At 40.7% G+C, this 125,087-nt stretch overlaps 1 protein-coding gene across 1 annotated transcript; it reads left to right on the top strand.

Annotated features, from left to right (window-relative positions):
- Positions 1–64,996: 64,996 nt before the first annotated feature.
- Positions 64,997–118,634, top strand: LOC129453105 (uncharacterized; the record flags this gene model as incomplete). The annotated part of the gene is made up of 6 exons (XM_073862418.1): positions 64,997–65,098; positions 66,020–66,358; positions 73,220–73,342; positions 78,777–78,792; positions 79,128–82,324; positions 118,499–118,634. Coding segments are annotated over 6 exons (3,834 nt in total), but the record flags the coding sequence as incomplete, so codon positions are not given.
- Positions 118,635–125,087: the final 6,453 nt, after the last annotated feature.

The raw sequence follows: 125,087 nt of genomic DNA, 5'->3' as shown, positions 1-125,087 counted from the left end.
TATATGCATCAACATATTACTCCATATATTGCCAATATATACTGCAATATATTACATACATAAAGAATATATGCATCAACATATTACTCCATATATTGCCAATATATACTGCAATATATTACATACATTAAGATTATATTTATCAACATATTACTCCATATATTGCCAATATATACTGCAATATATTACATACATTTAAAATATATGTATCAACATATTACTCCATATATTGCCAATATATGCTGCAATATATTACATACATAAAGAATATATGTATCAACATATTACTCCATATATTGCCAATATATACTGCAATATATTACATACATTTAAAATATATGTATCAATATATTACATACATTTAAAATATATGTATCAACATATTACTATATTGCCAATATATACTTCAATATATTACATACATTTAGAATATATGCATCAATATATTACTTCATATATTTCCAATATATTATGGGATATATTAAATAGTATAATGAGATGTATTTAATCAATATATGAAAACGGCAATAATTGCAGTATTGTATAATATATTGCAATATATCACTTACATATATATAATATATTTTTATATAATATATCATGATATATATTACTATGTAAATTTCACAATATATGGAGACACATTAAATATATTGTCATGTAATATATTGAGAAATATATTTTTGTTGCATAAGGGTTGTTGCAGCTAATACTATTGAATGTTGACACAATTTTAATTACATTTATCCAATGATAAATATACACATTCAGGCAAAAAAACAATCAACATACCAGTGTTGTTTATAGGGAGGACCACACGTGCATGCGTCCACCAACCTCATGCAGTGAAACTGAGGCCAACGCAAAACGCACGATGAGAAACCCCGGATGTGCCCCGCTGATGACACTCCCTCGCCAAACAGGTACTCAAAGAAAAGTTCCTCTACATTTTAGATATTTAAACAAAAATGATTCAAACGAAATTTCGTGAAGTTCATTACTTCAGCATGAATACAAACATATGGAAAGTATAACATTAATAAAAAAATAATAATTTTAGAAAATAAAAACTTTAGTACAAAAATATATATAAATAAAAGGAAAACTCAAAACAAAAAAAACTCAAAACAAAAATCTAGTCAAAGTAATTTTAATACCAGTTACATACTCCTAATATCCAGGGACGGATTGGCAATCTGTGCGTTCTGGAAAACTCAGAACGGCCGTTCAACCAAGGCCGTTGCACGGCCGTCGGGAAAAAAGTCTAATAACGCAATATGAACACCCAACAGCAGGGGCACTAATACAATCACTTATATGCTGATACGTATAAAAAAAAATGAGGAAGAAGAGTCGGCCTACTAGCTGTGATTGGTCCCCAAGTCGCGAGCATGAGCATCCACAGCCTGGTCATGATGAGGGACAGACAGAGTTAACTTCACACCAGCAAGAGGTCATGGTACGCATGGCCGGAATACCATATGGGCAAATGGGGCAGTTGCCCCAGGGCCTCCGGCCACCAGGGGCCCCCCGACGACATGTCATGTAACGTGCATTTTTTTACATTTTTTTTTGCACAACGACATCAAATACAAAAAACACATTTTGTACAAAAAACTTATTTTGATTTAATGTGCATTTATGCCACCAGTGTTAATTTTAGCAGCAAATTCTGATTTAGTCTTAGTCTTTTGAATAACACACCATTTTGTTTTAGTCTTATTTTAGTCATCTGACATCTTTTAGTCTTAGTCTAGTTTTAGTCGACAAAATGTCATAAGAGTTTTAGTCTAGTCTTAAGTTTTTTAGTCTGTTATGGAATGGTATTAAGGTTTGAATATGCAATACAGACACAGATTTAATGGTTGTTATTGAAAACAAGTATTTTATTTTATTCTTAATGTCAAAAAAACTGACCGTGGCTTTTTCACAAAAGATAATATCACATAAAATAAGCATAAGGCCCGCTCTACCTAAAAATATACATGGTCCCTGAAAAAGATATGCATTGTCCCTAAATGACATGCACACACAGACAGACACACATGCACGCAGACACACAGGCAGAGACACACACACGCACTTACGCACGCACTTTGTCCAGTCATGTAACAGCACAACATCTACTATAATAGTAACGTTACACATTTCATTCAATTTGAAGAAACTGAATATTTATATTCAGTATTAATTCAGACAATCCAATACAATCAATACAGTTCAGATGTGTATTCCTTTCGTTTCTATGTTATACCAAGTTTAGCGAAAACACGGTGGTTTATCTGATAAAATAACCTTAGCGGGTATGCTTACCTTCGCTTGTATTTCTGGAGTCGTCTTTACAGGCTGTCGTCTTGTCATATTTGTAGTGTAACCAGATTAGACGCTAGCTCTGACATTTTTGTTGTTAATGAGACATGTCTTCGGACTGGGTGCACCGCAAAACGTTAGCATGTTGCTAACGAGCGAAGTCAACTGAAATCAGCCAAAGCTGGGTAACTAAGACTGTACAACTAAATATAATGTAAGCAACCTGTTGTGAAAACAAACTTTGCCGCGGGTTTTTGAAATGCCTCTACTGCCTGCTGCCTGCGTAGATCAACCTACCCTCAAAGATTCGCTCTGATTGGATTTCTTCCCAACTGTCCCACAAAATGAGTAGCTCCGATTGGATCTCTTCTCCATCCATCCCTCCCTAACATTTTCATCTTATTTTTATTCGTTGACTAAAGTGTCAGTTATATTTCATTACAGTCTTCCTCATCATATATGATTTTATTTAGTTTTTATTTAGTTTTCGTCCGTGAAAAAGGTTTGTTGACGAATATTTTCTTCATCGTCTTCGTCAACGAAATTAACACTGTATGCCACTAAAATAAATTACAATTTGCAAGTCAACAATCCTATGTTTACACACTCACTGTATAAGCGATTGCAAATTGACCAATTAAATAGTGTGAATATTTTCTACCAGAAGACATGCCCTTTACAATTGGTACAATGGTACGGGAGGGCGGGTTTAATGTCAATTCTTGACAAAATTAAGAAAAAAAAGTAGCTAGACCGCAAAACCAGAAAACATAATGGATCGACGCATTCCTACCGGAAACATTAAACGAAAGCAAACCAAAGGAGAAAGAAGCGAGAGGAGCAGCTCTTTTACAAAGTGTGCCTTCTATCGACAGCTTTTTAAAAAGGAGGTTGCTAGTTGCTCGTTAGAGAAGGCACCTGTTGCTAATGTTAGCAATGAGGCTGATTGTGAGACCACCAGTCCCGCTTGTGAGCCTGAGCCGCCGGAGAGTCTCTCGCCACCACCTGGAGCAAGCAGTGCCAACAGTTCAACACAACCGTCTTTGTGGGGCACAATAAACGCTTAAAGGTGATGTACAGTCAACGCGCTCTCAAGTTCAACGCACATAGGCACAAGCTGTATGAGGCTTTGAAAATGGGAAGTTTGTTTTCCATGCCTATTATTAATGAAAATCAAATTATTTGTCTTTTTGATTAAAATTTTGTAATATTATTTTTAATAAATATTTACAGTTATTTAAGTTATAATTATAAAAAAAGCAAAAAAACAGTTAAAATGCCATTTTCATGTAATATGACAAACTTCCGGGTTAAGACCCGCCCACTTCCGGTTCCATCCGAATACAAATACAGATACAAATAATTTTGAGATGGTTACAGATACAAATACAGATACAAATACTGACTCCGCTGCACACCCCTAATGAAAACATGACGAGACTAAAGTAAGTTTCTAATAATAATGATAATCTTTTTGATTACTCGATCATTATTGGCTTCTGTAGATGTACATCAGAAATGTTTTGTGCAAAGCAGGGAAAGGGAAGAAGAGAGGAGAGACGATGAGTTTAAGGGAGGTAAGATAAACTACATCCTCACCCTGTCAGGTCTCAAACATTAGAGAAAAAATCTCAGGAAAACCTCTTGTCAAGTCTATAGAATTGCATTGTTGCTGAGAAAATCAACACATGTATGTGTTATACTGTTCTGTATTTTCAAATGAATTTAATATTTAGTTTACTAATATTTAACTCTAGGACACCAACTTACATAACAGTTAACTGTAACTTATTTCCAAACATGCTATGCCATTTATGCCTCCAAACATGTTAATAATGTTAGGTATGATGAAGATTACACTTTTATATATGTATCTTTCACAGTAACCATGTTGCACTGTAGAATAGTGGGTTAAGCAAAAGACATTGTATAGAAGTGTTGCACACAGCAGGCTTTCAAAAAAAGTCAGCCTGTGTCCCAGTAGAGCTTTATGTCTAGCAATGTGATAAATACCATGTACGCACCCACGCACGCACGCACGCACGCACACACACACACACACACACACAGGTTTCCATGTTTTGTGGGGACATTCCATAGACGTAATGCATTATATACCATACAAACTGTGTATTCTATTCCCCTAACCTACCCCATTCCCTATAACCCCAACCATCACAGAAACCCTTCTACTACTTCACATTTTCAAGAAACATCATTCTGTTTGATTTATAAGCTTGCTTTCTCATGGGGACCTCAAAATGTCCCCACAAGGTCACAAAAATACTGGTATTCCTATTCCTATCTTTGTGGGGACACACCATAGGTTTTGTGGTAAACACATGGTTTTACAGATGGTAACCAATATATCAAATAACCATAATTTTACTACAATAAAATTATGGATTTTTTTGTAAGGGAGATAATGGTAAAATGTAGAATGGTTCCTTTTAGACAAAAGGCAAACTGTTTGGGACAGTGGGGGCAGACAAGTGTTCATGCATGATATATAACATGTTGTATGCTTGCGGTATTACAGCAAGAGCAGAAGGACAAAACTCTGACATGCATCCATCACATATGTACAGACATAAATACAAACACACTCATGCACTCACAGGAGTCCCAGATAGGAGAATAACAGAGTGAAGTTACATAGCACATTCAATTTTCACTCTTCTATTACCCCCGGGTCCAGTGGACCCGAACACCACATATGTAATATAAATGTGTAGGGGGGGTACACAGTGTACAGTAATTATAAAGTTGTTTATTTTTATGTTCTTCATAGAAAATGAGCAAAGGCCAATGAATCTGAGGTTGAAACAACAATTATTTGCATAATTTTTCTTTCAGTAAACATTAAAAACGGGTCCCACAGACCCGAACACCAAACAAGGGTTAATACCTAATTACATAAATATTTTTTTAAGTAAAAGTAAAAAACCTAGATGTTTAATGTACTTAAAGATTAAATATAAACCAAAAACTTGAAATCAGAAATGTAGTGGAGTAAAAATTAAGATAATATGCTAGGAATGTATGTTTTCAAAAAAAAAAAACACTGATAAAATATGAATACTTAAAGTATTTTTACTTTCTACATAAAAGCAAATTAACGATGATTAACTGAACATCAACGCGGACATTAATTTCCTCACAGAAGTTTAAGATCATATAGGCTACATCTTGAACGTAGATATACAAATGAACACAGAGAAAGTAAGTTTAACACTGTGAAGCACAAGCAAACATGCTGGAAGGCAGCTAAAAACCATCAGGACATAAACACCGGCTTATTTTATTTTGTTGGAGCCTTACCTCCAGATAAAGTAATAAACTGGATTGATGATATAAATGTTGTTTACTTACATGTGTGTTGTGAACTCTCCGGATTTTATGTTGTGCACTACTCCACTCGTTCACTTCTCCGCATGTTTGTTTACAGTGTCGCGTGAGCAGCTACACTGCAGGTTCGACTTCATTTGGCGCTAAGCAGACCTCTTGGTGATGTCAGAGTACCGCGAGAGCGATTCAAAGCAGATTTGTATTTGTTAATCTACTTATATTGATGGTTTGAGATTTATGAAACTTATATTTTGTTTACTAATGAATCATTGGAATATTGTATGTAATTACCTTCATCTGTGTATAATTAGCACTCCCATTTATATTGTTCTTCACTTGGTGAAAATAATACCTTGATAAAGGCGATTTACCTTGCTGAAACATTGCTGGTAATTAATAAACTCTGCTTCAGTGAGTGTCGGGCGCCACCTGGTGGGAAGTGCTGAACATAGCCTACAGGTATACAAATCACTTTCGCACCATTTATCTTGAGATATTTGGTGCAAAACAGAGAGCACATGAAAAAGAGTGTTTGAAACTCGTAGCAGCAGATTCAAGCAGTTTTTATGGACTTGTGTTTGTGCTAGAAAATATTTCAAAAATAAAAATAAAAATTTGTGAATTTTTTTTTACACACATGCAACTCTCAGCGCACAGATGCACAAATTGATTTGCGAATGTACAAAATTTGTGTGTGACTTCACATACTTTGATGCAGGTGTTCAATAGGTTTTGCACCATATTTACTGCAGCAATTGTAGCAAAAAAACGTGAGCTTCTGAGTATCTTAATCTGTGATTTGTAAAATGGGATTTGTGCTGCTGCACTGAAGGATTTGTGAATGTGTAACTGTTGTGTTGTATTTGAGGGAAAGAAAAAAAATTCTACAAGTTTGCAAATCTTCATCTGTGACTTCAAATTTACTGATACACATGTGTGGATAATCTCTACAAATACAATTTCCACTGTCACAGGTGTGCAGTTGTTTTGCACCAAATATACCTTCATAAAAATCACCTAAAAAAAATCAAGCTTTAAAACAAAAAAATATATAAAATTTAAGTGAATTTGTGCTTAAAACAAGCAAAAAATATAAAATTTTAAATTTTTGTCTAAAAACTAGACTTATTTTCTTAGGTTATTTTGTTCATCAAGAAAATGCTTCCTGATTTAAGATTTTTTTTATATTTGTACTAAAAAAATACAAAACTACTAAGAAAGTCATTTTTGCAGTGTTTCTAATTAAATTAATTGATGTGGGTGTCATCTTTTTGACATCCATCTTTTGGTTTTCATTTCTTTCATTAACTTTGTTGTATATGAGAGGTTGTAGTGAGCTCAAATTTTCTGCTACGATGAATACTAAGATATTGAATTAATTGGGAAATATCAGGCATGCATTGCTACCACTCTAAACATGCTAATATACAAGACAAATTAACCAAATTTTAGTTTAACCAAAAAAATCCTAGCTTGCACTTTTAGTCAGGTCCGAATCTTCAAGATTGTGTAACCCTGTAGGCATTTTTGAGGAAAAGTTGTAATACCACATTTTTAGAAAGTTCAATGTCCCCTGAATAAGGATCCACCGTATAACATTGAAATAACGGTCCCATTTTCTTGTAATTGTTGGCGAAACAATAAGTGCATTTTTCACAGCCAAAACACTACAGATGAATAGGGTAAAATTTTAAAGTTATAGAAATCACCATAAAACTTTTCCAGTTTTGCACTTACATAGAGACAAACATTTTTTGTATTACAAGTTTTCTGAAATGTCATGTTTACATATGCAAATGAGGCATTATCTATTTAAATACGTGCTAATTTGCATAATCTAAATTTTTATATTGGAATTGAAATCCACAGACTTGAATAGACAAAGTGTAGTGAAATTAACAGTTGTGCTTTGTTTTGTTATGTATTTTCTTTGCACTGATCTGAAGGAATACAAGTTAAGGAAGCAAAATAACACAAACTCTCAATTAACCACTACATAAAAAAATCAACAGTGTTTTTGGTTGTACTTCAAGTTAAAAATTGCCATGAGCATTATGCAGGGATCAAATGACCTTTTTGTAACAAATTTAATGCAGTGCCACCAAAACAGGGACAACAGCATTTGGATATGTCAGTGAAGCCTCTTTAGCATTATAAAGACATATAAATTCTTCCAGTTTGCATTTCTGATTCCACTGATCATGGAAGCTGTTCGCAGTCTCAAGCAGATTCATCGATCCCCAAATTTAGAAGAATGTCTCATCTGTCAAGAAAGGAAAAGGTTAGTAATGGCTGGAGAAAAGGGCTTTGAGACGTTAAAATGTGCTTCCCAAACAAGAGAGAAACTGTGTGATATAGACAGCAAGCCTGCAATCGATCGAATCAAGGAAATATCTGTACATGATGTTAATCCGCTGTTGTGGCACAAGTCATGTTTCTCTTTATTCACAAGCAAGACTCTCATTGAAAGATTACAAAGGAAAAAGCAGATTTCCACACCACAAAGTGGTGAACCTAGTACATCAGCAACAATGCTGCGAAGCTCAACGACATCTGTCAAGTGGGATCTTTGCATCTTCTGCCAAAACACAAAAGCGAAAGATACACTGTCATCTGTGAGTACATTTAAGATGAGTGATCAGATCCTGGATTTGTCCAAGTATGACCAGGAGACCCATGTGCGTCTAGCTGGTATTAGTGACCTCATTGCAGCGGAAGGAAAATACCATGCAAACTGCTTAAAGAAGTTTATGCGAAATGCATCAAAGACCAAAGAAAGTTCAGAAAAAACTGATCTAGCTATGGAATGGCTTGTCAAGGAGATCAGACAATCTGCAAAGAAAGGACATGTCCTTCAACTTTCTGAAGTGTGGAACAGATACTGTGAATTAGCAGAAAAGGCCAATGTTGAAGTTCCAGCTTCATTTAAAAGCAGGAGAGCTACATTTAAAGAAAAACTTCAATTATATGCACAGGACTCATATGACTTCATAACTGTACCCAACCAATATGTGTTACTTGTTCCCAGAAAATTTGGACATGTGCCATTTAAAAATCTCATGTCAGAGGAAGAAGAGTCTTGTACAATTCCTATATATCAGTCTCCTGATGAGGGATTCCTGGAAATGGTACATGTTGCATTGAAATTAAGAGCAGACATACTTGCACACCCAAAGTACACTGGATTTGTTGTCAATCAAGATGAAATGATAGCGTGTGTTCCTGAAAGCGTTTTCATGTTCGTCCGTTTGATGTTTGGTGGCCACAACCTGTTGGAAGAAAGCCCAGATGATGAAGACATCACCTCGGATAGAGAGGAAGCTGATACTCAGACAAGAGTTCTAAGTGTGTCCCAAGATCTTGTCTACAATGTAACCGGTGGAAAACACTGGACACCCAAGCATGTGGGATTAGCTTGTACCTTGCACCAAGCCACACGATCAAAGGAACTGGTAAAACTGTTTCACAATGCAGGGCACACTATCAGCTATCACAGTTTGTTGCAGGTTGATACTGCTATGGCAGAAAAAACCCTACAAACCATGGATTCAGTGACAGGAGCAGTGACTCCACCTAACTTTGTACCTGGAAGATTCACACATTTTACTTGCGACAACATTGACATAAATGATTCAACCCTTGATGGCAAGAACACCTTTCATGCTACACAAATGGCAGCATGGCAACGTGGTCCAGAAGGTGACATGATGATGAAGGATTTGAGACCATCAAAAACGGAAAGCCTTCAGGTCCCTGAGGTGATGGAGATGCTTTTTCCAGCTGGAGTTATAGAAGGTAAAGTCTGTCCAAAATCAACAGAAAATACAAAGAAGGAGTGGTTCAAAAAATCAGACGAGAATGGATCAATTGCAAAAGCAACTGCCATAGACATGGCATTCTTTTTCAGACGTCAGGATGAAGGAGACATGAAGCAAGGCTGGACAACCTTTAACCAAAATCACAGTGAAAGGTCACCTGAAATGACAAGCATTGGTTACATGCCCATTATTCAGGCACCTGCTCATGACCTAGATACACTGAATACTGTTGTGCTGAGATGTAAACATGTGGCCAGAAAACTAGGGCAGCATCACGTTGTTATCACAGTGGATGAAGCATTGTTCTGTAAATTGATGGAGTTGAAGTGGGCAAATGATGACTATCTGGATTGCCTTGTTGTCAGATTAGGTGGCCTGCACATTGCCCTAAAATTCATGGAAGTCATCGGCAAGCACGTCCAATCATCTGGGTTGTTGGAAGCATGGGTTGAAGGCAACCTACTAGGCCCCAAAACTGCAGAGCAAGTTATGGCAGGGAAGTCTTACAACAAAGGAATTAGAGCCCACAAAATCACTCTGCAGGCCATGTGGAGGATTCTGTTGCCTCAGCTGCTAAGCTTTCTGGAAGAAAGGAATCGTGACCTTAACAAACTACTAAATAAGACAAAGAACAGCCCTGTAGAAGATCTTGTGACATTGCTTGCTTCTGAAGAATTTCAAGCAGTCACAGAGGACTACATTAAAACCAACAAGAACCCAAACTTCTTGTTTTGGTGGGGCTACATGAAGATGGTTCACATTCTTCTATTTTTCAATCGCGCACAGAGGGACGGAATCTGGGACCTGCACCTTTGTGCATTCCAGAAAATGTTGCCCTATTTCATGCGGTATAACCACATCAACTATGCACGGTGGGGGACCATTTACCTGAACGAGATGCACCAACTTCCACAGCCTGTAAAGAAGGAGTTTGAGGCTGGAAACTTTGTAGTCAAGCGCTCTTTACATCGCTTCAACCAAGTGGATCCCGATCATAGTCAGGAGTGGCTAGGCTGTATTGGAAAAAAGGGAGGAGGAATTGTTGGTATCACAAAGACATCTTCAGCTCTTGGCAGATGGGCTCTGTCTTTCAACTTCCGATCCCTTCTTGCCCATGACACAAAAGTTGCCTTTGGTCTGGATACAGATGATGACTACATCCACAATGAAACCACAAAAGGCAGAATAAAACGGGACTCAATAGATGAAGATGCTTTGCTTGCAGTTTTCCAGAGATTTGGTCTCTTTTTGGCTAACCTGCCCCAGACACTGCAAAACATTGCAAACAAAGACTTTGCCACCCAGGATATTGAAGATGAGCTGTTGACAGCTACAGAGAAAGGGCAAAGTCAACTGGATACATTTGTAGAGGAGAGGCTGTTGCCATCTGAGGGGAGAAGAGTTACTTTCAGGGACAAACTGAAAAAGAACAAGTATTTGACTTTTGCTTCCCTGTTTGAAGTTCAACAGTCAGACCCAATCACTGGGAAGGCAAAAACTGTCAAGGCAGACAGAAACATTCTACAGCGGCTCATTGCAGCATATGAGGCAGGACGCCCAGTCAACCTCAAAAGTATTATGATGCATGAACTATTTGTTGTACCTCTGTCCTTGGCAGAAGTTAATGGGCAGCTTCGTTCAGGGCCAAAGGCGATACTTGCTAAGGTCTTGACTGCTGATATTCCATGTCCTAACCACCTTGGTGCCACAGACCTACAAGGCGAATCAATGCTTATCGTTGATGGTCAAGCATTGGTCGTTGCTATTGGGAAGCCACAAGAAGCAAAGACTTTTGGAGACCTGGCAGACATCTTTGTGGAAACTGTTCTTCGAAGTGGAGCACAGTTTCAGCGAATTGATGTTCTGTTTGATCGCTACCACACACACTCAATCAAGAGTGGAACACGTAAAAGGCGTGGAAGAGGCTTGGTGGCAATCAGAAGACCTGTTGAGGGCAGAGATTTACCTCTTCCCACAAAATGGGAGAACTTTATCGCTCACGAGGACAACAAGGCAGACCTTGCTCGCTTTCTATCACAACAGCTGATTGTGAGCGCACCAGACACCAAGATTATAGTTGCTGCAGGAGGCTTCAGTGATGAAGAGAGGGTTGAAGCGTCTAATACAACCCTTAACACCGACAGCTTGGAAGCTAAACATGAAGAAGCAGACACAAGAATTATCCTTCACTGCATCAAAAGCAAAGCATCAAAAATTGTTGTCTCTGCAAGAGACACCGACATCTTAGTACTGCTGATTGCCCACTTCCACATGATGCCATGCCAGAAGATCTGGATGAAGACAGGTACAGCAAAGGAGAGGAAGTACATCCCAGTTCATGCTGTTGTGGAACACCTGCAGATGGAGCCACAGGTCCTCGAGCTACTTCCTGGTTTCCATGCTCTCACTGGGAGTGACTCAACTTTATACATCGCAGGACATTCAAAGAAGACTTGCTGGGAAGTTTTCAAAGAGTATTCACATCTACTAACGGGGCTTGGCGAAGGTCCTGAACTGAGTGACCACACCATTCAGAATGCAGAACAGTTTTTCTGCAAACTCTATGATGTAAAGGATGCTGATAACATCAATGAAGTTCGAGCAAGCATGTTTGTCAAGGGCATGACAATAGAAAGACTGCCCCCAACCAGAGACGCTCTCTACTTCCACATTCAGCGCTCTCACTTCCAGGCTTTGATTTGGCGGCAAGCCCACTTGCAGCAGCCAGTTCTGCCACCCCCTGACACAATGGGATGGAAGACAGAGGGGAATTCCCTTATTCCTCAACTCATGTCACTACCCCCAGTTCCAGATGCCTGTGAGGAGTTTATCACCTGTGCCTGCACCACTGGCTGCAAGACAGCCCGATGTGGCTGCAAGCCTAATCCATGCACTGCATCTTGCAAATGCAGAAAGTCCAATGATACTTGTATGAACACATAACTGGAATATCTGTGATCACAGTATTGTTGCTTGATTTTGTTGAGTTACAGCAGCCATTTAAACATTTAAAACTGTCCCTTTTATTTTAATGTTGTTTTTTCATTGTTTACATGTTTAAATATTCTGAGAATGTACAGTTTAGTTAAAATGTTTAATGTTTAAACTGCAATAACTGCATTAAAAAAAATTTTGGGAGCCATTTTGTTTTTATTGTTTATGCCAAAACAGTGATGTTTACAAATTGTTATATGACAGAAATGGATTCAGCACCTAAAAATCATGTAGAAACAACACTTGAAGTACTTTTCCTCAAAAATGCCTACTGCATCTTATCCAGGGCTATTTATCTATTTTGGGACTCGACTATTTCTGTCTGTCTTCCATCAGAGTACAGTTTTTCCTTGTCTTTCATATTTGTGTTTAGTATTGTAGAATTGGCAAAGACCTGGTGGTTGTTTGTGAAAGCTTCACAGAAAAAATAAATAGGGCCTCGCCATTTTCATTATTTCACAGCCTTATTATACATCAAAGTATAATATGACATTGACAAAATATTAAATAACCTTGTCTGATAGTCTGACAGTATTGTGGCATAGTATCTGGACATCCTTGTGTCTGTTGGGAGAGGGGGAAAGGGGGTGGTGTAGCTACAATATACAACAAAACATTTAAAGTAAACCATAAATCCAAACTAAAATTTAATTCATTTGAAATAATGCTGTTAAATATGGAAATAAATGATTGTAACAACAAACAGCTTTCGTTCGTTTTAGCTACCATCTACAGGCCTCCGGGCCACCACACAGATTTTCTTAAAGAAATAGCAGACTTCCTATCTGAGCTTAAAGTCACTGTAGATAAAGCTCTTATCGTTGGTGATTTTAATATCCATGTGGATAACCCAAAAGATGCATTAGGACGTGCGTTTATGGATGTTCTACATTCTCTCGGCATTAGACAAAATGTGTCAGGGCCCACGCATACCCGTAAGCACACATTAGACTTAATTCTGTCACTCGGACTCAATATTAATGACATCGAAATATCACCCCAGAGCGATGCATTTTCAGACCATTGCCTTGTGTCATACACGATACTGCTAGATAGGACCGCTAAGTCTACAACATGCTACAGATTAGCCAGAACAATAATTTCCACTACTAAAGATAGCTTTATTAGCACTCTTCCAGACCTGTCTCGAATGAAACATGTAACAGATAACCGTGAAGATCTGGATATTATAATAGAAAACTTCTACAACGTTTGTTCTAGCATGCTGGATGCCGTTGCTCCCATGCGAAAAAAGAGAATCAAAGAAAAAACGCCAGCTCCATGGTATGACCATCATACTGCAGCCCCTCAAAAAAGTAGCTAGAAAAATGGAACGAAACTACCGAAGCAAAGTCGTGCAGCATGGAAAGAGAGTGTTCAACACTACAGAAAGGCTTTAAAAACCGCCAGATCTACCTATCTCAGTACGCTTATTAAAGAAAATCATAACAACCCTCGTTTCCTATTTAGCACAGTTGCGAAACTGACTAGAAACAAAGAACAAACAGAAACCAATAGTAAACTCCAACACAATAGTAATGACTTCATGAACTTCTTTAATAACAAAATTACGGTTATTAGGGAAAACATAGAAGCTACGCAACAGCCACAACTTTACCCAATAGTACATTTATCACTAGATTACCATATGAACATCTTGAGTCATTTAAACCTACTACAATAGAAGAGCTCTCTAAATTAGTAACATCATCTAAATCATCATCCTGTATATTAGACCCCGTTCCCACAAAATTACTTAAAGAGGTATTTCCTGTAGTGTCAGACCCAGTACTAAATATCTTTAACTCATCGCTAGAATTAGGATACGTTCCAACCGCTTTCAAACTAGCAGTTATTAGACCGCTCATTAAAAAACCAAACCTTGACCAGGGAAATCTTAATAACTTTACAGGGCTCGAAATTGCGACCATTTTGGTCGCATATGCGACCGAAATTGAATCTGCGCGACCTTAAAATATATTTGGGAGCATTTGTGCGACTGCCCATTTTGTTGTGGTGCGACTTAAGATTGAGATGCTGCGTGCTGGCGCTGTCCCAGGTTCAGTGTTCTCTCCAACTTTACATAACCAATCAAATTTCACCATTAAGTTCTTGCGTTTAATGAAGACCGCAGATTGGCTAATATGAGCGTCAGTCATTCCTAGTTGCCGTGCTACGTTGGTATGTAAAGCGGGGAAATATGAAAAGACGAACCGCGAGCATGATGAGAACGAGTCGATTACAGCCAATGTTACTACTGTGTTTAATGACGACGATCCGGATTCAAATGCGACTTCACCACCGGAAGATAAGATTTGACTTTAAACCTTTTGGAGAGAGTGGCTTAAAGATTACGAGTGGCTCCGCTATGAAAATGGCTCGTTGTACTTACTGTGTTTTATTGTAAATCCTGTAAAACGGTGTTGGTGGCGGAATCAAAATATTTTAAGCGCCAGACCTTGCTTAAACATGCCTTAAGTGCCAAAAACACAAGACGTGCCGTGACAAATGTGTTCATTATTAATGGAGACACCGACATGTCTGTCAAAGAGTGTTTGATAGTGTATGTGCGCATGCGCTGGTGAATGGACATCCGACAAACATCCTTGTGGTCCATGTTGATGTGGAACACGACAATGCTGATGGTATGTTTTTGTTGTATTTTTAAAACATTGCCTATTTAGCAGTAATAGCATCCTGGTATGCAGTTATCAATACCAATATATATTAGCCTTCTATATTAAGGTCACTTTTGTAATGTCACAATTAATCAGTGTTTTACGTGTTTGCTAGATTTTCTATTGTAATCTTAATCATGTTACCTGTAATTGTTAAATTATTATTGCTGCTATACTATTTCAGCAGCATTTGGGTATTAATTTAGGAATCTATGCAGCAAAAAAAAAAAAATAGAAGACCAAATTTTAAATGCTGGCCATAGGATGTGTAAAGCCTGGATGTGTAAAGAATAAATTTATTAACATTTACATTGTAGTTGTGTTTTATAATTTTTGGATGGATGCGCCTACATTTTTGCTGGTGCTCCTAACTCTTTAAAGTTGGGAGCACCAGTGCTACCAAATAAAAAAGTTAATTTTGAGCCCTGCTTTAGACCAATCTCAAACCTACCTTTTCTTTCTAAAATATTAGAAAAAGTAGTGGCAAGCCAGCTACGCACATACATAGTGAATAATAGTACATATGAAAAGTTCCAATCAGGATTCAGGCCCCACCATAGCACAGAGACAGCATTGCTTGGAGTTACAAATGACCTCATTTTAACATCAGATTGTGGTGAAATCCCAATCCTTATATTACTAGACCTTAGTGCACCCTTTGACACAATAGATCACAAAATCTTACTCAATAGACTAGAAAACTATGTTGGCATCAGTGGTCAGGCGTTAGCCTGGTTTAGATCGTATCTAACCAATCAATATCACTTTGTTTATGTAAATGATTAAGAGTCATATCGCTTCCCGGTTAAATACGGCGTACCACAGGGATCAGTTTTAGGCCCTGTCCTTTCTCGTTATATATGCTACCTCCAGGAGACATTATTAGGAAACATAACATAAGTTTTCACTGCTATGCGGATGATACCCAGCTTTACATCTCGTCACATCCTAGCGAAACCCACCAGTTTTCTAAGCTAACAGACTGCATTAGTGATATTAGGGACTGGATGGCACATAACTTTCTTATGCTAAACTTCAATAAGACAGAGATACTTATTATTGAACCAAATCGCTCCACACATAATATGTCTGATTACAAGCTGCCCATAGATGGCTGCACGGTGGTGCCATCTTCCACAAGAATTTAGGCGTGATGTTCGACAGCAATCTATCTTTCGATAACCATATCTCCAATGTCTGCCGTACAGCATTCTTCCATCTTAGATATATCTCAAAAATACGCCATATGCTGTCTGCATTAGATGCAGAAAAGCTTATCCATGCTTTTATGACCTCTAGAATAGACTATTGGTGTTCGTTACTCGGGGGATGTCACGCAAATCAGGTAAACAAGTTACAGCTGGTTCAAAACGACGCTGCAAGAGTGCTTACTCGATCAAAAAAGTATGACCACAATAGTCCAATTCTGGCATCTTTACACTGGCTACCAGTTAAATATCGCATACAATTTAAAATAGGTCTAATCACCTACAAAGCCTTAAATGGCCTAGCACCCTCGTATATTAAAAAATTACTGTCAGAATACAATCCATCACGTACACTGCGATCACAAAATTCTGGCCATGTATCTCTCTCTTTTTTTTCCTTCTAGGAGTTTTTCCCCTGGACTAGCCAGGAGGGGTTTTCTCCTAGGGGGGGTTTTCATCCCCTGGAGAGTCCGCCACCTTTGGCTTAAAGGGCGTTTTGCAGGTAAAATTTTTCAACGAATTTGTGCAATTTGCTTGTTGATAATAAACATTTAAACTGTTATCCATTGTATTTTATGTTGTTGGGTATCACAAAACCCGAAAAAGTATGAAAAAGTACAGCAATTTGCAATGATTCTCCTTTCCCTCACAACGCACTGTATGACGTCACGCTGGGGAGAGAATTGACCAAAGCCGCCTTGAAAGCATTGAGAATGACTATAGAAAGACGAGTAAAGTACAGTTCTGATATCGCAGATTATTTACATAGATAACATACTCGTGCATGCTGGCTTGAGGGGGTCCATGATCCTGCCTGAAATGGGTGTAACTTTATGCGATCTTCAGCACAAACGGTTTTGGCAGCACGTCTCTAATCCTGGAAGGTGAGTGAAGCACGTCACGTCTGTTCGCGGGGACCAGCGACCCAAACGCACTCACTTTCTTACAGCCAGTAGCGGAATGGCAATCGAGAGATTCGGGACTTTCCCGGTGGGCCGATCTGATAATAGTTATACATTTCGAGTTATATTAGCAACACCGTCTGGCGGCGTGATGTGCGCCGGTTCCCGCAGCCCGCTGGTCAAACTGAGCAGCCTTTCTGCTCAACAAAGTATATAAAAGTGCTCAACCTGTTCGGCAGGTCCAAACATGTACAGGATTTATAAAAATACGGTGATCAATGAGCGGTTCCTCCTCAAATGGCATAGTCTGTCGTGATGTAAAAAGCCGCCGAACGCCTGTTTATTACAGTATGTATGCGGTCGGATCCGAGTATGCTGCAGCTGCTGACTGCTGCTGCATAAAATGATTGTGTGATTCGTTATAATCGCATAAACAATATAACAAAGCATCCTTTTATTTCACAAAACAATATATTTGAGATATTATTTGATAGACTAGTAAGTGTGGATTAAGGATGTTTAAAAATCTCTAGCCTGGTGGTCAGGACATGAATGCATCAAATCAGCAGATTTGCGAAGTTTTATTTACCTCCACATATATCATAAATAATAATTACCATGGTAACTTTGCAGTATAACACATTATATATTTCCTACGATGTATATATGATTTCCAAATTATATACGTAAGTATTAAACAGCAATAAATGTCTCATCTATCTCTATGGCTCTGGCTGAGTCTTTCTCCACTTCTCCCCAACGTGACGTCATCACAGAATTGCGTTAAAAAAACCCGTTAATGCCAAAAATGTAAAAAAAAGTGGTCTTTAAGACCATTTTTGAGATATTTTAAAAATTATACACATATCTTGAGTGATTTATGTACCCATTAATCGACAGTGGTGGTTAACCTGCAATACACACTTTAACTTACTACTTTAATGTATGCATTACATTATTACTATGCTCGTTTTCTCTGTTTCATACATCTATTAATGTAAAGCTGCTTTGAAACAATTAACTGTTGTGAAAAGCGCTATAAAAATAAAATTGAATTGAATTGAACATACTCCCAACAGTTGTTTCCTTCACATCCACCATGTAGGGGGATCAACAAGTCTATTAATACTATGTAAAGGACAGAAGAGAGTCCATTGATGGGCATCTGGGCCCGGTTGCATAAAGCACCTTAAGTGTAATTTTCCCTTAAAGGCAGGGTAGGCAGGAATTATCTAAAAAACTTTTTAACAAGTTTGTCTAAACTGTCTTTATATACAAATGCATAATTAAAATGTAAGTACTCTGAAAAAGAGAGTATAAAACTCGAGTGTCTGTAGACCTCTCACGACTGTGTTAAACACAGTTAATTATTTCCATCCGGGACGAAACATATGATTAGCTTGCTCAAATATCACTCTCTCTCGCGACCATGGCTCCACCCGTTGCTATGGGATCTGCCCAGACATGCGCACACCCGATTGATTTGAACGTGCACAAGGCAATAGGAAGAGCAAAAGTACAGCAGAGAAATAGCATTCACAACTCACAGAAACTGCATTCACATCTTACAGTACCTGCATATCCAGTCAGCGAAGGCAAAAAAGGAATAAACGAAGCAATCAAATGAGAGTAAATATCGCGTGGCTTTTCCTCGAGTCGATGATGCGGTAGCGGTATTGTCTGCGGAGTGTAGTCCTCGTCAGAGTCAACAAAGCTTTCATCACAGAAACTCTTCCATGCAAAACACTGGCTGAGTGAGTACTAAAAGCCATCCGTTTATAAAAGCCATCTGTTTATATTCCTAGTGATAAAGTTAGGTGTATTATTACATGTGATTGTGACTTGATGTTATTACATGCACCGCGCTCATTCCTCTCCGCTTGTCTGAGGTAATTCGCGCGTTCATGTGTTTTGGGGGCGTGTCTTAAGAAGAAACCCAGAAGGGAGGGGGTGGAGTGAATGGAAAAGTTAGCTGTGTTTAAAACAGTGCTGAGAGGTCTACAGACACTCAATTTTTATACTCTCTTTTTTAGAGTACTTACATTTTACTTATGTATTGATATATAAAGACAGTTTAAACAAATTTGTAAAAAGTTTTTTTAGATAATTCCTGCCTATCCTGCCTTTAAGTTCACCCTTATGTTTCCCTTAAACTCAAGGGTGTTGCAGAAAAAACCCTTAAATTTTTTCTGTTGCGTCTTAATGGCAACAGTAGTACTTTATAACAACAAACCTGGGTTGCTGTCATGAAACACTTAACGATTACCTTTACCTAAGAAAACCGTTTAAGGAATTATATGCAACATCCTTAAATTATTATCTTACCGTAGTTAAGGGGAAATTACCCCTTAAGTGTCATACTTAAGGGAAAAACTTAAGGTACTTTATGCAACCGGGCCCTGGTTCACAGTGTACTGTATGTTTAGATGTTCATTACATCACAACACACACATGTGAAGAGTTTAACTCTTTCTTCGCCGAGTCACTCATCTGAAAACAGTTTTTATATAACTAATCACTGCAGATGTTTATCTCATGAGATGCTCTGAATTTAATTTGTGTGCATGGTAGTTAATTTGAATTTAGGGTTTTCAGTATATTTCCCAATTAGTTATGTATATAAGCTTATGTGGTAGTTATGTGATACTTATGTGGACAATTATGCTAATAGTTGTTTATAACATTCTTACACGAATGTGTCTGCATCACTAAACTACAAAGAAAAAGATATTCACTTTTTGTGCATTGCTGCCACTAACACTTTTATAATGCACAGAATTATGTGCTATTCTCATGTGTTTTATAGATGCCTCCAAAGCATTTGATCGAGTGAATCACAAACAGCTTTTCATTAAGCTAAAGCAAAAGGGAGTCCCTGGGTATATTGTGAGGGTTCTTGCCTATTGGTATGCCCACCAGCAGATGCATATCAAATGGGGGGGTAGTATATCTGCCCCCTTTAGAGTGTCCAATGGTGTAAGGCAGGGAGGAATCTTGTCCCCAGTCTTATTTAATTTATATATTGATGAATTGTCAAGGAGACTTAATGGTTGTATTACTGGTTGTATGATCGGTGGCATGCTGGTAAATCATCTAATGTATGCAGATGACCTTGTTATTTTTAGTCCGAGTAGTGCTGGGCTCAGTGGCGGTTCTACACGGAGGCCAAGGGTGGCCCGTGCCTCTGTAGACAAGTCCCTGGCCACCCCTGTGGCCACCCCGTGCTGACCAAATAAAAAAGTATACATTTATTTTGATTTTACACGCGAGCGCCAAAAGCGGAACTAATCCGACGCATAACGTTCTAAACGGGCAAATTAGAGCGGCGCACCCAACCACTGTAGCGGGCTGCGGGTGCTGCTCAGCGAGTGTCTCAATTTGTTCCCAATTTCCCGATGTTGAGAATGTGTATGCAGGTTCGGGCACTGGTAAGGACTCTAGCTCACTTGACATTGGGACACTGCTCACTTGTTCTCCTGTGACGTGGCTGCTTAAGCGCGGTGATCATTCACAGCTGTTACTCATCAACAACCGGCAAAACCAACATTTCGCTAACTTTTTAAAGTTTACACATTGTAAAAAGCGCTATAATTATGCTCTTACATATACGTGCATAAAATCGGAGGAATATAATTAAATGTGTCATATAAAAATGTTTACAATTTAAAATAAATATTATTTTAAATACTGATTAGATTGTGGTCCCTAACTGTCTAGCAATGTGTGTTTATATGTAAACTAAAACAAACGTTTGTCTTTATAAAAGTTTGCATTTCATAAAGTTTATTGAGTAGGCTCGCATGATTTTCGGTTGGGGGGCTTTAGAAAAGAGCCCAGCTCCCCTTTTGCACCTGCACTCACTCTTGTATTAAATAAAGATTTATATGATTGTAAAGTAAGATAAAGTTTATGGGGCAGTTTCCCGGAAAGGGATTAGACTAGTCCTAGACTAAAATAAATGTAAGAGCTGTCCAAACTGAAAACAACTTGCAATGCCATATTTTAAATACACCAGTGCCCTTTGTTTTGCTTCAAAATGCACACAAGTAATGTATTTAGTAAGGCATGTTTGTTAAAACTAGTTATATTTCCTAATTAAACTAAGGCCTAGTCCTGTCTTAAAATAATTCATTTAACCGCCCCTATAATCTTTAACTATAATTTCTTGCCGTTTTTTATGTGCCCCTCTGGTAAAACACTGGCCCCTACTTGGCCCCCCTAGTGAAATTTGTCTAGAACCGCCACTGGCTGGGCTGCAGGAGCTTCTTAATATATGCTCTGATTATGGGGTGGAGTTTGATATAAAATATAATTCCAGCAAAAGTGCTGTCTTAATTTGCAGAACGAAACAGGATAAATGGCTTAATTTTCCTGTGTTCATGTTAGCCAATAATTGTCTTGAGGTCTGCAAAAAGATTAAATACCTTGGTCATTGTATTGCAGATGATATGAATGATGATGATGACATGTACAGACAGTGTTATAAGTTATATGCACAGGCAAACATCATAGCACGTAAGTTTGGTTACTGTTCCACTCAAGTTAAAGTGGCTCTGTTTAAATCTTACTGTACATCACTCTATACTGCCTATTTGTGGACTTCTTATAAAAAATCCAGCATGCATAAGGTACAAGCTGCCTACAATGATGCAATGAGAATTTTACTCAAGGTTCCCAGAGGAGGGAGTGCTAGTCAGATGTTTGTATAGGAGTAATTACACTGAAAGCACTTAAGAAATGTGATGTTTAAGTTTATGCAACATCTGGATGAGTCTCCAACAGTATCATGGTGGCACTCCCAATCCCTTAGTGAGTTGCTCCAGGTACACATCCAGTCTGAGAATGCATTGGTTGAAATGTCTGTATGTATTTTAATTTTTGTATTTACTCTTTTTAACTGTTTGTACGTTTTCTCTGTTTTATCTGTCCTGTCTTGCGTGGTTTTTGGACATGAGTCTGGCAAATAAACTGAACTGAATTGAATATGTGTATGACCAAAAGTCGTCAAAAACTGTTTTCCAGGCATGAAACTGCATTATCTTTTTCCAAGATAATTTGTCCCAGGGCCTTGTCTTTTGAAGTCATAATCTGTTCCTGCTGTCAAGTCTTTTTATTATTATTATAGCCTGTCATCTGTAGTTTTGGTTTCCCCAGCCCTATACAAAAGGCAGTGATCTGGGTATTGTTGAGTTCACACCCAGCATACGTATTTATTGTCTTTACTGAAAGCTTTTGCGTCTGCCTGTGACCAGATTCTGAATATATATATATATACTTACGGTAAAAGAACAATATTACATGTACTTCCTTGTATCTGGTAACATGATTCACACCCCTTAAAACCGCAGTGAATTATTTAAAAATAAATTCTACAATAGAACAAAAGAAAAACTATTCTGTCCACACAGCATTCTCTCTGTACTGACATGATATTACTGATGATGTTATGTTTGTATTATCTGAAAAAAAAACAGCTGGAAAGAAGATATTCACCCACATGAGATGCTTTAAATCAGCCACAAGTATGGGTTTCCATATGTTGGTCATTACGTCACTTTAAGTAAACATTACTAATGTGACTGTAAATGTTGACTGCTGTCATTGCCTAGTTGCAAACTTTCAAAGACAATTTGATTTCTCATGTGTTAGACTGGGTTTACTACGGTGACTCACACACTGGCTTTTTAACCGGTCTCTCCATGCCAATCACTGCAAGCAGACACAAGTGATCATCACTTACACTTGACCCACTTAAGGCTTTGGCATAATTAAATTTAACTTTGTGTTTGTTCTTCGTTTGGGGTAAAAAGAAGTTCTATATATCTTATACTTACAGTAAAAGAACAATATTACATGTACTTCCTTGTATCTGGTAACATGATTCACACCCCTTAAAAATGCAGTGAATTATTTAAAAATAAACTCTACAATAGAACAAAAGAAAAGCTATTCTGTCCAAACAGCATTCTCTGTGTACTGACATGATAATACTGACGATGTTATGTTTGTATTATCTGAAATGAACTGCTGAAATATTCACCCACATGAGACGTTTTAAGCACACATAATCAGCCACAAGTAGACACAAGTGATCATCACTTACACTTGACCCACTTAAGGCTTCGGCATAATTGAATAGAACTTTGTATTTGTTCTTCGTTTGGAGTAAAAAGAAGTTTTACTGGATATAGGCAACTGCTCACATCACTACTTTAGCGATGCATTTTGTGAATTTAGGTATACACTTACCTAAAGGATTATTAGGAACACCATACTAATACTGTGTTTGACCCCCTTTCACCTTCAGAACTGCCTTAATTCTAGGGATGTCCCAATCCGATCACGTGATCGGAAATCAGGCCCGATCACGTGGTTTCAGACTTGACCGGAATCGGATGTTACCTCCTGATCAGAACTTGGATACATGGGTTTAAATTGGGCACTAATCCCCGACATATAGGCTTGAAGGTCTTGAGTGGTTATTTCAGTCGGCCTATATCGACCTCTAGCATCAACAAGGCATTTTTGCCCACAGGACTGCTGTGATTGTTGATTAGATAATTGGATTAATGAGAAATTGAACAGGTGTTCCTAATAATCCTTTAGGTGAGTGTATATAAACATTAGAAAGGACATTACAAATAAATATTATTTTAAATAGTATCATTTTTTGTAGTTTTTGATGCATTTTGATGTGCGTGTGTGTGTGTGGATCAACTTGTGTATAGATTAACCAATTATTTAAATTAATTACTAATATTCAATTTAATATTTTATATTTTAATAAAATACATTTTAAAATTAATTTCAGTGAACTGAACTCCAGTCACATACTTTTGGAACCTGTTTCATCAGAATTTAATAGGTGGGTGGAGTTTGTAGACAGTATCTGTCTGATGTCAGATAAGTACCAGATCTTAACTAGTATGTATTTAAATCAATCAATTGATGGTGAATCTCATTACTCATATCACCTGCAAAGGTTATGCTCTGTCTCTTCAGAGTTTTTTGTGCCTGCAGTTATTTTGTTGCAAACATCTGAAAGATGTTTCAATTTATTTCATATGTTGGATTGGCTTTATTGATCAGCAGATCAACACCAGCAGGTAAGAGGTCTATTAAATCTCATATACATGGTGTAAAAGTTACATAAAAATCTTGTTAAAATTAAATGTTATTTAAAATTAATAAGAGATTATTAAGTGTATACAAGAAAATAAAATGATTTGCATATTTTGGCTTGTTTGAATTTTGCAGCTTTTTGTCAAGCACACAAAACAGAATACGATTATCAAGTTAAAATCTAAATCCCCATCTTGCAAGAATTTCATTATTTGTTGTTATGTGATGTAACATGCAAAATTATGTTACATGGCATAACAACAAATAATGAAATGTTTGCAAATCCACAAGCAGCCACAAACAAAAATGTAATAAACAAAAATAAAATAAAGCACAGTAAAAACATATGCATAAATATAGATATAAAAAATACAAAATGTAAATACATGCAAGTAATGAAATTAAAAGGGACATTGTAGCAGCATATACATATTTATATTGTTGTAATTATATTTATACGTATGAGAAGGTTTAGATATGTAGATTGTTCACACCACTCCCAGTCCAGGCTTTGTGTATGCAGAGAGGATTAAAGTGGCAGTGGGTATGTGTCATTTACAAGCCTGATGGCCTGTGGGTTAACCTGTTTATTAGCCTTGAAGTTCTGGCTTTAGCACTCTTAAGGCATCTGCCTAATGGTAAAGGTGTAAAATGTAGACCTGTTTGAGTCGTGACTAACTCGGATCTTTAACCCGGATCTTTAAATTAACTCATGAGTCGCGAGTCTCTAGTGTCATTAACCCGGATCAGTTGAGTCCTACTACAATTCAATGTAAAACCATAAACAGCGCCACCACACACACAAACCTCTTTCAACATTATTGATGAGACTTCGCTCGCACTACCGATCCACTCGTAACCGGCTGATCTGCGCGAGAACTGATCCAAGATTCTCACTCAGAGCCGGAAACATTGCAAACTCGAGAGACCTGCAGATCCGTGCGAGCCGCGAATTGACCCGAGATTCTCACTCAGAGCCAGAAACATAGCAAACTCGAGAGACCTGTGGATCCGCGCGAGCGCGAATTCACCCAAGATTCTCACTCAGAGCCGGAAACATTGCAAACTCGAGAGACCTGTGGATCCGCGCGAGCCGCGAATTCACCCAAGATTCTCACTCAGAGCCGGAAACATTGCAAACTCGAGAGACCTGCGAATCTGCTCTGACTCAAGAATCTCTCGACTCGTAACCGGCTGATCCGTGCGAACTGTTTCTCCGGCTCTGTGGGCTACATAAGCAGGACACCGTTTTTTTCTATATTATTATAGTATTATTAGGCTTAATTTTTTTAAATGGTCGACCATACACACTAAACCTAAAACCTATAAGAATGTTATCTCAAAAGTGAAAGGCTTTTGTTGTGGATTTGCTTTTGAGGAGACTTCAGTCGCTCTATAGATCCACTAACCGGCTCCGGCTGATCCAAGTGGATCTGTAGAGCGAGTCCCATGGTCTGCGAGTCTGCAATGTTTCCGGCTCTGAGAATCTCGAGTCGCATGGATCAGCCGGTTACAAGTGGGTCTGTACTGAGTTTCCTTGGCGATTTAGCAATACTGACTCAAGTGATTCAAGTGACTCACACAACCCGGATCACTTTAGTGAGTGACTCACAATAACCCGGATCCTTAAAATGAGTCGAGTTTGCCAGGCTTAGTAAAAAGGTTGTGCTAAGGGTGACTCTTATAATGTTTTACCTCTCCTGGTGTCTAAACAGGTACATGCTTTCCAGTGATGGTAGTCATCACCTGCTGTACAGTTCCTAACCACACATTATAACCATTTAATCCATTCAAATGTCTATGATGGTTTTTTTATAGATTGTTGGATTTGTTTCATGGCTGTGACATCTTGTGGCAGTTTCCTGGACAAGGTTTAGATTAATACAAGGCTAGCCCTTAGTTATATTAGGATATTTTAGAAGTTTACAAACATACCTTTCAAAAAAACAATACTTGAATGACACAGAATGACACTGATACAATAAAACATATTGTCAGGCAGAGCCAGCGATAGACCATAACTAACAGAGAGGCACGTGGCTTCTAACTGGGGGCAAGCAATAGCAACAATAACTTGCAAAAACAAGGCAATACAGTGCACTGCAAGCACACACTCATACAACTGGTACAGAATGTCAGCTCATTTCCCGTATAAAGTGCAAAAGATCACAAACTATGCGCAAAACTATTTTGAGCTTTGACCGCGGCGTGAGCGCAAGCTACAACAAACCGGTGGCCCTGTTGTCAGGATCCTGCCAAAAGTCTTGTTTATGTCTGTATCTAGTTCCTCATGGCAGAGATCTGAGAATCGCATGTTTTATGTCAGTGGTTCTCAACGTTATTCCTGGAGGCCCATTGCTTTGCACATTTTAAATGTCTCCCTTATTTAACACACCTGATTCAAATCATCAGCAGAGATCTCCATGAACTGAACAGAGGCCGGCAGATAAGAGAGACATAAAAAATGTACAGAGCAGTGGGCCTCCAGGAACGGAGTTGAGAAACACTGTTTTATGAGTGTCATGTCTCTTGTCTCTGCCCTCTTGTTCTCCTCATTCATTGTTTAATTATTTGTTCATTCACATCACCTGTTTTCCTTATTGCCTTGTTTAGTTTCTCCCAATTTATTTCCTCTATAGAGCAGGGCTATTTAAATCTTACCCTGGAGGGCTGGAGCACTGCATAGTTTAGGTCCAACCCTAATCAAACTTAACCACCTGTGATTGTCTAGTAATCATGAAGACCCTGATTAGCTCGCTCAGGTGTGTTTGATCAAGGTTGTGTTAGGGATGACAGACAGAGGAATCTCAGCGCAGAGGTATTTATTCAGAATATATGTATAAGAGACAAAACACTTAATGACTTCAGGGAAAATGATGAAAACACTAATAACAGTCAGTATGTAGAATAGATAACACTCAGTGTTCTTGTGTGAATGGTGCGAAGAGGAGAAAACACTAGGGCGGCAGTCCACTGGCGAAATCCGTTCGGGAAAGCAGTAGTGGGAAACACAGCACGGGCCGTAGGACATCCACTAATTCATCCGAAAGCCTCCTGACTTGGAATCCTGGCGAGTGCACAGAGAGAGAGAGATAAGTGTGGATGGTGCTTCAGCAGGTGGAGCCGCTGGACAGCGCTCTGATGTAGACATCGCTCTGGTGAACCCTTTAACTGGAGACGCGCTCTCTTGACTGTTGCCACTCCAGCCATGAGAGAGCGAGAGCGGATAAACAAGAGAGCCCAGCAGACTGAAGGCGATGACAGGTAATAACTTCTCTGGAAAATAATACAGTAGAACAGGGGATCAATAAAATAAAGGCAGCAGAGAGCACAGGCTATGATATATAAATGACAAGACACGACTAGACTTGAACTAGAATAATCTAGTGCAGCATGAACATACAAAGACGAACTTGCAACGAGACACTGAAAACACAGGGAATATATACTGAACAGATGAGGGGAAAACAAGCTACAGGTGAGGATGACACAATGAGGAAATCACACAGAGCAAGAACACCTGTGAGGGAAGCACATGTGAACCTGTGAAACAAACACAAAAACACAGGACAACCAAAGCACTAACAAAACAAAACACATAAATATATTTATATATAAACATATATATAAATATATATACACATGAAAACAGTACACTGGACTAAACAAGACATAAAAACAAAGACTAGAGGAAGCAAGGGAGCAGGGAAACATGACTACACACAATGACAAGAGAATACAAGGGAGCGGGGAAAAAAATCACAAGACACGGAAAAAACGTGGTCTAATATGACAACACTAAAACCACGTTCTCCCACACAAAACATAGTACTGTCAGAACCCTGCCCCACTAGACTAGATATATAATAAGCCAACAGGACTCCGGAAGGATCCTAACAGTATGCTCCCCTCAAGGGACCCCCCCTGGCGGCCCTCAAGGAGAGACACAGGACAAGACAGACTGGACAGAAGACAACACCCATGAAAACATGACAAACACCAACAAAGGAAGACAAGACAAAACAACAAGGGTTAAAGGCGATTTATAGTCGTGCGTAGGTCCTACGGCGTAGCAGCGACGGCGTAGGTTCCGCGTCGGTTTTCATTTATACTTGTGCGTCGCCGTCCGCGTCGACGTGCAAACACACGCGAAACCGCTGGTTGGCAGTAATCACGCGTGTAACCACAGTAGCAGCAGAAGTCGTCACAGAAGAAGAAGCTAAGCAAGTAAACCCACAAACGAAGAAGAAATAGCAACTTGTTGTGTATAATTTGAGAAGACCAGCAATGATGGAAGTAAATAAACAGTGACTTTTGATGCAGTTTGAGTTAAATCACTCCTCAACTTGGCTCATCTTTGTTTTCACCGTCTCAAACGGAAATACCCATGACGCAGTTTTTTTTTACCTGACGGGAGGGGTTCTGGTGGACCAATCACAGCGCTTACGGTCCGCGTAGAGCCGACGCGCTGTTAGAAATTTTGTGAGGTGCGCGTCAGGCTACGCAGAGCTACGCACAGGCTACGGATAGCCTACGCCGTAGCTAAGGCGTAGGACCTACGCACGACTATAAATCGCCCTTTAGGGTGAGACAACAAGAACAATAAACAAGGGACTGGGGGGGGGAACCAAACAGTTCACAGGGGGGGGATGGGACTAGGTGCAGAGTGAGCCTTCTGCCCCCGGGGAGTCGCTGAGGATTGGTTGCGTGGAGGCCGGGCTCGCCTAACCGGGTTCTTAGGGGAAGGAACAGCTTGGGACAGGACAGGAAAGACAGGGTCAATGACGGGGGGTGCAGCGGGCGGCTGCAGAGACGACACAGGGTCACAGACAGGGAGCGCAGCGGACGGCTGCGGAGAAGACACAGGGTCACTGACAGGGAGCGCAGCGGACGGCTGCGGAGACAACACAGGGTCACTGACAGGGAGCGCAGCGGGTGGCTGCGGAGACGACACAGGGTCACTGACAGGAAGCGCAGCGGACGGCTGCGGAGACGACACAGGGTCACTCACAGGGAGCGCAGCGGGCGGCTGCGGAGACAACATAGGTTGGATAAACCCTGGCTGAGGCTGCACCGGTGAAGGCAGAGGCTGCTGCCTATCAGAGGACTGAGGGGTGGCAGCTGACTGAAGAGCGGAGGAGCCCTTCTTCCTCTTCTTTGGGCGCTGTGCAGTGAGAGCGATGACAGGAGGTAGTGTGTTGGGAACGATAGGCTCGGTAGAAGTCCCTTCCGATGCAGATTCCCAGTACACTCTTCGCTCTCGTTTACCCCGAAGGCTGACTGGCGAGGCGGGGCTTACCAGACTCGATGTGGAGAGTGCAGAGCTCTCCTGGGTCATCACCCCGACAACGCAACCCTCCGGGATGGATGGCAAAGGAACAGAATGAGAGGTGTCAGTAGAATCCACTGGCTCTTCACCGTTTATTAGATACTCCACTGTTTCCGGGAAGGCCAGGGGTCTCAGGGTCCTTTGCTCTGCCGCAGTGAGGGGCTTGTCGAGGCAGCTGTTAAAAATGACCTTTAGCTCTGCCCCGTTGAAACCGGAGTACTTGACAGCCCTCAAGAAGTCCACGGCGAAATCCTTAACGTTAGCCCCCTTCTGCCGGAGGCCGAACAGGACATGCGCTTGGCGGCTTCTGTAATCAGACCAGGATAGGTCCATCTCTGCGGGATCCAGACTTGACAAGTTCGTCCTGTTAGGGATGACAGACACAGGAATCCCAGCGCAGAGGTATTTATTCAGAATATATGTATAAGAGACAAACACTTAATGACTTCAAGGAAAATGATGAAAACACTAATAACAGTCAGTATGTAGAATAGGTAACACTCAGTGTTCTGGTGTGAATGGTGCGAAGAGGAGAAAACACTAGGGCGGCAGTCCACTGCCGAAATCCATTCGGGAAAGCAGTAGTGCGAAACACAGCACGAGCCGTAGGACATCCACTAATTCATCCGAAAGCCTCCTGACTTGGAATCCTGGCAAATGCACAGAGAGAGAGAGAGATAAGTGTGGATGGTGCTTCAGCAGGTGGAGCCGCTGGACAGCACTCTGATGTAGACAGCGCTCTGGTGAACCCTTTAACTGGAGACGCGCTCTCTTGACTGTTGCCACTCCAGCCGTGAGAGAGCGAGAGCGGATAAACAAGAGAGTCCAGCAGACTGAAGGCGATGACAGGTAATAACTTCTCGGGAAAATAATACAGTAGAACAGGGGATCAATAAAATAAAGGCAGCAGAGAGCACAGGCTATGATATATAAATGACAAGACACGACTAGACTTGAACTAGAATAATCTAGTGCAGCATGAACATACAAAGACGAACTTGCAACGAGACACTGAAAACACAGGGAATATATACTGAACAGATGAGGGGAAAACAAGCTACAGGTGAGGATGACACAATGAGGAAATCACACAGAGCAGGAACACCTGTGAGGGAAGCACATGTGAACCTGTGAAACAAACACAAAAACACAGGACAACCAAAGCACTAACAAAACAAAACACATAAATATATTTATATATATATATATAAATATATATATAAATATACACATGAAAACAGTACACTAGACTAAACAAGACATAAAAACAAAGACTAGAGGAAGCAAGGGAGCAGGGAAACATGACTACACACAATGACAAGAGAATACAAGGGAGCGGGGAAAAATCACGGGACACGGGAAAAACGTGCTCTAATATGACAACACTAAAACCACGTTCTCCCACACAAAACATAGTACTGTCAAAACCCTGCCCCACTAGACTAGATATATAATAACCCAACAGGACTCCGGCAGGATCCTAACAGGTTGGAACTAAACTATGCAGTGCTCTGGCCCTCCAGGGTAAGATTTGAATAGCCCTGCTATAGAGGGTATGCATTGACGTCACTTTTCCATGTGACCACGCGAGAGCTCGCCCGGTTGCATGGCAAAAGTTGCAACAAAATGGCTGGTTTTCATAGGGGCTACTACGAAAATGACATTATGCAAGTATGCAAGTATTATCAGTTTAAATTGAATTTAGTTGGACTTGATAGCAGAGGTGGACAATAGTTAAATTTTCCAAGCATCTGTGCTTTATTAAGGCAGTGGTATACCTTTTTTTCCGCGTCAGCGTCCGCGCTGCTTTCCAAGTATACTCCCCGCGGCAGGCGCGGCTACACGCTGATGGCCGCGTTCGACACTATACGCAATACAAATGATTTCTTATTCAAATTATTACTCTACCAGGTCGTTAGTGCAGCACTGATTTGGAGACATTTACAGTACATTAAAACATTAGGATAGGTGAAGAAAAGTAACTGATCCACCATTGCAAACACAGTTTAGAACAAAAACAAGACAACAAAGAACACTCATCAAACAATATGATAATAAACATTCTCCACAGCTTTCTGTTCTTGGAAGAAATAAAAATTAAAGAAAAACGATAGTGTGTGTGCAAATGCTGTCTATTTCCTTTGCATAATTGTTAGTAGTGGAGTGTCCTGTCTAAATATTTTCACGTGCATGCGCTGTTGTACGCGGACTGCCGCGCGGTCTCAAATTTTGGGCTGCATGCGGACGGTCCACGCGGCCGGCCGCGGACCCTCTTGATCACGAAAATGACGTCATGCGGATGGCGCGCATACGCGGACATCCCTAGTATACTTTCGGCTTTAGGATGTTTGTATTAGGAAAAAATTTCACTTCACTCTAAAGCATAGAATCATACTTTGTATTCTTTAATATTGCATATTAAAATTTATTTAATGCCTAATTACATAAAAATGGTGTACTTTTACTTGAGTAAAAGTATATTAATGTACTTAAATATTAAATGTAAAACTAACGTGTATTTATGAAATGTAATAAAATAAAAATTATGATAATATGCTTTGGAATATGGATAAAATACAAATACTTGAAAAAATATTTTAAGTAAAAACCTCTGTTGATAGTGACCCTAGCAACTTATCAACGCACCTGTGGTCTGTGGACGTTAAGAACGATCAATTTACTTCTCCTTTCTGTGTCTATCGCACAACAGCTGTTTCACATTTAGAGGCGTTTTCCTCGTTGGAAAAACATTACTTCACTACAGTCTAAGCATAGAATCATACTGTGTATTCTTTGATATTGCATATTAAAATGTATTTAATAACTAATTACATTTAAATTGTGTACTTTTACTTGAGTAGACGTATGTTCTTGTACTTAAATATTAAATGTAAAACAAAAACATATTATTTATAAAATGTAATGGAGTAAAAACTACGCTAATATGCTTTGGAATCTATGTTTTCCAAAGAAAAACACGGATAAAATACAAATACTTGAAAAATACTTTTAAGTAGCAAGTAAAACCTCTGCTTGATAGTGACCCTCGCAACTTTTCAACCCACCTGTGGTCTGTGGACGTTGGCATGAACGATCAATTTACTTCTCCTTTCGGTGTTTTTGGCGGTCTGTAAAACAATAGCTCAAAATCCTTGTTAATCTGTAAGTACAGTCTACAACAGCTTTTATCCATTTCGGCGCGTTTTCACTGTGTTTTCACCGATGTCACGCTGTACTCAAATGCTGCTGCTCTGTCTTTTGCCCCTCAGTGGGCATAACCGCAGTCCCTCTCGCCAACGGTGACGCCATGTACATACCCTCTATTGTCTATTGCACATTCATTTTGTATTGTTTCTGTGTTTCAAGTAGTGTGAGGTCTAGTTAAATATCAAGTCTAGTTTAATGTTATATGTCTGTATATCTTGTTTCCTGTTGTTTAAGTTTTAGGCTTTGTTTTCTTGTTTCTTTTAATAAAGTGTTTTCTGTTCACGCCGTCATCGTCTGCCCTTGGGTTCATCTGCCTTGTCCTGACACATATATAATATATGCAGTATATGTTAACATGTCTAAGATATGGCAGTGCAAGTTGTCTTTAAAGGCATTCCATGCAGTTTGACGTTTTTGTCAAACAGCGACCCCTAGAGTCACTGGGGAAAACTTGCAACTGTCGTATTTTCGCACCCCCACTCTGTACGTATCTGTAAAAGGATAGTGTTGGGCGTGAATATGCACAGATGGACTCCGAAGATAATGACCAGGCAATGTTTCACAATTTCATACAAATATTAGGCTACTGCATGTCTACTAAACTACAGATGATGGTAAAAGGATAATAAGAAGTTTATGGCAAGTGTAGAGTAGGCATATAATAATAAAGTAGCCTACCGCGTTTGCTGGCTTATTACGTTTTTACAAGATTGCAGCTTAATCACAAGTAAACAGTCTATAGTCTAACGTTATGTCTACTGTATAATTTCATTTGTTTTTTAATTGTAATGTTAACATTACAAAATGCATTGACAAAGTTAATTGTATACGTTGCATTATTTCATAACATTGGACGTTATTCGTTGGCCATAAGAAATCGAAATTAGACAAATGACTACGTACACATCACAACACAACACTTGAGTTTAGATGGCAAAAAAAAAACATGTAAGAGAAACGAGTGTTTGTTAGCAAGTCTGCTAAATGCTCGTATGATCGTAAGCTAGCTAGACCCATGTTAAAGTTATTTTACTGGTCTAATTATCAACACTGGATGAATGAGCAGCTTAGTAAAAAAATACACACTACAAGCAAGCGCAACCACATACAACATAGACAGCAAACAAATTTACAAATAAGAGATTTACTTACTTGTCCATCAACAAGATCGCCAGATTAGCATCCCTTTTGCATCCAGTGCTGTCTATTAGCTCACGCCAACGAGTAAAAATCTGACCGAGTGGGACTCTTGTCCGGTTCCTAACTCGGTCAGATTCTCTTTTTCGCTTTCTACTCTCTTCCGAACGGGTTTTCTTAGCTGTTTCCCTCATTGAGCATCACGTCTCAAATGCGCGCGTGCAGTAACAGGCTTGTTTGACTTCATGCAGCGCTGCAGGAATCGACAGCCGGATGACGTCAAAGTGCCGTCTCGGATCATTCTCGCTGTACTTTTACGTCCTCCGACTGCCGGTTCTTGCAGCGCTGCACGAAGTCGAACAAGCCTAACGTGTGTGACGTCGTTGCCGAAAAACCAGTCGTGATTCAAACATCTGTGATATAATTCAAAATACTATATATAGGCTCCATATAACCATCCAAAACACTCCACCAGCCACAGTGTTAAAGGATAACAACCATTTAGAGCACCTTAGCAAATAGTAACCACCCCAGCATTATCATGAGAAGTTTTGCTATATCGTTGTAGTTCATCAATCATCCATGCTGGTTCTAACAAAGTCCTTTTAAGCCGGGTACACAACAAAAGATAATCGGGCTGATTTTGGGCCGATTTTCCCCCTTCCGACAATCCTAGCTATGTCCCGAGTATCGCGAAGGTTTCACAGATTTTCTTATCAGATTGTCCCTTCATGTGAGGTGTGTTAAGAGTGTCCGAACCTGCTCGGAAGAACGTCGGAGCCGCGCCGATCGCGAATCATAAATATTCAACATGTTGAATATTTACGATCATAAATCCTGATGTGTGTGGGGAATCCCGAGGACAAACGCGAGCAAGCTTTTGAGATTATCACGTGAAACGAAACCATATCCAATCAGAAAGCGAGATGAGGGAAGATGGAAGCAGTCATGGTGCAGCACAAAGGCCGCTTCTCAATCTGTAGGTCGCATTTCCAGGCTGTATATATGTCATCAAGACTGTCTTATTTCAGAATATATAAAATTGGCTATTATTCGTTGTTCATCGTATATTGTTTTACTAATAATAATAATAATAATAATAAGTTTAATTTATATAGCGCCTTTCCATAGCTCAAGGACGCTTCACAATAACAGCTAGGAGTAAACAGTAAATACATACAGCAGCAGACAATGGACAATTGCCCAGTCCAAGCGATCACAGTTGCGTTTCGCATTGCAAGTGAAATAAACAAAAAACAAAAATAACATAAAACAGAAGCAAAAGCAAGCAGGGTCAAATCAGGACAACATGGAAATCAGTTGGTAAGTCAAGAATCTGAGCAACAGGATAATCGAGTGTAAGGAACCTGATTATGAAAGACATGTCATGACAGATAGTATTTGTTAAACAAATGGGTTTTGAGTTTAGACTTAAATTCATGCAGTGTTGTTGCAGCCCTCAGAGACAAGGGAAGAGAGTTCCATAGCTCAGGGGCTATAACTGAGAAAGACCTACCACCCATAGATGAAAGGCGAAATCTTGGTTCACAGAGGAGTTTACAGTCAGAAGATCGGAGGGTTCGAGGGGGAGTATACCGGGAAAGTAAATCAGAGAGATAGGAAGGAGCAAGACCATTGAGTGACTTAAAGGTAAGCAGGAGAATTTTGTAGGAAATACGAGAAGACAAAGGTAGCCAGTGGAGGTCGGACAGAATTGCAGTGATATGAGCGGATCGTTTAGTGTAAGTTAGCAATCTTGCGGCAGAGTTTTGAATATATTGCAGACGTGAGATAGAGTGTGCTGGTAGCCTGGAAAAAAGAGCATTACAGTAGTCGAGACGAGATGTGATAAACGCATGTACCAAAGCTTCAGCGTCATTTGGGCTAACATAAGGGCGGAGCTTGGCAATGCGGCGGAGTTGAAAAAATGCAGCTTTACAGAGTTGACTAATGTAGGGGTCGAGAGTCAGTGAAGAGTCAAGGGTGATGCCCAAGTTTTTAACAGTAGCAGCTGGAAAAATGGATGTAGCTTCAAGGTCAATAGTGGGAGTCTTGGTTATGTTTTTTGTTCTGTCTTAGTCAGATTCAAACTGAGAAAGTTGCAGTTCAGCCAGGTCTTTAATTCATTAATACATGAGGATAGTGATGTAGTCTGGTGAATAGAGTCCGGTCTACAAGCGGTGTATATTTGAATATCGTCGGCGTAACAGTGATAGTGAAAACCATGACGACGAATAATTTGTCCGATAGGCAGAATGTAAATAATAAACAGTAATGGGCCAAGAACTGATCCTTGTGGAACACCTCGCTCTAATGTGACAGTGGGAGATTTATAGTTGTGCATACTGATATAAAATTTTCTGTCTGCCAGATAGGAAGAAAACCAAGAGAGCGCAGCTCCTAAGATACCAATCTCTGAGAGGCGCTTCAACAAACGTTTATGACAGACAGTGTCAAAAGCCGAACTAAGGTCGAGTAATAAAAGTATGGAGAGGTTACCCGAGTCAGCAGAGAGTAAGAGGTCATTTATAACCCTTACTAATGCAGTTTCAGTGCTGTGATTTTGGCGGAAACCAGACTGAAATAAATCGAGGCTATCACTGTGAGACAGAAATGACTGCAACTGAGTGGCAACAACCTTTTCTAAAATTTTTGAGACATAGGGTAAGTTGGAAATGGGCCGATAATTAATAAAGTCAGTTGGGTCCAGATTTGTCTTTTTAAGGGTAGGGGTAACTGCAGCCGTTTTTAGTGAAACAGGAACAGAAGCAGAGACAAGGGACATATTCACTAGATGTGAGATAGGAGCAGAAATGACAGAGGTGCAGTGCTTCAGAAGGGTAGTTGGTGCGGGATCCAGACGGCATGAAGAAGAGTTTGATTTCTGAATTATTTCACTAATTAAGATGGGGTTTGTCATTGTAAAGTTATTAAGTGTATGTATAGACTGAGCATGCTCACAAGTAGAGGTGGTCGGTTCATCACAAAAACTCCCACGTAAAGCATCCAACTTTTCCTGAAAGTGGTGCAAAAAAGAGCAGCACAGGTCATCCGATTCTTGTTGGCAGGCATGATGCGCAGGTGCCTGGACTAGTTTGTTTACAACATTAAAAAGTGCTTTAGGTCTGTTGTTTGCATTATTAATCATTTTAGAAATATAAACTTATGACTTGTGAATGTAATGCTCAGTTAACTTGAATAAACCAGGTTTCATGACGTATGCAGCCTGCATATGCGACCTCAGCAGGCTACAGCCTTCGGATTGAGAAACGGCCAAAGTGAAGTTGATGTGGACAGTAGAGATGGAGGATCAGCTTGTTGATTTGTGGCAACAGCACGAATGTTTATACAACGTGTCTTGTAAAAATTATTCCAAGCACTATCATTGAAATGTCTTCCTGCATATCTTCCGCCATGCTTGTTTTGAAGTCTTGCGAGATTTTGTGGGATTTCCTGTGTTCACAGTCGAGACTCTGATTAAAAATCTGTTTGTGTGTGGTGTGCTGTCTTTAACACATAATGGCACACCACACACTATAGGAGCAAAACGGATAAATCTAGGATTTTTTATCCTCAAGTTTGTGGTCCATCACATTTTCAAAATCTTATAAGATGTAAAAAATCTTCTGGTGTGTACCCAGCATTAGGGAAGTTGCACCACTGGGCGACCATGTTTATTTTTGTTATGCAAGACTAGAGTTCTACCTATTTGGATGGAAAAAGACAGATATCTCTAAATTCACATGCTAAAATCACAATCCAAAAGCATATTCCCATGTTGTCCTGATTTGACCCTGCTTGTTTTTGCTTCTGTTTTATGTTATTTTTGTTTTTTGTTTATTTCATTTGCAATGCGAAACGCAACTGTGATCGCTTGGACTGGGCAATTGTCCATTGTCTGCTGCTGTATGTATTTACTGTTTACTCCTAGCTGTTATTGTGAAGCGTCCTTGAGCTATGGAAAGGCGCTATATAAATTAAACTTATTATTATTATTATTATTATTATTATTATTATTATTATTATTATTTCACTTTGTGGAAGCTATTGGGGATCCAAATAAACAATAAACAATAATTCCTGACCAACAATTAAACCTGACATCAACTGTACCAAACAATTTTCTCGAGGTTGTTTCAGCTATTGCGCATATGGACAGCTTAGCAAGCACGTCACTGTGACTCTGCACAGAGCTCCTCTACTAGAGTCTTCAACTGATGATTGTTTTTTTAACTAGAAGGCGAGACTGCCATCGCCAGAGCGGCTAAATTGAGCATTGCATTGGGTCCTATTCATACTGTAGTAATAATAGTGCTTGGTCTTGTTATATCCAATATCTTTGATTGTAACCTATACCACAGCATATTTTTAATATTAAAAATACCATGTAGTGCTGTTCATTTTCATGTTTGAAGCCATTGTAAAACAGCTGATAATTGTACAGTTGTAAACTGGAATTTTTAATGAATGAAATGGAAATTTTAATGGTCTCTGTGGGTCTCTACTTATGTGTTGGGTTCTATTGGTGGGGATATTAAATCCTACTGGAATATGTCCCAAAACACACTACAAAAATGAATTCTGTAGTGGTTTTAATCGTAAAAGTTTATGCTTCCTATTTGTATTTTTAATGGAAACCAATTGAATTTTATGTTTTTTTATTGTTTATAAATCATTATACATTGTGCCCTTATAGCATTTGTAAAATTGTAAAAACATGGTGGAGTAAATTAAATGTAGGGAAGCAGTGTTTAGACAGCTATTTAAAAAGTTAATTGTCTCTGGTCACACAGATGGTTACTAATTCCTAAAATGTTTCTGGTAATTGCTCACTACATACCAAACCAAAACAAAACTTATACCTACAAAGGAAAGACGTTGCTTCCTGTCAATACTAAAATAACCTGATATGCAAGCTACTTTGTGCCAAGGAAATACAAAAAAAGTAATATTTGCCAACACTGCATTGTGGCATACATGGTCAGCTATGGAAAACAGCAGTTTTAACACTCTAAAAAGGATAAGGATTAGTAAATGTGAAAGTAGTCTCATTTTGACCAAAGGATGTCAAAGGACACAATGTATTTTTATTATTGTACACATATTTTCTTAAACACAATATCAAATAAAGGGTAATACTATAGTACTTTTCATATTTAATTTATTACAATTATTGGTACAGATGACAAACATGTTCATTGGTAAATTTACAAAACCTGTAGCTTGAGTCATAGAGCTGATTGAGCTAAAGCAAACTTATATAATCCACATTTTTGCAGCAGTTTTAAGTATTGTTGAGTATACTCACAAAAAAGAATACAGTTTTCTACAGGCTGGTATATATTTTGTATTGTTGTGGTCATAGTGTCCTTGTGGTCTATGTTTTAAAAGATGTTTGTTATCTTTTCATTGTCATTGCTGTTAATTGTTCAGTCTGGGGCATGGGTGGACTGGCCATCTGGCATTTTCATGGTGAGCCGCGGAGCAATTTGGGCCGACAGTCCCGAGTCAGACACTTTTTTAAATCTATAAATTATTGTTTCTGACCGGCCCATAAATCCAGACAGTTGATCAGCCGCCCATTTGACATTGGGCTGGCCCAATCACATCGTTAAGCTCCATCCCCTTTCACTTTGGTCTTGCTGGTGTAATGCATTTAAATATATATATATATATTTTTTGTATTATTATTATTTTTTCTTCACTGACGTAGTTACAGTGTCAAAATGTTGACAAATCAAAATGAAAGAAGGCGGTAGTTTCTGTTTACAGAAGCCGTTGTAAACGACTCTCAATCAATCGAATTACATGGCCGAGCAAGATTTTTAACCAATCAAATGAAATAAATCAAGTTTTTGTTAAGACGATTGTGAATTCCTGCCAATCACATTATAGAGCTAAGCAGAATTCCAACCAATTAAATGAAAGAAGGCAGGAGTCTCTTTTCACTAAGTTTGTATAGTGCTTAACACATGAATGCATATTGTTTCAAAGCTTCACTTTGTCAAGTTAATGTGTTTTTCAGGTGCACTGAGTAGGGGAGACAGATTGTGCAATGTATCTGCAAATTTATCTTTAGTTGTTGACATAATTGTCCTGCCTCGTCGATAATGTGGAGCGAATCAGCTGTCTGCAATATGCAGTACTCACCAAACTAGTTACTGCACTTTAACTTTAACAGTTCAACACCAAACTATTAAATACAATAATCTACCTGCTACCATAACACTCTGCTGCACCTTAGCATATTTTTATGTGTATATATGTCTACATAATTTAGGTGTACATTCTGTGTATTGTGTATAATGTGTAGTGCTAACTGTATGCATGTACATATTGCTTACAAGTGTAGTGCTAACTGTAAGTATGTCCAATAGTACACTGTATGTACTGACTATATGTATGTGCATATTGCGCATTTTTACCTGTTGAAGTCTGTATGGTTATATGTTAACTATCTCTGCAATTTCTCACTTTTTTTCTTTTTTTGATTGACCAAGATATAATCGCGAAATACATCGCGAGGCTCTGCGTATTCCCAGTTTATGCAAATTTTGCAGTATTTTACTGCTCATCTCGGGTCTGTTCATAATGAACAGCTTTGCTTTAACACCCTACAAACGTCAGGAGCTTTTGGATATTGGTGAGGACTTTTCCAACAGTTTTATCATCAATCTTCAACTTATCCCTGAGATCTCCAGGACATCCGAAGCTACGCACTCTACCCGGCTGGTCGGAAGTCGAGATGGTACACAAAGGCAGGTGAAGCGCAGAGGTCTAAGAGCTAAGCTAAAGCTAACACCGCTCTGGGGTGCGTTTCCCGAAAGCATCGTTAGCCAACTACTGTCGTAAGTTTCGTCATTACTGACAAAGGTCAACCTCTTTCAAGTCGCATGTTGTTACTATCATCCACCCCAATAAAATCAATTTTCTAGTTATCTATTGCCCCCAGGGCAAGGTCAGCCTCCAAATCATCTGTGATGATCTTACTGGATCAATCTGCGGCTTTTGACATGGTCAATCACCACATCCTCTTGTCGACCCTCATGGCTATGGGTGTCTCTGACACAGTGTTTCTATGGTTCAAGGCGTACCTCTTAGGTATGTCATTTAGGGTATCCAGGAGAGATGACATCTCTGAACCTCAACGTTTTAATACCAGGGTGCCTCAAGTCTCCGTTCTTGGACCACTGCTCTTTTTGATACACATGACATCTCTGGGTTCTGTCATTCGAAAACACGGCTTTTCTTGCCACTGCTATGCAGATGACACTCAACTCCATTTGTCGTTCCACCCTGATGATCCCATGGTTTCTGCCCACATGCCTGAGGGACATCTCACTCTGGATTAAGGATCACCATCTCCAACATTTTACAAATTATAAGTATCTTTGCAACTACTTATCAACCACCAATCTTTAGAGAATTAGTAAACTGTCTGTTTAATATCTACTAACACTTTATTATGATGATATCTCAACAGACCACCAACTGTCTATAAGTATCTTTGCAGGTGCATGTCAACTTATTCCACTAACCAAAACCTGTTCTCTAACTCCAACCCTTACAGTCTACTAATACACTTATGGCAGTTAGTGGACGTATAGTTGCAATTTATTGAAAGTTAGTTGACATGTAGTTGCAAAGTTATTTATAGTTAGTAGAATGTCTAAAGTGGACTATAAAAATAAAGTGTGACCTACCTGGTGAAGACAAAACTGCTTGTGATATCATCTGAACCAAAGATTCATCACAAACTTTCCAATCAGCTAGGTACCTTGACCATCACACCTTTTAAGACAGTCAGAAACCTGGTAGTGGTCATTGATAATCAGCTTAACTTCATGGAGCCAGGTGCCAGCACCGCCCGCTCTTGTAGATTCATTCTCTACAATATTAGGACAATAAGACCTTTCCTAAATGAGCATGCTACACAGGTCCTAGTCCAAGCTCTTGTCCTGTTCAAGCTTGACTACTGCAATGCACTACTGGCTGGACTTCCAGCCTGCAACAGCAAGAGTGGTCTTCAATGAGCCAAAGAGGGCGCACATCACTCCTCTCAAGCAGCTGCCTATAGGGGTTATGGACATTTTTCTTATGTTTTTAAATTAGCATATGAATTCAATTCAATTCAATGTTATTTATATGGCGCTTTTCACAATTGGTGATTGTTTCAAAGCAGCTTTACATTAAAAGAAGCAGTTAAAAGCATAGAAAATAGCACAACATAATACACAATAGAACAAGCAGCTAAATTTGCTGCGGCTATGAATCAACATTATAAGCGTGCATATTAGTAATGTAACGTAAAGAAGAGGGTGCTAAGTTAAGCCCACGGGTTGAAAAACCCCCTAGAAGAAAAAAACCCAGACTTTTTAGCCAGGGAATTAAAAAAAAAGTCCTAGGAGGAAAAACCCTTGGGAGATATATGTATATATATAACGGATAAGGAGATTAAACGGAAGTTAAGCAGGTTCTGGCGGTGGTCGTTGGTCAGGCATCAGCTGGGCATCACATTGAAGGTCAGCCAGTAGATCAGAGGTGTGCCGACTTTCACATTTACCACAACTGGGTCTGTTTGTCTCATTGTCCTTGGGGCCGAGGACGAGACACAAAGAAAGAAAACAAAAACCTATTAGCATAGGGGCCATTTATATGTATACACGTGTACACATACATATACACACACATATACATATATGTATTGAAGATACAATGTCACCCCCTGTGACAGACTCTGCAGTTTGGTTTAGGGAGAATGAGGAAAATGCACGGGCCGGCGTATGTTTTTGGAGATCAGTGCACTGAGTCCCTTAGAAGGACTAAAGTCCCGCCCCCGACCAGTGGGCTTAGTGCCACAAATCTATACCCACTGAGCTTCATTGAAATACGGTCGAGCAAGGGAGTAAAGGGGAGACGGGGACGAGACTGCGCCAGCCATCTCCCTAATGCCTGTCTGGGCTTCACAGTACTCCCTTACTCCCTTCCTCAGAAACCTCAGGAGGAGGGCCGAGCAAGTGATAACATTATGCTATACATACCTTTCAATCACTCCTCTGCGCTTGGCAATTAATAGCCCGATTCGGGTTTTATTAGTCTGGTTTTGGAGTTTTGGCCTTGTATTGTGGTTTGTATGTGCACAAAGTAGCGTTCTATTCTGTTCCCTTATATGTAGCCTTTTCTATTTTATACGTGACATTTGTTTTTGAAAGTTAATGCCCGACTCATGGTTTGCTGCACATATGTAAACGAGTAAGGAGAGATTAAACATATTTCTTAACAATATTAATAACATTTACCATGCTTTGAAGTGTTGACGAAAATGAGAATTTAGTTAATTTATTTATAAGGTTGTACAAACTAACTATTGTGAGATGAGTACCATTACTAAAACAAATTATGTGAATGCCTTGTTAAAGGCTCTCTAAGTGAATGTATGCGTTTTAGACCATAAAACATTTTTTGTTACATACAGCAAACATCTCCTCACTATCTGCTTGCTGCCTGTCTACTGATCAAACTGCAATCTCTGTAGACAGCCCAGGCTCTACAAACTTCAATATAAACACAGTGGCCAAACCTGCACCACAAAACAAAACAAAGTGTTCCAGCCAATAAACGCCAAGAAGGATTTGGGGGTTGGGTTTAGGCACGTTCATGAAAGCACGGAAGGGAGGGGGAGGAGTTAACTATGCTCAGTTTGTTTGAAAACACATTTCAAAAATCAACACACCGATTCGCTTAGAACGCCTTTAAAGAGAAAAGTTTTAAGTCTAGATTTAAAGGTATCTACTGTATCTGATTCTCGGACAGCGGTTGGTAAATCATTCCAGAGCTTAGGGGCTAAGTAGGAAAAGGATCTTCCACCTTTAGACACTTTTGATATTTTAGGGATAATTAAGAGACCAGGGGCCTCATTTATCAAACGTGCGTACGCACAGAAGTGTGCGTAAAGTGTGCGTAGGAACAGTTTTACGCAAAGTGTGGAATTTATCAAATTGCACTTATACGTAGAAATGTGTGTAAATATACGCACACCTCTGAGTATGCGTACGCAGAGCATCTAGTGGTAGAATAGCGATATTCCATATAGGACCCTGTTCCAGTGAGTAAAGAAGTGTCTATTTTTTATCCACAAGCAGGTGTTAAAAATGATTAATGTCAGTATGGTAACAGCAAATAAGTATAATGATTTATTTGTGATATGTATCTGTATCTGTGAAAGCTCTACATGTGATTTGTATAAATGAAGTCTCAGACAAATGCTTGACACAGTTCAATGGCTTATCTTGCGTTATTGGAAGACTTGGCAAATAATCCATTCCGCCGGTAGCGCGTTTTCAAAGATCGCGCCAATGATGCTGGTTATATATGCTGCTGTCCAAGGTGGAAAGTTGTCTGTCCTCCTCCAGTTGCACTCGTTTCACGTCGGTGTTCTGTGACGCGTTTTTTTTTTTGCTGATAATTTAATGTCAAACCACTCTTTTATTTTTGGAAGTGTTCTCTCCTCATATTCAACGGAATTAAACTCACTGGTAACATGTAGATTTGTTTTCTTTTGTTAGTCATTCCTCCCACACTAAGTAAACCAAACAGGATGTGTTATTAGGATTTAACCTCATCCACCAGTAGCCTAACTCAATTTCTGTGTCTGTAAAATTCCTCTTTTATTAAATTATATAAATTTCTCTTTGTCATTATTGCGATGAGGGAAAAAGCACAACCACGTGACATATAACGGGAGGTGTTGTCACCATATATGGTTCATTGGAGGTGTTTCGGAATGCAAATGACTATGAACGTGCACGAGCATGGTGCTTAAGAACAAGTGGGATTTATCATCAAGGATTACTTACTGATGTGCGTACGAACCACGTGCGCACGTTTGATAAATCCCGATTTTTTTGTACTTAGGCACATTCTAAATTTCATTCGTAGGTACAAATATAGAACATTTTCTACGCAATGTTGATAAATGAGGCCCCAGAATTTTGAGACCGCAGTGCACGTGATGGATTGTATTATGATAGTAATTCTCTAAGATATGAGGGTGCAAGGCCATTTAAGGCTTTGTAGGTGATTAGTGATATTTTAAATTGTATGCAATATTTAACTGGTAGCCAGTGTAAAGATGCCAGAATTGGACTAATGTGGTCATACTTCTTAGATCGAATAAGCACTCTTGCAGAAGCGTTTTGAACTGGCTGAAGCTTGTTTACCTGATTTGCATGGCATCCTCTGAGTAACGAGTAACAATAGTCTATTCTAGAGGTCATAAAAGCGTGGATAAGCTTCTCTGCATCTGATGCAGACAGCATATGGCGTATTTTTGAGATATTTCTAAGATGGAAGAATGCTGTGCGGCAGACATTGGAGATATGGCTATCGAAGGATAAATTGCTGTCGAACATCATGCTTAAGTTCTTAACCATGGAGGTTGGCACCACAGTGCAGCCATCTATGGGCAACTTGTAATCTGTCCTGTTATGTTTGTAGCGATTCTGTTCGATAATAAGTATCTCTGTCTTATTGGAGTTTAGCATGAGAAAGTTATGTGCCATCCAGTCACTAACTTCGCTAATGCAGTCTGTTAGCTTAGAAAACGTGTGTGTTTCGCTGGGAGGTGAGCAGTGAAAACTTATGTTATGTTTCCTAATAATGTCTCCTAGAGGTAACATATATAATGAGAACAGGATAGGACCTAAAACTGATCCCTGCGGTACACCGTATTTAACCAGGGAGTGATATGACTTTTTAAACAATTAAACGATGTAAAGCAGAACATACCTCTACTTTGAGATTGCTTTTCTTCCTCTGCTTTTCTATTTTTCTCTTCAGCTGCTGAAAGGTATAATTTTAATGCTATAAGCCTTTACAGCAACCTCATTAAAATAAGTCTTTTAAAGTTTGTATCTATTTTGAAAGATGTAATGTAAACAAATGTAAAGTTTTAGCTCAAACGCTGTAGACAAGACTGAGGCTGAATCCGAAATCTCATACTTACTGTGTAGGTACTAAGACAGTACGTACGTTCGCGTTAAGTATGGACAGCATCCACCATGTTGACGTTATCATGCGACCTATGACGTAGTAGACTTGTTCGAGGTCATGCGGAACCACAAGAACTAAAAGGAGATTGACATCACAATACCGTGAGAGTGACTTGAAATCAGACTTCTCCATATGTTTTCGGGAATCGCTCTCATGGTACTTTGATGTCATCCACCTGTTGGTTCTTACAGCGGTGCATGAACTCGACAACATGATCTCACAAAGTTCCGTGGGATAGTCACGGAATTTTGTGCTAATTTTTCCGTGGCATTCTCACAGATCTCCGCATTTTTCCGTGGCCCTGCTACTGACTGTCTTTTTCTGTGGCATTCTCACGGATTGGTTTAGGGTTAGATTTGGTGTTTGCGTTAGTAAGTTACTTTAACTATTGATTTATACTATTTTTTCTGATTTATTCTTTTATGTTTTCTAAACTTTAAACAATTGTCGCCTGGTGTTGGGGTTAGAGTTGGGTTTGGGTAGGGATGTCATTTCATGTAAATCTAACCCTAAACCGAAGCGAAAATGGTAAGAAAATAGGACAAAACAGTTGAGTAACCAATCCGTGAGAATGCCACGGAAAAAGACAGTCTGTAGCAGGGCCACGGAAAAATGCGGAGATCCGTAAGAATGCCACGGAAAAATGAGCAGAAAATTCCGTGACTATGCCACAGAAATTTGTGAGATCAGGTTGGAACTCGAACAAACCTAATAACCAACATGAAAACGTATGCGTGTGTATGAGAGACAGGTGCACTAACAACTGATTGCATCAGTAACTTTACAACTCTACTACGGTCTCTGTCAGTGTTACAGATATATTACACATTATTTTGTAGTGGACAAAAATAAGTAAAACAAGCAGATTGTAATTTAATATCTATTGTCAGATGACAGCTGTGCTTGAATACAAACTAGACAATGCAGGCCATGTGATTATAAACATTTTAGTGAAGCAATATCTTGTATTTACTTAAAACAACAGGAAACATGAATAAAAAAATATTTAAAAAAACCATAAAATGAAAACGTGAATCCCATATGAAACAAAACTTTATTCAAATGTATTTTTCTAACAAACCATCACATATTTACTGTCATCTCAACACAGCTGTGATAATTCTACAGCTTTATTTACATGAATCTGCTGAGCACTTTGTGGTATATCCTGGGTCTGTGCGTGAAGTCAGGGTGCTGAGGAACAGCCTGTGTAACGTATTGAAATCACCCGATTGGTTGGTTTCTGGTCGATTGCTTTGCTTTCCCGTGGCAACATGGGAAAGCTGGGATAGAAGTGTCCATCCGATGCATGCTTCAGAATCTGGGCATCCGGGGATTTCTCGCCTACTGATTTTATTGATACTGAGGATTCGTACTGTTTCCCCTAATACCAGCAGCTAATTTAAATTTTGAATTTAAATTTTGTATGCAACCTTAGCAGACATATGCCACTGAAATCATTTTAAACAGATCAAGTACTATTGTGGTAAGGTTGTGCATATGACAGAGCAATCATGCATTCTACAGTCTGACTCTTGTAAATTTAAGAGTAAAAATATAAATAAAAATGTACCCTATATTGGACAGGAACGGGCAGTCTGGGCTGTGTTTCCTGGTAAAATTGAACTTAGCACTTAAGAGCGCTTTCTGCGAGCTACTTAATGAACGTTAGTTATTCTTTCACTTCCATTTCACAAAAAAATTCACTTAAATATATTGCACGCAGCAGTGGCTATCCGTTTGTCAAGTGCTGAAATGTCGCCTACAGACTTAATTGTAGCACATGCTTGTTAAAAGTTTAGCCGAATGATCTTCACCCAATGTGCAAGTAATAATATTGTTAATAATAATATTGTTTAAAATTGTTCAATGACTAATTGCACGTTTTAATAATTATGCCATGTGAAATCATCTTTTCCATATTTAGTTTGGACTCATACCATTGTGCATTGCCTTTTGAAGTTTATATTAGTACTTATTTTTGCTATCATTGCTATATTAATATCTAATTTTAAACAGAACAAGTACTATTGTGGTAACAGATACAGCCCTTTTAATAAGGGTTGTGAATAGCACTGTGCTCCAGCCTCCCATGTAAGATCTCAGTAGCTTACAGTCCGAGTTTTGAATTTTATTTCTTTTTTATTATTATTTATTGGACACACACACACACCTAAGGTTTAAAATAGAGGTCTGCGCAGAATTTTTTTTTCGTCCCGCACCCACTTAAAATTCACTCTGTTTCATCGCTTAGAATGCTTTTTCCAACCTTTTTTTCCCTATGACGTCTGTCACTAATTATTAGCAAAATATGAATCAAAGGGAAACCATAGGTTTGTATCTAGTGCTATGTAAAAAATAACTTTTAACGGAACTAGCTATTTAACCAACATTTAGCCTATAAAGAATGTTCCTATAAAGACATGTTTTAGCGTACCCTGTTCAAAAACAGTCAACGGTGGCTGAATGCGCTATCTTTTAAGGTGCACTCGTGGCATCATTGGGATGCAAAGACATATTGCCAGGTTTACAGGGCATATTTAAAAAAAACATTCACGGTCAACGCAAAATGTAACAGACAAACATACATTAAATAGGGCAAATCATATCACTCAAAAGGTGTTCATGTGATCAGATGTCGGGATTGCGCTATTGTTAGTCAGGGCTGGGTTCCCGATAACGATTGAACTTAGCACTTAAGAACGCTTTCTACGAGCTACTTAAGGAACATTCATTGTTCATTTACATGTTTTTCCCAAAGATGCACGTAAAACAATCGCCCGCAGCTGGGTTTTAAAGTCGCCATGAAACAGAAGTAGCGATTGCCTTATTTTCCCCGTGGTGACGTATATCCGAATGAAATGGCTTTTGAGATTAAATAAGGCAGGGCTGGATTTGAATTTGTCCATCAAGATCTGATTGGATCGTTTGAAGTTGGGTCGTGTTGCTAATTGCTAATCGCTGTGATCTTCTCCCGGACCCCGCCCACCTGCCATACCTATGACCGGAAGTGAAGAGAGATCGTTTTGAGGAGGGGAGGAGATTTGCATTTTTGATTAAAGATTATGAGCACACACAACTTAAAAAAAAATAATGAAGCTCACAGATAAGTCATTTGTTAATAATACCACAATATAAAAAAATACATATAGTTTTTCATTTCAATTTCATTGCGACTTTAAGTGCTCCTTACGAGTCGCTATCCGTTTGTCAAGTGCTAAAATGTCACCTATAGAATCACTCGTAATTGTAGCAGCAGCTTAGGCTAAAGATCTTCAGCCGATGTGCACTATTTTTTTAAATATTATAATTTTTTTTTAAATGACTTATTAAATGTTTTAATAATTTGTGCATCATGAAATATTCTTTTTTCATATTTAGTTAGGACTCGGCCCACTGCGCAATGCCTTCTGCATTTTATATTTTAGTTTAGATTATTATTTGTATTTGTTTTTTATTACCTATGTTTATTTATTATTAGGGATTATTGCATTGTACCGTAAATATTTATTTGGTTTCTTTAATCAGATGCCATTTCCCTTCAAAACATTTTTACTGTAGATTAATAATAGAAGCAGTTAGGAACCATTTATCAATTTGCTAGTACCAACTTTTACCAAAAGTGTACCAAAAACGTTTTCCTTCTTTTTTTAATTCATGTTTAGTAATTTCCATTTGATTTCTCATTTGAATTTTAAATATATTATATTAAAGAAATTTAAACAAAGAACCCAATAAATAAATATACATTTAAAACATTACATTATCGTCATTGCAGGAGTGCAATTTGCCGGTTGTCTATTAGGTGACCTTGTAACTCTGTTGTCTTACAATGCACTTGTGAATTAACGATTACTCCAGAGCACTCGTAGATCTTCGATGATTTTCAAGTGCACCTTAAGTTACGAAGCTTTTGGGAAATGGACCGTAAGTCTAAGATGATTTGTACGATAGTTTTTACGATCTACTTAGCCTTATGATGCTTTTGGGAAACCCGGCACAGAGCTGCATTTCCCAAAAGCATCGTAACTTGAGTAGCACTTGAAAATCGTAATAGATCTACAGCTCTAACGTGATGATGGTTTGCCTTTCACCTATTCTTTTAAATGTAGAAGGCAATACTTGAGAGGAGACTAAAGATTTGCTTAATATAATGTGTAAAGTATGCATAGAACAGTGTATATATCTGTGCTGGTAAAATACATGTAAAATTAACATTACACAGAAAGGCATAAGATATTAATATAGCAATGATAGCAAAAATAAGTAATATTATAAACTTACAAAGGCAATTCACAATGGAATGAGTCCTAACTAAATATGGAAAAGATAATTTCACATGGCATAAATTATTAAAACGTGCAATTAGCCATTGAACAATATTAAACAATATTATTAACAATATTATTATATGCACATTGGGTGAAGATCATTCGGCTAAACTTTTAACAAGCGTGTGCTACAATTAAGAGTCATTCTATAGGCGACATTTCAGCACTTGACAAACGGATAGCCAGCCACTGTGTGCGATCTTATTTAAGTGCATTTTTGGGAAATGTACGTGAAAGAATAACGAACGTTCATTAAGTAGCTCGCAGAAAGCGCTCTTAAGTGCTAAGTTCAATTTTATCAGGAAACACAGGCCAGCCCGCCGTTCCCGTTAGGGAAGACCAGAGTTCCGACCGCTACCGTATTTATACTATATTTATATCCGTATTTAATCCCGCACCACAAGAATCCTTATAGGCATTTTACACGGTATGCTGCAAACAGTGAAGTCGCAATGCAGCCACATCTTTTCTCGTGTAGTGGAAGAGTTTTGTGCAGCATTTGTTAGGCAATAGCCTACACATTTTTATTACTGTGCCATCAGAATTTTTTTTAAAGTCGGAATGTAAATGCAAATAAGACTTAAAAAAGAGCATGATTGCTCTGTCATATGCACAACCTTATTAAAATGGCTGTAATCTGTTTCCACAATAGTATTTATCTGTTTAAAATGATTTTATTGGCATATGTCTGCTAAGGTATTAAATTAAAAATTAAAAATCAAAAATAAAACCGTTATTCATATTTTGTATTTTTGATCTGAACGCACAATCAGAAAATCGGAAAACAAATCGTTATTTGTTTTATCATTTTTGTTTATAATAAAAAAATTGAACAAACGATACACGGATTTACAATAATACATGTGTTGATTATTTACACTTGCACTTTCTTTGTGCAATGTTCACAGTTGAACTACTAACATTTGGCTCTTGCAATCAGGGACGGATTGGCAATCTGTGCGTTCTGGAAAAGTCCAGAACGGCCATTCAACGGAGGGCCGTCGCCCGCCCGACGGCAAAACAGTCTTATACGATCACTTATATGCTGCTACGTGTAAAACAAGAAGAAGAATCAGCCTACTAGCCGTAATTGGTCCACGGATTCCCGGAATTCGCGAGCGTCTATGTTTGCGAGTCTGAGCATCCACAGCCTGGTCATGATGAGAGACAGACTGATAACTTCACATTAGCAAAAGCTAAGTGCCAGTAGTAGCAGGACACGTGACATTATAATATACACAATATAAAAGTAAATAAAACTCGCGTGAAAATGAACGTAATGCGCAACTACTGTTAGAAAGAGACGTGATGTGTGTGCGTGCGTGTGTGTGTGTGTGTGTGTGTGCGTGTGTGTGTGTGTGTGTGTGTGTGTGTGTGTGTGTGTGTGTGTGTGTGTGTGTGTGTGTGTGTGTGTGTGTGTGTGTCCGTGCGTTTGTGAGAGAGAGAGAGGCGTGGGCGTGATTGAACAGTGGAAACTTAAAAACAGTACATACTCCATCATTTTGTCTACCCATTCTCACCAAGAGGCGTACAAATGACACGCAGTGTGATTATCGTGCAATAGATGCGCCAAATTCCGATTTTGTGTGCATATGATATGCCAGTCCTTCCCATTCACTTATATGGCGAATCGTTTCGGGTCGTTTTATTTATTGGTTTCTCATTTGTTTTCTGTTTTTTAAACCATTTTCGCTTGGGTTTAGGGTTAGATTTCAGATTTGTTTAAGCAGGTTATTTAATATACAGGTTTCCATGTTTTTGTCTATATTTAAGCCATGGTCGCTTGGAGTTTGGATTAGAGATGGGGTTTGGGTTAGGATGTCATTTTTATATAACAAAAAGTTGTTCTTACCCTAAACCCAAGCGACAATGGTAAAAAAAACAGAAAACAAATGAGAACCACAGACACACCAAAGCAAAAAATATTTATCCATCCCTGTTTAAAAACAGTCTGTGGGTGGACATTCATCGTATTGCATTGGGTTTCATCTCTTTCATTGACTTTATTGTATATAAGAGGTTGTAGTGAGCTCACATTTTCTGCTACAATGAAGACTAAATGGGTAAATACCAGGCATGCATTGCGACCACTCTTAATGTGCTAATATACAAGAAAGGGGGCTAAATAATTGACCAAATATTACTTGAACCAAAAAATCCTAGCTTGCACTTCCTGTCTGTCTTTCATCAGAGTTCCAAAAGCAGTTTTTCCTTGTCTTTCATATTTGTGTTTAGTATTGTGGAATTGGCAAAGACCTGGTGGTTATTTGTGAAAGCCATTTTCATTATTTCACAGCCTTATTATTATACATCAAAGTGTAATATAACATTGGCAAAATATTAAATAACCTTTGTCTGATAGTCTGATAGTATTGTGGCATTGTATCAGGACATCCTTGTGTCTGTTGCGCCTGGCTAAAGGTGAATGGCCGGATGATGGGCCTGTTTGGGAAAAAGTCCAGGGCTGTTTTTTAGCCCCAGCCCGTCCCTGCTTGCAATGTTAAACTGCAGTTGTTTTTAAACTATTTAAAAAAAAGAGTTCTCAACAGTGATGGGAGTAACGCGTTGCGCCTTGCTGTAATTCCACTATTTTTATCAGTAATGAGCATGTAACTGTGAGGAACGGGAACGGAAGACAAGAGAACCCAAGCGCAGACGATATCGGGGAATGAACATAGAACATTTATTTTATAAAACATGAAAACAAAAAGCCTGCGAGGGGGCAACACAACATTAAACATGAATTTACAACACTGACGTAACATGATGAAAACAAAAAACTGAATGAACACGAAAGACTGCAAAACATGACACGTAACAGCACAATGATCCAGCACAAGACAAGAGACAAGAGGAGATTAAATAGGGCAACTAAACAAGGGCAACACAGGTGCGAGGGATAACTGATAATGAATAATTAACAGGGAGAACAAGGGGGGCGGGGACTAGAGACGAGACACATGCCACAATAAACAAGGCATGCGCTTCCACATGAAACAAGAGACTGTCAGAACCCTGCCATTACAATAAAACATAAATATAAAACCAGACTCTTGTGGGAGAGTCCTGACAGTAACGAAGTATTTTTTTAAATCAAGTAACGCATTTACAATTACTGAAATTTAAATGAGTTCGTTACTCACATTACTCTATTTTGTAAAAAATAACACTTGCAGACTTGAACACTTGAAGAAATTTCTGATCTAACATCGCAGGATCGTGGTAGGCGGTGCAATGAATCATTAAACTTCATCATGGCTGACAGTCAGGGCTGTGCACAGACCTTTTGAGGGGCATGTACTGAAACTGAAAAAGGGCACCAATATTTCATTTCATTTCATTTATTCTTTATTTATACAGGGACAACGCACAACAACAGTGTTGTGCCAGAGTTAGCTATAGAGCTAATTTGCATCTGCAGTCCCTGGGCAGGATGATGTTACTAAAATTACAATATTAAAAGAAACAAACAAACAATACAATACATACAATATCACATTATACAACATTAAAAACACAAATCCAAGTCAATGATCACACATCTGATTTTCCTTAAGCCATACTTTAACCGTGATTTTAAAAATACTAAGTGTTTTACTTTCTCTGATATAAACAGGTATTAAATTCCATAGTTCTGCTGCTCTAACTGAATAAGACGATTGCCCAAAAACAGTTTTTTTTTATTTAGTTGAACAATCACCTCTAACTGATGACCTAGTCTGCCTGATATTATCTTTATAGAAAGTAACACATTGCTATTAATATCACATAATAATCGTCTTAAAAACTTTATATTAATTTACTATTAATGATTGAAAAAAATCACTATTAATGAATAAAAAAATCACATTTTATGATTGCTTGGCATTATACAGTGCAAAGGATATCTGGCCTTGTAAGTTGGCTTTAACAATTTACATCCTGGGTGGTTGTCTGTATTAGGCCTATTTGTAGTCATGTGTTTGTGAACTGCTCTTGTGTACTCGCTCTTATTTAATTGTAGAATATATTAATTTAAAAATGTTCCTCTGCTTAAATACAGTTAAATAAAAATATGTTTGAAGATAAAAAGCTATTCTGATTGGTTTTATAAGTTAATTTTTATTATTTGGTTAACATGTTTTTGTATGGGAAATAGGAGATTAAAGATCAAAATAGGAGATTATACTACACTTTAGCCATACCATTAGCATATTCAAAATGTATCTGCCTACCTGGCAAAAACTGTGCTGAGGAACCTTGGTCTTTTGAAGGTGCAAATAACTGCATTACTAAAAAATATACTAAATACTAAATAGACTTAACTCTATGCAGTTGATTTCAGAATAAAAAGTTATGAACCAAATAATCATACAACTCCCTTGACTAATTCAAGGCATAAGATACATACATATACAATAAGTTATCCAGGTGGCAGGGCAATATACTGTACATACTTGTATCATTTACAAGTTTCTTATCTTCTATCCAGTTTTCCTTAACTGGGCATCTGATGTCTAAGACCTTTCTAATCTCTAATGTTTTTGGTGTTAATGTAGGCTAGACATTTACCCGCGCAGGCTCGTCTTCCCGAGGGTCTGAATGAGATGTGTTGACTACCCGGGCTGCGTAGTTTAACGTCTTAAACGATTGAGACGAGTCATGCAAAAAAGCGGTAAAACCCCGACCCTGCATTCAGTATTGTTGTCAGGGGTGCCCTTCACATGCGTGAACACTTGTTTAAAAAACTGCTCGCACTTTGTCAAAAATTCCATTTGGTCACAGTTTGGAGCCCTTGCCCCCTGATTGCCCACTGATTAAGAGGTTTGACTGACAGTTTGAGCGGATCCAAAAAGATTTTGTTTTTTAATACATTTTATTTGATACGTTTATTTGTAAAACAGACAGGCAGAAGTAAATGGTTAACAATAGCATTGATTTATATATTAAAAACTTAATTACACACCTCAAAAAAGGGCACTTCGAAGTTAAGGACAAAAAGGGCATGTGTTCTGCACAGGTTGAGCCCTATCTGTGCACATGCCTGCTGACAGTGCGTAAAGAAAGAAAAGGAAAAATATAAACGGGACAACATAATTTTGTTTAAAAATTGTGTGCAAGTCATAATCCATCTGGTTTGTATATTATCTTTGCCAAGCAATCCAGTATGACATCAACTTGCATTTGTAGTCCACAGAGGTTTTTTTGCTATTTTTTACCATCTTCGCTTGGGTTTAGGGTTAGAACAACTTTTTGTTGTATAAAAATGACATCCTAACCCTATAACATCTAACCCCAACTCCAAGCGACCATGGCTTAAATATGGACAAAAACATGGAGAAACCTGTATATTAAAGCTCCACTGTGTAGGATCTGCTCCCATCTAGCTGTGAAATTCTATATGACAACCAACTGAATATTACTTTTTAGCCCCCCCCCCATTTGGAACGCGTTTTAACTCGTACGGTGGCCCGGCCGTGTCATGCCAAGGTTAACATGGCTTCCAGTAGCTACAAAGCAAAAGCAATGAAAAAATGAACAATTTGCAATGTCCTTTGCCTGTGCAGAGGCGCACCTTGTCAACAGGCAAGGCAGGCAACTGCTTGGAGCCCCGAGCCACTAGAGGGCCTCCGAGTTTGTTTCTCGGATGGCCAGCTACACCCGGTAGATGAAAATAGATACTCAACATGACTATGAACATGACTGCATATAAAAATTCTGATTGGATGGAATGTTGATTGACATTGGCTTAGCCCAGTCAAAATCCAACCCAGGTGGATAACTTGCCAGTTTTGAAAATGAACGTAGCGATTGCGGGTGACATTGTATCGTTCAGTAGTGCTGTCGCAGTTGATCTGTACGGATCACGACCCATGGTCAGGCTCGCATGTGATTCCCAGATTAATACGCAAATTTAAATAGGAAAAGTTTATCATTTGTACGTGTTTCAAAGGCTTGCAAATGCTAACACTCAAGTGATTTAAAACAACTTAACCGCAAAAAGGCGCTTAAGTGAGCAGCCCTCATACGCATGTGTGGTTTAATGTGTCAGCTCCAGCTCCAGTCAGGCACGTGCCCAAGTGTAAATCTTTTGTGCCCCGGTGTAAATCTCAAGTTTAAATTTTAGCAGTTATAGTGCAATCCTTTACAAAGACGGATCTATATGCAATGTAGTTACCCAATTTACGCTTGTAAAAGCGACAAAGCAGTCGCAATGACGCGTGCACGCACGTATTCATGTCCGCGCGCGTCTTTGCGTTCATTCGCGCACAACCGCAATCAAAAGATGCCACACAAGTGAGTTAGCTTATGAAAACATGACGAGACTAAAGGAAGTTTCTAAATAACAATGCTTATCTTATTTTGACTCGATCACTATTGGCTTCTGTAGATGTACATTAGAAATGTTTTGTGCAAAGCAGGGAAAGGGAAGAAGAAAGGAGAGATGATCAGTTTAAGGGAGGTAAGACAAACTACATCCTCACCCTGTCAGGTCTCAAACATTATCAAACAAATCTCAGGAAAACCTCTTGTCAAGTCTATAGAATTGCATTGTTGCTGAGAAAATCAACATATGTATGTGTTATACTGTTCTGTATTTTCAGATATGAAATTAATATTTAGTTTACTAATATTTAACTCTGGACACTAACTTATATACAGTAACAGTTAGCAGTAACTATGATTGAGATTATTTAGTATAGCAGTCATAAAATGACTGGTTTCTTAAAATATTCTTGTAAAAATAAGTTGTGAGTCATTGCTATCATTGTATAATGTAGAAAATATTTCTCTGCTGACATTATTTCCAAACATGTTATGCCATTTATGCATCCAAACATGTTAATAATGTTAGGTATGATGATGATTACACTTGTATATATGTATCTTTCGCAGTAACTGTTGCACTGTAGAATAATGGGTTAAGCAAAGGCCATTGTATAGAAGTTTTGCACACTTCTTGCACACAGGGAATTTTCTGCTTGGGGCCCCCATAGACCCTAGAATCGCCTCTGTGTCTGTGATCCGTAAAAGCACAGAGATTTATGTTAAACATGGAAAAAGTCTGATTGTCATGATATGTCCGCTTAAAATCACATACAAAAAGCAACCATAAACGTAGGTTAGACACTCCTTTTTCATCGACGTGAGGAAAAATATCCCAGGGGCTGTTACACTTGGTATTAAGATGTCTTTTCGTGGATTGGATCACAAGTGGACGAGAGAGACACATCACGTTTACACTTGGTGTTTAAATCCGTCTCTTTTTGTTCATTTTCGAGCGCTTCTCTCCAGATTACTGAGGGGATGGTCTGTGGACGAGTCCCTCTCTTGTCATTTAATCATGAGCGGGAGTAATAACGGGTTTAAATGGACGCAAACTAATATTATGTCAGAGTCCAATGCTTATGTGTTAAGTAAACATGTTAAATGTCCATGTATATGTAAGAGCTTTCTCTGATATTGGTGAAATAAGATCGCTAAACTTTCACACGCTTGTAAAATAAAACGAAAGACGCGCAGATCAGTGGCGTTAGTTTTATCAATGAAAGGCTAAAAATAGGGCTGTCACCGTGTGTTTGTGCTAGAGGTCAGAAAAGATTAAAAACATTTATCTCAGTACCTCAGATTACATAAATGGGCGTGGAGACGGCGTGTGGCTGTTCGAACACATGAAACCACATGCGTGTTTACACTAACAAGTGTTATGCATAACCATGCTAAAGTTAGCCAAGGAACTATAAAACTTCAAGTTTACAATATAGACTGTGTAGATGTAAATGAATATGCTGAATTACCTGTGTAGAAGGAAGTAGGCAACTTCGATGTCCCTTGAGCCCAATCTTGGAAAACTAACATTATTCCAATATTGACTTTGGTCTTGTTGTTTTTCCTGTCATGTTGTCGTTTAAAATCCCTGTTTCGCTTCCTTGGCGACGTGTTTTAATGTCCTCGAAAATAGGTCTTCAACAGGCTTTCAAATCTGCCTCAAATCAAAGCATTAGATCGCGGGATCATCACTGTACGTGCAGCTGTTTTGAATCCGAAGGATTCAGTCTACACAGATCGCATATGTGGGATGCATACGTCATCAAGCCTGCTTTATTTAAATTAACTGAGCATTACATTCGCAAGTCATAAGCATATTGTCAGAATAATTGTCAGCTTTATAATTGTTAATATTCTGAAATAAGACTGTCTTGATGACATATAAATTAAGCAAATCTAAAATCTAACCCTAAACCCAAGCAAAAATAGTTTAAAAAACAGAAAAAAATTGAGAAACCAATAAATAAAATGACAAAATAGATGCACCGTTTAAGTGAATGGGAAGGACTGACGTATCATATGCATGCCAAAGTGGAATTTGGGGTATGTATTGCACGATCCTTACACTTCGTGCTAATTATACGCATCTACGTTAGACTGGGTCATTTGGTTTTACTTGCTCCGTATCCGACAAAACAATCCACTCACTATGTGTCTGTCCGACAAAACAATCCACATACTCCGTTTTCTGATTAAACATCTTCCTTTAGTCTTGTGTATCATTTAAATCAAACATAAAAAATATACAAACAATATAAGACTAAAGAGCGCACTACCCATGCCGCAAGCTACACAAGCTGTGTCCCAATTCAAGGGCTGCGACCTGAAAAGGTGAGCACTCGCCTTTCAAGGTGGAAGCCTCAGAAGTCCACGAAGAGAACTGAAATGAGACGGTCTAACCTTCGGAGGACCCATAATTTGCGTCAGCTGCTGCACGCGCACCGCGCCTGTCAGCAGGACACAGCAGAGACGTTTCTGACCTATTAAAATAAATATGGAATCAGAAAAATAATAATTTATTTTAGAAAATATGACACGTTGACACAATTGTCTCCAAATTCTTAAAGAGACAGTACACATTTTAACACATTATATATTTTCAATATAAACATACAGAATATTTGTCTAAATGGTCTAAATGATATACATGAATAAACTAAGCTTACATATTAAGATCATTTCTAAAAAATATTCAAAGGCTGAATCTAAAGCAAAATAGGCTCCTACAGTATGTAAAATAGCCCATACATATCATTTTATTGTTTGACTGTTCACTACTGTTCATATTTACATTTAAAAAGCAGACATAAAAGTAACTTAAAAGTTACTTTCCATAGTACAGTAACTAATTACTTTTGATATACAGTAACTGGTAGAGTAATTCAATTATTTTTAAAAGAAGTAACTAGTAACTGTAACTAATTACACATTTTCAGTATTTTGCCCAACACTGGTTTTCAGTAATTTAAAGGCGAAATACTGGATACAAGATATGTGCTGCTTTTTTTTAAATGGATCTTTTTAAATATATGTCCTATAACAAAAAGTTACAAAAAAGTTACATAAGTTATAACATATATAATAATAATTATTGTTATAATAGTATTATATTAAATAATAATAAATATTTAAAAAATAACATTTATAATTGGTAAAAGTAAAAAATACAAAAGGTAAAAATAGGGGTGGCCCACATTATATTTTTATTTTTAATATCTGACCCTCGAGAAGTTGAAGACCCCTGTTTTATGGTAAGCGAATGTCAGCAGTCTTCCAATAAGCAAGCCAATTGGGCAAGAGTGATCAAGGGGTGAAAAAAACGTCTTTTGGTAGAAAGAAAAAACTGTAATAAAGCTAGACTAAACTGAGAAGACCAGATCTCATCTGACACGTTACAGCTGCAATCAATTATCATTAATAAAAAATAACGATCAAGACCTCATACACGAGCTCAGTGAATTTTAATTCATCACATTATCACCTTTGTTAAAAATGCCATGTAGAAATATGATTCTTAGATTATAAGAATCAAGTCAAAATATTTAAAAAATGAAATAAACGATGACCACTTCAGGGTTAATTACAATAATCATATACTGTATATCTAAAAAAATGTTTGTTTGTTTTTACATCTGCTAAAGCTGCTAGTAGCACCACACCAACAACCACAACAGTTGGTCAAACAACCACTACTGTTGCTCCATCCACTACAACTGCTGCTACGACAACCACAACTGTTCCTCCAACAACCTTAACTGTTCCACCAACAACCACGACAGTTCCTCCAACAACCACGACTGGTCCTCCAACAACCACGACTGTTCCACCAACAACCACAACTGTTCCACCAACAACCTTGACTGTTCCTCCAACAACCACGACTGTTCCATCAACTACCACTACAGTTCCTCCAACAACCACAACTGTTCCTCCAACAACAACAACTGTTGCTCCAACAACAACAACAGTTCCTCCAACAACAACAACTGTTGCTCCAACAACAACAACTGTTCCTCCAACAACAACAACTGTTGCTCCAACAACAACAACTGTTCCTCCAACAACCACGACTGTTCCTCCAACAACCACGACTGTTCAACCAACAACCACAACTGTTCCACCAACAACCACAACTGCTCCACCAACTACCACTACAGTTCCTCCAACAACCACAACTGTTCCACCAACAACCACAACTGTTCCACCAACAACCACAAATGTTCCACCAACAACCACTACAGTTCCTCCAACAACAACTACAGTTCCTCCAACAACCACTACAGTTCCTACAACAACCACAACAATTCCTTCAACAACCACAACAGTTCCACCAACAACCACAACTGTTCCACCAACAACCACAACTGTTCCACCAACAACCACGACTGTTCCACCAACAACCACGACAGTTCCACCAATTACCACGACAGTTCCATCAACAACCACGACTGTTCCACCAACAACCACGACAGTTCCTCCAACAACCACAACTTTTCCACCAACGACCACTACAGTTCCTCCAACAACCACGACTGTTCCACCAACAACCACTACAGTTCCTCCAACAACCACTACAGTTCCTCCAACAACCACGACTGTTCCACCAACAACCACAACAGTTCCTCCAACAACCACAACTGTTCCACCAACAACCACAACTGTTCCTCCAACAACCACAACTTTTCCACCAACGACCACTACAGTTCCTCCAACAACCACGACTGTTCCACCAACAACCACAACTGTTCCAACAACAACCACAACTGTTCCTCCAACAACCAAGACTGTTCCACCAACAACCACGACAGTTCCTCCAACAACCACGACTGTTCCACCAACAACCTCGACTGTTCCTCCAACAACCGCGACTGTTCCACCAACAACCACGACAGTTCATCCAACAACCACGACTGTTCCACCAACAACCACAACAGTTCCTCCAACAACCACAACAGTTCCTCCAACAACCACAACTGTCCCTCCAACTACCACGACTGTTCCAACAACAACCACGACAGTTCCTCCAACAACCACGACTGTTCCTCCAACAACCACGACTGTTCCTCCAACAACCACATCTGTTCCACCAACAACCACGACTGTCCCTCCAACTACCACGACTGTCCCTCCAACTACCACGACTGTTCCAACAACTACCACGACTGTTCCTTCAACAACCACGACTGTTCCTTCAACAACCACGACTGTTCCTCCAACAACCACAACAGTTCCTCCAACAACCACAACAGTTCCTCCAACAACCACAACAGTTCCTCCAACAACCACGACTGTTCCACCAACAACCACGACTGTTCCACCAACAACCACGACTGTTCCACCAACAACCACGACTGTTCCACCAACAACCACGACTGTTCCACCAACAACAACTGTTCCACCAACAACCACGACTGTCCCTCCAACTACCACGACTGTTCCAACAACAACCATGACAGTTCCTCCAACAACCACGACTGTTCCTCCAACAACCACGACTGTCCCTCCAACAACCACGACTGTCCCTCTAACAACCACGACTGTCCCTCCAACAACCACGACTGTCCCTCCAACTACCACGACTGTTCCAACAACAACCACGACAGTTCCTCCAACAACCACGACTGTTCCTCCAACAACCACATCTGTTCCACCAACAACCACGACTGTCCCACCAACAACCACGACTGTTCCAACAACTACCACGACTGTTCCACCAACTACTACGACTGTTCCTTCAACAACCACGACTCTTCCACCAACTACTACTACAGTTCCACCAACAACCACAACAGTTCCTCCAACAACCACAACAGTTCCTCCAACAACCACAACTGTTCCACCAACGACCACGACTGTTCCACCAACAACCACGACTGTTCCACCAACAACCACGACTGTTCCACCAACAACCACGACTGTTCCACCAACAACCACGGCTGTTCCACCGACAACAACAGTTCCACCAACAACCACAACTATCCCTCCAACTACCACGACTGTTCCAACAACAACCACGACAGTTCCTCCAACAACCACGACAGTTCCTCCAACAACCACGACTGTCCCTCCAACAACCACGACTGTACCTCCAACTACCACGACTGTTCCAACAACTACCACGACAGTTCCTCCAACTACCACGACTGTTCCACCAACTACCACGACTGTTCCACCAACTACCACGACTGTTCCTCCAACAACCACAACAGTTCCACCAACAACCACGACAGTTCCTCCAACAACCACAACAGTTCCTCCAACAACCACGACAGTTCCTCCAACAACCACGACTGTTCCACCAACAACCACGACTGTTCCTCCAACAACCACGACTGTTCCACCAACAACCACGACTGTTCCACCAACAACCACGACTGTTCCTCCAACAACCACGACTGTTCCACCAACAACCACGACTGTTCCTCCAACAACCACGACTGTTCCACCAACAACCACGACTGTTCCACCAACAACCACGACTGTTCCTCCAACAACCACGACTGTTCCACCAACAACCTCGACTGTTCCACCAACAACCACGACTGTTCCACCAACAACCACAACTGTTCCACCAACAACCACGACTGTTCCACCAACAACCACGACTGTTCCACCAACAACCACGAGTGTTCCTCCAACAACCACATCTGTTCCACCAACAACCACGACTGTCCCTTCAACTACCACGACTGTTCCACCAACTACCACGACAGTTCCTCCAACAACCACGACTGTTCCACCAACAACCACGACTGTTCCACCAACAACCACGACTGTCCCTCCAACAACCACAACTGTCCCTCCAACAACCACAACTGTTCCACCAACAACCACTACAGTTCCTCCAACAACCACTACAGTTCCTCCAACTACCACGACTGTTCCACCAACAACCACGACAGTTCCTCCAACAACCACGACAGTTCCTCCAACAACCACGACTGTTCCACCAACAACCACGACTGTCCCTGCAACAACCACGACTGTTCCACCAACAACCACGACTGTTCCACCAACAACCACGACTGTTCCACCAACTACCACGACAGTTCCTCCAACAACCACCACACTACCACCAACAACCACGACAGTTCCACCAACAACCACGACAGTTCCACCAACAACCACGACAGTCACCAACTACCACGACTGTTCCTCCAACAACCACGACTGTTCCTCCAACAACCACAACTGTTCCACCAACTACCACGACAGTTCCACCAACAACCACAACAGTTCCACCAACTACCACGACTGTTCCACCAACTACCACGACTGTTCCACCAACAACCACGACTGTTCCTCCAACAACCACGACTGTTCCTCCAACAACCACAACAGTTCCACCAACAACCACGACTGTTCCACCAACTACAACGACAGTTCCACCAACTACCACGACTGTTCCTCCAACAACCACGACTGTTCCTCCAGCAACCACAACTGTTCCACCAACTACCACGACAGTTCCTCCAACAACCACAACAGTTCCACCAACTACCACAACAGTTCCTCCAACAACCACGACAGTTCCTCCAACAACCACGACTCTTCCACCAACAACCACGACAGTTCCACCAACAACCACGACAGTTCCACCAACAACCACGACTGTTCCTCCAACATCCACGACTGTTCCACCAACTACCACAACAGTTCCTCCAACAACCACAACAGTTCCTCCAACAACCACGACTGTTCCACCAACTACCACGACTGTTCCTCCAACAACCACGACTGTTCCTCCAACAACCACAACTGTTCCACCAACAATCACGACAGTTCCTCCAACAACCACGACAGTTCCTCCAACAACCACGACTGTTCCACCAACTACCACGACTGTTCCACCAACAACCACGACTGTTCCTCCGACAACCACGACTGTTCCACCAACAACCACAACAGTTCCACCAACTACCACGACTGTTCCACCAACTACCACAACAGTTCCACCAACTACCACGACAGTTCCTCCAACAACCACGACAGTTCCACCAACAACCACGACTGTTCCACCAACAACCACGACTCTTCCACCAACAACCACGACTGTTCCACCAACAACCACAACAGTTCCTCCAACAACCACGACTGTTCCACCAACAACCACGACTGTTCCACCAACAACCACGACTGTTCCACCAACAACCACGACTGTTCCACCAACAACCACGACTGTTCCACCAACAACCACGACTGTTCCACCAACAACCACAACTGTCCCTGCAACAACCACGACTGTTCCACCAACAACCACGACTGTTCCACCAACAACCACGACTGTTCCACCAACAACCACGACTGTTCCACCAACTACAACGACAGTTCCACCAACAACCACGACAGTTCCACCAACAACCACGACTGTTCCTCCAACAACCACGACTGTTCCACCAACAACCACGACTGTTCCTCCAACAACCACGACAGTTCCTCCAACAACCACGACTCTTCCACCAACAACCACGACAGTTCCACCAACAACCACGACAGTTCCACCAACAACCACGACTGTTCCACCAACAACCACAACAGTTCCTCCAACAACCACAACAGTTCCTCCAACAACCACGACTGTTCCACCAACTTCCACGACTGTTCCTCCAACAACCACGACTGTTCCTCCAACAACCACAACTGTTCCACCAACTACCACGACAGTTCCACCAACAACCACAACAGTTCCACCAACTACCACGACTGTTCCACCAACTACCACGACTGTTCCACCAACTACCACGACTGTTCCACCAACAACCACGACTGTTCCACCAACAACCACGACTGTCCCTGCAACAACCACGACAGTTCCACCAACAACCACGACAGTTCCACCAACAACCACGACAGTTCCACCAACAACCACGACTGTTCCACCAACTACAACGACAGTTCCACCAACAACCACGACAGTTCCACCAACAACCACGACTGTTCCTCCAACACCCACGACTGTTCCACCAACAACCACGACTGTTCCTCCAACAACCACAACAGTTCCTCCAACAACCACGACTGTTCCACCAACAACCACGACAGTTCCACCAACAACCACGACAGTTCCACCAACAACCACGACTGTTCCACCAACAACCACAACAGTTCCTCCAACAACCACAACAGTTCCTCCAACAACCACGACTGTTCCACCAACTACCACGACTGTTCCTCCAACAACCACGACTGTTCCTCCAACAACCACAACTGTTCCACCAACTACCACGACAGTTCCACCAACAACCACAACAGTTCCACCAACTACCACGACTGTTCCACCAACTACCACGACTGTTCCACCAACTACCACGACTGTTCCTCCAACAACCACGACTGTTCCTCCAACAACCACAACTGTTCCACCAACTACCACGACAGTTCCTCCAACAACCACAACAGTTCCACCAACTACCACAACAGTTCCTCCAACAACCACGACAGTTCCTCCAACAACCACGACTCTTCCACCAACAACCACGACAGTTCCACCAACAACCACGACAGTTCCACCAACAACCACGACTGTTCCTCCAACATCCACGACTGTTCCACCAACAACCACAACAGTTCCTCCAACAACCACAACAGTTCCTCCAACAACCACGACTGTTCCACCAACTACCACGACTGTTCCACCAACTACCACGACTGTTCCTCCAACAACCACGACTGTTCCTCCAACAACCACAACTGTTCCACCAACTACCACGACAGTTCCCCCAACAACCACAACAGTTCCACCAACTACCACGACTGTTCCACCAACTACCATGACTGTTCCACCAACAACCACTACTGTTCCACCAACAACCATGACTGTTCCTCCAACAACCACGACTGTTCCACCAACAACCACGACAGTTCCACCAACAACCACAACAGTTCCACCAACTACCACGACAGTTCCTCCAACAACCACAACAGTTCCACCAACAACCACGACTGTTCCACCAACAACCACGACAGTTCCACCAACAACCACGACAGTTCCTCCAACAACCACGACAGTTCCTCCAACAACCACGACTGTTCCACCAACAACCACGACTGTCCCTGCAACAACCACGACTGTTCCACCAACAACCACGACAGTTCCACCAACAACCACGACTGTTCCTCCAACATCCACGACTGTTCCACCAACAACCACAACAGTTCCTCCAACAACCACAACAGTTCCTCCAACAACCACGACTGTTCCACCAACTACCACGACGGTTCCTCCAACAACCACGACTGTTCCTCCAACAACCACAACAGTTCCACCAACTACCACGACAGTTCCTCCAACAACCACAACAGTTCCTCCAACAACCACAACAGTTCCACCAACAACCACGACTGTTCCACCAACAACCACGACAGTTCCTCCAACAACCACGACAGTTCCTCCAACAACCACGACTGTTCCACCAACAACCACGACTGTCCCTGCAACAACCACGACTGTTCCACCAACAACCACGACAGTTCCACCAACAACCACGACTGTTCCACCAACAAGCACGACTGTTCCACCAACTACCACGACAGTTCCTCCAACAACCACGACAATTCCTCCAACAACCACGACAGTTCCTCCAACAACCACGACAGTTCCACCAACAACCACGACAGTTCCACCAACAACCACTACTGTTCCACCAACAACCACGACAGTTCCTCCAACAACCACGACTGTCCCTGCAACAACCACGACAGTTCCACCAACAACCACGACTGTTCCACCAACAACCACGACTGTTCCACCAACAACCACGACTGTTCCACCAACTACCACGACAGTTCCACCAACAACCACGACAGTTCCACCAACAACCACGACTGTTCCTCCAACAACCACGACTGTTCCACCAACAACCACGACTTTTCCTCCAACAACCACGACAGTTCCTCCAACAACCACGACAGTTCCACCAACAACCACGACAGTTCCACCAACAACCACGACAGTTCCACCAACAACCACGACTGTTCCACCAACAACCACAACAGTTCCTCCAACAACCACAACAGTTCCTCCAACAACCACGACTGTTCCACCAACTACCACGACTGTTCCTCCAACAACCACGACTGTTCCTCCAACAACCACAACTGTTCCACCAACTACCACGACAGTTCCACCAACCACAACAGTTCCTCCAACAACCACGACTGTTCCACCAACTACCACGACTGTTCCTCCAACAACCACGACTGTTCCTCCAACAACCACGACTGTTCCACCAACTACCACGACTGTCCCACCAACTACCACGACTGTTCCACCAACTACCACGACTGTTCCACCAAGCACCACGACTGTTCCACCAACTACCACGACAGTTCCTCCAACAACCACAACAGTTCCACCAACTACCACAACAGTTCCTCCAACAACCACGACAGTTCCTCCAACAACCACGACTCTTGCACCAACAACCACGACAGTTCCACCAACAACCACGACAGTTCCACCAACAACCACGACTGTTCCTCCAACATCCACGACTGTTCCACCAACAACCACAACAGTTCCTCCAACAACCACAACAGTTCCTCCAACAACCACGACTGTTCCACCACCTACCACGACTGTTACTCCAACAACCACGACTGTTCCTCCAACAACCACACCATTTCCACCAACTACCACGACAGTTCCTCCAACAACCACGACAGTTCCACCAACAACCACGACTGTTCCACCAACAACCACGACTGTTCCACCAACAACCACGACTGTTCCTCCAACAACCACGACTGTTCCTCCAACAACCACAACTGTTCCACCAACTACCACGACAGTTCCTCCAACAACCACAACAGTTCCACCAACTACCACGACAGTTCCTCCAACAACCACAACAGTTCCACCAACAACCACGACTGTTCCACCAACAACCACGACAGTTCCACCAACAACCACGACAGTTCCTCCAACAACCACGACAGTTCCTCCAACAACCACGACTGTTCCACCAACAACCACGACTGTCCCTGCAACAACCACGACTGTTCCACCAACAACCACGACAGTTCCACCAACAACCACGACTGTTCCTCCAACAACAACGACAGTTCCTCCAACAACCACGACAGTTCCTCCAACAACCACAACTGTTCCACCAACTACCACGACTGTTCCTCCAACTACCACGACTGTTCCTCCAACAACCACGACTGTTCCTCCAACAACCACAACAGTTCCACCAACTACCACAACAGTTCCTCCAACAACCACAACAGTTCCACCAACAACCACGACTGTTCCACCAACAACCACGACAGTTCCTCCAACAACCACGACAATTCCTCCAACAACCACGACTGTTCCACCAACAACCACAACTGTCCCTGCAACAACCACGACTGTTCCACCAACCACCCCGACTGTTCCACCAACAACCACGCCAGTTCCACCAACAACCCCGACTGTGCCACCAACTACCACGACAGTTCCTCCAACAACCACGACAATTCCTCCAACACCCACGACAGTTCCTCCAACAACCACGACTCTTCCACCAACAACCACGACTGTTCCACCAACAACCACAACAGTTCCTCCAACAACCACAACAGTTCCTCCAACAACCACGACTGTTCCACCAACAACCACGACTCTTCCACCAACAACCACAACAGTTCCTCCAACAACCACGACTGTTCCACCAACAACCACGACTGTTCCACCAACAACCACGACTGTTCCACCAACAACCACGACTGTTCCCCCAACATCCACGACTGTTCCACCAACAACCACAACAGTTCCTCCAACAACCACAATAGTTCCTCCAACAACCACGACTGTTCCACCAACAACCACGACTGTTCCACCAACTTCCACTACTGTTACTCCAACAACCACAACTGTTCCACCAACTACCACGACTGTTCCTCCAACTACCACGACAGTTCCTCCAACAACCACGACAGTTCCACCAACAACCACGACAGTTCCACCAACTACCACGACAGTTCCTCCAACAACCACGACAATTCCTCCAACAACCACGACAGTTCCTCCAACAACCACGACTCTTCCACCAACAACCACGACAGTTCCACCAACAACCACAACAGTTCCTCCAACAACCACAACAGTTCCTCCAACAACCACGACTGTTCCACCAACAACCACGACTGTTCCACCAACAACCACAACAGTTCCTCCAACAACCACGACTGTTCCACCAACAACCACGACTGTTCCACCAACAACCACGACTGTTCCACCAACATCCACGACTGTTCCCCCAACATCCACGACTGTTCCACCAACAACCACAACAGTTCCTCCAACAACCACAATAGTTCCTCCAACAACCACGACTGTTCCACCAACAACCACGACTGTTCCACCAACTACCACGACAGTTCCTCCAACAACCACAACAGTTCCACCAACTACTACGACTGTTCCACCAACTACCACGACTGTTCCTCCAACAACCACGACTGTTCCTCCAACAACCACGACTCTTCCACCAACTACCACGACAGTTCCACCAACAACCACGACAGTTCCACCAACAACCACGACTGTTCCCCCAACATCCACGACTGTTCCACCAACAACCACAACAGTTCCTCCAACAACCACAACAGTTCCTCCAACAACCACGACTGTTCCACCAACTACCACGACTGTTCCACCAACAACCACAACAGTTCCTCCAACAACCACAATTTTTCCTCCAACTACCACGACTGTTCCACCAACTACCACTACTGTTCCTCCAACAACCACGACTGTTCCTCCAACAACCACGACTGTTCCACTAATAACCACGACAGTTCCTCCAACAACCACAACAGTTCCACCAACTACCACGACTGTTCCACCAACAACCACGACTGTTCCACCAACTTCCACGACTGTTCCTCCAACAACCACGACTGTTCCTCCAACAACCACAACTGTTCCTCCAACTACCACGACAGTTCCTCCAACAACAACAACAGTTCCACCAACAACCACGACACTTCCTCCAACAACCACAACTGTTCCACCAACAACCACTACAGTTCCTCCAACTACCACGACAGTTCCTCCAACAACCACAACAGTTACACCAACAACCACGACTGTTCCACCAACAACCACGACTGTTCCTTCAACAACCACGACTGTTCCACCAACAACCACGACTGTTCCACCAACAACCACGACTGTTCCACCAACAACCACGACTGTCCCTCCAACAACCACAACTGTCCCTCCAACAACCACAACTGTTCCACCAACAACCACTACTGTTCCTCCAACTACCACGACAGTTCCTCCAACAACCACGACAATTCCTCCAACAACCACCACAGTTCCTCCAACAACCACGACTCTTCCACCAACAACCACTACATTTCCTCAAACTACCACGACTGTTCCTCCAACAACCACGACAGTTCCACCAACAACCACGACTCTTCCACCAACAACCACAACAGTCCCACCAACAACCACAACAGTTCCTCCAACAACCACGACTGTTCCACCAACAACCACAACTGTTCCACCAACAACCACAACAGTTCCTCCAACAACCACGACAGTTCCTCCAACAACCACAACTGTTCCACCAACAACCACGACTGTTCCACCAACAACCACGACTGTTCCACCAACTACCACGACTGTCCCTCCAACTACCACGACTGTTCCACCAACAACCACGACTCTCCCACCAACAACCACGACTGTTCCACCAACAACCACGACTGTCCCTCCAACAACCACGACTGTTCCACCAACAACCACAACAGTTCCTCCAACAACCACGACTCTTCCACCAACAACCACTACAGTTCCTCCAACTACCACGACTGTTCCTCCAACAACCACAACAGTTCCACCAACAACCACGACTGTTCCACCAACAACCACGACAGTTCCACCAACAACCACGACAATTCCTCAAACAACCACGACTGTTCCACCAACAACCACGACTGTCCCTGCAACAACCACGACTGTTCCACCAACAACCACGACTGTTCCACCAACAACCACGACAGTTCCACCAACAACCACGACTGTTCCACCAACTACCACGACAGTTCCTCCAACAACCACGACAATTCCTCCAACAACCACGACAGTTCCTCCAACAACCACGACTCTTCCACCAACAACCACGACTGTTCCACCAACAACCACGACAGTTCCTCCAACAACCACGACAGTTCCTTCAACAACCACGACTGTTCCACCAACAACCACGACTGTTCCACCAACAACCACAACAGTTCCTCCAACAACCACGACTGTTCCACCAACAACCACGACTGTTCCACCAACAACCACAACAGTTCCTCCAACAACCACGACTGTTCCACCAACAACCACGACTGAACCACCAACAACCACAACAGTTCCTCCAACAACCACAACAGTTCCTCCAACAACCACGACTGTTCCACCAACAACCACGACTGTTCCACCAACTACCACGACAGTTCCTCCAACAACCACAACAGTTCCACCAACTACCACGACTGTTCCACCAACTACTACGACTGTTCCACCAACTACCACGACTGTTCCTTCAACAACCACGACTGTTCCTCCAACAACCACGACTCTTCCACCAACTACCACGACAGTTCCACCAACAACCACGACAGTTCCACCAACAACCACGACTGTTCCCCCAACATCCACGACTGTTCCACCAACAACCACAACAGTTCCTCCAACAACCACAACAGTTCCTCCAACAACCACGACTGTTCCACCAACTACCACGACTGTTCCACCAACAACCACAACAGTTCCTCCAACAACCACAACCGTTCCTCCAACAACCACGACTGTTCCACCAACTACCACGACTGTTCCTCCAACAACCACGACTGTTCCTCCAACAACCACAACTGTTCCACCAACTACCACGACAGTTCCTCCAACAACCACAACAGTTCCACCAACTACCACGACTGTTCCACCAACAACCACGACTGTTCCACCAACTTCCACGACTGTTCCTCCAACAACCACGACTGTTCCTCCAACAACCACAACTGTTCCACCAACTACCACGACAGTTCCTCCAACAACCACAACAGTTCCACCAACTACCACGACAGTTCCTCCAACAACCACGACAGTTCCTCCAACAACCACGACTGTTCCACCAACAACCACGACAGTTCCTCCAACAACCACAACAGTTCCACCAACTACCACTACTGTTCCACCAACAACCACGACTGTTCCTTCAACAACCACGACTGTCCCTGCAACAACCACGACTGTTCCACCAACAACCACGACTGTTCCACCAACAACCACGACTGTCCCTGCAACAACCACGACTGTTCCACCAACAACCACGACTGTTCCACCAACAACCACGACTGTTCCACCAACTACCACGACAGTTCCTCCAACAACCACGACAATTCCTCCAACAACCACGACAGTTCCTCCAACAACCACGACTCTTCCACCAACAACCACGACTGTTCCACCAACAACCACGACTGTTCCACCAACAACCACGACTGTTCCACCAACAACCACGACTGTTCCTCCAACAACCACAACTGTTCCACCAACAACCACAACAGTTCCTCCAACAACCACGACTGTTCCACCAACAACCACGACTGTTCCACCAACAACCACTACAGTTCCTCCAACAACCACGACAGTTCCTCCAACAACCACAACTGTTCCACCAACAACCACGACTGTTCCACCAACAACCACGACTGTTCCACCAACAACCACGACTGTTCCACCAACAACCACGACTGTTCCACCAACAACCACGACTGTTCCACCAACAACCACGACTGTTCCTCCAACAACCACGATTGTTCCTCCAACAACCACGACTGTCCCTGCAACAACCACGACTGTTCCACCAACAACCACGACTGTTCCTCCAACAACCACAACTGTTCCACCAACAACCACAACAGTTCCTCCAACAACCACGACTGTTCCACCAACAACCACGACTGTTCCACCAACAACCACGACTGTTCCACCAACAACCACGACAGTTCCTCCAACAACCACGACTGTTCCACCAACAACCACGACTGTTCCACCAACAACCACGACTGTTCCACCAACAACCACGACTGTTCCACCAACAACCACGACTGTTCCACCAACAACCACGACTGTTCCACCAACAACCACGACTGTTCCACCAACAACCACGACTGTTCCACCAACAACCACGACTGTTCCTCCAACAACCACGACTGTTCCTCCAACAACCACGACTGTTCCACCAACAACCACGACTGTTCCACCAACAACCACGACAGTTCCACCAACAACCACGACAGTTCCTCCAACAACCACGACAGTTCCTCCAACAACCACGACAGTTCCTCCAACAACCACGACTGTTCCACCAACAACCACGACTGTTCCACCAACAACCACGACTGTTCCACCAACAACCACGACTGTTCCACCAACAACCACGACTGTCCCTCCAACAACCACGACTGTCCCTCCAACAACCACGACTGTTCCACCAACAACCACGACTGTTCCACCAACAACCACGACTGTTCCACCAACAACCACAACAGTTCCTCCAACAACCACAACTGTTCCTCCAACAACCACGACTGTTCCACCAACAACCACGACTGTTCCACCAACAACCACAACAGTTCCTCCAACAACCACAACAGTTCCTCCAACAACCACGACTGTTCCACCAACAACCACGACTGTTCCACCAACAACCACGACTGTTCCACCAACAACCACAACAGTTCCTCCAACAACCACGACTGTTCCACCAACAACCACGACTGTTCCACCAACAACCACGACTGTTCCACCAACAACCACGACAGTTCCACCAACAACCACGACTGTTCCACCAACAACCACGACTGTTCCACCAACAACCACGACTGTTCCACCAACAACCACGACTGTTCCACCAACAACCACGACTGTTCCACCAACAACCACGACTGTTCCACCAACAACCACGACTGTCCCTCCAACAACCACCACAGTGCCTCCAACAACCACGACTGTTCCACCAACAACCACGACTGTTCCACCAACAACCACGACTGTTCCTCCAACAACCACAACTGTCCCTCCAACAACCACGACTGTTCCACCAACAACCACGACTGTTCCACCAACAACCACGACTGTTCCACCAACAACCACGACTGTTCCACCAACAACCACAACAGTTCCTCCAACAACCACAACAGTTCCTCCAACAACCACGACTGTTCCACCAACAACCACGACTGTTCCACCAACAACCACGACTGTTCCACCAACAACCACAACAGTTCCTCCAACAACCACGACTGTTCCACCAACAACCACGACTGTTCCACCAACAACCACTACAGTTCCTCCAACAACCACAACAGTTCCTCCAACAACCACTACAGTTCCTCCAACAACCACATCTGTTCCTCCAACAACCACGACAGTTCCTCCAACAACCACGACTGTTCCACCAACAACCACGACTGTTCCACCAACAACCACGACTGTTCCACCAACAACCACGACTGTTCCTCCAACAACCACGACTGTTCCACCAACAACCACGACTGTTCCACCAACAACCACAACAGTTCCTCCAACAACCACAACAGTTCCTCCAACAACCACGACTGTTCCACCAACAACCACGACTGTTCCACCAACAACCACGACTGTTCCACCAACAACCACGACAGTTCCTCCAACAACCACGACTGTTCCACCAACAACCACGACTGTTCCACCAACTACCACGACTGTTCCACCAACTACCACGACTGTTCCTCCAACAACCACAACTGTTCCTCCAACAACCACAACTGTTCCTCCAACAACCACAACTGTTCCACCAACCACCACGACAGTTCCTCCAACAACCACAACAGTTCCATCAACAACCACAACAGTTCCTCCAACAACCACGACTGTTCCACCAACAACCACGACTGTTCCACCAACAACCACGACAGTTCCACCAACAACCACAACAGTTCCTCCAACAACCACGACAATTCCTCCAACAACCACAACAGTTCCTCCAACAACCACGACTGTTCCACCAACAACCACGACTGTTCCACCAACAACTACGACTGTTCCACCAACAACCACGACTGTTCCTCCAACAACCACATCTGTCCCTCCAACAACCACAACTGTTCCACCAACAACCACGACAGTTCCACCACCAACCACAACTGTTCCTCCAACAACCACGACTGTTCCACCAACAACCACGACTGTTCCACCAACAACCACGACTGTTCCACCAACAACCACAACTGTCCCTCCTACTACCACGACTGTTCCATCAACAACCACAACAGTTCCTCCAACAACCACGACTGTTCCACCAACAACCACGACTGTTCCACCAACAACCACGACTGTTCCACCAACAACCACAACTGTCCCTCCTACTACCACGACTGTTCCACCAACAATCACGACAATTCCTCCAACAACCACGACAGTTCCTCCAACAACCACGACTGTTCCACCAACAACCACGACTGTTCCACCAACAACCACGACTGTTCCACCAACAACCACAACTGTTCCACCGACAGTTCCAAAAACAACCACGACAGTTCCTCCAACAACCACAACTGTCCCTCCAACAACCACAACTGTTCCACCAACAACCACTACAGTTCCTCCAACAACCACGACAGTTCCTCCAACAACCACTACTGTTCCATTAACAACCACAACTGTTCCACCAACAACCACGACAGTTCCACCAACAACCACAACTGTTCCACCAACAACCACGACTGTTCCACCAACAACCACGACAATTCCTCCAACAACCACAACAGTTCCTCCAACAACCACGACTGTTCCACCAACAACCACGACTGTTCCACCAACAACCACGACTGTTCCACCAACAACCACGACAGTTCCACCAACAACCACGACAGTTCCACCAACAACCACGACTGTTCCACCAACAACCACGACTGTTCCACCAACAACCACGACTGTTCCACCAACAACCACGACAGTTCCACCAACAACCACGACAGTTCCACCAACAACCACAACTGTTCCACCAACAACCACGACAGTTCCACCAACTACAACGACAATTCCACCAACTACCACGACAGTTCCTCCAACAACCACGACTGTTCCACCAACAACCACGACTGTTCCACCAACAACCATGACTGTTCCACCAACAACCACGACTGTTCCACCAACAACCACGACTGTTCCACCAACAACCACGACAGTTCCACCAACACCCACGACAGTTCCACCAACAACAACGACTGTTCCACCAACTACCACGACAGTTCCTCCAACAACCACAACTGTCCCTCCAACAACCACAACTGTTCCTCCAACAACCACTACAGTTCCTCCAACTACCACATCTGTTCCACCAACAACCACAACAGTTCCTCCAACATCCACAACAGTTCCTCCAACAACCACATCTGTTCCACCAACAACCACAACAGTTCCTCCAACATCCACAACTGTTCCACCAACAACCACGACAGTTCCACCAACAACCACGACAGTTCCACCAACAACCACAACTGTTCCACCAACAACCACGACTGTTCCACCAACAACCACGACTGTTCCTCCAACAACCACATCTGTCCCTCCAACAACCACAACTGTTCCACCAACAACCACGACAGTTCCACCAACAACCACGACTGTTCCACCAACAACCACAACAGTTCCTCCAACAACCACGACTGTTCCACCAACAACCACGACTGTTCCACCAACAACCACAACTGTTCCACCGACAGTTCCTCCAACAACCACGACAGTTCCTCCAACAACCACAACTGTCCCTCCAACAACCACAACTGTTCCACCAACAACCACTACAGTTCCTCCAACAACCACTACAGTTCCTTCAACATCCACAACAGTTCCTCCAACAACCACGACTGTTCCACCAACAACCACGACTGTTCCACCAACAACCACGACTGTTCCACCAACAATCACGACATTTCCTCCAACAACCACGACAGTTCCTCCAACAACCACGACTGTTCCACCAACAACCACGACTGTTCCACCAACAACCACAACTGTTCCACCGACAGTTCCAAAATCAACCACGACAGTTCCTCCAACAACCACAACTGTCCCTCCAACAACCACAACTGTTCCACCAACAACCACTACAGTTCCTCCAACAACAACGTCTGTTCCTCCAACATCCACAACAGTTCCTCCAACATCCACAACAGTTCCACCAACAACCACGACTGTTCCTCCAACAACCACGACTGTTCCACTAATAACTACGACAGTTCCTCCAACAACCACAACTGTTCCACCAACAACCACAACTGTTCCACCAACTACCACTACAGTTCCTCCAACAACCACAACTGTTACAACCACAACTGTTCCACCAACAACCACTACTGTTCCTCCAACAACCACGACTGTTCCTCCAACAACCACGACTGTTCCTCCAACAACCACAACTGTTCCTTCAACAACCACGACTGTTCCTCCAACAACCACGACTGTTCCTCCAACAACCACAACTGTTCCTCCAACAACCACAACTGTTCCACCAACAACCACTACAGTTCCTTCAACAACCACAACAGTTCATACAACTTCCACAACAGTTCCTTCAACAACCACGACTGTTCCACCAACAACCACGACTGTTCCACCAACACCCACGACCACGACTGTTCCACCAACAACCACGACTGTTCCACCAACAACCACATCTGTTCCACCAACAACCACAACTGTCCCTCCAACTACCACCACTGTTCCACCAACTACCACTACAGTTCCACCAACAACCACGACTGTTCCACCAACAACCACATCTGTTCCTCCAACAACCACGACTGTTCCTCCAACTACCACTACAGTTCCTCCAACAACCACAACTGCTCCAGCAACAACCACAACTGTTCCACCAACAACCACACCTGTTCCACCAACAACCACAACTGCTCCACCAACTACCACTACAGTTCCTCCAACAACCACAACTGTCCCTCCAACAACCACAACTGTTCCACCAACAACCACTACAGTTCCTCCAACAACAACGTCTGTTCCTCCAACATCCACAACAGTTCCTCCAACATCCACAACAGTTCCTCCAACAACCACGACTGTTCCTCCAACAACCACGACTGTTCCACTAATAACTACGACAGTTCCTCCAACAACCACAACTGTTCCACCAACAACCACAACTGTTCCACCAACTACCACTACAGTTCCTCCAACAACCACAACTGTTACAACCACAACTGTTCCACCAACAACCACTACTGTTCCTCCAACAACCACGACTGTTCCTCCAACAACCACAACTGTTCCTCCAACAACCACAACTGTTCCTCCAACAACAACAACTGTTGCTCCAACCACCACTACAGTTGCTCAAAAAACCACAACTGTTCCTCCAACAACCACAACTGTTCCACCAACAACCACTACAGTTCCTTCAACAACCACAACAGTTCATCCAACAACCACAACAGTTCCTTCAACAACCACGACTGTTCCACCAACAACCACGACTGTTCCACCAACACCCACGACCACGACTGTTCCACCAACAACCACGACTGTTCCACCAACAACCACATCTGTTCCACCAACAACCACAACTGTCCCTCCAACTACCACCACTGTTCCACCAACTACCACTACAGTTCCACCAACAACCACGACTGTTCCACCAACAACCACATCTGTTCCTCCAACAACCACGACTGTTCCTCCAACTACCACTACAGTTCCTCCAACAACCACAACTGCTCCAGCAACAACCACAACTGTTCCACCAACAACCACACCTGTTCCACCAACAACCACAACTGCTCCACCAACTACCACTACAGTTCCTCCAACAACCACAACTATTCCACCAACAACCACAACTGTTCCACCAACAACCACAACTGTCCCTCCAACTACCACGACTGTTCCACCAACTACCACTACAGGTTTTCCAACAACCACTACAGTTCCTCCAACAACCACTACAGTTCCTCCAACAACCACAACTGTTCCACCAACAACCACAACTGTTCCTCCAACAACCACAACTGTTCCTCCAACAACCACAACTTTTCCACCAACAACCACTACATTTCCTCCAACAACCACGACTGTTCCACCAACAACCACGACTGTTCCACCAACAACCACGACTGTTCCACCAACAACCACGACTGTTCCTCCAACAACCACATCTGTTCCACCAACAACCACAACTGTCCCTCCAACAACCACAACTGTTCCACCAACAACCACGACAGTTCCTCCAACAACCACGACTGTTCCGCCAACTACCACGACAGTTCCTCCAACAACCACGACTGTTCCACCAACTACCACTACAGTTCCTCCAACAACCACAACTGTTCCTCCTACAACCACAACTGTTCCACCAACAACCACAACTGTTCCTCCAACAACCACAACTGTTCCACCAACAACCACGACAGTTCCTCCAACCACCACAACTGTTCCTCCAACAACCACAACTGTTCCTCCAACAACCACCACTTTTCCACCATTAACCACTACTGTTCCTCCAACAACCACGACTGTTCCACCAACAACCACTACAGATCCTCCAACAACCACTACAGTTCCTCCAACAACCACAACAGTTCCTCCAACAACCACAACAGTTCCTCCAACAACCACTACAGTTCCACCAACAACCACTACAGTTCCTCCAACAACCACTACAGTTCCTCCAACAACCACAACAGTTCCTCCAACAACCACAACAGTTCCACCAACAACCACAACTGCTCCACCAACTACCACTACAGTTCCTCCAACAACCACAACTGTTCCTCTAACAACCACAACTGTTCCACCAACAACCACAACTTTTCCACCAACAACCACAACTGTTCCACCAACAACCACAACTGTTCCTCCAACAACCACATCTGTTCAACCAACAACCACAACTGTCCATCCAACAACCACAACTGTTCCACCAACAACCACGACAGTTCCTCTAACAACCACCACAGTTCCTCCAACAACCACGACAGTTCCTCCAACAACCACGACTGTTCCACCAACTACCACTACAGTTCCTCCAACAACCACAACTGTTCCTCCAACAACCACAACTGTTCCATCAACAACCACAACTGTTCCTCCAACAACCACAACTGTTCCATCAACAACCACAACTGTTCCTCCAACAACCACAACTGTTCCACCAACAACCACGACAGTTCCTCCAACAACCACTACAATTCCTCCAACAACGACTACAGTTCCACCAACAACCACAATTGTTCCACCATCAACCACAAATGTTCCTCCAACAATAACAACTGTTCCTCCAACAACCACGACTGTTCCACTAATAACCACGACAGTTCCTCCAACAACCACGACTGTTCCACCAACAACCACAACTGTTCCTCCAACAACCACAACTGTTCCACCAACAACCACAACTGTTCCACCAACAACCACAACTGTTCCACCAACAACCACAACTGTTCCACCAACAACCACAACTGTTCCACCAACTACCACTACAGTTCCTCCAACAACCACAACTGTTCCACCAACAACCACAATTGTTCCTTCAACAACCACGACTGTTCCAACAACAACCACAAAAGTTCCTCCAACTACCACTACTGTTCCTCCAACAACCACGACTGTTCCTCCAACAACCACGACTGTTCCACCAACTACCACGATTGTTCCACCAACTACCACAACTGCTCCACCAACTACCACTACAGTTCCTCCAACAACCACAACTGTTCCACCAACAACCACAACTGTCCCTCCAACTACCACGACTGTTCCACCAACTACCACTACAGTTCTTCCAACTACCACTACAGTTCCTCCAACAACCACAACTGTTCCACCAACAACCACAACTGTTCCACCAACAACCACAACTGTTCCACCAACTACCACTACAGTTCCTCCAACAACCACATCTGTTCCACCAACAACCACAACTGTTCCACCAACAACCACAACTGTCCCTCCAACTACCACGACTGTTCCACCAACTACCACTACAGGTTTTCCAACAACCACTACAGTTCTTCCAACAACCACTAAAGTTCCTCCAACAACCACAACTGTTCCGCCAACAACCACAACTGTTCCTCCAACAACCACAACTGTTCCTCCAACAACCACAACTTTTCCACCAACAACCACTACAGTTCCTCCATCAACCACTACAGTTCCTCCAACAACCACAACAGTTCCTCCAACAACCACAACTGCTCCACCAACTACCACTACAGTTCCTCCAACAACCACAACAGTTGGTCCAACCCTTGCAACTATTGCTCCAACCATCAAAGTTCCTCCAACATCTACATCAGTTGCTCCATCAACTACAACCAATGTTTCAACCACTGCAAATTTTGCTCAAACCACAGTTTCTTCACCAAAAATTGTTGCAAATACTACTTCAAGATCTAATCTACCAACAGCTACACATACACCAACCACTAACAACAATCCACAATCACTAACAACAATTGCTCATGCAACTCTCAAGATGAAGCTGTTTAATAACCTAATCAACCCTAAAATCCCTGAAAATTTTCAAACGGTAAGATCACATTTTGTATCCTTTTTATTTGTTGACTTTAAGAATTGTTATCAGACAAAGGTCGTTACAATACACATACGATATTAAGTTTTGCCAACAGAATTCACAATACATCTGGATAAAATTAAATCCACTTTAAGGATTTTTTTAGGCATGTTGTGGTCAGTGATGGGAGTAACACGTTACTGTAATTTCATTACTTTTATCTGTAACGAGCATGTGATGAAGTATTTCTTTAAATTAAGTTACACAGTTACAATTACTGAAATGTATTACTCTATTCGTTATATTCATTACTCTATCTTGTGAAAAATTAACACTGCTGACAAGACATTTTTGATCTTACGTCGCAGGACCTTGTTGGGTGGCACAATGAATCATTAAACTTAATCATGGCCGACAGTGTATATAGAATGTACATGAAAAATCAAAATGGGACAACATACCTTTGTTTAAACATTGTGTGTGAGTCATAAGTCCAACCGGTCTCATGTTTGTAAATTATCTTTGCCAAGCGTTCCCAGTATGACATTAACTTGCATTTGTAGTCCACAAAAGTAATACATTTGAGAAATGTTAATATATTCTCAGATGTTTACATCAGTTTTCATGGAAGAGAACGATCCGCGATTGTTGCTTGCCAGTAAAATATGCACCTGTCCCTGTACTGTACAACCATGTGAAAACTCCATAGTATCTGTAAGTGACTCCACTGAATTCTAAAGTGCACACTACCCCCAAGCTTCACAGTCCCCATAGACAGTATACAATTTGAACACATTATATATTTTCACTGTAAACATACAAAATATTTGTATAAATGGTCTTAATGATATACATAAATAAATTAAGCTTACATATTAAGATAATTTCTAACAAAAATATTCAAAGGCTGAATCTAAAACAAAAGCAAAGGCTTCCTCAGCATGTGATATACAGTATTAGAGTCTTACATGTAAAATAGCCTATCCGTATAAGAAACTTTACTAAAATAATGCAGTACATAACCAAAATAACAAAAGAGTGACGCCCACTGTGGCTCACAGCCTATAATTTTATCGTTCCACCCCCAGCAAATGAGGCTGCAGCATTATTTTTTGTCATACATAACATGTAGCCAATGGTCAGATTATTCCATTGATATGTGCATGCTTATAGACAAATTGCCGGTTTACAAACATTACAGGGTGCGCGTGCATCCAGGAGGCAGAAAGCCTGATTGGTGAGCTGGTCTGCTACTGCAACAACCTTAATTATTGAAGTGTTGTTTATTGTTTATATATAAATAAAACTTAATTTTAGTTAGATCTGTTTTTCTGTCTTTATTTTTGCAGTGTTACTGTGATGCAAGTATGAATTATAATGTTAGGCTAGTAACGTAATAGTCGCATCTATTAGTATGTTAACATCAGGCACCCAGCACTGGCTCTGTTGGTAATATTATCCACGCAACAACTCCTTGGCATTTTGACTTACAGACACTGCTACTAGCCAACAACATAAGACACGCCTTATGGTAGAGAAAGTTTGAGTGTTTTATCTTACAGATTAGTATAAATGTTTTATATGGTATGCTTTTAATGTGTTTCATGGTTAAGGTCTACATGAATAAAGTTGTCTCTCTGTTGCTTGCACATGAATATGTTGTTCCACAGCTGGGCCTGGAGGAGATAAGGGTGTCCTTGGTAAGGATAACGAAATAGTTGTATGATGTGTTAGAGAACAAAGACACTGTTTTACCACCAGTGTGAGGATTTATGTGTGTCTTGAACGGTACAGAGATAAAGGTATATCACAACCAGTTTCTTACGAGTTAGGAGAAGGAGCTAGGGGCCTGAAGGCAGGAGTCTGCTGAGCATTGTGACAATACAGAGTGAAAGAATGGCAGTGACTAATTACTAGTTTTCAGTAACTGGCCGAACACTGGTTGTGGTCTCGTCTAATGGTTAGAGATTCAGGCTCGTAACCTAGTGGTTGCTGGTTTGAACCCCATAGCTGGCAATTTGTGACTGAGCAAGACTCATCCAATTGCTCACTGGGGGCTGCAGTGATAGCCAATTTGTTTTTCTTCCCAGTTGGTACTAAGGTTATTGTTCCTGCCCCATACGAGGTGTCTGGCAGTTGTCCTAGCAGCCTTATCTGATGGAACTTGGCATTTGTTTATGTTAACCAGTGTTGGGTGTAACTAGTTACTAAGTAATTAGTTACTCTAATTTAATTACTTTCCCCTTGAAAAAGTAAAGTAAGGGATTACTCTTATTTTTATTGTAATCTAATTACAGTTACTTCTGATGTAACTAAATACTTTGTAGGGAATGTAAAACAATTACAGTATGTATAATATATTGGATTTAACATGGTTTTAGTTTACAATTCTCACATAAACTGGTTGATTATTAGCATTAATATTAATCAGATGCTGGCTGTTTATTAATACTTAATAGCACATAATGCCTGATTCTGCAAAACCTTATTCTACATCCTTAACCCTCCCCATTTCTTCCAATACTTAAAATTAACAACTTCTTTAGTATTAATAAGCAGTAGTTGGAGTATATTGAGGAAAAGTAGTTAAAAGTTAGAGAATTGGACCCTAAAGTGGGACCAGAATAATTGATGTACTTTTATATATTATTTCTTCGAGCCATTTCAAGCCTTTCCTTGTATCAAGCACTAAATAGGATTTAGAAAGTAATTAGTAATAAGTATTTAAATACTTTTTGGAGAGAGTAATTTGTAAAGTAATCTAATTACATGATTGAACATGTAACTAGTAACTAGTAATTCATTACTTTTTTTTGAGTAACTTACCCAACACTGATGTTAACACACCAAAATCCAGTCCCAATGTAGCAAATCCTTCTTCACCAGTTGGGAAGGGGCCCTGGAATGCCTTGTTATTTGCAATTCACTAGAAACTGTGGTATGAACCGCTTTTCAAACATCTTTAATGCATTTAAGTGCATCTGGGCAGACAGTATATTCCTATACACTTCAGAATGTATCTGGCTGCTTTGGTCTTCAGTCATATCATCAATAAACAAGTGACACAGTGCCACTGGAAGCCATGGATGTTAATGCCATTATAATGCCTCCACCATGTTATATGTTCATGATGTATGCTTTTGATCATGAGCTGTTCTAAATCTTTTTCCCCATCATTTTGAATTAGGTCTGGCCTTTCTATTCTTAAAGGTGACATAGAATGGTTGAACTGAGTATTTATCCTTGTTCTGTGATGTGACATGTAGATGTGATGTGATGTGACAAAAATTGTTGTTTGGGTCTGTAATGCCTTAGAAGCTTCCCTAAAACCTCTTTCAGATAGCTCTATTAGGGTGGGGGATTTCAAAGGAGTGGTTTTGCACCTATTTGGCTCCTCCTACTGGCTTAACTTGCAATCTCATTACTGATTGGCTGACTTTGCTGCCACTCAAAAAATTTAGCCAATTATTTTAAAGTGGATGGGCAGTTAGATGCCTATGATGTCATAAGCATCCGTTTTTCAGATTGGGCTGTTTTCTGGCTGACATTTCTAAAAGAGACTGAGATGTTTAGCATGTTTAGCACTTTATGTATGTTTTTGAATGTGGGTAGACTACCATTATTCAACAAAGACAAGGTAAAAATGTTTTTTCATTCTCTGTCTCCTTTAAGCTTTATGAATGGTTTGCACCTTGTGGTGAACCCTCTATATTTGCTTTCATGAAGTCTTCTCTTTATTGTAGACTTCCCTATGACATGCCTTCCCTTTTTGAGTGTTTTTCTTTACCATGAAGTGGATTCTAGGCAAGGCAAGGCAAGGCAATTTTATATGTATAGCACATTTCATACACATAGGTCATATAAAGTGCTTTACATAGAAATGAGAAAACAATTAGAGAAAATAAAATCCTAATAAAACAAAAGATACATGAGATTTTAATAAAAACAGTTAAGAATATGTTAAAAAGAATAAAACAGGAGTAAAAGTGACTAAAAGTTAAAAGTGCAGTGGGGTGAAGCAGCACAGTGCTCATTCAGTAAATGCAGAGTTAGACAGATGTGTTTTTAATCTAGATTTAAAAGTGTTTACTGTTACAGCACATCTGATCTCTTCTGGAAGCTGATTTCAGCTACAGATGTCATAATAGCTAAATGCAGATGCACCTTGTTTTGAGTGAACCCTTGGTATTTCTAACTGACCTGGGCTGTGTTCTCCGAAACTACCTTAACGCTACGTCCTTCTTAAGCTGTACCTTATCGCTAATACGTGTTTTCCGAAACGTTCTTAGTTACGTATCACTTCTGTAAGTCATACGTTCGTAAGGTTGGTCTGGAGCGCTCTAGCTATACCTTATCCCACATGACTCCACTAGGGGCCATCACTTCTATATAACTAAATATTTGTAAAAAAAAAAAAACACTCCGTGTTTAATTAGGCAAATATTTTTATATTGAAAGAATAAAACATTCACATAATTAGACATCATTAAGATAAGATAGACACACAATACAGCTGCTGCACAATAACATAGTACATACAGTCTTGTTCAAAATAATAGCAGTACAATGTGACTAACCAGAATAATCAAGGTTTTTAGTATATTTTTTATTGCTACGTGGCAAACAAGTTACCAGTAGGTTCAGTAGATTCTCAGAAAACAAACAAGACCCAGCATTCATGATATGCACGCTCTTAAGGCTGTGCAATTGGGCAATTAGTTGAAAGGGGTGTGTTCAAAAAAATAGCAGTGTCTACCTTTCACTGTACAAACTCAAAACTATTTTGTACAAACATTTTTTTTTCTGGGATTTAGCAATGCTGTGAATCACTAAACTAATATTTAGTTGTATGACCACAGTTTTTTAAAACTGCTTGACATCTGTGTGGCATAGAGTCAACCAACTTGTGGCACCTCTCAGCTGTTATTCCACTCCATGATTCTTTAACAACATTCCACAATTCATTCACATTTCTTGGTTTTACAGCATTTTTGATATCACCCCACAAGTTCTCAATTGGATTAGGGTCTGGAGATTGGGCTGGGCACTCCATAACATTAATTTTGTTGGTTTGGAACCAAGACTTTGCCCGTTTACTAGTGTGTTTTGGGTCATTGTCTTGTTGAAACAACCATTTCAAGGGCATGTCCTCTTTAGCATAAGGCAACATGACCTCTTCAAGTATTTTAACATATGCAAACTGATCCATGATCCCTGGTATGCGATAAATAGGCCCAACACCATAGTAGGAGAAACATGCTCATATCATGATGCTTGCACCTCCATGCTTCACTGTCTTCACTGTGTACTGTGGCTTGAATTCAGAGTTTGGGGGTCGTCTCACAAACTACCTGTGGCCCTTGGACCCAAAAAGAACAATTTTACTCTCATCAGTCCACAAAATGTTCCTCCATTTCTCTTTAGGCCAGTTGATGTGTTCTTTGGCAAATTGTAACCTCTTCTGCACATGCCTTTTTTTTAACAGAGGGACTTTGCGGGGGATTCTTGAAAATAGATTAGCTTCACACAGACGTCTTCTAACTGTCACAGTACTTACAGGTAACTCCAGACTTTATTTGACCAACATGGAGTTTATCATTTGCTGAGACTTTGCCATTCTGGTTATTCTTCTATCCATTTTGATGGTTGTCTTCCGTTTTCTTCCACGTCTCTCTGGTTTTGCTCTCCATTTTAAGGCATTGGAGATCATTTTAGCTGAACAGCCTATCATTTTTTGCACCTCTTTATAGGTTTTCCCCTCTCCAATCAACTTTTTAATCAAAGTACGCTGTTCTTCTGAACAATGTCTTGAACGACCCGTTTTCTCAGCTTTCAAATGCATGTTCAACAAGTGTTGGCTTCATCCTTAAATAGGGGCCACCTGATTCACACCTGTTTCTTCACAAAATTGATGACCTCAGTGATTGAATGCCACACTGCTATTTTTTTGAACACACCCCTTTCAACTAATTGCCCAATTGCACAGCCTTAAGAGCGTGCATATCATGAATGCTGGGTCTTATTTGTTTTCTGAGAATCTACTGAACCTACTGGTAACTTGTTTGCCACGTAGCAATAAAAAATATACTAAAAACCTTGATTATTCTGGTTAGTCACATTGTACTGCTATTATTTTGAACAATACTGTACATACATTTATACAGTGCAAAGAGTTGAACCCCACCCAGTGTTCAACACACCCTTGGTCAACATTACATATGTTGTTACACACACTAGGGGTAAAAAAACTGTTACCACTACCTAACTTATGGTTTAGTGCTTTAATGGACAGTGGGACGAAATAATTTTTAAAGCGGTTAAGCCTACATTGAGGGACTCGGAAGCTTCCAATGGAAGAAGTTGGTACTCGGAGTGAAGGACGTGAGTAGGATCTGAAATAATTTTTTGAGCCTGTCTAGTAATGGTTTCTTCAAAAAGAGCCTGAAGTGTGGGATGCTGCTTGATCCCCATAATTTTCATGGCTCTCTGTCAAAACAAACTGCGCACTTGCTTATAGTCTCCTAAGGTCAACACAATTTCCACATTAAAACTAATCAAAGCTAAAATCTAAAGTAATCATAATATATATTTATTTATTATTTTTATATATATATATATATATATATATATATATATATATATATATATATATATATATATATATATATATATATATATATTTATTTATTTATACAACAGTTCTTTCTGGTTCTCGAATCTGATTGGCTAAGAACTATACGATATTGTACTGATAACGGCACTGTAACCGCTTTCGTATTATTCCGCCACCTAGTGAATGGAGGTCCTAAGCAGGCTCATCTCTGAATGGAAAAACACAGACGCGCTGTGTGAATCACTCTCCGTGTGAGTGTCTCATTAGTTTACTAGCTCATAAATCAGTCTGTGAATCCCCAATCAGAAGTATTATTCCGTCAAAGATCAGCGCTCTTGGATGTTACGTTAAAGTTAATGGGAGAAATGTCTTGTCACATCGTGTGGACGATTAACACTTGGAAAGAGGAATATAAACACTCGTTTTTTTTCTGGAGCTATATCTTTTATCAGAACGCGAAAACACCGTGGAACTGCAGGTAAGCCCCGCAGCTTTTAAATGTGGACATTGATCATTTACTTTATCGTGACGTGACTATTAAAACATGTTATGAGATATCGCCACTGATATATAAGCAGCATGCAAAAACATCTCTCTGACACTTATAAAAAACCGTTTTGTATAGTACTGACAAGAACAAAGTTTAATAATAATAATCGAGTGCTCGTATCGCGTTAAGAATAAATGAGAAAGCAATAGTAAAGTTATACAAGTATAGTTTTATTAACTTTTACCTCGCGCCAAAACGATAACAACACAAAAGACACTAAATATGAATAAAAAAACAAGTACAAGTTTGATCATGACACCAAATACTGCTGATTTGATCTCATTTTGACGATCATAAACAAACAAGGCCAACAGGAGAGCCAGGGTATCCCTTTCAGAAATGTAGCCCAGAGAGGGCGGTGGTCAGCGGGGCGAGTGAACACTGATGTCCGCTCATGCTTTGGTTCTCATTTGTACCGAATCTCACTAAGCAAATGTTCAAACAGGCGCTATCTTTACTAATCGACTGCAGATTTAAATATAATACAGATACATTCTCGACTGAACTAATCTTAAAACTACACTTTGTGACCAAGAAACGGTAATATAAAGAAACGGCTTTTCCGTCCATTGAGTTGTTATGAGCTTCAAAGCAGCCGAAAGTTTTACCTGTCATTCTGGCCGCCCTCAAATCCGTGGCGGAAGAAGTAGTTCTCAAACAAAGAGGATTTTAAAATAACTCCGTTGTTGTTTTCTAGTTTTCGTTTTTCAAACGTTTGCCGTCGAACTGTTGTATAAAAGCAATATCGCTCTCGGAGTCGTGTGATATAGCTCTATATCATCACGGCTGTGATTGCCTCCGGCACCCGGCCTGCGGCCTCGTGCCTCTGGCCTAATCACAGCCGTGATGATATAGAGCTATATCACACTCCTACTCGAGCGATATTGCTTAAATATATATATATATTAGGGGTGGAACAATACATGTATTCGTTTCGAACCGAATCGGTACGGGGGTCACGGTTCGGTGCATGAATTTAAACGGAGAATACACGGTATGAAAATAAAAAAAAACTTGCGTGCAAAATAATTAATGTAATGCGGAACTACTGTTAGATCCGCGGGTTCTTTATGGACAGCTAATCTGTTGCCCCGCTTTAGCTCTGAAGCTCTGATTGGCGCCGATGCAGCCGAGCTCCGCCTATGTATGCGCTCTATCAGAGACCGTCTACATTCTGGCACTCTGCAGTTTTTTGTCAGGTTCACGGTCCAGTGAGTGAAATAGCAGCGACAGCGAGTATGGCAAATGGTGGTGAGGATCCGCCGGCCCCTTTAAGATCGCAAGTTTGGCAAAACTTCAGTTTTCCAGTCAGTTACAATAGTACAGGCGAGAGAGTGGTGGAAAAGACGAGGACTTTGCGTCGGCGTTGTTCAGCAATTGTTAGGTATGTGAGTGGAAATACATCTAATCAGGGCTCTCAAGTCTCACGCATTCACCTTGACAAACACGCATTTCAGTCAGTTCAAATGCCACACTTTGTATTTCTCACGCTGAGAAGTAGGAGATAAATTGTCCTGCTATATTCAACAGGCATACGCAGGGCAGTTGCTTTCAGTTTTTTAAGTGTGCTAAACTTTACGCAGCGCCATCAGCGTCAGAGTACCGCGAGAAATCTTGCGGAGGAGGCTGATTTCAAATCGCTCTCGCGTTACTCTGACGTCATCCACTTGTCGTTTCTTGCAGCGCCTCGTGAAGTCGTACACACCTATTAATTCATCCTACAAGCCTATTTTTTGTTCTTTAGTACATTAATATGAAATAAGGCCAAAAATGTAATTTAAAAATGTATTTAGGTAACACTTGTAATACATTTGAACCCCTATTTGTATGAAAGATGAGTACAAGATTACTTAAAGTGGTATATATTTTTGAAATACGAGATAGTATGTTAAATGCATTTCAGTTCATATTCATGACATCTCAAAATAACACTGATAAGGACACCTATGTTTTTAAGATTAGCTTAAAAAAATGGCGCCTTAATTTTTGTTTTGATTTTTTCCTCCATTGTACCGAAAGTGAATCGAACCGTGAAGCCTGAACCGAGGTACGAACCGAACCGGGACTTGTGTGTACCGTTCCACCCCTAATATATATATATATATATATACAGGGTGCGATTTGCCGGGGGGGATGCGTGGGATTGCCCCCTTTCTGGTCAATGTATCCCTGCCTCTGCTTAATTATTTTTATCCCCGGTGGGGATATATTTATCCCCCCCTCAAAGTAATCAGTGCTACTACACTAGTGGCGAGACGGATCACAAAACTTATCACGGATCCGTGGTTTGATTAAAGTCAATTTTGTTTTAAAATGCGCTACTTTGGCTGGCTCTGATACAGCTGCCGCGCAGCCTCTCTGTATTCACCACTCTGAAGACTTGATCAATGTCCCGCCCACGGCGCTATCTGATTGGTTACAGATCCGGTTACACCAGCCTATCAACACTTGCGAGATGGTTATGGAGCTGTGTGTCGAAACGATGAAATGCAGCATATTCAGCCGCATATTAATAAAGCGAGAATAAACATCACAATCTGATTATCTGTTTATGATGACAGAGTTAGTGTCCCAGTCACACCACTGAGAATGGCCGAAGTTACACATGATAAATGCCGATGAGGCGTTTAGCGAGGCGCGGACGCGTCCAGTTTGCGCAAATGAGAATAAGTGACTAACACAATGCATCTGACTTTTCTATCATTTCACTGTAGCTCAGCATCGCGGTGTAAAGTTTGTTATTACTTTAAAAGCAGCATTAAAACAGTTTCTACTGTAATGGTTTAACTTTGCAATCAATACATTGTTCATATTTATGTTTAATGTTTAACATATATATAGTTTTGCCATTCAAGATTTAATTCTTGCGTGTTTTTTCGTTGTGCATTATCACAGCTCATATGTGTGGGGAAAGATAAACTATTAGAGTAAAAATATTGTGTTAGGCTGCTTCATGAGTTAATAAGAAAAAAGATTTTACAATTCCTGCAAATGCAGTGATGAGTTCATGTTCTCATGATTTATTTTTATGAATTAAAATGTTTTGAAATGTGCTGTGGACAGAGACGCATTATGTCAAGAATTATAAAAAAATCGTCAATAAGCTCATAATTTGTGCTAAAATAGTATAAATGTTTAGTTTTAAAACCATTTTAAAAAGCTGGTTATATTTTTATGTTTCTGCGCCGCAAGTTAAGCAGACAGTGAGGTTCGGGTTTGTTCCAATCAGAGCTCGTGAGCGGAGGGCGCATTTCTGAATATTAGAAATATTTTAATTAGAAATATATAAAAAATAATAATAATATTATAATGGATTTTTGTTTAGGTCGGACAATGATTACCAAATAACCACTGATAACCACTGAAAACAGTCAAAAAAAGTTAAACTAGTGGTAGGTACATAATGACTCATGACGAAATATGGTGGGTACCCACCGTCGCCGAAATCGACGCCTATGAAAACACCCCCCCCCTCTGTTTTTTTCACAAATCGCACCCTGTATATATATATATATATATATATATATATATATATATATATGTTATATTTGAGGTAGACAGACAGGCTCCAGAAATGCGTCCATTAAAGGATAATTCCGGTATTTAACACTTTAAATCTCATTTCTGGTTTGTTTTGGATGAACTACAGTGATGGACACAGAAATTCTGACAATGGGTCGTGTCTTGACTTTTTGACTCGTTTAGAAGCGTCTCTTGACTGCTTCAGAATGGAAGTCAATGGCCATGCACAAAACGTCATTAAAATGACACTTAACGTTCATTTTCAAAACTGTACTACTCACCGAGTGGTTTGTGGTGTTCGTTGATGATTAAAAACAAATATATTGGCGCAATAACTGATTTCAATCCGTGTTATTTGCTACAGTGGAACTATTTTTTCAGATACCTCACAACCGCGTATATACTTCCGCTCTATATTTGAGTCTGAAGCATGAATGAACGTAGTCCAACAAACTGTAATAAAACAATAGCATACTTTCAAAATCAAGTTTATTTATTACACTTACACCATCCAATATGTTTTTTTCATCGGTAGAACAATAAGGAAGATATTTTGCAGAAACCCCAGTGCTCCGTCATGCAAGTCAACAGATCCGCACACTTTAAGAGCTAAAGCATAAACAGATCCGCACAGTTTAAGAGCTAAAGCATATATATCCAATACAACAGTAATCCCCCATAACTCCGTGTGACATATTGACGTCTTGTGAAGCAAATCAATCAGTTTTTGCAAGAAACTGAACGTTATTTACAACATTATTAGCGTGAATGCCAAAGCAGGAAGCGCGTTTTCCGTTTGAGGCGATCTCTTCTACTGGGGCCGTTTGGTGGCTGTTGGCTGTGGATGTTGGTCTCTCTGCGCCACCTATAGAGCGGGAGCGTGAAGCGCACTTCCTGCTTGGCAAAAGCCCTGCATGTCACGGTACGTATAAACCGGATTGTAGTAATAAAAGGAAGAACCCAAACGCAGATGAATGTATGAAAAATATAACTGTATTTGAATAAACTGAACAAAACAAACCCACGTGGGGGTAAAACAGAATATAAAATAATAACACTGTGTTGGAACACAAATCAGAAACTGAGAATTACAGGAACAGACAATGGAGCACATAAACACAGGATATACAACAACGCACGCACACCACACAGAGAACACAAGGGCATTAAATAGACAGCACATCAATGGGGAACAGGTGAACATAATTAATCACTTAAGACATGATTACATAAGGGAGTAGGGTAAAAGTGACAAGACACTGGGAATACGTGTTACGAATCTGATTGGCTAAGAACTATACGATATTGTACTGATAACGGCACTGTAACCGCTTTCGTATTATTCCGCCACCTAGTGAATGGAGGTCCTAAGCAGGCTCATCTCTGAATGGAAAAACACAGACGCGCTGTGTGAATCACTCTCCGTGTGAGTGTCTCATTAGTTTACTAGCTCATAAATCAGTCTGTGAATCCCCAATCAGAAGTATTATTCCGTCAAAGATCAGCGCTCTTGGATGTTACGTTAAAGTTAATGGGAGAAATGTCTTGTCACATCGTGTGGACGATTAACACTTGGAAAGAGGAATATAAACACTCGTTTTTTCTGGAGCTATATCTTTTATCAGAACGCGAAAACACCGTGGAACTGCAGGTAAGCCCCGCAGCTTTTAAATGTGGACATTGATCATTTACTTTATCGTGACGTGACTATTAAAACATGTTATGAGATATCCCCACTGGTATATTTATAAGCAGCATGCAAAAACATCTCTCTGACACTTATAAAAAACCGTTTTGTATAGTACTGACAAGAACAAAGTTTAATAATGATAATCGAGTGCTCGTATCGCGTTAAGAATAAATGAGAAAGCAATAGTAACGTAATACAAGTATAGTTTTATTAACTTTTACCTCGCGCCAAAACAATAACAACACAAAAGACACTAAATATGAATAAAAAAACAAGTACAAGTTTGATCATGACACCAAATACTGCTGATTTGATCTCATTTTGACGATCATAAACAAACAAGGCCAACAGGAGAGCCAGGGTATCCCTTTCAGAAATGTAGCCCAGAGAGGGCGGTGGTCAGCGGGGCGAGTGAACACTGATGTCCGCTCATGCTTTGGTTCTCATTTGTACCGAATCTCACTAAGCAAATGTTCAAACAGGCGCTATCTTTACTAATCGACTGCAGATTTAAATATAATACAGATACATTCTCGACTGAACTAATCTTAAAACTACACTTTGTGACCAAGAAACGGTAATATAAAGAAACGGCTTTTCCGTCCATTGAGTTGTTATGAGCTTCAAAGCAGCCGAAAGTTTTACCTGTCATTCTGGCCGCCCTCAAATCCGTGGCGGAAGAAGTAGTTCTCAAACAAAGAGGATTTTAAAATAACTCCGTTGTTGTTTTCTAGTTTTCGTTTTTCAAACGTTTGCCGTCGAACTGTTGTATAAAAGCAATATCGCTCTCGGAGTCGTGTGATATAGCTCTATATCATCACGGCTGTGATTGCCTCCGGCACCCGGCCTGCGGCCTCGTGCCTCTGGCCTAATCACAGCCGTGATGATATAGAGCTATATCACACTCCTACTCGAGCGATATTGCTTAAATATATATATATATTAGGGGTGGAACAATACATGTATTCGTTTCGAACCGAATCGGTACGGGGGTCACGGTTCGGTGCATGAATTTAAACGGAGAATACACGGTATGAAAATAAAAAAAAACTTGCGTGCAAAATAATTAATGTAATGCGGAACTACTGTTAGATCCGCGGGTTCTTTATGGACAGCTAATCTGTTGCCCCGCTTTAGCTCTGAAGCTCTGATTGGCGCCGATGCAGCCGAGCTCCGCCTATGTATGCGCTCTATCAGAGACCGTCTACATTCTGGCACTCTGCAGTTTTTTGTCAGGTTCACGGTCCAGTGAGTGAAATAGCAGCGACAGCCAGTATGGCAAATGGTGGTGAGGATCCGCCGGACCCTTTAAGATCGCAAGTTTGGCAAAACTTCAGTTTTCCAGTCAGTTACAATAGTACAGGCGAGAGAGTGGTGAAAAAGACGAGGACTTTGCGTCGGCGTTGTTCAGCAGTTGTTAGGTATGTGAGTGGAAATACATCTAATCAGGGCTCTCAAGTCTCACGCATTCAACTTGACAAACACGCATTTCAGTCAGTTCAAATGCCACACTTTGTATTTCTCACGCTGAGAAGTAGGAGATAAATTGTCCTGCTATATTCAACAGGCATACGCAGGGCAGTTGCTTTCAGTTTTTTAAGTGTGCTAAACTTTACGCAGCGCCATCAGCGTCAGAGTACCGCGAGAAATCTTGCGGAGGAGGCTGATTTTAAATCGCTCTCGCGTTACTCTGACGTCATCCACTTGTCGTTTCTTGCAGCGCCTCGTGAAGTCGTACACACCTATTAATTCATCCTACAAGCCTATTTTTTGTTCTTTAGTACATTAATATGAAATAAGGCCAAAAATGTCATTTAAAAATGTATTTAGGTAACACTTGTAATACATTTGAACCCCTATTTGTATGAAAGATGAGTACAAGATTACTTAAAGTGGTATATATTTTTGAAATACGAGATAGTATGTTAAATGCATTTCAGTTCATATTCATGACATCTCAAAATAACACTGATAAGGACACCTATGTTTTTAAGATTAGCTTAAAAAAATGGCGCCTTAATTTTTGTTTTGCTTTTTTCCTCCATTGTACCGAAAGTGAATCGAACCGTGAAGCCTGAACCGAGGTACGAACCGAACCGGGACTTGTGTGTACCGTTCCACCCCTAATATATATATATATATATACAGGGTGCGATTTGCCGGGGGGGATGCGTGGGATTTCCCCCTTTCTGGTCAATGTATCCCTGCCTCTGCTTAATTATTTTTATCCCCGGTGGGGATAAATTTATCCCCCCCTCAAAGTAATCAGTGCTACTACACTAGTGGCGAGACGGATCACAAAACTTATCACGGATCCGTGGTTTGATTAAAGTCAATTTTGTTTTAAAATGCGCTACTTTGGCTGGCTCTGATACAGCTGCCGCGCAGCCTCTCTGTATTCACCACTCTGAAGACTTGATCAATGTCCCGCCCACGGCGCTATCTGATTGGTTACAGATCCGGTTACACCAGCCTATCAACACTTGCGAGATGGTTATGGAGCTGTGTGTCGAAACGATGAAATGCAGCATATTCAGCCGCATATTAATAAAGCGAGAATAAACATCACAATCTGATTATCTGTTTATGATGACAGAGTTAGTGTCCCAGTCACACCACTGAGAATGGCCGAAGTTACACATGATAAATGCCGATGAGGCGTTTAGCGAGGCGCGGGCGCGTCCAGTTTGCGCAAATGAGAATAAGTGACTAACACAATGCATCTGACTTTTCTATCATTTCACTGTAGCTCAGCATCGCGGTGTAAAGTTTGTTATTACTTTAAAAGCAGCATTAAAACAGTTTCTACTGTAATGGTTTAACTTTGCAATCAATACATTGTTCATATTTATGTTTAATGTTTAACATATATATAGTTTTGCCATTCAAGATTTAATTCTTGCGTGTTTTTTCGTTGTGCATTATCACAGCTCATATGTGTGGGGAAAGATAAACTATTAGAGTAAAAATATTGTGTTAGGCTGCTTCATGAGTTAATAAGAAAAAAGATTTTACAATTCCTGCAAATGCAGTGATGAGTTCATGTTCTCATGATTTATTTTTATGAATTAAAATGTTTTGAAATGTGCTGTGGACAGAGACGCATTATGTCAAGAATTATAAAAAAATCGTCAATAAGCTCATAATTTGTGCTAAAATAGTATAAATGTTTAGTTTTAAAACCATTTTAAAAAGCTGGTTATATTTTTATGTTTCTGCGCCGCAAGTTAAGCAGACAGTGAGGTTCGGGTTTGTTCCAATCAGAGCTCGTGAGCGGAGGGCGCATTTCTGAATATTAGAAATATTTTAATTAGAAATATATAAAAAATAATAATAATATTATAATGGATTTTTGTTTAGGTCGGACAATGATTACCAAATAACCACTGATAACCACTGAAAACAGTCAAAAAAAGTTAAACTAGTGGTAGGTACATAATGACTCATGACGAAATATGGTGGGTACCCACCGTCGCCGAAATCGACGCCTATGAAAACACCCCCCCCTCTGTTTTTTTCACAAATCGCACCCTGTATATATATATATATATATATACAGTGGCGAACCGTGGGTACTTCAGCTGGGCCTTCAAAATATGCAATGAAGTGCAAATGCCTCTCCATCCATAATACTAGGCTATTCGTATTTCGTTAAATCATACAGTGAACGTGTTAAATATCTGAGCACGCAAAGTTATATTACAGAATGGGCATTGTCTGCCTTTAAATGCAGTTTTAAAGTTTAAAATTATTTTAATCTAACTGATAAACACAAATACAGATTCTGCTGCTCTGTAATGACAGGGGCTCTGTAAATTTGCATTTAACAAGCTTAAATTAAGTTCTTTAATTTGTTTTTTATTTTTTGGAAATATATATTTAGCTGTAGGATACCTTGTTAATAACTGTTGTCGGGTATAGCGAGGTAAAAAGTATTTGAATGTTTTCGCATTCTCTCAGATTTAGTTAGGAAATGATATTGTATGTAATTCGGCGTCGTCTGTCAGTCATTACTATCCTCGCGTAACAAGTGAAACTGTCAGGAAGTAAAAGTATAATTGAACCCATTATTTTTCTCGTGTTCGCGTCATATGCAGGCTCCTCTCCACGCGCTTCTCCCAGCTGTGCTCTTCACGAGTACGCGCTTCCCAGCGGGCATTTGATGTCAATTTAACATCAATTTGACATCAAACATCGACGTCAAAATTACGTCACAGAATGGGTCAAAAATGAAAGTCATTTTGACGTCAAAGTGTCGATGTCAATTTGATGTCAAGATTTTGACCTCTGCTGATGTCATTTTGATGTCAATTCTACATCTATTTGACATCAGGATGTTATGATGTTGATGTCATTTTGATGCTATTTTGATATTCCAGCCGGCATTTTAACGTTGATTCACCATTGAATTTTATCTTTTATAGATAAAAACACATTCTTTCAAACAGTTTCCAGTTAGTAGTGCAAAAGTGGAATATTCCAAATATAAAGTAAAATCATAAAATAAGATAACAAAATCATGTTTAAAAGTCATTTTATTTATAACTGCAAATATGAATTTTGTTGTTGGTTTAGTTGACAGTCTTTTTATGGTCACCACCACCCATCCATTCTGGCTTATGCACTTAAAATATGATGACAGCATCTAAAGAGGAAAAACAAACCACATGTTATTCCGTTGTCAAAAATGCTATGTTTTTTTAGCCCATGTATAAATTTTTTTTATTGCACATTAAGGCAAGATGTGTGGGTAACACTTTATTATAATGTTCATTAGTTAACATTAGTTCTGGTATTAACTAACATCAACAAACCATGAGCAATACATTTGTTACAGTATTTATTAATCTTTGTTAATGTTAGTTAATAGAAATAAAGCTGTTCATTGTTTGTTCATGTTAGTTCACAGTGCGTTAACTAACGTTAACCAAATTTTAATAAAGTATTAGTAATTGTTGAAATTAACATTAATAAAGATTAATAAATGCTGTATGATTGCAGTTCATCATTAATTCATGTTAACTAATGTAGTTAACTAATATTAACTAATGAACATTATTTTAAAGTGTTACCGATGTGTGTTCTTTAATGGTCTGACTAAAAACATAGCATAACTGTCTGATGAAGGAAGAAAGCTGTTGTGTTTACAAATGTGACAATGAGCTTTAATTAAGATAATCTACAGTGCGTTCAGAAAGTATTAACACCCCCTTCACTTTTCAATGTTGTTATGTTGTTGCATGATACTTCAATTGTTTACATTTTTTTCTCATAAAATTGATTTTTAAAACGTTTGCAAATGTATCAAAAAAGAAAAACTGAAATATCATTTTTACATTATACATATTCAGACCCTTTGCAACAATACCTGGAATTTAGCTCAGGTGTCTCCTATTGGTCTTGATGTTTCTACACCTTAAAGGGTTCTGATGAACACAAAGATATTTTGAGGAATGTCTGTAACCAAACTGACCAGAAGCACCATTGGCTTCCATAGTAGGATAAAAAAATATTATGGAAGTGAATGGTGCTTCTGATCGGTGTTGCAAAGCTTGCTGCATCACACCCAAAAAGACCTGAGGCGGTAACTGCTGCTTCAAAAGGTGCGTTAACTAAGTACAGAGTAAAGGGTCTGAATACTTGGGTGATATTGACTTTATATTGTTACCGCCCCAAATTTAGATGCTAAACAAAGCAAACATTGACTGTTTGCCTTATGTGTGGGTCAAACAGCCTCTTGTGCAGTCATGCAGTCACTTACCAATGAAAGCTAAGATGGACTCCAGACCTTCTGGACTGTCTGTGAGAGACTTCAAACTCAAACCAGACCAGCAAGGCATCACGTTGGCAGACACCCCTACCTGATCAAAAAATTTTGATTAGGAGATGTTCTTGTCCTATTTTTAATACACAATTTACAAACTTACCACAGATAATCTGGCAAAGCAAAGACTTATGAAACAGCATCTTCCCAAATCTCCTCTTCAGGCTCATCTTGGCTATCATGGCATTTAATAAAGTCCTTAAAAAAACATATTTCATTAGTACAGAAACATACAAAAAACTGGCCCAAGTACAACTATTAAAAATAAAGAATGTTTCCATTTTTTGTCACGGGACACCATTATTATTTACTTACTTTTTGAGGGGTACAGATTTTGGCTTCTGGAAAGACACATGACTTCACCAAGTTGCACGGTGATCTGCCTACAATAAAACACATAATAAAATAAAAAACAAGTCATAGCCCCTTTTAACATAAATTGTGAAATACAAAACACTGCATCTTAATTATTTGGATAACTAGAATTTGATCTGAATACAATCCAAAACAAGTACAAAATATATTGTAAGGTTCCATTAAAACATGATAGCTTGGTGGTGGATTACAATGGTTGGTGGTAACTTTAATTTTATAACTCATGGACATAGCCATCATTTTAAAAGTGATGATTAGAGCCATAATACATATGGTAAACTGCAGCCTGCGGTTGGCTTGAACTGATTTTGCCAAGTGGTTGATGTCCTCAGGGCAACATATTGTGTTGACCCAAGGACAACAATTTTCTAAATAAAACCTAAACCCACCTCAAACCCCAACCCTAACCAAACCCTAAAATCAGATGGACATGATAAGTGAAAAACAATGGTATAGAAACAGCTAATCCTGGTTGTAAGCTTAAACTTAAAACAAACTTTAAACTTATTTCTGAAATCTGATTGGTTGATTGAAATGTTGTCCCAAGGTCAACACAATGTTGCCCTGAGGACATCAACCACCCGGCAAAATCAGGAGAGCCCTGCGGTTGCGTGCACGTCACAAACTATGAAAAAATATAAAGTACAATCTCCCCCAGCGAGATATCTTCAAGTTTGTGTGAACGCAAACAGCCAGGAGATTCAGAGTTAGAGCGCTATTTGCAACTGATATCAGTGATGACCCGCTAGCTTTCGAGCAGAACAAAGGCAAAATATTCTTTCTTGGTCACTCAAGGTTGTGAAAAAGTATCAATCTGCGCTACCCGTACACCATCAGAACATGTTTTTAGTGCTGCTGGAAACATTATAACCCCAATAAGGTTTCTCACTTTTTGTTTCATGGTTTGAAGTGCTACAATAAACACACACATAGGCGCCAATCCCGTGGGTGCTCAGAAGCTCGGCTCTAGCACCCAGCAAAATGGCAAAGCACATATGCTCAGTTTATTCACATTAAAGGTACGGTTTTCCCTGATCGCAACTTTAGTTAGTGTGTAATCTTGCTGTTTGAGCTAAGGTATTATTTATGCTCTAAGTTCACTGCCAAGCAATATATTCCCCTTTCAAACTGTCGGAGTCAATGGAGTGACTTTTATCGGCGGAACGAAAAGGGCAAAGATCCTTCCGCCCGCATGAATTTTAATGAAACACCAGGTCGGTTCCGGCCAACTCTGGGTAAACAAATCGAGGATTAGAAGGATCAGGTGTGTTAAGCAAGTGTGGCAATCGATGATTCGGCTTTGAAGAGGAGAGGAGGCCCATAAAAAGGGCGTGAAAGAAACTGAAGGAGAGCAGTTGTTCCACGAGTTCGCTTTGGGAGCCCGCTGGATTGTTGTGAAAGGGGGCGGGTGAGGGCAAGCCGGAAAAACGAAACGAAGAGTAAAGACGAGCATCTGGATGAAGGAAGCCAATGGCAGATGAAAAGTAGCCTTCAACGAAGGAGTGAAAAGCCACGTTTGTTCCGGCGTTCGCGGAAGAGCGAAGCGGAGAAACCACGGTGGCCGAAAAGACGCGTCTGGGTGCTCGTTTTCCGTCGATTCCTGTGTGTGAAGAGGAGGTCTATGGTGTGTTTGGAGAGACATCTTTTGTGTGGATTTGTAGGCTGGGCGAAATCAAGACGGGAGAATTGGGCTGAAATAAAGACGGAGATAAGTGCTGAACTCATTTATACTGCAGTGATGCGCTGTTGATTCTACAGTGTATGTTGAAGGAATCTTATATGTCGAAAGGATGGAGGAGTCTGCATAAACAAGGCCCTGGATGGTTGGGACATCTGTTAGGAAAAAGGGAAGAAGGAGTTAAAGGAACAGTGCGATACGTTGGAGTTTGTCTTGTTATCACTCTGTCACTTGCAATATTAACCATACTGTCCTCTTAGTTTGTCTTTGTTCCCTGATTGAGTGTGTTAGCCCCCAGCTTGTTGTGAAAATTCATTGACACATTGGAGTCGGCCGAGGAAGGGGAGGGCTCAAGTAGTCGTGGCCTTGACGTTTACATATGGTTGTCTTCTGCCTTAGTCATCGAACGATACAGGACTCTGAACACGGCCCAACGGGTGACCCTGACCTTCATCACCGTGAGTGCGTGGAGTGCGGTGGGTGCTGTGTATTGTCAGTGTTGTCAGCGATCACTTCCCAGACTGAAGAAAGAGACCTGTTTCCGAAGAGCAGAGTGGTGGCACTGGACAGCTGTCTTTTATTCCTATACGACTGGGACCGATTCAACTCCCCCCCGCCTGTGGTGGCGCCTCGACTGTAGCAAGTAAGGCTGGGCTGTGAACATTGTGTTCGACATCTGCAGAGGGAGAGCTTGTATCTATCTATTTGTGTTGGGGGAAAAGTGTACTTACTGTTGTTGTGTATAACTATACACGTGTCGAGTGTTTCCAGATGTCAATCTATGTCCATATCTTCTGCCTGGTTGTCTGAAAGAAAGTTGAGGTGAAGTGGCTGGCCCCGCTCTTGTAGCACGCTGTACCGTACGACCCCCCACCTCCATCTACCTACCTCTGTGACCCCATCTAGTGGGTGCGTTTGTCTAAACAACAAAGCCGCCTCACCCGGTGCCTCCATCTGCCCCTTTCCTGCCTGAAGCTAAGAGGTGGTGTAATCCTCCTTGCATGTTCCTTGAAGTATTGTTATTGTCGAAGAGATTGTGTGTCTTTGCTGCTAGCCTGCAGGTCCGAGCCAAGGGCTCTGTGTCGTCGTGGGATTGTGTTATCCTATGCCCTGAAGTCAGCGCCTAAGTGGTCGTCGTAAGTCTGTCCAAGAGAGGAAGACTAGAAGTCCTTGTGTGCCTATACATCTGCTCCAACCACCAGAGTGTGAAGAAGGATAAGCCCTGTACATCCGCCCATTCCCTTGCCGGTAAGTTCAAGTTGCAAAGCTACTTACCAGTGTACCCACCTGTATACCTCCCTGTATGCCTAAAAGCTAAAAGCCCAGTGTACTTACCTGTATACTCCCCTGTGTACGTTCAAAGCTACCTACCAGTGTACCCACCTGTATACTCACCTGTGTACGCCCAAAGCTACTTACCAGTGTACCCACCCGTATACCTCCCTGTACGCCTAAAGCCCAGTGTACTTACCTGTATACTCCCCTGTGTACCCCAAAAGCTACCTAACAGTGTACTTACCTGTATACCTCCTTGCACGCCCAAAGCTACTCACCAGTGTACGCACCTGTATACCTCCCTCTACGCCTACAGCTACTCCCCAGTGTACTCACCTGTAGACCTCCTTGTACGCCCGAAGCTACTTACCAGTGTACTCACCTGCATACCTCCCTATACGCTCAAAGCTACTTACCAGTGTACTCACCTGCATACCTCCCTGTACGCCCAAAGCCACTTACCAGTGTACTCACCTGTATACCTCCCTGTACGCCCGAAGCTGCAAGCCCAGTGTACTTACCTGCTTACTTACCAGTGTACTTACCTGTATCTATCCTTCTGAGCTCAGGAAAAGAGGCTAGAAACGTTCACTTGTAGTTCACCTGTGAGACGCAAAGAGAGGAAGCCGGGAAGACTTACCTGTAGTTCACGTGGAGACGAAGAGAGAGGGAAAGTCAGGAAGACTTACCTGCAGTCCACGTGAAGAGTCAGAAGTGACTCGGATCACTGTTCCCTCAGTTCCAGAAAGCTCACCATTTTAAGAACCCTTCCCCTTTTCCCTGTTTTTAATTAAATAAAGACTGTTACATTTTATTCCTCTTGTCTGTTTGGTCATTGGGGCATTTTGGGACGTCCTCGGGGTGGAAACAGAAGGAGGAGCATGACCCGCGACAGGGGCGGTTCGCTCCACTCCCACCTGTGACAAAATCCTACAGCGAACGGCCAGTTTGTACTACAGCCCTCTACTTCCAAGTTGAATGATGAGCTTTGACTAACCTCTGCCCACAGGAACACATCAGGCGTCAGCTAAGCTCAAATGGCTCTGGCTGCACAATTAATTACACACGATTGTCACGCGCATTTCGTCAGTAAAGCCAGTTCCTTTATAAGTAATAAATCACCATCAGCTACTTTCATATGAAGCGCCATTTACTACACAGACCCGTAGTTTACTGACAAAAGGGGAAATCATTGCCGACTATGAATGCGATATTTATTTCCCCTTTTGTCAGTGAACTATGGCGCTGTGTAGTAAATGGCGCTCCATCTGAAAGCAGCTGATGGTGATTTATTACTTATCAAGAAACCAGCTTTACTGACGAGATGCGCGTGACAATCACGTGCCATTAATCGTGCAGCCCTAGCTCTGGCTAAGCTAAGCTGCTGTCAAAACACACTAAACAAACTACACAAGCAGAACTCGTCACATAATTCTGAAGGAGGGACTTCATAGAACAAGGAAGACATCAGCCCGTTGTGAGGACAGTGAAAACAGCGCTATACAGTAAATTGTGTGAAAAATATTGTTTTTTACACACAAAACATGAACACAATCAAAAACACAGAAAAAACATTACCTTTAACTTTAATATTCGCATCTAAAATCACACGAAAACGTGACTGCACTGCTTTCCACCTCTTCAAAGCTTTTGAGCGCTCCAGAGCACCAGGGGTTGCTAAGTAAAGCTGGAGGTTGTGATGAGCACCCACCGGTGGAAAAAGAAATTGCCGCCTATGAACACACACGTTTGTTAAGAAACATCATATATGATCTTTGTTTACATTTTTTATTTTTAATATATATATATATATATATATATATATATATATATATATATATATATATATATATATATATATATATATATATATATATATATATATATATATATATATATATATATATATATATATATATATATATATATATATAAAGATATATACCTCCCCCCTCACACAAACACATTATATAATTATGTATGGTAAAATACTGTCACAGCCATAATAAAGATAAGACAGAAAGAAATGCTGTTATGTACACAACCACAAAGATCCATTTTGTCTGTCAATATGAAGCCTCTTTAAAACTTGCATCAACATCCACTCTGAACTATGAATTAACTTCTGTGTCTGTCTATTGAAAACGAAGTGTCTGAAACATGCATATACTATAGAGGGAATAGTGACATACAGAAGAAATTAAGTGCTGTGCTGAACAGTGACCATTGCATACTGAATTATTTTCTTATATTTTCCTAATGACAATGATAAACCAGTACTGAGAAACAAGTAGCAGGTGTTTTTAAAAAGCTCACCTGTGAAGTTTCTTATGTTTGTGTGTCATCACGTTTCTGACCTGACAACTCTTGTTGTCTGTTTCTTGTTCAATCCTGACAACATATAAAAAAGTAAAATTAGTGCAATAGTAAAAGATAATTCTATAAATGATGACCTTTATCAGAATGTAATGCATACACTTGCATAATGCATTTAAGTATATACTGTAAAATATCAGGGTTAACATGTCACAACATTACCTGATCCAGACAGATGTAATTGCTGTTGATGCATTAAAATCTCAGCATTGACAAGATCACCATCACTATGTTTAATTTGAAGGGCTCTGATAACAAAGACATTACAAAAGATTTATAAAAATACACTGAAAACAAGAGCACATTTATATATAACTAATATTTTCAAGTTTCATTAAACGTGCTAATTATTCATCAAGAGAAGTAAGCAAAATAGCACCATTACACTTCATTTCAATTCAAATAGCACATACCAAAAACTTACACTGCTTGACTTTTTCTTACAAGGGAGTTAAGAGTCTATTTTCTTCTTTAAATCATGGATACAGCGCGAGCGACCGCAGGTACAAGCATAAGCGTGTGACGTAACGTGTGATTGCCTGATAAATGCAGTTATTGCAAATTCGCGAGCCATAAAACACCAACATATCATCTAACTTTAAGTATAAACACTTAATCAGTAACACGAAATTAAGCAAGCAGCATTAATTAACTGACCGCACTCATCCAGCTGCCATGCTGCTCCTCTTTACAAATGACTCTGACAGAGGTGTCTGTGGCGCCTGTAAGACCTCTCGGATAACTTAAACTGACTGAACTACGATATCAACGCTTTTCTACCGAACAGTTGTCCAAAAAGCCCTTACATTTATGTGCTTTTCTGAAGCAATAAACAACAATGTGGTTAAGTTGATAACACCCGATATAATATTAATTGATTAATATTCATATTACAATCATATTAATGTAACCGTAGTCCAATTTCGGCGGGAATAGCGAATCAACCATTATAACGGATACGTTTACAACTTACAGAAAAACACAATTAATTGGCATCGTGCTTTTTGTCATACAACATTTTATGTGTGAATAAAATTATGTTACGCGTTTTAAACATTGACTTATTGACTTGATATTTCCTTACCTCGATGCACTTCTCGATGATCACGCAGACAGCCGTTAAACTCTCCAGTATCGTGTAATCTCGCGAGATTACCTCGCTTCTTTTTTGTCAGGATCAAACATTCCAAACTGACTTGTATGAATGAAACATATAAACGTCTTGATGTTATTTTATTATTAATGGTATTCTTCAAATTTATATTTAAAATGTTATATTTTAGACACTGTGATGAAAATATAATAATAATAAAAAACAATAATAGTTTATTTGCACGTGTTTATTACATTTTTAACTCTCCCCATTACAACTTTCAAGATGTTAAAAATGAGTCGCATTGATTTACCATGAATAATAAATATACTTTTTCAGACATTGTTTTGACATAAATTTAACATCAATTTGACATCTTATTTCCTGACATCAAATCAACATCAATTTAATGTCAATGATATTGACCTGAGATATAGGGACCACAAAAAACATGTCAGTTTGATACCTTTGTTGGGCCTCTTTACAACCACAAGGAAATAATTACAAAATATAATGAAAATATGCATATTCATGCACGTCATACATGGTGGTCAAAATCTTGACTATTTGTTGATGTCAAATTGACGTCAAGGTGCCCGCTGGGTTAAGTTATTTCGTTTTTACCTCAGCCCTATCAAGCTAGCCACAACGTCAATCACGTTTTCCGCCATTTACCTCAACCACTCTCACCGCAGAAATTCGGGCCATTAGACTGTATTAATATTAACGGTCTATGATCTTCGTCTTTTCGTGTTTTATGGCAGCTCGCATCCAGTTTGTTGCATAATTAGGACTTCATGAAGGCTTACAATGTTTTGTTTTTTGCCCGCCCACTGGAAATCAAAACGTGATTGGTCGATTTGCCCGTCACTCTTCACACCAAAACACATAGCTTGGCCTTCCCTGGGATTCATGAAGTCCTAACCAATGGATGAGCCAGATAACCGGGCCTTAATAGAGACAGACGATTCTGATTGGATTAGATGTTTTCATGACATGAACCTGACAGTAAGCTTAACGTTAGAACATAGATGAGAGAAAATATATTACATGTATTGTATTAAATTGAATTAAATAGAAATAAAAAAATGTAAAAACATATTTTTATTGAATATTATTTATTTGTATTATTATAATAAAAAATATTTTTATAAATTTTTTAGGCCTTCTCTGAAGGCGTAGAAGGCCCTGAAGGTTCCCCACTGTATATATATATATATATATATGTTATATTTGAGGTAGACAGACAGGCTCCAGAAATGCGTCCATTAAAGGATAATTCCGGTATTTAACACTTTAAATCTCATTTCTGGTTTGTTTTGGATGAACTACAGTGATGGACACAGAAATTCTGACAATGGGTCGTGTCTTGACTTTTTGACTCGTTTAGAAGCGTCTCTTGACTGCTTCAGAATGGAAGTCAATGGCCATGCACAAAACGTCATTAAAATGACACTTAACGTTCATTTTCAAAACTGTACTACTCACCGAGTGGTTTGTGGTGTTCGTTGATGATTAAAAACAAATATATTGGCGCAATAACTGATTTCAATCCGTGTTATTTGCTATAGTGGAACTATTTTTTCAGATACCTCACAACCGCGTATATACTTCCGCTCTATATTTGAGTCTGAAGCATGAATGAACGTAGTCCAACAAACTGTAATAAAACAATAGCATACTTTCAAAATCAAGTTTATTTATTACACTTACACCATCCAATATGTTTTTTTCATCGGTAGAACAATAAGGAAGATATTTTGCAGAAACCCCAGTGCTCCGTCATGCAAGTCAACAGATCCGCACACTTTAAGAGCTAAAGCATAAACAGATCCGCACAGTTTAAGAGCTAAAGCATATATATCCAATACAACAGTAATCCCCCATAACTCCGTGTGACATATTGACGTCTTGTGAAGCAAATCAATCAGTTTTTGCAAGAAACTGAACGTTATTTACAACATTATTAGCGTGAATGCCAAAGCAGGAAGCGCGTTTTCCGTTTGAGGCGATCTCTTCTACTGGGGCCGTTTGGTGGCTGTTGGCTGTGGATGTTGGTCTCTCTGCGCCACCTATAGAGCGGGAGCGTGAAGCGCACTTCCTGCTTGGCAAAAGCCCTGCATGTCACGGTACGTATAAACCGGATTGTAGTAATAAAAGGAAGAACCCAAACGCAGAGGAATGTATGAAAAATATAACTGTATTTGAATAAACTGAACAAAACAAACCCACGTGGGGGTAAAACAGAATATGAAATAATAACACTGTGTTGGAACACAAATCAGAAACTGAGAATTACAGGAACAGACAATGGAGTACATAAACACAGGATATACAACAACGCACGCACACCACACAGAGAACACAAGGGCATTAAATAGACAGCACATCAATGGGGAACAGGTGAACATAATTAATCACTTAAGACATGATTACATAAGGGAGTAGGGTAAAAGTGACAAGACACTGGGAATACGTGTTACACAGATATGATGTGAATACACACGTATTCCCACATAAAACAATGCTGCCCTGGTCCTGCCCTCTGGATAATAACCAAGGTCAGGCAGGACCATGACAGCCACAAAACACTGGGAACACGTGTCACACAGATATAATGTGAACACACGTGTTCCCACGTACACACACACTGCTGCCCTGACCTTGCCCACAGAACATAGACCTGATCTACACTAAGGTCTGGCAAGATCACGACAGCAACAAGACACCGGGAGCATGTGGCAGCCACACACAGAATGTGATCCCACATGTCCCCACACAGAACATGATACTGCCACGGTCCTGTCAGATGCACTCAGACCTACATCTAGCACGGATGTCTGACAGGACCATGACAGTACCCCCCACTTAAAAGACGGATACAAGACGTCACAAACAAAAACAAACAAAAACATTAAACACGAGGAACGAAAGACTGCACAACAGAAGACAACCACGACAACATTACTACAAACAACAAAGGTAAACACACATATGTGACAAACGGGTTGGGATGGTGTAACAAAAATAATAAATGATGAAGGGGAGGTGGGGAAAAAACAGGGGAAACAAAATGTCCATGGGGAACCCGAGTCATAAAGTCCTGCGGCTGAGAAGCCGACTGGTGACTTGTCCCCGGCTGCGTCGGCGGGTGACGTGTCTCCGGCTGCACCGGCGGGTGACGTGTCTCCGGCTGCACCGGCGGATGACGTGTCTCCGGCTGCACCGGCGGATGACCTGTCTCCGGCTGCACCGGCGGATGACGTGTCTCCGGCTGCACCGGCGGATGACGTGTCTCCGGCTGCACCGGCGGTTGACGTGTCACCGGCTGCACCGGCGGGTGACGTGTCTCCGGCTGCACCGGCGGGTGACGTGTCTCCGGCTGCACCGGCGGGTGACGTGTCTCCGGCTGCACCGGCGGGTGACGTGTCTCCGGCTGCACCGGCGGGTGACGTGTCTCCGGCTGCACCGGCGGGTGACGTGTCTCCGGCTGCACCGGCGGATGACGTGTCTCCGGCTGCACCGGCGGGTGACGTGTCTCCGGCTGCACCGGCGGATGACGTGTCTCCGGCTGCACCGGCGGGTGACGTGTCTCCGGCTGCACCGGCGGGTGACGTGTCTCCGGCTGCACCGGCGGGTGACGTGTCTCCGGCTGCACCGGCGGGTGACGTGTCTCCGGCTGCACCGGCGGGTGACGTGTCTCCGGCTGCACCGGCGGATGACGTGTCTCCGGCTGCACCGGCGGTTGACGTGTCTCCGGCTGCACCGGCGGATGACGTGTCTCCGGCTGCACCGGCGGGTGACGAGTCCCCGGCTGCACCGGCGTGTGACGAGTCTCCGGCTGCACCGGCGTGTGACGAGTCCCCGGCTGCACCGGCGTGTGACGAGTCTCCGGCTGCACCGGCGTGTGACGAGTCTCCGGCTGCACCGGCGTGTGACGTGTCTCCGGTTGTGCCGGTTCCGAAGCCCCCTTCGTCCTATTCCTTCTCCGTCTGGAGACTGGACGGACCTCTGGTGAAGGCGTGGTCTCCGGTGCCGAAGAGACGGGAGGCGACCTCCCCAGTCTGACAGCCCCGGTCCAGATGGCTCTCGGGTTGGATTGAGTCTGGCGGGATTCAGCCGATCCGGGCGGTCGCCGCCTGGCATTACCTTCGGACCCGCATACGAGTGGGTCATAGAACTCGTAACCCGACTCGTATGCGGGGCGGGATCTCCTTCCCCGAATCGCCAGGCGGCTGCCAGCAAACATCCCTGCTGGGTTCAGTTGGGTGCGTGCGTTCTGTCACGGTACGTATAAACCGGATTGTGGTAATAAAAGGAAGAACCCAAACGCAGAGGAATGTATGAAAAATATAACTGTATTTGAATAAACTGAACAAAACAAACCCACGTGGGGGTAAAACAGAATATGAAATAATAACACTGTGTTGGAACACAAATCAGAAACTGAGAATTACAGGAACAGACAATGGAGTACATAAACACAGGATATACAACAACGCACGCACACCACACAGAGAACACAAGGGCATTAAATAGACAGCACATCAATGGGGAACAGGTGAACATAATTAATCACTTAAGACATGATTACATAAGGGAGTAGGGTAAAAGTGACAAGACACTGGGAATACGTGTTACACAGATATGATGTGAATACACACGTATTCCCACATAAAACAATGCTGCCCTGGTCCTGCCCTCTGGATAATAACCAAGGTCAGACAAGACCATGACAGCCACAAAACACTGGGAACACGTGTCACACAGATATAATGTGAACACACGTGTTCCCACGTACACACACACTGCTGCCCTGACCTTGCCCACAGAACATAGACCTGATCTACACTAAGGTCTGGCAAGATCACGACAGCAACAAGACACCGGGAACATGTGGCAGCCACACACAGAATGTGATCCCACATGTCCCCACACAGAACATGATACTGCCACGGTCCTGTCAGATGCACTCAGACCTACATCTAGCACGGATGTCTGACAGGACCATGACACTGCATTAACGCTGTAAAATATTTATATATATATATATTCAAATCTCAAAACTTAAAAAATCGAATGTCAACCCACGGAACGAATATTCGAATATTCTGGTCCAGCCCTACAAATATGGGAAAAATTTATTATGAGAGATACCAAGAGAAAAAACAACAACCACATGTAAACAACAGTCCCTTTTCTGTTTCCCGGCGGCGGAGTGATATATCAGCGAGCAATAAGTCTTCCAGAGAAGTCAACGGAATTTTACAAAATGCCAAATAAAACACGACAGAAACTGTATTTCGCTACACAACTTGTTTTTAATCATCAACGAACACCACGAACCACTCGGTGAGTGGCGCAGTTTTGGAGGTGAACGTTGGGTGTTGTTTTGGTGACATGTTTGTGCATGCCCATTGGCTTCCATTCTGAAGCAGTCAAGAGATGCTTCTAAACGAGTCAAAAACTCAAGACACGACCCATTGTCAAAATTTCTGTGTCCATCACTGTAGTTCATCCAAAACAAACCAGAAATGAGACTCAAAGTGTTAAATACCGGAATTATCCTTTAAGCTTTATCCGCATTGTAACGACGCTGCTTGCGCATCCACTGTCCAAGCACAATAAACGCGTGAACTAATGAACAACAACAGTTTGTTTTTTATATATTTTAAGTGTAATGCACAACCAATTACTTGCACGACCCACTTTATTCCCCTGTGCAACGCACTTATTGGGAACCCCTATATAAATTATCCTTTCAAGTGACGGCATAGCGGATGAATTGGAGCAGTTTAAACATGATAAGTTTGGAAATAAAGTTGCGGGTTTTGCACGGGTTTGATATAAAATATAGAAGGTTGAATTTAGTTGTTTGCAATTTGAAATATTTTTAACAGATATTCCTAATAAATTTAACTTGAACTATTTCTAAAATGTTTCTTTAATAAAGAACACCGCTATCTCATAACGCAGCGAAACCTAGTACATAAAGTGAATAATTGATTGTCGAGCAATCGAAATCAACCTATTCAGAACCTCCACCATGGACAGCACCCGCTAAGGTCGAACTTAAGAAGGTTTACTTTAAGCAACATCCTAATCGGAGAACACACGTAGGAAAGGTATACCTGTAGTTAAGGTGTACCTTTTGAGTCTTCGTATTGCGCTAAGAGAGAACGTTATCGGAGAACGCACCCCTGATTCTATCCGATCTGATTAATCTGTTAGGTTATATTCAGTTAGCATATCTATAATTTATTTGGGTCCTAAGCCATGAAGTGATTTATAAACGAGTAACAATACTATTCTAAATGTAACAGGAAGCCAGTGTAAGGACCTAAGGACTGGAGTGATGTGCTCCAGAATTCTGACAGCAGTGTTTTGTATGAGCTGTAGTTGTCTAATGGTTTTTTGGAGATCCCAGTAAGGAGTCCATTGAAGTAATCCACCCTGCTTGTGATGAAAGCATGAACAAGTTTCTCTAAGTCCTGCCTTGTGACAAAACAACTAATTTTGTTAATATTTCTGAGATGGTAGTAAGCTGATTTGCTTATCGCTTTCACGTGACTACTGAAATTAAGATCAGACTCTAAAATTACACCAAGATTTCTGAATTTATGTTGTGTCTTTAGACCCCTAGAATCAAGGACAGTTTACCACCACTGATATTTTACCTGAATCAGAGTTTAATCGAATATCATTTATTATCTTTATGAGCACTGTCTCTGTGCCGTGATGCTGATGGAAGCCAGATTGAAAATTGTCCAGATAGCCATTTGAGTTTAAGAATTTGTTCAGCTGATTGAAAACAACCTTTTCAATAATATTGCATATAAAAGGAAGATTTGAGATTGGTCTGTAGTTGCTAAGTATGGTTTTGTCTAAGTTACTCTTTTTTAGGAGAGGCTTAACAACTGCCGTTTTTAATGACTCTGGAAAAGTGCCTGTGATCAGAAAGGTAATTACTATTTTTAAGAGGCGAGTTTCTAAACAGTTAAGTACCTTTTTGAAAAAAGATGTGGGGAGCGTGTCAAGGCTGCAAGTTGATGCTTTAAGACATGGGTCACCAAACTCCTGCCCGCCACCCCCCTTTGATCGGCCCCCCAGCCCATCTGCCCCCCACTACTTGAACTGGCCCTATGAGGCAATTTTATTTTTTAAATTGTTTTTTGGAAAGTAATAACATGTTAGTATCTAGTATTTTGTTAATATTTTTAAGTTAAAAAATAATATTTAGTTATAAAATTAACTATATTTGCAGAATTTTCGTCACCCGACATGCTCGTGATCAAGCAGTGACAGACAACGCACGTGCAGATAACTGTCAAAGAACTGGCAGTATTCAGGACAGCGAAATGGCTAACGTTAAACGAAAAGTGTTTAAAACATTTAACAGTTCAATTGCAATATTGTTTTCTGCATTGTCTATATGAATATTAAAATCGCCAGCAATAACAAAAAAATCAAATTCAGAGGAAATTGTTGATAAAAGTTCCGTGAATTCCTCAACAAATGCTGAGGTGTATTTGAGAGGTCTATAAATAATTGTAAACAGAATGCGTGGTGTAACATTTAGAGCAATACACAAATATTCAAAAGACTGGTAATCACCAAGTAACACTTGCTTGCATTAAAAGGCATCTTTGAATAAAGCAGCTATTACTCCACCTCTCAATTACTCCAACAGCTCATTGGGTATAATAAAAAGAAAATCTTAGAATCGTCCCTGATGCTACCCAATGCATTTGAAAGAAATTAGTCCAGGAGATTGCTTTTAAAATGATCTTTAATCGTAAAATAAATGGCCTATTCGATAACGTGGTTATGATTGAAAAGTGTTATGCAGTGGTACCATACAAGTGATGAAGCAATGGTCTGAGATATTCTCTCTCTGATGCAAAATTTCAATGTTATCAACATCAAGTCCATCAGTAGGAATTAAATCTAAAGTATGATTATGGTTATGTGTGGATCCTGCCACATTTTGTCTGATACCAACAGAGCTAAGAATATCCATAAAAGCTAGTCCTACTCCACCTTTTAGGCTTCATTTACATGAGGCATCAGCAAAAACGTTTCTCATTTACTTTGAATAGATGATGTCATGCATTGGCGAACTGAATTGTGGATCCGTCTGTGTCGTGTCACTGGCATTGCTCGCAGCATAAGTTACTAATGTAACTTGCCAACACCGGCATTAGCCTGTCAGATTGCCTTATGCAAATAACCTAGTGCAGATGCTAGCCAATTACATTCATGCAAGATCGATAGATTGCCAGGTTCAGGTGTGTTTGAATGGGGTTGGAGCTGAACTCTGCAGGAAAGTAGATCTCCAGGAACAGGGTTGGTCACCACTGCACTAGAGCTACACCAGCCATCACTAGCGCATCCAAACCGGCGTCCATTAGCTGTCAAAACAAAAGGCGCCTTTTCGTGTTGCAGTCCACTGTGAAAGGCTGTTGTCACTAGGACGCCCTACGTCAAGCGTTAACGCTGACACCCCAGGTGAATGGAGTGTTAGATTATACTGTGAATGTTAAAGTCACCAATGATTAAGTAACTACCATAACTATCAATTCAGACAGAAAATCTGCAAATTCTTAAGAAATTCTGTGTGTCAGCTCGGTGGTTTGTAAATAGTATCCAGAACAAAAGAAGAGCACAAAAAACTGTATAATTATTACAGTATTTGAAGTCCAGATTTAGGATTAAAAGGTTAATGACATTAGTAATCAAATTTGCCTTAATCTTTTGACATATAATTGGTCGTTGTATCATTAATACATCCTGCAAATTCCATATATTAAAGCTCTCTTTATAAACAAAGCAATACATTTAAACAATGCATTTCTAATCATTTTGGCCACCACAAGAGGGCATATGTCTTAGAAAAACTCTGTTATTATGTTATTCATGACCTATGGTCATTGTTGGTGGTAGTAAGTGCATTATTTACGGTGAACTTTTTTGTTTAATAGAGTGAAAAAAGCAGTGTATATACTTGTGCCTGTGAGTTTGTTTGTGTATCTGTGGCATTAATAAAGACACAGTCAGTGGCGGTTCTAGACAAATTTCACTAGGGGGGCCAAGGAGGGGCCAGTGTTTCACCAGAGGGGCACATTAAAAAATGGCAAGAAATTATATTTAAAGATTATAGGGGTGTTTACAGGAATTAGTTTAAAACAGGACTAGGCCTTAGTTTACTTAGGAAATATAACTCGTTTTAACAAACATGCCTTACTAAAAACATTACTTGTGTGCATTTTGAAACAAAACTAAGGGCACTGATGTATTTTAAGATATATCAGTGCAAGTTGTTTTCAGTTTGGGCATCTCTTACATTTATTTTAGTCTAGGACTAGTCTAATCCCTTTCCGGGAAACCACTTCTTAAACTTTATTTTACTTTACAATCATATAAATAAGAGTGAGTGCAGGTGCAAAAGAGGAGCTGGGGTCTCATCAGCTCCCTTGTTCAGTCAGGGCACTGTGATTAGGGAGTCTGCCATTACGGAAAACATTAGTTACCAAAAATTCCATGCAACGCAAAAAACAGTGAGCATTGATGGTCCCCATGTTCACCTGACCTTTTCTAAAGCCCTCCAACCAAAAAACATGTGAGCCTACTCAATAAACTTTTATATGCAAACTCTTATAAAGAAAAACGTTTGTTTTAGTTTACATATAAACACACATTACTAGACAGTTAGGGACCACAATCTACTCAATATTTAAAATAATATTATAGTAACATTTAATTATATTCCTCCAATTTTATGCATTTATACGTAAGAGCATAATTACAGCGCTTTTTACAATGTACTGTTTAAAAAGGCAGGAAGATGTTGGTTTTGCCGGTTGTTGATGAGTAACAGCTGTGATTAATCACAACGCGCTTAAGCAGCCACGTCACAGGAGAACAAATGAACAGTGTCCCAATGTCAATTGAGCTAGAGTCCTTACCAGTGCCCAAACCTGCATACACATTTACAACATCGGGAGATTGGGAACGAATTGAGACACTCGCCGAGCAGCACCTGCAGCCAGCTACAGTGGTTGGGTGCGCCGCTTTAATTTGCCCGTGTAGAATGTTGCGACGCATTAGTTCCACTTTTGGCGCTCGTGTGTAAAATCAAAATAAATTTATACTTTTTTATATGGTCAGCACGGGGTGGCCACAGGGGTGGCCAGGGACATGTCTACAGAGGCACGGCCACCCTTGGCCTCCGTGTAGAACCGCCACTGGACACAGTGTGCTTAAAAAGACTACTGAGAAGCTGTATCTGTGGTGAAACTGCATTAGTAGCAGCAGCATGTAGGCAGTTAATCACATAAGTGGGCAGGACACTGACCCAACCCTGCTGAAAAAAACAGCATCAAACCAGCATGGACCAGCATGGAAATTATGCTGGTCTATGCTGGTGGTCACCAGCATACCAGCACGAAAACACAACATATGCTGGTATGACCAGCATGGGATGCTGGTGCTAATGCTGGTTTAGCTGGTGCTAATGCTGGTTTTGTGCTGGTTTAGCGGGTGCTAATGCTGGTGCTGATGCTGGTTTGATGCTGGTTTAGCTGGTGTTCACTAGCAAACCAGCACCAAAACACAACATATGCTGGTCTTGCTGGTATGCTGGTTTTTTCAGCAGGGAAGCTGAATTCTCTTAAATGGGAAGCATAATCCTTCGATGAGGAGGAAAAACAGGGTAAAGAATAAATCATAAATTGCTTACATTTGTATGTTTTTTAGCACATAACAATAATAAGTAATATTGTAAGTACACCTCAGGGAACACACTAAAATATTAAAAAATACATGTCATTACCCCTTTAACTTCAAGCATTTTGTTACAAATTACAAACCCCCCTCTACCGTTCAAATGAGGCGCATGTCCCGCCACATCCCCTCAATTTTTTAAAGAAAAATCAATTATGTAATAATATTATTAAGATTAAAACTGTCTGGAGACAAGACCCCATGTCATATTTTGAATGATTATTACAAAATAACCTAAACAAATCAAAACAGAAAACTATAAATATATATTATATTGTGGTCACTGTTTTATAAATCAGTTTTTTTAACACATGCTCTTTAAACAGCATTTAAAGAGTTCCCATATCTTCTGGGGTCTGATTGGCTGCTTTTTATTTCAGTTTTTTTTAAATAATTTTTTTTTTATTGCAGTTTGTCAAGCACATTGAAACTCAATTCAAGGTAACCATCAAGCTGACAGTACTGTGAAGAAACCCGTTAGATGGACAGCTATTTTCATTCATGCAAGTACAGCTCCTGTAATCAAATGCAAAAGATAACCTTAATACCTTATTACTTTGTAATATGCAACATAAGAAAAACCTGAAGCTACTTTATAAAAGTAATTTTACATAAATTGTAAATATATTTAAAGGGACAATAAGTAGGATTTGCCCCCATCTAGTGGTGAAATTGTATTTTGCATTCAAACGACTAGTGCTTTCTAGTGCCTCGCTTTTCCAAATGCATGTTGCAACTATGGTAGCCGTTATGTAATCACTGATCTCCTTGTCCCTTTCAGCTAGTTCATGTGTTCTGAATGAAAACGCGTTTTGGAAACACATTGGTAGGCTAGTGCTTTTTGTCCCTCTCTGCTATTATAGTTTATCAGTATGGCGAAACGACATGGAAGTCTCCTTGGACTTACCCGTTCAATGAAAGTAAAGAGAAGAAATTCTAAGCTTACAAAGAAAAGTTAGATCACTGGCAGATGTCATTTGACACCAATGAGGACTTATTTATGAATAAAGACATTGATTTTGATTAATAAAACACTTAAAACCCTACTTACAGTCCCTTTAAACATATTTCTTTAACTCCCAACCATATTTCTGACAAGTATTCTGATCTTGACTTTATTATTCATTATTATCATATATCTTAAAATAGCACTATTATCTAACATATTAATCCTAATCTCCTGCTTTTTCTCTACAGGATCAAGGGATGATAGGAGCCATATCATGAGTGATGGATCCTACCTTAGATCCTCGTGTACAGAATGTTTTTATTATTGTGTTTTTAAGTTTATTCCTAATAATTTATTTAATCATAATCATTTTATAATCATTAGTTATCCATATAATTGATTATTATTATTATTTAATTATTATCAATTTCATTATTATAATTTTTATCATTATATTATTGTTTATTCATTTAATCACTCATTATATTTCTATTTTTTATATATCTTATTAATTTCATGGTTGTTCAGTCTTATATTTTTGAAGTTTCATGAGCTGTCCTGTGTGTAAACAGAGATAGATGAAAAGAATGTTTATGGAAGCTCAAGGTCTATCGGATGTTGCTATTAACTCATTCACCGCCAGCCTTTTTGAGAAAAGTTGCCCACCTGCATTTTTGTGATTTTAACAAAAGTTTCACAAAATTCCTTGCAGGAAAAATTATCTTCTATAAATATATAAACATACAAATAATATCAAATTAAAGAACACACCCTTTGCTTTCAAACAAACAATAAACAAACAAACAAAATGGGGAAAAACGTTTCATTATATATTTACTTTTTCCACATAATTTAACCACTGAAATATGGATATATCTCTTCAAAAATACAACATTTTGAGCAAAAAGATTAAAAAATTGCGTTTTTGTAAACAAATTTATGTTAGATATCAGACTCAGAATGACTATCAAACATAAAGGCAGTTAAAATAAATCATGAAATCTTTTTAACTTCCGTTTTTGATAAATTCGGTTTTGGCGCCATCCAGTGGATAAAAGCGGTATTACATTTTCACTTTGAAATTCATATAGAAAGGCATATTTATTAGTTAAATATTAACTTATAATTGACGAGATAACTCGTCAATGGCGGGGAATGAGTTAAGAAGTTTTGGTATAACAGGGCATGTTGAATTCATGCTGGTTGGACGAAGTTTGAACATTGAGACATATGCAACCGAGACTGTCCATCAGTAAAACTCTCTTCCTATTTTACCAACTTAAACAACTTTCTCGTGTCCTGCTAGTGTTCTTCTCTAACTTGATCGATCAACCTCTTAACTGACAGAAGCCTGTTAAACGAGTAAATTTATATTTTCTGATGTGATCTGGCATCCGGCGCTGGATGGTAAATATTTTGTCTATTGTGGAGACCTGATCTAACATGAGCATCTGAGGGCACAGGCGGATATGCAACCTGCATAGATGCTCCTCAGACTGTCACGGCACTCTTAACCCTAATCCTAAAATTACTTTTTACACAAAAATCCTAAAACACAACATACCAAAAACCCAACATTTCGTATTACTACGTACTATGTATTTTACAAGATGGCTAATTCATAATTATTTGTACAACCAAATTCTTACATTTATGCACAATTTGCTTTCGCCCCTGTGACATCGGGGTTAGGGGTGAGGTGTCCTTATTGGTTTTATTTTCATGGTAATTGTATGTTTTTGTATGATTCACTTTGTACTAATTTAGTCAACTCTCATACGAATTCTTGTGAGATTAGGATGAAAAACCTTAGATGTTTATTACTCTACTAAGAAGAGATTATTATTTAATGTAAAATAGTTTTGTTTGTTGTTGCAGATTTATATATCAGTGGAATATTTCAATATTTTTCACCTCTATTTATTTTGAATCAATGTAAACATATGTAAACATACTGTATAACACATTAACATCAAAACTATTTGCATTTTTGCACTGTAGGTCTGATTAGGAAGTTTGTGTAAGTTAAGAATTCAAAATTCAAAAGACTGTATGCTGTAAATGTTTTTCGAACTTGATGTGATTGTTAACCTCTGAATATAATGTTGAACAATGTTGAAGTGAATAAAATGTTTATTAACCAAAATGATAATAAGGAAACTGTCACACAAAGTCTCGGAGTCAATAGCAAGTTCACAATGTTTATTTAGAAAATGGGATAGATAGTGCAGAGCAAAAGTCAATGATCAAGAGACCACACACGACGACCCCCCCTCGACTCACTCTGGATGGAATCACTACTGACGGTATGAAGCACACACGACAGTAGGAAAGAGTGAGCCGGTACTGCAGATTAATATTCAATTCAATTCAATTTTATTTATATAGCGCTTTTCACAAGTGTTAATTGTTGCAAAGCAGCTTTACATGAGATGTCAGAAAATCAATAGATAATATAAGAAGTAGAGATAGCGGCTAAGGTTAAACCGTACAAGCGAGCATATTAATAGTGTAACGTATACAGTAAAGTGCTAAGTTAAGCCAAAGTTGTCTGACTCTCCTTCTGGGACGAAAAAAACCCTAGGAAAAAATCCAATGGGAAAAACTCCTAGAAGGACAAAAACCCTTGGGAGGAATTAATATATATTTAATTAGGGATAAGTAAGTGACCAGAATTTTGTGAGCGCAGTTTACGTGATGGATTGTATTCTGATAGTAGTTCTTTAATATACGAGGGCGCTAGGCCATTTAAGGCTTTGTAGGTGATTAGTAATATTTTAAATTGTATGCAATATTTAACTGGTAGCCAGTGTAAAGATGCCAGAATTGGACTGATGTGGTCAGACTTTTTAGATCGAGTAAGCACTCTTGCGGCGGTGTTTTGAACCAGCTGTAGCTTGTTTACCGGATTTGCATGGCACCCCCCGAGTAACAAGTTACAATAGTCTATTCTAGAGGTCATAAAAGCATGGATAAGCTTTTCTGCATCTGATGCACACAGCATATGGCGTATTTCTGAGATATTTCTAAGATGGAAGAATGATGTGTGGCAGACGTTGGCGATATGACTATCAAAAGATAGATTGCTGTCGAACATCACGCCTAAATTCTTAACCGTGGAAGATGGCACCACCGTGCAGCCATCTATGGGCAACTTGTAATCTGACATATTATGTTTGTAGCGATTCGGTTCAATAATAAGTATCTCTGTCTTATTGGAGTTTAGCATAAGAAAGTTTTGTGCCATCCAGTCCCTAATATCACTAATGCAGTCTGTTAGCTTAGAAAACTTGTGGGTTTCGCTAGGATGCGACGAGATGTAAAGCTGGGTATCATCCGCATAGCAGTGAAAACTTATGTTATGTTTCCTGATAATGTCTCCTAGAGGTAACATATATAACGAGAATAGGATAGGGCCTAAAACTGATCCCTGAGGTACGCCGTATTTAACGGGGGAGTGATATGACTCCTCCTCATTTACATAAACAAAGTGATATCGATTGGTTAGATACGATCTAAACCAGGCTAATGCCTGACCACTGATGCCAACATAGTTTTCTAGTCTATTGAGTAAGATTCTGTGATCTATTGTGTCAAAGGCTGCACTAAAGTCTAGTAATATAAGGATTGAGATTTCACCATGATCGAATGTTAAAAGGAGGTCATTTGTAACTCTAAGCAATGCTGTCTCTGTGCTATGGTGGGGCCTGAATCCTGATTGGAACTTTTCATATGTATTATTATTTTCTACGAATGTGCCTAGCTGGCTTGCCACTACTTTTTCTAATATTTTAGAAAGAAAAGGTAGATTTGAGATTGGTCTAAAGTGATTAAGATCTCCCTGGTCAAGGTTTGGTTTTTTAATGAGCGGTCTAATAACTGCTATTTTGAAAGCTGTTGGAACGTATCCTAATTCTAGAGATGAGTTAAAGATATTAAGTACCGTGTCTGACACTACATGAAATACCTCTTTTAGTAATTTTGTGGGAACTGGGTCTAGTATACAGGACGATGATTTGGATGACGTTACTAATTTAGAGAGCTCTTCTATTGTAGTAGGTTTAAATGACTCAAGATGTTTGTTTGGTAATCTAGTGTTAAATGTACTATTGGGTAGAGTGGTGGCTGCTTGCGCAGTTTCTATGTTTTCCCTAATAAACATAATTTTGTTAGTAAAGAAGTTCATGAAGTCATTACTATTGTAATTGTAATTTCTGTTTGTTCTTTGTTTCTAGTCAGTTTCGCAACTGTGCTAAATAGGAAACGAGGGTTGTTATGATTTTCTTTAATAAGCGTACTGAGATAGGTAGATCTGGCAGTTTTAATAGCCTGTCTGTAGTGTTGAACACTCTCTTTGCATGCTGAACGCCATACCTCTAACTTTGTGCTTCGGTAGTTTCTTTCCATTTTTCTAGCTACTTTTTTAAGGGCTACAGCATGATGGTCATACCATGGAGCTGGCGTTTTTTCTTTGATTCTCTTTTTTCGAATGGGAGCAACGGCATCCAATGTGCTAGAGAAGACGTTGTTCAGGTTATCTATTATAATATCCAGATCTTCACGGTTATCTGCTACATGTTTAATTTGAGACAGGTCTGGAAGAGTACTTATAAAGCTATCTTTAGTGGTGTAAATTATTGTTCTGGCTAATCTGTAGCATGTTGTAGACTGAGCGGTCCTATCTAGAAGTATTGTGTATGACACAAGGCAATGGTCTGAAATGGCATCGCTCTGGGGTGATATTTTGATGTCATTAATATTGAGTCCGAGTGACAGAATTAAGTCTAGTGTGTGATTACGAGTATGCGTGGGCCCTGACACGTTTTGTTTAATGCCAAGAGAATTTAGAACATCCATAAACGCACGTCCTAATGCATCTTTTGAATTATCCACATGGATATTAAAATCACCAACGATAAGAGCTTTATCTACAGTGACTGTAAGGTCAGATAGGAAGTCTGCTATTTCTTTAAGAAAATCTGTGTGGTGGCCCGGAGGCCTATATATGGTAGCTAAAATGAACGAAAGCCATTTGTTGTTACGATCAGTTATTTCCATATTTAACAGTATTATTTCAAACGAATTAAATTTTAGGTTGGATTAATGGTTTACTTTGAATATTTTATTGTATAATGTAGCTACACCACCCCCTCTCCCTTTTAGACGAGGAACGTGTTTATAATAATAGTCTTGTGGGGTGGATTCGTTTAAACTGGTGTAATCGTCTGCTTTAAGCCAGGTCTCATCTAAGTGCATCTAAGTTTTGGTCAGTAATTATTTCATTGATAATTGGTTCTTTATTGGTAAGTGATCTAATGTTAAGTAGGCCGAATTTTAACATTTGAGTTTCATCTGTTAATGTATTGTGTTCTAATTTTATGTTAATAAGATTTGTACGAGACGAGGTAAACGGTGCTCTGTATTTATTTGTTCGAGGAACAGGCACAGTCGAGATGTGTTGGTACTCTGGCAAAAAAGGCTCTATGTGCTGGGATATAGCCTATGTGATTTTGACATGTCAAGGCAGCTAACAGACTGATGGGTAAGCCGATCTGTCTGTTTCCTGACCTGGGCCCTGGATAGTCAGACAATATCAAAAGTAAGACTATTGGTCAGATTTCTAGAGAGTATAGCACTTCCTTCCGGAGACGGATGGAGGCCATCTTTCTTTAGCAGGTCAGGTCTTCCCCGGAAATGCTTCCAATTGTCTATAAACCCTACGTTATGCTGAGGGCACCACTTTGACATCCAGCCATGAAGAGACACTAATCTACTGTAAGTTTCATCCCCCCGGTAGGCGGGGAGGGGACCAGAGCAAATTACATTGTCTGGCATTGTCTTTGCAATTTCACACACCTCTATAATAGTATCTTTCGTAATCTCCGACTGGCGGAGTCTGGTGTCATTCGTGCCGGCGTGAATAACAATCTTAGAAAACTTACATTTAGCATTAGCCAGCACTTTAAGTTTTGATCTAATGTCAGACGCTCTGGCTCCCGGTATACAATCGACTACGGTGTTCCTGAGTATAGAATCTCCAATGACCAGGGC

The sequence above is a fragment of the Misgurnus anguillicaudatus genome, chromosome 23 (assembly GCF_027580225.2).
Source record: "Misgurnus anguillicaudatus chromosome 23, ASM2758022v2, whole genome shotgun sequence".
Taxonomy (NCBI): Eukaryota; Metazoa; Chordata; class Actinopteri; order Cypriniformes; family Cobitidae; genus Misgurnus; species Misgurnus anguillicaudatus.
This window is presented reverse-complemented; position numbering and strand designations above follow the sequence as displayed.